General features: G+C 47.0%; 4 protein-coding genes across 21 annotated transcripts; all 4 read right to left on the minus strand.

Annotated features, from left to right (window-relative positions):
* Positions 1 to 473: 473 nt before the first annotated feature.
* On the minus strand, positions 474 to 29,576 carry USP19 (ubiquitin specific peptidase 19). Of its 11 annotated transcripts, none has more exons than XM_074283260.1 (27): positions 29,387 to 29,571; positions 24,908 to 25,167; positions 24,186 to 24,242; positions 23,817 to 23,948; positions 23,385 to 23,518; positions 22,962 to 23,267; positions 22,597 to 22,837; positions 22,237 to 22,393; positions 22,075 to 22,146; positions 21,643 to 21,758; positions 20,980 to 21,188; positions 20,695 to 20,890; positions 20,471 to 20,604; positions 19,913 to 20,071; positions 19,705 to 19,815; positions 18,169 to 18,279; positions 17,953 to 18,054; positions 10,960 to 11,100; positions 10,700 to 10,818; positions 10,306 to 10,443; positions 9,890 to 10,218; positions 9,169 to 9,279; positions 8,821 to 9,037; positions 4,947 to 5,099; positions 4,436 to 4,599; positions 3,558 to 3,736; positions 474 to 1,117 (listed from the first exon to the last, which is right to left on the minus strand). In XM_074283260.1, the coding sequence occupies exons 2-27, from the start codon at positions 25,029 to 25,031 to the stop codon at positions 986 to 988; spliced, it is 4,044 nt and encodes a 1,347-aa protein (XP_074139361.1). In that variant the 5' UTR covers positions 25,032 to 25,167; positions 29,387 to 29,571; the 3' UTR covers positions 474 to 985. The 11 variants fall into 11 exon arrangements, with proteins under 11 accessions (XP_074139361.1, XP_074139360.1, XP_074139362.1 ...); XM_074283259.1 differs by having other exon boundaries at positions 20,980 to 21,194; positions 29,387 to 29,570; XM_074283261.1 differs by having other exon boundaries at positions 22,603 to 22,837; positions 29,387 to 29,568.
* A 1,623-nt stretch (positions 29,577 to 31,199) lies between these two features.
* On the minus strand, positions 31,200 to 52,367 carry LAMB2 (laminin subunit beta 2). Of its 3 annotated transcripts, XM_074283251.1 has the most exons (34): positions 52,248 to 52,367; positions 51,954 to 52,045; positions 51,404 to 51,576; positions 51,015 to 51,147; positions 50,746 to 50,819; positions 50,263 to 50,451; positions 50,083 to 50,146; positions 48,916 to 49,118; positions 48,714 to 48,834; positions 47,830 to 48,018; positions 47,563 to 47,742; positions 46,946 to 47,058; positions 46,763 to 46,842; positions 46,204 to 46,336; positions 45,948 to 46,106; positions 45,406 to 45,533; positions 42,867 to 42,993; positions 42,414 to 42,606; positions 42,180 to 42,323; positions 41,529 to 41,760; positions 41,267 to 41,430; positions 40,719 to 40,943; positions 40,283 to 40,500; positions 39,918 to 40,014; positions 39,392 to 39,764; positions 39,030 to 39,214; positions 38,361 to 38,602; positions 36,555 to 36,758; positions 36,326 to 36,470; positions 36,034 to 36,241; positions 35,204 to 35,345; positions 34,130 to 34,306; positions 33,778 to 33,937; positions 33,146 to 33,464 (listed from the first exon to the last, which is right to left on the minus strand). In XM_074283251.1, the coding sequence occupies exons 2-34, from the start codon at positions 52,024 to 52,026 to the stop codon at positions 33,328 to 33,330; spliced, it is 5,385 nt and encodes a 1,794-aa protein (XP_074139352.1). In that variant the 5' UTR covers positions 52,027 to 52,045; positions 52,248 to 52,367; the 3' UTR covers positions 33,146 to 33,327. The 3 variants fall into 3 exon arrangements, with proteins under 3 accessions (XP_074139353.1, XP_074139352.1, XP_074139351.1); XM_074283252.1 differs by lacking the exons at positions 33,146 to 33,464; positions 52,248 to 52,367 and adding an exon at positions 31,200 to 31,914 and having other exon boundaries at positions 51,954 to 52,241; XM_074283250.1 differs by lacking the exon at positions 52,248 to 52,367 and having other exon boundaries at positions 51,954 to 52,241.
* An 87-nt stretch (positions 52,368 to 52,454) lies between these two features.
* On the minus strand, positions 52,455 to 85,596 carry LOC141551525 (laminin subunit beta-2-like). Of its 5 annotated transcripts, XM_074283244.1 has the most exons (35): positions 84,924 to 85,045; positions 84,413 to 84,528; positions 84,097 to 84,278; positions 83,768 to 83,882; positions 83,556 to 83,629; positions 82,884 to 83,072; positions 82,716 to 82,779; positions 80,887 to 81,092; positions 80,557 to 80,677; positions 80,278 to 80,466; positions 79,962 to 80,141; positions 79,261 to 79,373; positions 77,803 to 77,882; positions 77,542 to 77,698; positions 76,997 to 77,146; positions 76,686 to 76,844; positions 76,476 to 76,597; positions 76,241 to 76,361; positions 73,438 to 73,630; positions 72,677 to 72,820; positions 72,359 to 72,590; positions 72,059 to 72,222; positions 69,841 to 70,080; positions 69,464 to 69,684; positions 67,186 to 67,282; positions 66,478 to 66,850; positions 66,160 to 66,329; positions 65,837 to 66,078; positions 65,386 to 65,553; positions 65,102 to 65,240; positions 64,143 to 64,332; positions 63,324 to 63,465; positions 55,820 to 55,993; positions 55,303 to 55,459; positions 52,455 to 54,545 (listed from the first exon to the last, which is right to left on the minus strand). In XM_074283244.1, exons 1-35 carry the CDS (start codon positions 84,938 to 84,940, stop codon positions 54,412 to 54,414), a joined length of 5,535 nt encoding a protein of 1,844 aa, XP_074139345.1. In that variant the 5' UTR covers positions 84,941 to 85,045; the 3' UTR covers positions 52,455 to 54,411. The 5 variants fall into 5 exon arrangements, with proteins under 5 accessions (XP_074139345.1, XP_074139348.1, XP_074139346.1 ...); XM_074283247.1 differs by lacking the exon at positions 79,962 to 80,141; XM_074283245.1 differs by lacking the exon at positions 65,386 to 65,553.
* Positions 85,597 to 85,705: 109 nt separating this feature from the next.
* CCDC71 (coiled-coil domain containing 71) lies at positions 85,706 to 98,427 on the minus strand. Of its 2 annotated transcripts, none has more exons than XM_074283265.1 (2): positions 98,361 to 98,427; positions 85,706 to 89,150 (listed from the first exon to the last, which is right to left on the minus strand). In XM_074283265.1, exon 2 carries the CDS (start codon positions 89,097 to 89,099, stop codon positions 87,975 to 87,977), a length of 1,125 nt encoding a protein of 374 aa, XP_074139366.1. In that variant the 5' UTR covers positions 89,100 to 89,150; positions 98,361 to 98,427; the 3' UTR covers positions 85,706 to 87,974. The 2 variants fall into 2 exon arrangements, with proteins under 2 accessions (XP_074139366.1, XP_074139365.1); XM_074283264.1 differs by lacking the exon at positions 98,361 to 98,427 and adding an exon at positions 94,366 to 96,286.
* Positions 98,428 to 119,112: the final 20,685 nt, after the last annotated feature.

The raw sequence follows: 119,112 nt of genomic DNA on the forward strand, positions 1-119,112 counted from the left end.
CTCTGTCTGTTCTTCATCCATAAAGTTAGGGAGTGGAACGAGAGCACTGGTTCTCAAACTTTCTGAGTATGAAGACTTTTTCCAAACATAAAAAAATTTCATTGACCATCAAATGATAGTAGTTCAAATATCACCTGGTACATCATTGCCAAATTGCCTAACCTCTATGTAGTTCTCTTCTCATCCAAAAAATGGGACTCATACATGAGGCACTGTACAAAACATTATAGAAATATCAGCACAAATATGGAGTCATTGTCTTCCTCTAAGCAGTGCCCCCATCTGTTTCTCTGGCTCCCTTCTTATCCCCAAAGGGTGAAGTCCTCCATCTCTTCACTTCTATCCTGGCCCCAAAGATGCTGGATGAGTAGGGGGGAAAAGATGAAGTTACAGAAGAAGCTTAGAAGGAAGTAGGACCAGGTAGTCCCTGGTGGTCTGGGAATGGGCAATGCCAAATGCAGCCTCCACAGAGGTTACAATATTTGAGGTTTACTTATTTATTGTTTAAAATATATTTAAACAGCAGCAATCACTTCCCAAATGCAAAAAAAAAAAAAAAAAAATTACAATATTTCAAATAAAATTAAAATGCAAATCGGAAAGAACTGAAAGTACAACTGAGAGAAATTAAACACAGAGGGCACCAGGGGCTGGGCTCAGAGCCAGGGAATAATTCAGGGTCTTAATTCAGGGGATAGGGGAGGGTGTGTGTGTGTGTGGACATTCAAGACGTGCAGGCTGACTGCAGACAGCCACGGCACCACCTCAGAAGCCCCAAGCCCTTCAGCCCCCTCCCACCCGCACCCCCCAAATGGAGCCTGGGTCCCAGTTAGAGGAGGGAAAGACTTGAGGGAAGCTGTTAGGAGGCTAGGCAGGGGAAAGTTGAGGGTGAACAAGGTGCTTGGCATAGGAGAAGGCCAAAGCCAGAAAGCCCTGCTGGATACACCCTCCCCCCCACCCAGGGCCCCCCCCACCCAGGGACCTGCTAGTCGACTTCCTCCATGTTGCTGTAGGTAGGGGTGGGGCGCTCCGTGGGGCGGGGGAACAGCTCTGCGGGCGTCATCGGGGGGCCCCCCTCAGGGTCCAGATCAGGCGTGAAGGGCGCAGGGCCCATTCCCTGTAAATGGAACATAATGCTGGGAAGGGCAGTATGGAGGGGGCAATCCCTCCCCACCCAACATTACCCAGGATCCTCTTCCTTCCCTAAGGTGCGGGCTCTCCTTTCTCCCCCCAGAGAGCCATCAGGGCACATGAATTTGTTGGGGTGTTCTAGTACATTTTTGGGATGTTAGGCGCGCATAAAGAAGAGACGCAGGAAGAGGCACCAGAGGGAGGAGATAAGACACTGAGCCTGGGAACAATTTTACTTTATTGACACATTAAATACAGGAAAGTAGCTTGGGGAGATGGGGCATGAAGAGGGTAAGAAGAAACTAGGGCTGGGCCTCATAGATGGAAGGCAAGAAGGGAGAATAGGATCCCTCTAACCTCAGGTTTATGTTTATGGCCTGGGGCTAAAGGTGGGGCCCAGCAGGCAAGTGGCCCAGGGACATAGCTCAGGGTCTGAGGCATGAGGAACTGGCTGGGCAGAAGCCTATTCTCTCCTAGGGGGAGGCTGGCAGGCAGCCCTGAGCCAGGAGTGTACAGAACACAGCCAGGGCCCTGAGTCCACATTGGGGTCCAAATCCACTCCCTAGAGGGGCCAGCCACAGGCAGGCAACTCATCTCCATCGGCTCTGGGACACCAGTGGATAGAACACATTGAGGACGAGTGCCACCAGGGCAGCCATGGTGCCCAGGACGAAGTAGCGGAGGCAGCCCTCATCTGGTGCGTCTGGGGCCCGCCTCGGTGGGGCTGCCCAGCCTCGGGGCCCCCAGTGGCCCAGGCGTCCTGAGGCCTCTGGCCCCAGCTCTTCCTCTGCTTCCAGCTCCTGCCAGATCCGGGAAGCCTGCGGTGTGCGGAAACTTGAGTCAGCACCAGGGAGCGGGAAGACAGGACAGGATGGGATGTGGCCCCTGGTGCCCCCACCCCCCAAAGCCCTGAGCCCCACCCTGGCCACCCCAGGAATGGGTGCTGGGGCTGTCCACCTGCAGTCCCAGGGTCAAGCAGTCAGAAGGTAGGTGGTAGCCAAATGGAAGAATCATCTGAGGTGAATTTCAAGGGGGCACAGGGCAATCCTGGAATGACTTTCTCCAGCATAATGTGTCTCATTCAGACAGTCAATCAGAGTTCAAAAAGGATCCAGCACATCACTGCTCATTTCTCTTCTGGATGAAAGGAGTCTTGCTCACAGAAGACATCCTAACAGCACAGCTTGTCTTCCCTGACCCAGATAACTCGGTCAGCTAATCACGGTGCAACTCTGCCCCATGCACTTGCAGGGCTTAACCAATCACAGCGTGGTTTTCTTTTCCCCACAAACCAAAGCTCCAATGGCCTCGGCTGGTCACCGGTCTCTTCGGGTAGAGTTCTTGTACCCATATCTGGAGTTTCTCCTCTGTACCAGGCTTGGTCAGAGGGGCGGTCCCCTGGCATTCCCATGGAGCCCAGCCCAGTGAGGGAGGAGGTGAAGAGCAGAGTTGACTGATCAAATTGAAGGATAGCCCACTATACCCGCATGCTGTCACAAGTGGCAAGGTGTTGATAGCAGAGGTGGTGGGTTTAGGCAGAAGGCTGGTGCCTGCTGCCCCAAACAATGCTCGGACAGGTCCCCTCACTGGGAGAGAAAGAGCACCCAAGGCCTCCCATAGTCACAGCATCCCTATTCTTCAGGGTCTGCACACTGAGGGAACTTCTCCTGGAGGCTGAGCTCCGTGATGCTGAAGGATGTCAACCCCAGAAGGCTCAGCCTTGAGGAGCAATACTCAGAGTAAGGAAAGCAAGTACTCACCTCTGAGTGGGGGCAATCAGTGTGAGCGGCGTATTTGAGTAGTGTGTATGTGTGTGGAGGGGTGGGATGACAGGAGAACACATGATAAGCACATCATGCAGAGGTGCTCCAGCAGAGGTAGGACACATGAACGTGGAAGACAAAGTCTGAAAGGACTGGATTCATTTAGCCCTCAGAGCCCATTCTCCATCTGGGAGAAGTCTCCCGGGGTCAGCCTGGAAAAGGAGTTGCGTGTGTGTCTGCATGTCTGGTATGTCAGCGTGGGCGCATAAGTGGCCTGGCTGCTCCACTGGGGGCCAGGCGCTACCGGGTGCCCGTGCCCCTCAGCAGCCCTGCTCTCCTCAATGGCCAAGTCCTCAAACCTGCAGCACAGTCATGTACAATGGACACTAGGTCCCTCCACTGAGGATCTGGAGAGGCCTCTGGTCCCAAAGCCAACAGGGAGGGCACAGATGGGATGGAAAGGACAGGCCCGGAAGGATCAAGTGAGAGGAGCTCTGCCCGCGCGCCAGGGCAGAGGCCACCGCCTCAGACATCGATCACGCCACCCACCCCAGAAGCAGGCCAAGACAAAGAATGATGTTGTCCTCGTGTCCCCTCCCCTCTCCTGACTCAAGTGATTAAGTACCCCTCCAACCCCTCTCAGCGTGCAGGCTCCCCGCTCACCTGGCTGGTGGCTGCCTCTGTGGCCGGGCCCAGATCCGGGTGGTGGTCGGTAGCAGGAGCCCTGGGAGGCCTCTCCACAGGAGAGTTTCGCCGACGATAGAAGAGGACATAGGCATAGCGGGTCACTACTTGGCTTTCATCGACTGTGGTCACTGTGCTGTCATCAAATAGTCTCCAGCCTTGGGGGGTGGGGGAGAACAAGGAACAATGACTAGGGGCAGACTTGTCCTAGTACCAAGAAAGCAAAACCCTCCGCCCCTTCCCCAGGAGAGGAGAAAAGCAGGTTCTTATCCTGCTCTGCCTCACTTTCTCCTTCAAAGAAAGGGGGAGATGTCAGACTTCTGGGAAATGCCTTTCTTAATCAGCAAAAAACAGGCCAGGGCCTAGGAGGCTCTGAATGAGCCTAAGCAGCAACACTTAGGCAAGGAAGCTTAAGTGGCCATGTAATGGAAATGGGCTAGCTAAAAATTGAAGGAGCTAGGTGAAGCCATGGACCGAGTGCTGAGCCTGGAGTTGGAGAAAACCGAGTTCAAATCCAGCTTCAAACACCTCCTACTGTGTGACCCTGGACAAGCCACTTTACCCTGTTTGCCTCAGTTTCCTCATCTGCAAAATGATCTGGAGAGGGAAATGACAGACCACTTCAATGTCTTTGCAAGAAAACCCCAAATGGGATCATGAAAAATTGAATAAGACTGAACCACCACAAAAAAACTGAAAGCTGTGGCCAAGACCCCATGAAGCCCCCAAGTATTCAGGTTAGGGGGAGATGAAAGGAAGAAGACAGAAGTTCCAAGGTATAGCAGGGGACCTGTCCAAGCCGTTGCATGGGTCACTTTTGGGGGACCTCCTCCATAGGGGACAGGATACTCCCTCACCCACATCACTCCGCTGGCTGTTCTTGTCACTAGGAAGGCGGGCATATGCAGTGTAGTGGCCCCCAATCATGCCCCCGTAGTGGTTGATGACTGCGTATAGGTCATAGGTTGGAAGCTGCCGGTCATCCTTCTGGCCTATGCAAAACTTGCTCAAGTCCAAGTTCCTAGATTGGTGGAAAAGAGGGTACCATGATTCCATGAAATGGCAAGGACTAGTTGGGAGATTTCTCAGACCCCTGGCAGCAGAGCTGCCAAAGCAGACCTTTTTCTCTATTCTCTCATGATCCAGAGCCAACAGAGAGTCTCAGATCACAGCAAATATGCCACAGTTTGCTATTTCCGTCCACACATCATTCACCTGGTAAATGGCTAAATAAGCAAGGCACAATTTCTCCCCATGCTGTCTGCTCCCTCAATAAGGGACTTTCCCTCCTGGAGTATAAGAGCTCAGATTATGAGGATCTGGGGGGGAGGGGTTCTGTCTCCTCAATTATGTCCCGAGGTTCCTCACCTGAGAGGGAATTCCACCATGTCATTAATTTTATCCCTCCAGATGAAGCTTCGAAAGGAGAAGCGCTTCAGCTGGATAATGAGCACATTTGGAAGGCGCCACAGCATCAGCTGCTTGGAGGCTTCTCTGTGCTGCTTACACTTGGGACAGTACCTGCAAAGAGGCAAGTGGAAACACATCAGGCTCTGGGGCAGAAGCAAACCCTGTGTACTGACAGCCATTAAGGGGTGGGCAGTGTGGGTCCCAGAATCCCAGGGTCTTGGCATGCCAGAGGTCATCTAGGATTCAGCTCCCTTATTCTACATCAGAAGAGAGAGACCCACAGAAAGGACAGAGATTGCCTAGGTCATGGGAGCAACACCCAAACAGTTGAATGCTCTTTCCACAATAGTGAACTGCCTTCCAACATCTTACTCGGAGAACTTTCCTCCTGACTAAACAAATAAATGCCTGAAAAAGAAAACAGGGAAAATCTATTTCTTCCTTCCATAACTGAAAATTTTCCTTAATTTTTCTCTGGGCTGCCTCATCCTGCAGATGTAACAAGAGCTCTCATTTATAGTTTTCTACCTGTACCTTTATTCCATTCCAATCTATCTTCTCTAGCAGATCTAATCTATTATCCATTAGATCCTTCACTGGGGCTACAAACAAGTATGTTATTCTAAAAAAATAAAATAAAAAAATAAAAAACTCACTCAAATCTACTCCACCCTTTCATGAATCCCATAATTTCTCCTCAGTGACTAAACTCCTTGGCATTTGATGTCTCTACTTCTTCTTTTCTCTATGTGAAATTCTCTGCAATTTATATTCTGATTTCTTCCTCCAAAAGAAACTGTTTTCTCCAAAGGTACTATGTTCTCTTAACTGACAAACCCACTAGCATTTGCTCAGTCTTCATTCTTCTTTTCTTGCTACACCATATAGCTCTCCTGACCGACTCTTCCTAAGGCCTGGCCTTTTGTGACATTGCTTTGGCTTATCCTTGTCACATTAACGGAAGCGTTCTTCTAATCCCCAGCTCATGAACTATCTCTTAGACATTCCATACGCATTTCAAACTCATCCAGGACCAAAGCCCACCTCTCCAGAACTTCCCTAATACTGTCAAGAAGGTACTTCAAAAGCTTCCAGTTCCCCAAATTTGAAACCTTCATGTCACCTTTGACTCCTTTCTCCTTCACTTAGTACAGGCAATAAATTGTCAGATGTTGTCATTTCCATTATTTCTCTCATATCTATTTCTTCTTTACTCACACAGTCACCATCCTAGTTCACCCCAAATCTAACCATTTCCCCTGTCTCAGGTCTCTCTCCCATCCAATCCACCCTACACACAACTGCAAAAGTAATTTTAATAAAGCGTTAAATCTGACTATGTCACCCTTCCACTTAAACGCCAGTAGCTTCCTCTTCCCATTCCTCTATTTAGCATTTAAAGCCATTTACAACATGGCCCATTCTTATACTTCCAATTTTCTTACATATCACTTTCTCCACACATTCTACAATCCAGATGCTGTAGTCTTACACATGGAGGCTCCATTTTCCAAGTCCATATTTTTTTTAATGACTATCTCTCATATCTTAGAATCCCTGGGTTTTCCATGACAAACATGGAAATATGTTTAGAAGAACTGTACATGTTTAACCTATTGCTTGCTGTCCAGAGGAGGGAGAAAAATTTGGAACACTTGGAAAGTGAATGTTAAATACTATCTTTGCATGTATTTTTTGGGAAAAAACTATTAAAAAAAAAAAAAAAGAATCCTTGGCTTTCTTCAAGACAGAGTTCAGGAGACACATTTGGTGGTCTTTGCTGTTAGGGCCTTCCCAACTAGAATGAATTTTTCCCCAGCCTTAATCACTGATTAGGTAGTTGTCTTCGGCAAAATGATACTTGTTAAAAGACCTTAGCTTAAAAACATCAAGGTCTCCCTTTGTATCCAGGGCCATCTCCAATTGTCCTGATCTATATATCTGGTCACTGGACCAAGATGGCTCTGGAGAAGAGAGGCTAGTAACCTTGTGCTGCCCTCCCTCACTTAAATCCAATTCACTTATGTGTCATGGCATCCCCTCCCTGATGTCATGCTCCTCTTTAAGAATGAAGGAAAAACGGGGGCAGCTAGGTAGTGCAGTAGATAGAGCACCAGCCCTGACATTAGGAGGACCAGAGTTCAAATCTGGCCTCAGACACTTAACACTTCCTAGCTGTGTGACCAAATGCCTCAGGGGAAAAAAAACTGTGTTATCTACTTTGTACCATTGTGCACATCCCTACATGTGTAGCCTCTTAGAATAGGGTCCTTTGAGAGCAAAGTTTATTCATTCTTGTCTCTGGATACCCTGAGGTAGGACAGTGACCTTATACTTGATAGATATTTGTGATCTGTTCCACTGCTCTATTATCTTTAATCTCAATTCTTCCAGCTGCTGGGAGAGATGGATACTCCAAGTCTTCTCATCATATCACACCTGGAGATCATGGTGATCATACAACCAGGATCTCCAGGCCAACTCCCTTTTCTATCCTACCACACTATACCTATACGCATATGCATATGAAGCATCTTGTGTTTCCCAGCTCAAAATAACTTCAGTTCAGCTGAGGCAGGAGAGTACCTCAAGAATCAACTCTGCAGTTCACTAGCTCCATGGCCACAAATCAGTCAGGGAATCTCCCTGGACTGGTTCCCTTATTTCTAAAAAAGATGAACTCTTGTCCTCCAAAGGATGTCAAGAAGGAAATGCTTTGTCTTCTTAAGCACTAGGGTAATGGCAGCTGGTGCTATTGCACAGAGCAATACACTAGATGAACTCAAAACGAATGACTGCCCAGGCTTGCCAGAGCCACCCTTAAAGTAAGATGGTAGGATGAGGTGAAGGGTACTAACCTTCAAGTCAGAAGATGCTCCCACTTCTACTATACCCTTTCTGAACTTTCCTTCTGTGCACCAAAATTTTCTCATCAGAAAAAATTTTTATGGTCTCTTCTAGTTTTTAAATGTCACAATCCACTTTTTAAAACACATTTTGCAGCACCAGCCCTGAATTCAGGAGGACCCGAGTTCAAATTTGATCTCAGACACTTAACACTTCCTAGCTATGTGACCCTGGGCAAGTCACTTAAGCCCAGCCTCAGGGGGGGGGGGGGGAAACAAAAAAACCCAAAAACATTTTGTTCCCCTTTGCCAATTACTTCAATTATCTCTCTAGAAAAGCTATTTTTTCCCAAAGGCTTCAAATGATCAAAACTTCCCATTTCTCTTCTGACCACCTCTGCCTGTAGCAGGTCAGGTGACCCTCAGAGATCCCCTGGCAACCTGTTACTTTGGATGCATTCTTGAATAGAAGAGGGGGAGGCATGTGGACCCCTGGGCAACCCAGCCCACAGAGAGCTCCTTTACTCTGAGAGGGGGAATTCAGATACCCCTCAGTGCACAGAAGAACAGAAAAAAACATGATACAATTCCAGAGGACTGGGTTCTGGTCCTGGCTCAGTTACCAGCTAGTTGTGCAAGTCTGGGCAAGTTCTAATTCCTCAAAAGATTGTATCCCCAACTATAAAAATCAAGAGGTTGGTTTAGATGATTTCTAAGTTTCCTTCCATCTCATGTGTAAGATCTCTTTCAATACAAATGTCCTGTGTTCTACTGGCTCCTCCAGCTCTTTTCTTTTCTAAGTTCCTTCCCAGTTAATATTTCACGCTCTTCTAAGCTCTTTTATTTCTGTCATTTATTTTGTATGTTTTTTTTCCCCAGTTGTGACAGTCTGTGTTTTATATTCTAATACTATATTCTAAGATCCCTTCCAGTTCAAACACGCTGGGCCTGGAGTTCTCAAACCATCAAAACCTCCACACTCTTACCAGGCTTCTTCTGGGGCTAGCACCTCAGGCTTGGTGAAGAGATTGAGACATTGCTCCAGAGTAAAGTGACCAGCCCTAGCTGCCTCACTGGCCGAGCTGGGGTCTTCCACACACTCGAGCTCCTTGGAGCCAACAAGCACAAACTCCTTCAGCCGTTCATTGTTCTTCCACACCAAGGCCAGGCTACAGTCATCACTCAACTCCAGGGGGACTTCACCTACAGAAGGAGAGGTTTTGCATATATCTTCTTAGTTTCCCTAGACCCACAGTCTGTGCCCCAGAGATCCAGGCTTTCTTTGTTCCCCATCTTCTTGTTAACCCCCAGGCCTACTTTCAAGCCCTGAGCACCTTTGTCTTCCAGCTTTTGCTCCTTATTGGTGGCATCAATTTTGTTGATAAAAAATGGGGGTGGATGGGCACTTAGGACCTCAGCTGGATGCTGGTATCCTGGAACAGCAGCTGTCAAGAAATTACACATATCAGGAGCCAGAACCCCAAGCCCAATGCTTTACCTCTGAGACCCCAGAATGCAGGGTTCATTCTTACTCCTTTCATCTTCTGATTGAGTTGATGCTATTAATACTTTTCTCTTAGCTAGTTTTATCTCCACCCTTCAAACTCACCTGCAGAGACTATCTGAATTATTTTCCTAATACATGACTATCATCATGATTGCCACCTACTCACTCAAAAACCTTAAATCCCCACCGCTTCCTCAAGTACAAAAAGCTGATCTTAGCACTGAAGTCTTTCCTGAATTTAATTCCAAGCTACCTATAACTATTCTCTCTTATCCTATATTCCCATCAAACAAAGCCATACCTCTATCCTCATCCTACCCTTTCTTTTCTCAAGAGTATTTTTTCATATTAACCCTATGCCTAAAACAGATTTCCCCCCCCAATTCTTCCTACACATTAAAATTCATCTGCAATCCAGTGCCACTTCCCTCCATGATAAGGTGATATTTATCTTTAGTAAACAAGAAGATCCTTCTCTCAATTGAAAAAATCATTTCTCCTCTCCCATGTCCATGGTATTCAATCCTTCTTACTCTTGAGTCTCTTACCTTCAGGTCTGAGTAACCTCTCCCCAGCAGATTCCTTAGAAAATCCCCCCTCGCTGGCCATGCTGACTGTTGACTCTGAGAGGCCTGTGTCAAGACTGGGCACAGAACCCCGATCAGGGGCTGCCCGGCTCCTTGAGGCACCTGTGTCACCAAGCTCAGCCACTGTTGGGGATACTTGGGATTCTGGTGAGGGTCTTAAGTCCCGGTCCCCACCCCCAGCCTCCAAAGTGCTTAGCACAGGAGATGTAGAGCTGCTGAGCACCTGGGGGCTCTGTTCTGGGGATACACGGCCTAACTGGAAGGGTGGCTGGAACACGCTCACTGAGTACCTGAAGAAGAGAATTCATGAGTCCAAAAGACTATGCTCCATTTCCCCCTCCATTGCACCCAATCCCCACAAGGAGAGATGTACTCACCGAGCATAGCCTTCCAGCAGCTGAGCAAGGCGAGCATAGGTGAGGCGGGACTCAGGGACACTGATAAAGAAGGGAAAACCAATATTCTCTGGACGGCACAGGCCTTTGTGATCTGGCCAGTGAGTCTTCTGACAAACCCTATGAAAAGAATAGGACAGTTCTGAATGGCTCAGTCTAATTTATCCAAGGAGGGAACAGGGCAGCTCTAAGCGGGGGATGAATGCGAACAATCCCAGATATGTCTGGGGTGAAAAGCAGAAGCTGAAGCCTTAAGCTCAGAGGGAAGTATCACTTCTGGGAAGGCCCAGGGGGCAACCGTGTTCAGACAATCAAAGCCAGCAGTGGATGGAAGGGGGCTGGATGAGGGCCAGGTGGGGGTAGAGGGCTGCCTCACTGGTTGCAGTAGCCAACACGGTAACAGCGGGTACAACGCTTCAATTTCTCATCCTCAGACTGCTGCTTCTTCTGGCAGGCAGCACACTTGGCAATGGGGACACTGGGCACCTGAGGGCGCTGGAAAAGGATACACAAAGACCTTGTTCTCAGCCATCCCCATTTGTGGATACAAAGTCCCAATTTATCCTTTCTTTCTTTTTTAAAATTAAGTTTTTAATACCCTCCTTTTCCCTCTAACTAAGAGGTAGGCAGACCAACCTGTTGTACTTGAAGGACTATCACCCGCTCTTTGGCTAGCTCTGAGGATAGCACTTCAAAGCAAAGGAGCAGATCAGTGGGAGAGACGGTGTCCAGTGAGTGTGATGGCAGGAAAACACGGTGAAATCGGTTCTTAATCACCTGGTTCAGAGGAAGGGTAAGAGCAACAAAGTTTCATTCAGCAATCCTACATTCTCCTTTAACCAGGACAAGGTAAATTCCTTATTGCTTCTATGAATATAGCCAGGAAGGAGCTCAGATTCAAGGATTCCAAAGACTTTAGGACAAGGAAGGAGATAAGGGAGAGAAAAGAGGAAAGAAAGAAGAGAGGGATGGAGAAGAAAGAAAGGGAGGGAAAAAGAAGGGAAGGAGAAGAGAAAAGGAGAAAAGAAAAGGGGGAGAAGAGCACAGAAGAGGGGGAAAGGAAGAAGGAAAAGGGAATGGGGAATCTCAAAGAGAAGCAATTATCTATTAGAAAGTTGGCTGGCAACTTTTCATTCAATTTGGAACTGAGAGCTGAGATTCTTTTTACACCTCAAGTTATTATATATTCTATATTTCTATAATACCTCAAAATCTACCAAGCATTTTCCTCTCACAACCATCCCTTGAGGTTGGTAGTAAAAAGGTTATTTCCATTTTAGAGATGAAACAAGCTCAAGAAAGAGAAACTATTTGGCCCACATTAATACCTATAGTCAGCTATTTCCCATCCTGCATGGCTCCCAACACATCCAGAAAGTCAGAGGCCTAGGTTAAGTACCACACTCTTATAGCTGGCTAATTCTCAAAGCAAGATGGGGTGGGAAGGCAGCTGGGGGTGGGTGGGTGGAGATAAAGGGTAGGAAGAGGGCAGAAATGATCCCTGGATGTAATTACAGGACTTGGCTCTTCTATTTACAACCTAACTCAGACAAATCCCTTCTACTCTCTGCATCAACCATTTCTTCATCTAAAAAGGGAAAAAGTGTATCAGATGATCTCCAAGATCACATTCAGTTCTAAATCCTACAAATTCAATTGGGAGACAGAAAGTACTCCATGGTAAGTGTTGTCCATCTCATTTTATTTTATTTTATTTTTCCTGAGGCTGGAATTAAGTGACTTGCCCAGGGTCACACAGCTAGGAAGTGTTAAGTGTCTGAGACCAGATTTGAACTCGGGTCCTCCTGAATTCAAGGCTGGTGCTCTATCCACTGCCCCACCTAGCTGCCCCCTATCCATCTCATTTTAAAGAAAATGGCATTACATGGGATGTGATGTCACTAGGGCTCCTGGATTTCAACACTGGCTTTAAAGACCATTTCAGATCCCACCTTCATGAGACTGGTATTACCTAACCTCATGGGGAGGAGAGGGGAAAAGAAGAATCACCAATAATTGATACTTTTCTCTTCAAAATCTAGCATTTATTTTGCATCTCTCTAATACACTTCTTGTGTCAAGCTCCCATTATCTAGGGCTTGATAATGCTCCCCTCTCAGGGTGCTCCTGGTTGTCTGCTCCTTTTGTTGGGGTCCTCCCAAAGTTCTGGCCTGGGCCCACTCCTCTTCTGTTTCTGTAGAATTTCAACTGATTTCCTCAGCTTCCATGGCTTCAATTATCTATGCAGATGTTTTTCAGATGTACTGGTCCACCTCTCTCTGACCTGCAATCTCACACTTTCAACAGCCTCTCAGATATCTCAAACTAGATGTCCCATAGACATCTTTAATTCACCATGTTCAAAAATGAAGTCATCTTTTCCTTTCAAACTTTCCTCTCTTCCAAACTCCCCTATTACTGCCAAGAGTACCACATCATCCCAATCACTTAGGCTCACTCCTTACTTTCCTTCATCTCTTATAATCAACCAACTATCAAAATCCTGTTATCTTTTACCTTTACAACATCAGTTGTGTCTGTCCCTGCCACACTCTGGTGTAAAGTGATCATTACCTCATGCTTGTATTCTGATAACAGTCTGCTGGTGCTAAGCCTTTTTCTAGACTATCCCTTTTCTGTTAAAGAGTTGAGGAATAAACAGTCACTTCCTTGATTTCGTATTAGCTAAGATCTATGATAACCCTCCCTTTAAACTTGGTGAAGTGACATCATGGAGGTCATATACCTTTGGCAATGAGGCCTTCCTGATAGCTATCAGCTTCCTAGTGGAACCAGTCCCAAATACTTTTGTCCTTGGCTGCCAGGCTTTTCTCTATCAGTAACTAAAGGTTTATTTCATTCTTCTCTATCCTCCAACCTCAGGCTTAGTCCTTGGGGACAGACTTCTAGCTCCTAAATACTTCCCAACCTTTTTGTACCATTGCCTTTCTAACTTGAAATCTTCTTTTCTTTCCTTTGTATCCTATCACACCTACAGATGTACAATATGTCTTCCCTAGTTTATTGACATAGCAAAAGAACATATCCAAATTCAAAAATGAAACACCAGGAAAAGAGTAGTAGAAATACATGAAAGAAAATTACCCAGTTTCAAATTCAGGAGACAACCACATAACCTCAGGACTGAGGGAATTCAGAAACTATTTAAGTCAATATTATATTTGAAGATTAATTGCTTCTATAATATTCCTAACAAATGAACATTTAGCCTCTATTTGAAGATGTCTGGTGACAGGACACTGTTTTCTTCTTCCAGCAGCATTTCATTCTACCTGTGAAACAATTCTAGCAAGTTTTTCCTTCCATAGAGCTAAAATCTGACTCCCTGAAACTCCCACCCACTGCTACACTTTTGTTTTCTAGAGCTAAGCAGAATAAATCTAGTCTCTTTTCCACATATCAGCCTTTCAAAAACTTGAAGACAATGATCATATAATAATAGGGGAGTTTGAAAGAGAGGAAAATTTGAAAAAAAAAGATGACTTCATTTTTGAACATGGTGAGTTAAAGATGTCTATGGGACATCTAGTTTGATCATATATTTATAGCCCAAATCTTCAAATTAAACATTACCAATCCTAGGATGGTATGGTCTCCAATTCCTTTCCTATTCTTACTTGGATGCCATCTAGTTTCCAGATCTACCATAGTCCATGGGACCATGACAGAAAAGAAGTTTATGATTAATGCTTTATTACTATGTAAATAAGAAAAAAAAGTGTTCTTTTCTTCTAAATCACATTCACGAAAATATAATCCTTAGCAGACAAAAGCCAAGATTTTTGAATTTCTCAATCTACCCACTAGATTTTATGGCATAGAAAGGTTGAGAATAATACAACGTGACTTTAGACACTGTCAATCAAAAGTCAATATAATGGGTGAATAAACTTGCCTTTTACTAATCTGAAGCCACAAGATCACAGAATCCAAAAATATCAAGGGTCTGAAGGTCCCTTGGATATCATTTAGTTCAACTTCTTCACTGTATAATGGAGGAAACTAAGACTTAACAAAGGGAAATAACTTGCTTAAAATTACCCTAATAGTTTAGGAGTAGAACTAAGATTTGAAATAAGGTTCTTCTGACCCCCAAACCAGGACTGTTCCTTGTATATGGCCTGGGAATTATACTGATATTAAACCTGCTGGCACAGTGGAAAGCTTGGGAAGCCCAAACAGAAAAGAGCAATCATAGTAGGCACTGAAGATAATGATAAGAACAACACGTCTCTACTCTGTCACATGACACAAAACATGGAGAAATTGTAACACATTTTCATTAGAGCATGGAAATTCTTAAGGCAAATCCAAAAAATGAAAGTTCCCCAAATAATATATGACCCAAGAAGAAACCTGCCATTTTCTGGTGAAGCCTTTCACATAACAAACTAGTTAATCTTTGATAAGAAGTTAGCAGAGATCCCAAATTCTACTCCCATGGAAGTTTGTAGGAGTGTTGTTTGGGTTGCTGTTTTTAAAAGGCTTGATAATAGTATCCTCACGTCTTTCTCACCTCCTGCATTTTTTTCTGGAAGCCCAAGACATATTATTCATTAAAAGCAGAAACTACTGCTCTGTATCTGATGCGCTATGTTCTTGTGAGAAGAGGTTTGGGATTTATAGTTTCCCCAAATTCAGGTCTGAATCCTGGTTCAGAAACTATTCATATGGCTCTGGTCAGGTAAGAGCCAGTAAAAGAAAAAGCCCCTTCTTCTCTCTGTGCTTCAAAACCATCTATAATAAAATAAGGGAATTAGACTGAATGATTTCTAGATTTTTCTTGCAGCTCTAAATTCCAGCAGTGTCAGGGATATTGGTGATCCCTTGGAGCTCTCTGACAAAAATAGAGCAGCTAATAACTATTTTTTCCCCCCTCAGGCTGGGGTTAAGTGACTTGCCCAGGGTCACACAGCTAGGAAGTGTTAAGTGTCTGAAACCAGATTTTAACTCGGGTCCTCCTGAATTCAAGGCTAGTGCTCTATCCATTGTGCCACCTAACTGCCCCCAGCTAATAACTTTTTAGTTTTCATTGATAACTTTATCCTTCAAAAGTTGAAGAAACCAACATGAGGAAATGCTATTCCAGACCTACTTTCTTTCACTAACAATGAAGGACCATTTGCTGAGGTAGGATTTATGTGTATCATGGAATGAAATGACCACTCCATTTGAGGATTTGTGATAGAGAAGAAATTAAAGCATAATCTAACAGGCACTAGATTTTAGGAAAGTAGATTTCAAACAATTCAAGTAGGCTAGGACCTAGGAAGAACGGGAGATGCTCAAGAATTATGTTCTGAAGACACAAAGGAAACAATTCCCATAAGAAGGAAAACCAAGATTTTCTGAAGAGATCATGGATCCCTGTGGATACAGAGAGCATTTTCCAACCAACCTGAATTTTAAAAGAAATGTACCACAGGTGGAAGGGCCAAGTAGCAAGAAAGGAAAGAATATATAATAGTCTTATAGAAAGAAACTCAAAAGGAGTTGAGGAGAACTACACATTAAAAGATTTTCTAGCTACACTTCAAGAAAATGGAAAAATCAAAGAAAGAACAAGATCTTTACATGAGAAGAATGGGTCAATTATACCTCACAACAGAGAAAAGACAAGGACACTGAATTCCTAGTTTGTTTTCTGATTTTGTTTTCTTTGCAAAAGAGAATCTTTCTAGAGAGATGACAAACGCAAAATGAGCCATGGAAGGAGCCAACTAATACCCAAAACTGGCAGAGGAATAGATATAATAATAGATATAATAAGAGGGCACTGAGCTGCCCATGAATAATCTCAGCCTCCTTGCCCAAGTGGATTATACTCCCAGAGCCCAGAAGCAGAGGTTGATAAGACTATCAAACCTCTCAGAGAGTTCTAAGAAATCAGGGGAAATGGCTAAGGTGTCCCAAGATTGGAAAAGAGAAAATTTTCAAATTTTTCTTTAAAAGGGTAAATTATAGATCAGAAAACTTGTCTTCTATTTCTGGGAAAATTATAGAAAGGAGAGAAGCAAGCAGTGATTATAAAGAGCCAGCCTATATTCAACAAGAACAGATAATATCACACTAACTTTGTGTCTTATTTAAATAACAATATTGAGTTAGTAAATAAGGCCAGTGCTGCTCTAGACAGTTTACCTAGATTTTAATAAAGCTTTTGATAAAATATCTCGTATTATTGGTGTGGAGAAAAATGAGATATATAAAAATAAAACAATGGTCAATGGTCAAACCCAAAAAAGTAATTGGTGAAGTTCAATGTCAATGTGGCAGGAGGCCTTTATGCATCATTCAAGAATTATAAAGGAGAGATAATAGCATCAGCACCCAAAATCTCCAGAATAAAGCAGGAGTTATTAATTTTAGATCAAAAGAGTCCCTTGGGAATTAATTGCAGGGAATCTGTAAACTTAGGTAAGAAAAACTGCATCTTTATTTTCACTAACTTCTAACTGAAAGTTATCTCTTTCCATTACAAATACATTCAACTAACAATTTTTTTGAAGAGAGGTCCACAGGCTTCATTAGAGTGCCAAGGAATCCATGCCACCAAAAAAAGTTAAGAACCCCTAGACTAGAGCCCTAGGATGAATTTAATAAGATGAAATTCAATAATGATAAATGTAAAGTCTTACACCTGAGCATTAAAAAAAAAAAAAAAAAAAAAAAAAAAAATCAACTCAACAAGAGTAACATGGGAGATGCAGCAAAAGGCAAAAAATGGTACTGAAAAAAAAAAAAAAAATCTGACGTTTTAGAGGACTGCAAGCTCAGTGGGACAGCAGGGTCATATGGTCAATCCAAAAAGTAAATGCAATCTGGAGCCCATTAAGAAGGACAAAGCTTGCAGGAATAGAGAAATGAGCCCTCGGGCCTTCCTTGATGCTTTCAAGCAGAGTCTGGACAATAACCTATCAATTAAATTACCATGAGGATTTCTTTCTTATATGGGACAAAAAGTAGGGCAGTGAGATCCCTTCCAGTCAAAAGCATCTATGATTCTGTGAACTGGCTTCTATCCCAACATTTCCCTTCCCATGGCACTATTTCTTTAATCCAATACAACCAACATTTTTGAAACCTGAGTGGCTAGAAGATTAAAGTCCCAACAACTTTATGGTACTCTAGTAACTCAGTTTCATTAGGTTTTTATAATTCTTTTTTTATATAGGTCAGAAGTTACAGAATATTGTGTGCTATCTTCTTATTTGGGATCATTATTTATACCCACTAATCATGCTATTAAGACCTGAATTCAAATGCAGATGCTAAACATTAGTTAATAGTATGACTACAGATGGGCAAATCATAATCAATAGGTTTCAGTTCAATTATCTCTAAAATGAGGACAACAATGCAGAATTGCTGTAGAAATAATAGTTTACATAGTTATAGTTTGCATCCTATTTTAGGAAGATAAAGGATGCTCATGATGGAAATTCCAAATTTCTAACCTCAGAGCTCCTAGTCCCAAATCAAAATGGAAATATCTAAACATAACTCAAAGGTAGAAAAAGAATACCTTGGAAGAAGTGGAGGGGTGTTAACTTGGGGATGAAGATTTCTGGGGAAAAGTGTAAGGGGAAAGATTTTTTAAAGCCAAACCTCAGCCAGCCGAAGGCTCTCAGGCTTCACATGAACACTTTGTGCCAGGGAGTCAAGCACCTCCATCGCACTGGAGTTTTCTTTGCTGATGCTAACCAGGAACTACAAAGAAAGAATACCAAAGTCAGAGATGGAAGGAGGCAGAAGGCATGGCTGGGGTGAAGGAGGAAGGCTGAAGGCCATAGGTCCCAGTAGGGAAGTACAGGGGTTGCTCACCTTGACAGGCTTCTTGTGTGGCTCCTTGGCAAAGTAGTACACAGTGAGCACTTTCTGCTTCTGAGGCAGGGGGACAGGCAGGTACAGGAATGGGTCGAAAGTGATGGAAACCTGAAATCACCCAACAAGTATCACTGATCCCTCACCTACCAATCACAGAAGTTGCTGTGCGTGAGCATGGACACGTCTCTCCAGTCTCTCCTGCATACCCAATCTGCTCTTCCTAAATGGCATTCCTTGATTCAGTAACCCCAGATCTTAGTATCAATGGATTTAGAACAGATAAGGAAATCAGGAGATCATCTGGTCAATCTTCCTTAATATAAGAGGACAAAGTGAAGCCTAGGGATGATAATAATAGCTAACATTTATACAGTGCTTACTAATTGGCAAGAACCATCCTAAGTGATTTACAATTATTATCCCATTTGATTCTCACAACTGCCCTAGGAGGAAGATGCTATTATGATCCCAAATTTACAGATGAAGAAATTTGAGGCAAAGGTTAGTGCCTCACCTAGGGTCACCCAGCACTCAGTGGTCTGTGGCGTCCCCTAGTGCTCTTCAGAGGTCACACAGCCTGCTCACCAGCCCAAAGTTTGGACTCTCCAGGGGCCAGGCCCTAGAGGCTGTGGGTTGCGTGGGCCTCCCTCAGCCCTTGCTGTCCAGTGCTTTTTGCTCCAACAGTCCTGTTTTCCTCATTCCCCTCCCTGCTCACTTGCAGCTTGGTTTTTGCCTTCTGCTGTTCTTACCATTCAGCTGTAACATGACTGAATTTGGAGTCAGAGGAGCAGGGTTTACATTCAAACCTGGTACTTATTAGGCATACATTTAAGCTGTTTCTTCCCTATCAAATGAGGGGATGAGATAAGATGACCTTTAAGGATTCTTAATAATGCCTTTTTCTGTCTAATCAAAATGCTATACATTATTTATGAACTCTTTTCCATTCCACTTTCTTTGTGAAGGTTTCACATACTACTGAGCCATGATGATCTTTCCAATCTCTCAGGATCACCAGATCTTAGATGTCAGATGACATTTAAGGGAGTTAACAGCTTTCATGCTTCTTAATTTACTTTTAAAAAAATTGTCACAGAACTTTTAAAACTTGTTCAATTAATAAGCATTAAGTCTCTCCATCCTACTCCTTCAGGGAGTGAGGGAAAGAAGAAAAAACAAAACTCATATATCAAATATGCATAGTTCAGCAAAAATTCCTGTACTGGCTAGGCTGAAAATGTGTGTCTCATTCTGTACCCCGAGTCCATCATCTCTGTGTACAAGTGAACACTTCCCATTTTACAAAGGAGGAAGTTCAGGTCTGGAGGCTTGGCCAAATTCTGACAGATATCTTCCTAAGTGGAAGAATTCTCTGACTTCAAATCCAGGCTAGGTGACTCTTATTCTACTTACCCTTAGTACAGCTGAGCTGGAGACAGAGCCACCTTGACACCAAATGCTAAAGAGGCTGATTGATTCTGTTCAGACTGATCCCAATCCCCTCCTCTAGGCTTTTTGGGGAAGCCTGCTCACCTTGGAACAAACAGGGCACACCAACTTTGACTTGTACTGTCCATGGAACAAATCCACAATGAAAGAGTCATTCCTCATTTTGTGCCGTTGCCATGCCTCCTGAGCAACCACCTGCAAAAGGATAGATAGAAGGTTCAGCCGCAGAGCCTCTCAAGGTTACTTTTCCTCTGCCTCCATTCCTCACTTCCCTGCTCCCAAGCACACTCACCTCATCAGGACGCCCATCAGAATCTACAGTCTCTGTATAGGGCTTATTCTGGATTCGGTTCAGGTCCTCATGTAGCCCATCCAACAGGAAGGCCATGAACTCCTGAGCATCATGCTGAGCATAGCCAGTGAACTGGCTGGCCTTGCTTGCCACAATGGCCTATGAAAAGAAATACAAACTCTATTCCCATTTTACTTTTGGGATAATGACTTAACGAGAATCAAAAACCTAATAAGCTACAGACTTGAGATTCTAAGCCCAGCCTTCTCTGTCATGCATCATGTCGTGCCTCTGTGTGAGACGCTGAGCATAAGATGATGAGCTTCAGGAGAAAAGCCATACAGGAAAAACAGTCACAACCATAACTGTCCTTTGCCTCACATTACACAACTAATATCCAAGAGTAGGGCTTCTTCTGGAGCTCTTTTGTGATCACACACGTGGTAAAAGTGTGCCTTTCCGTAAGATCGACCAGAAAAGCAGGGGCAGACTACTGCGAGGTCAGAGGTCAGGACAGAATTTAAGGGACGAAGGCAAGTTGAAAACAGGGAAGCTCACCTTCAGCTTGGAGGGCTGAAAGGCGTGGTGGGTGCCCTTCCACAGCGCTCGCAGCAGCACTGCAAAGCCGATGGCCAGTCGTCCCCCTGTGCCCAGAGGATTGCTGTAGTTTATCTCAGCCTCAAAAGAGCGATCTACAAGTTGCAGAGAGGAAGAAGGGGAGGCTCATGAGGCAGGGCCCCAGGGCCCTAGAGCCTCCCACCCTCCGCTGAGCTCAGGCTCACCGTGGAAGTAGTCCCGAAGCTCTCGGGTGTTGGACAGGGACTGAATGACACTATTCATGAAGCAAGTGTTGCCCAGATTGACAAGGCCTGTGAAACCAGGCAAGCACACCTTCTTCTCCTCTTCCTCCTCTTCTTCCACACTCTCACTGCTCATAGGGCTGTGAGGCATGGGGGGGACCATGCAAGTGGGCTTGGGCTGCCAAGGATGGACAAGCTGTGGTTAGCACAGAGGACCTCGATATGGCTTGGCTGCCATCCCCCTACTACTGCTGGTCCCCTACTCACTGAGGTGAGGGGGGGGTCTGGCTTCAGAGCCACGTGCTCTGGTGGAGTGCGGGCGGCCACACTGTCCAGCCCTGATTCTTCAGTCCGGGCCTTCACTTTCTCCTTCTCCCCAACTCGAGCCTCCTCCTGGCTAGCCAGAGGGGAACCACCTGGTGGAGCTGCATCCAGAGGGGTTGGGCCTGTCGGCATGGCAACCTTTGCACCACCCACTGCACCTTAAAAAGGGGGAATGGGGGGCTGGTGGTTAGCAGCACATGGAGGGGAGGGGAACAAGGCCTTTCATGATAACCCCCTGGACCAGGAAGACCCTGCTCCCCAGCTGCCTGACACAAAGAGCAGGGTTTGTGACAGTTAAAGATGCTGATGAGAGAAGAGAAAGTGAGGAAAAGAAGGCAGCAATTTAATGAGGGAGAGATAGTGCAGAGGCAGACACAAGATTGGAGGAAGTGAAGTGGATGACAAGAGTACACAGAAATCAGGATATAGGAGACAGAAGAAATCATATGGAGATAAGGGACAAAAGAAAAACTGAGAGAAAAGCAACAGAGACTAAGTGCTTGAGGAAACATGCAAGAGCTGTAGGAAGGAAGCAAGGAGGGGAAGAAAATGATACAATGGGAACTCTGGGGAAGGGGCGACACGAGGGGAGCTCGGGATGCAGACCTCGTGTGGCTGGGGCCTCAAGGCCCCCCCAGCGCTGACTCTGCCGCTTCCTGAGGCATATATCGATGCGTGAAGAAGTGAAGTGATACACACACTGCTCTGGTTGAATCATGTTCCTATTCCACAAACAAAAAGTGGGGTCTGTAGACCTTCCTCCTCCTGCCCAGTCTCACCCAATGTCAGTCTTTTTTGTTTTTGTCTCAACCAAAGGAAATTAATTCTACTATATGATTACAGCAGACAAATGCCAGTCTTTATATCATTGTTCCTATGCTTCTTTCCTTATCCATCCCCCCTTTCACTCTCTAGGCCCTAGAAGAGAGAGGTGAAGCCATATTTTTTTGCAAGTTCCACCAAAATACCAATTTAGGGGTTTTGGCGGCATTAATCCTTAGTCCAGCCCACCCTGAAAATACAAAAGTGAGACTATACCTGAGCTTCACCTGCCATCGGAAGGTTGTATGTGGTCCACAATCTGGGTGCAGCCGCAGAAAGTTCATATCACTACAAAGGTAACAAGATAAGATGAGTCTGTCTATGCCCCGCTTTTTCTGAGTCACTATTTGCTTCCCCCAGCCATCCATACAGACCCACCTGGTCTGAAACACTAGGGTGAAGTCCTGTTCACGAAACAGTACACGAGAAGTTTTGCGGCAGATTTCCTTCACATACACATGTACAACCACTGAATCTGGACCTTTCTCATATGAGTCATTCTTCACAAATGTCAGGTTCACCATGGGCTCGGGCTCTGTGTAGATCCCCATAATTAGATTTGCCCAACCACTCTCATGATCACCACCGAATTCTATCCTCATCCTCCCCAGGTTATGTGTTAAAACTGAATCCCAATAAAAGTTAGAGTATCTATGAACATCACTCTTCCTCATATCATCCTGCCCTAGATCAAAGCACCTGTGTCCACACCCCTGAGCCAATCCCAGAACATCTCACCCATACCCTCAGCTGAATTTTCCAAAGTTGTTGCTGCCTCCTCCTTGTTCTGGTCCCCTTCTTTACCCTGGGGGAGAGCTGGGCAGGCCATTTCATTCTGGTGGGCTATCATCTTCTCCCCTTCTAGAGTACCTTCTAGACAAAGGCCCTGATTTTCCTCTTGAATGGACTGTTGAGTATGTTGGGTCATCAAGGATAGCTGCTGTGGCCCAACAATTGCCTCGGGTTCTGTTGAAACAGGCTGTTCATGGAGAAGATGTGGATCAGCACTTAAAAGCCATTATGGACTTAACACTGAAGTACTTCCCAGTACAGGGGAGAGCTCAAAGATAAAGACCCACCTTCATCCACCCTGAACCCCTCACCTGAACTGTGGATTCTGGTGAAGGAGAGCCATCGCCTCGGGGACCTGGGCTGCCCCTGGAAGCCTCCCCTTCAGTAACCCCCCGGAGGTGTACCGCCCGCTTAGCACTGGGTCCTGCTTGAGCTCCAGGGCCTGTTCCTATGCCTGCTTCGCCTCGGCCCTGAGCTCGCTTCTGATTTCGTGGTTCTTGCTTTCCTCTTTGGGGCTCTGGACTAGACCCGGGTTCCAGAAGACTGGGGGGCAGCTCTTGTCCATTTTCTTTGCAATGGGCTCCGGCTCCCAAATCCTGGCTTATGGGCTTCTTTTTCTGCAAAAGACCCTAAATATTAGATGCTTCTCCTTAGACTTTTCTGATATTTCATCCTACCCCTCAGTAAGTATCCCTACTTAGCAGGTCTCTTAAGCCCTAGGCTAAAAGGCTTACCAGGAGGGAGGGCCAGGTCCGAAGTGGAATCTTCTTATGCAATAATAACTGTAGGACACCACCCTTTCGAGCGTGGATCTTGCTGCAAGAACTTTCAATCTCCTCATAGAAGATGCAACTCCACTGCCTGCCATCTACAGGGAACAAGGAATAGGAACTATTGACACTTCCAGACTTCCTTCTTAACCCTATTCAATGACTCTCAATCTATAGTGGTCCTTAATTTCAGTTAAAATCTTTTGGAGTAAATGGCACAGGAGAAAGGAAGAGAAGAATGCAAGTAGACATAAGTGGCCTGTCTTAAGAATAAGACATTTCATTCTGTGTTCTTTGTAGGGATACACTTCCATGACCCCACCCCTCTTTCTCTCCTCCTCCCTTCCTCCCTTGCTCCTTCGTTCTCATATTCACACAAATCCCTAGAGGCCATACCTGGTAACTGTACCACACAGTCTGTATCCGTGAAGGCTGCATCTATATCTTCTATCCGCAAGGGCCCAGACCCCACATGCAGCTTTACTATCACTTCATCTGCATTTTGCTTCCAATCTAGTAGCAGTTCAGCTAGAGATAAGATAACAGAGGTCCCCTGAAGCACCAGGCAGGATTACCCAGGATATTATCTGGGCCAGAGATAGGAAAACATTTCCCATTCTCAAACCTTAACAGTCTGTAAAACTCACAAACAGAGTAGTTAATCATGGTAGTCCTTCACATTCACATCTTGGCATTTGGGTCCTGAACACAGTTAGAGAGTACAGGTCAAGTGAAAGGATAAATTCCTTCTCCTCAATTACTCACCTTCCTTGAATTCCTGCTCTTCTCTAAGGGTGTATGTTTCCAAACCCGGAGCAGGCACTGAAAACAAAAAAGAAGGGAGATGAAGATGAAGTCAGTAATGAGTTCTATCTCCTATCTTTTGGGGGTATGGAGGGCAAAGAAGGGGAAAAGAAACAGGTCTAGCTGAATACCTGCTCTGCTTTCACAAGGATCCCTCTGTCCCCCAGTGGCTACAGAGCCACTCAAACTTAAAATGTTTAATTCCTTAAAATCTGCAACTCAGGATCAACTGATAACTTCTCCCCTTCTTCTACTCCACTACAAGGTAAACAAATCATCAGTGAACTTGAAACTTTACACATATTTTCCCCTGGTACAGCCCTACAAGGAATGTAGCATAATGATGACTATCCCTATTTTACAGATGAAGAGACTGAGGCTCAGAGAAAAACAGTGAATGATCCATGGTCACACTGCTAAGATTTAAGCTCAATCTTCCGACTTTAAGTCTAGGGCCCTTTCTACTCCATCAGGCCAGTTCTCTGTCCCAGTGGAATGAAGCCAGGAGTTGGGTTGGTTTCCAGGAATGAGATACTCATCCTATCACCAACTACCTGTCTAAAGAATAACTTATAAATCAACAAAGAGAGAAGGGCAAGGGAAAGACTAAACCCACCAGCTGCCTAATTTCTGGGGACTCTTTCTTTGGCAGGACAAAAGCATTTTCCACATGTGGTCCCCACCTCTTTTGGGCTCCCCATCTTTGCTCTCCTGGTTCACACGATCCTTCTGTTTCTTCTTGTTGGTGGCATCCTCCAGCCCCTGAGGGCATCTTCGCTGGCCTGTTGCACTAGCCCCTCCGGACATCTTGAGCCGCTTGCTTGACACCCAGAATCCACCGGGGTCAGTGATGGAGTCTGGGTCAGGGGTTCGACGTTTTCTTCCTGGCCCAGCTATCTTGGCGACTCTCTGTGGCCAAACTCTCCAGTGAGGAACAAATGACCTAAGGAAAAGTGGGCCCTAGTTACTGCCAAGTTCTAAGAGGTGGTAAAGGTGTTTTGTGTTGTTGTTGTTGTTTATGGGGGGTTTTGTGTGTATATGTGTGTGGGAGTAATTGATATATGGTAACAAGAGTCCTTGGTATGAAAAAGGGGAACCGTGATTACCTCAGAGTTTTGGAATGAGGATAAATAAGGGATAAAATCCAGTGCTCAATCTGCACATATATATTGTACCTAGGATATACTATAAGATATTTAATATGTATGGGAAACTAGGAACAGAAGGGAGTACAAGGGATAATGTTGTAAAAAAATTACCTATGCATAGGTACTGTCAAAAAAAATGTTATAATTATAAAATTAATTAAAAAATTAAAAAAATTCAGCGCTCAAAGAAGAAATTTATAATCATTTTGTAGTTATTTGTTTTTTGTTTTATCTTCCTTATTACAGAAGTATCAAAGTCTAAACAAGCTTAAAGCATATTTAAATCAGTAAATAATAATAATACATAAAATTACAGTAAGACACAAATGGGCTAACAGAAATCAGTTTCTCTTTGAGTGTAGAACCATTAACTTTCTATTCCAAAAGCACATTTTAATCATTGAGCCCGAACAAAGGCTGTATTGGAACTATGGCCTTGTAAAAAGAATACTGGATTTGGAGTCTATCAGACTGGGTTTGAATCCTGGCTCTGCCACACCATAAGATTCAACCATTCAATCAACTTTCTAGGCCTCAGCTTCTACATTTGAAAAATGAGCAAGATTTGATAACCAATGCAGTTCTGAGCAAGGGGAAGCAGCATAAAGGGATAGAGGTATAAGATAGATAATCAGTATAAAAGGAACTAGATGAAGACTGGACTCCTGAAAAGTCAGCATGAGCAATAATCAGAGAAAGGCCCTGAATACAGAAATGAGAGCCAGACAAGAGAAAGGAAGCCTACTAACTGATGGGCCTTGGCTGCAGCTCTAAAAGAGATGTTTCTGGACTCCCCACAACCACCAAAGGGAGGAAGTATCCCAATTTTTATTGGAGAATTATTCAAATTTCTTTCCTTGGTATTCCCTTGAGTCCAGCCTAGAACATGCATTTTAAAAAAGGCCAGAGTGGCAAGTGAACAAGGGGACCCAGAACACACATTCCGATGGGGCTGCGCTGGATGTAGAGCCTTTGCACGGGGCTATTCTGAGGTGAATGATATAAGCAGCTGCAGGCCGCTTTGGCTGTAGCTCCCAGATTGACCAGTGTCTTGGCCGTTTGATCAAGGTAAGGGCTCCAGCTACATTGGCTGCTGCAGAAGCAGCAGACGACAGAGGCAAGGAAGCATTAGCTCTCAATTCCAGCAACCCTGGGCCCAACCTGACCACAAGAATTCTAGATCTTGTTTCCCAGCCCCTCTTTCTGTGCCTAGGCTTCGTTCCCAAGCAAAGGCAGACCACACTGGTGGTATTCCTCCTATCAGTTTGGAGAACTCACTCCCACCTTTCTTGTTCCACATACTCATGGAGGGAATAAGGAAGGGGTATGGGGAAGGCAGGAAGGCCTCAGGCCCATCCTGTTTCAATTTCACTCTCTTGCTTAGTCATCTAAAGTACATGCCAACTTATCAGCAGGAGTGGGAGGCCCGGTTTCCACAGCCAAGAAGTGATTAGGCCTAGGTGTTAACGTGAAATCCAATGGAACCAGAAGGTGGGCTGAGGTAGAGACATGGACATGGCACTCCCATGTGCCATCCTGCAGGAGCCAAGCTACGAATGCAAATACAGATCTTCCTGAACACTAAGCATAAAATTTACTTTAAAAAGCTGCAGAACACAGTTCCTATAACAAAGCAGCACACCAGCACCAGGCCCATCCACCCCACCTCCTTCTGAAGCCCATTCTGAGCCTTCTTCCGGTTTCTTCTCAGGCTTAAGAAGTGATGTGGGGGTGGGAGAAGGCAGAAGAAAGGAGGGACCACAGCAAGCTACATGAAGTTTAGGCCTTAAAGCATCAAACTGGAGAAGCTAGCACCTTTTCCTCCTCTGCCCAGCCCAACCTCTCCAGGACTGTCCCCCACACTCCCACTAGGTTGAACAAGATGCCTTTTGAGGTTCTTTCCAACCTCTTGAGATTTTTTTTACAGGAAGATCCTTTTTCTCTTTCCTTTCCAAGGGAATCTCTGGTGTCCAAAAATCACCTCTGGGCCTTCAAAGTTCCTTCTCCTGCTCCCACAAGTTTTGATGGCTGCATGTGGCCTCTGCAAATCACTCTGCTCTTCCCTACCAGAGGGCCCCTATCCCAGGCATCGTTTCAGCTGCCTACAGAGGAACAGAATAAGGCAACTTTCCAGGAGTTTGGGCAACCATAGGAAGCTTTCTAATCTCAATCTGTGCTTCCAATTATTAAAAGTAAACCCACTACTCCGCAGAGCTGGGGTCTTCTTCCCAAAGACCTCAAACCACAACACAAATGGCTGACAAAAGAGCAAGGTCCCCGTTTCTGGGCAAATCAGTCTTTCTCTAGACTGCTTCTTTTCAAGACAGATGCATTATGGGAGAAGCTGCTGATCCACAGATGCACATTAGGGAAAAGGGATGGAACCAAAGGGAGGCCATTTACAACTACAGGTTTAATAACATGAGAATCACTGGAACACGTGTTACCACCCTCAGCTTGACAGTCGTCATTCTCCCCACTCCTGCACTACTGGCCTCCTCTTCCTGGTTCATTCATCCGTTCAATGAGCATTTACTAAGCACCTACTATGTGCTGGGCAGTGTACAAGTACAGAAATGAAACAGTCTCTACTCAGCGCGCTTGTCTTTTCAGTTTTCTGGCCCTGGCCCCTGGGAATGACAGGTGCACCGGCTGTTCCCCCTAACTGGGGAGTCCTGCTGCCACCTCTTGGCCTCCTTCAGCATTCATCCCAAAGCTGCCTTGGGCCAGAGGCTCTGGCTGCTCTCCCCTTCACTCCGTCACTGTTTCCTCGGAGATCACCCACTAGCTAGCATACGCCTGGCTCCATATCTGTCTCCTCCAATAGACTGTGAGGTCTTTGAGGGGAAAAACGTTTTTGCCCCTTTCTGTGTCCCCTAATGCTTAGTGTCCAGCACACAGAAACCTCTCCACAAGCGCTTTCTGGCTGACTGGAGTTTCTGCGTTCAGACGAAAACCGACCCCTGACACAGTGACCTGGGCGAGGAGCAGCTCCCCACCGTGCCCCGTTAATATCCCCTCCATTAATGACCCTTTCTGCCCCAGACCCACTTTTTACAGGTCCACCCTGACTGTTCCCCAATGACAGTCCTCACTATCTTTCTTTCTTCCAAATTGCACCAGATGCTCACTCAGGGGGCAGCCTTTGACCCGGGCTAGCTTTGTGGCATTTTTATGACAGTTCCGAGCCCCCGCTGTCACCTCATAGATTTGTGGGTCCCTGAGAACTGTCCTCCTCTTGCACACCCCCTCAGCATGCCCAGGCTGGGGTTTTGCGTATACAAGAAAACTCTAAGTGGCCCAGGCTTCTCTGTGCCCCCCACCCCCATCATCCTACTCCCACACCCCACTGCTGCCCCCCATCCCTAAGCGGGGATGCACGCCCCGAGGGAACCGGAGCTCCCCCAGCCTATCGAAGCAGGGCTCTAAAGTCGCCCGGGGGGGGGGGGGGGGAGGAGATAGCCCGGTGCTGACCCTCACCTCGGTCCCGGCCCTGTCCCACGGCTCCCTTCTCCCTCCACCGCAGGGGGATCTCAGAGCTGAGATCCGGGGCTTAGGGGCCTCTTGGTGTGTTTTAGTGATTGTTACTAAGGCCGCGAAGGCCCAGGCAGGCCCACGCGACCGACGGACCTCGGCTCTCCGGCTGGAAGCCTTTCTGGGCCCTGACTTCGCCTACCAAGTGCGAAGAGTCTCTGCGGCTGGGAGTCTGCCTTCCCCCTCCTCCGCCGCTCCAGGACGCCCGGCTTTCCTTCCCACGGGCCGGTGGAGAGAGCCGCTTCCTCCCAGCCCGGCCCAAGGCGAAAGAGGGGGCGGGGACCTCGGAGGAGGGGCCGGCCCCGCCCCCCCAGCTGGGGACTAGACTCCCAGCCTCCCGGGTCCCGGGTCCCGGGCCGGCTCCCCTTGACCTTGGGCCGGGCCAGAGCAGGCGAGCGGGCGGGCTGCGCGACGACACGCCGCGGGCGGCCCCGGCTACCCCGCCCCGAGCGGCAGGGCCTCCCTCACTCCCTCACTCACCGAGGCCGCCGCCGCCGCCAGCCCTGCTCTCGGCTCTCCGGGCCCCTTGGCAACCCGCTCCCGGTTCCGGTTCCGGCGTCGGCGTCGGTTCCGGTTCCGGTCCTCCCGCTCCTTACACCTCCCTCGTCCCGTCCCTCCCCCCCGCCCGGCGCCGCCGCGGCCGCCGCTTGTTTTGTTTCGACTAGAAGTTGCGGCGGCGGCGGCGGCGGAGGGAGGAGAGAGCGAGCCGGTGACGCACTTCCGGGAAAGATGTGGAGGGGGCTTGGGACTAGCAAAACGGAGAGGGGAAATGGCGAGGTCACGTGACTTCTTCAGGGCACGGGGCGTTTCCCCAGCAGGCCTGCCGGTCACGTGCCGTGGGCCCGGGAGGCGGAGCTGTGCGCTGGGCCGGGGCGCTTCTCGGAGCTTCCCTGGCCGGCTGTGAGCGGGCCATTTTGTCCTTATCCTCAGCCTAGTGCGCCTGGGATGGGCACCGCCCTGAGAAGAGCCTGAATGAAGGCTGGCTCTCTGCGGCTGGAAATCAGTGTTTCTGGAGGGAGAAAGGCAGGGAAGCCCGTGCATTATGGGTGGAGCTGCAGCTTGTACCGACTGCCCTGAGAAGAGGATTATGGGACCAAATGACTTCAGTTAACCCCAGAGGTCGGAGGTTCAGGGAGGAGAGCTCTCTGATCAAACTGCTGGGCAACTGGCAGAAATCACGTCCAGCCCGACGCCCCACGTCATCCCCGAGACCAGGAGAAAAGGGGCGCGCGATCCACACCCAAAATGTGATGCCCCAGTCAGATTCTGAAAAATGGAAGTTTCACACACCCCGCTTAGGGAGGCCGCGAGAGCTCGGCCCGGGGCGGCATCTCGGGACTCGAGTGGGTTACTCTGATATTTAATTGAAAGGGGTTTGCACAGACAAAAGTAATGCAGCAAACGTTAGAAGGAAAGCAGAAAGCCCAGAGAACGTTTCTATAACATCTCCGATAAAGGCCTCCTTTCTCATAAAGAAAACCGGGTCGAACTTGTAAGAATATGAGTCATTCCCTAAGTGATAAATATTGATAAATGCCAGTTTGCAAAGGCAGGGAATGCCTGTAATTGGGGAATGGCTGGACCTCCTGTGGCAGATGATTGCAATGGAATAACGTTGTGCTGTGAGAAATGAGCTGGGTGGCAAGACTTGTGTGAACTGATAAAGAGTAAAGTGAGAACGTTGTACTAGTAACAGCTGGGCTGCATACGACAACTACTCTAAAATGATCCAAGACAGTTCCATGGAGCTCATCCGAGAAAGGCTATCGGGTATCTTCCACAAAGAGAAGAGCTAATCCAGTTCCAATGGATCAGTGATGGACAGAATCAATTCAGAGAAGGAACACTGGGAAATGAGTGTGAACTCTTTGCCTTTTTGTTTTTCTTCCCAGGTTATTTTTACCTTCTGAATCCAATTCTTCCTGTGCAACAAGAAATTCGGTTCTGCACACATATATTGTATCTAGGATATACTATAACACATTTACCATGTATGGGACTGCCTGTCATCTAGAGGGGGTGGAGGGAAAGAGGTGAAAAATTCGGAACAGAAGGGAGTGCAAGGGAGAATGTTGTAAAAAATTACCCATGTGTAAGGGCCCTTTAAATGGGCGGACACAGTGCATCGGGAGATTGAGGCCCAGAAGTAATTTCTGTGGATATTAGGACTGCCCTTGGGCGGGATCCTGGCCATATTGAGATAGTTTTGTAATGGGTGACTCTCTCGCTGATTGGCTGTGTGTGTGACCTCACAGGCCCTATGTAAGCCCACTGCAGGCAGCAACCACCCTCTTTAATCTGGCGTTCTTCACCCTGGCTCCCTAGCCTGGGTGGCCAAGCCAAGATGGGTAGCCAAAAGAGGTAAGGGTTTTGGTAGTGAACACATGGGTCTTCTGACCAGGTGTTCACCAGGGAACCAACAAGTCAGGGCATCAGTTAGGGCATTATGTGAGTAGGTATAATAAAGGCTTTTAAGATTACACGTGGCTGTTCTTGAGTGCGCTACCGGTTATTAAGCTATAGATTCAAGAGATTGTGGCCAGAGACCTTAGAAGGCCTCAGAGGAGGCGAGCCGGGTAGAGTTCACACTGCAAAGGACAGTGGTCAAAGGTATCTGGTGGGTCTAGGATAGACTAGTAATTGTAACTGCCAGGAGAGCACGTTACAAATGGCGCCCCACGTTGGGCGCCAAATGCTGGAACTCTATCTTTCCAGAAATCAGCAAGAGTCAGGATCACTAAACGTCTTTATTCTAGATCTTTACCTTCGCCTCCAACGCCCGGTCACGAGTGCAAGTGAGCGTGAGTTCCACCACCCAAGTTTCTCTTGCTCCTCCCACACAAGTCACTTCCCTCTCTTTGTCTCACCAATCAAGTCAGCACAGAACAGCTGGGGAGGGTCAACCTTAAACAAGTTAATAGGGAACCGTCCAATTGGCAATTAGTCTCACGTGCTTCATCATCCAAGTGCATTGCTCAGTTCTAGCCCTTTACATCCATGCATATGTACTGTCAAAAAAAATGTTAAAAAATAAATGAATAGAAAAAATTAAAAAAAGAAAAATGCTATCCATTTCCAGAAATGATGGTATCTGAATGTAGATCATAGCAGATGCTTTTACTTTTTTTGCAGAGTGTTTTGCTTTTTTGTCAGTTTTTGTCCCACAACAGACTCATGTGGAAATATATTTTGTATTGCACATGTATAATATGTATCAAATTGAGGAATGAGGGTGGAGGGAGGGAATTTAGAACTCATTAAAAAAAAATTAAAAATTATTTTTCTATGAAATTACAAAAATGTTACCAAAAAAATGTATTTGAGACATGTCTAAGCTCAGTTGTGCCTACCAAGCTCCCACCTAGCTTGGCCTATCCGGATACTTCATTCATGCTTGGGATCCTCTTGTTGGGTGTTAAATACAAAGAAAGGTCTCATATGTAAACAAAATATTCACAGCAACATTTTCGGGGTAGCAAAAAAGTAGAACTATGGTGCCCAATAATTGGGGAAGTCTAAACAAATTGTAATGAAGCAGCTGAGTTGTACAATGGTTAGAGCCCTGGTCAGGGAGTCAGGGAGACTCATCTTCCTGAGTTCAAACCCAGCTTCAGACACTAAGTCCCCTAACCCCGTTTGCCTCAGTTTCCTCATCTGTAAAATGAGCTGGAGAAAGAAATGGCAAATCCCTCCGTTGTCTTTGCCAATAAAGTCCCAAAAATGGAGAGATGAAGAGTGAGAACTGAAAAAAGTATTGAACAATAACAAAAATTGTAACTTAGAATGGGACTGTATCTTAGATGTGGTAAGAAGCCAGGAATGTGAGGAATAAGGGAAAACCTGTAGGGATTGAAGCAGATAAAGTAAGTGGAAGCAGGAAAACAGTATAAACCACAAAAAAGTAAGTGGAAAGAACTCCAAAGTGGAGCCAAATCCTGTGTGACTATAAGGAAGGAGGGAGGGACAAATAACTATCCCTCCCTCTTTGCCCTGGAGTGGGGAAAAGCATGGGCACTGAACATGGCTTATTTGGCTTGAGTGCTTTTAGTACTCAGTTGTGGTCCTTTAGATAGAAAGGTCCCTAGGGAGTAGGGGAATGAATCCCTCCAGAACTGTCTGTGACATGGAAACAAAAGGCATCAATGAAACTTGAGTTACAAACAAAATAATTTTAGTTGAATGGTCACTACCCCCTCTTCTTCCCCACATGCTGGAAATCAGAGACATACACAGGTCAGCTTCACAAATTCATATTTATCTGATGGGCCAGGAGGGTTTGAGAGACAAAGCCACAACACTCCCCACCCTAACTGTCCAGCCCCTTGAGCCCAACCCCAATCAGGAGATGTTGATGCAGGGGATGTGTGCCCATCCATCCATGGGCTCCTGCTGGGGTAGCCCAAGGGGAGGGCAGGAAGAAATCACTGACAGGTGTTGTAGATCTGAATCTGCTGGTTGATGGACTGAAGGACACCCTTCATTTTGGCCTCCAGGCCATCCAACTGAGCTGCTTTGCCCTCCAGGGCCCGCTCATTCACTTCATATGTGCCTTCCAGCTCTGAGGACAAACATTTAAACTCTTGGTTCCTGGTTCTGCCCTTTCCAATAATTCTCTGGCCCTTTATTGCTCACCCCACTGATCAGCTCCACTTTGCTCTGAAGTTCACCTATCCCAGAAAACACACCTTCCAGGACTAATTCTGTTTCTAGTCACCCAAAGCCTTTCCCCATTTTTGTCTCCCCTTGCAATCCAGCTTTGTCAGAGCAGATGTTTAGACTTCTCTACCTTCATGCTCCTCCAAGAGGACTCTCTGAAGCTGGGCCTGCATCTTCCCTACTCTACTCCACCCAGGCCTGCCATCTGGTCTTACCATGCAATCTCCGAAGTTTGTCTTGAGCATCCTGTAGCAGTCCCCGGGCCTCATCTCGTAGACGCTCAGCCCTCTCCTTAGCCTGAAGGACACCCTGGGCCTTTCGATCAGCAAGATCCCTCACAGTCTGGTATCGGTCACCCAGTTGGCCCTTCAGCAGCTGTCCAGGAAAGGTGAGTGAAAATGCCAGTGCTATCAGACACACATCCTACCACTTAACTTGAAGAACCCTCCCCAGCTGACCTCATCTGTCTCCAGCCATCCTTTCAGCTCCATCCTTAGATTTCCCCAGGGTAAGCCTTCGCCTCCAGGTAACCATGGCAACGCCTTGCAACCTGCCTTCCCCCTTTACCTGCTCAGCTTCTTGGGCCCGACCCTGGGCACTATTAGCTGTTTCTTCAGCCCTTGTGGCTTCCAGGCTATTCCCAGCCCTTTTCAACTTCAAAGCATCCAGCTGAGCATCCAACCTCTCGGTCCGTTCTGTTGCCATGCTCAGATCCCGCTCTGCTCCAGCTGTCTTCTCCCGAATCTGCACATAGACCATCAAGCCTCAGAATAGACTGCTTTTCTGGCATTCCCAGGCAGTAGAATGCTAAGTCCCATCAGGCAACAGGACCAGAGTGTTTCTGGGCTCCCTTTTACCAATCCCCTAGGTTCTGAACTCACAGCCCCGAGCAACCTTCATTTAGTTTTCCCTTTTCAAGTGTCTGTCCTCAATCTTCCATTCAGTTGCTAAAGTGATTTTCTTAAGGCACAAATCAGTTCATATCTCATCATCCCTAAGACAATAAGCTTCAATAGCTTCTTGTCACCTCTAGCATTAAATATAAATTTCTTTTGGGGAACATTTAAAACTACTCACAACCTGGGCCCAACCTACTTTTCCAGCCTTGCTATATATTACTTCCCACATAGCCAAACTGTCTTTCCTGCTATTCCTCACCCAGGACACCCTATCTCCCATCTTGCGTTTGGATCAGCAGCCTCCCATTTGTGAAACCTACTTATCTATCAGCCCAAGTCTCACTTTCTCCATAAAGCCCTCCAGGTGCCAATGCCCTCTTACCCCAAAGAATCTTGGGTTTGTTTCGTATAGTTTCTGTATGTACTTACATATATATGTTTTCTTGACAGAACACAAGTTCCTCATGAGCAAGGATTGTTTTCATTTTATCCTTACATCAGCCTTTCCCTGCAGTCAGGGGATCAGTGGTAGAGGCAGTATGATTTGGTAGTAAAAAGCTGGACCTGTGTTTATAGCCTGAGAGGCCTCTGTGACTTGGAGATACCATTTAACATCCCCAGTCTCAATTTCTTTAACTATAAAATGAGGGAATCAAACTAGATGACTCTAAGGATCCTTCCTGCCTTAAGACTGTGTTCTTATGGTCTGAGTACCCTGACAAAAGCCCTGGTGGGAGCTCACCCTGCCCAGTGTCTGCTCAGTGCCCTCCGTGTCAGCGGCTGCTCCACGGATAGCGCCTTTGGCTGCACCCTGTGCCCGTCTTGCTTCCTCAAGAGCATCCTGTACCATCTCTGCCTTCTGCTTCTCAGTTTGGGCCCGGGTCCTGCACAGAGGAGTTGGGAAATTAAGATGTTAGAGAGGAAAATTGGGAATCAAAGGGCAGACTTTTCCAGAGCCTCCTGAAGGAATAAGTGTGAATGTTGAGGGTTGGAGGTTGGAGCTGACCATGTCCTTATAGGGCACTATAGAATTTAGATCTGGAAAGGACATCGGAAAGCATAACCTTCTTATTTTGCAAATGAGGAAACTGAGGCCCCAAGAAGTGAGATTACTTGCCCAATGTTACATCACTAGTCAATAATACAGTTAGTTTTTAAACTTCTGACTTCCAAACAGTGTTTTGGTTGTTTTGTTTTGTTTTTTTTTCCTATTTTGGTGACTGATTATTTTAGAGTCAAAAATCTACAGGATCCTCAGGGTATTACAATGGTGTGTTAGAGATAGAGGTAACTACCTTCTGAGCATGATTCTACTTGATGATAGAACCCATGCCTGGGGCTGAAGTACCTGCTAGGGTATCACGGTTAGGAACTGTTCTAAATATGTCAAGGCTGAAGGATGGGGACTGATTGGGATCCTTGAATACTGCTATTTTGTGATGGGTCAAACCTCGAGGTTGGCCATGCTTTGGGTATCATTAAATGTCAGAAGTTTGCACTGGAATATTGAGGGGTTAGAGTCAGAAGTCAGGGATTGCAGCTGACCAGGCCCTCAGCAGGGTCTGAGCTCACCGGGCCCGCTGGGCATCCTGCAGAAGCTGCTCAGCCTGGCGCACATCCCCTGCTGTGCGCTGCAGAATGGTGTCCACATCCCCGAGGCTTCGGACCCGCTCAGCAATCTCATTTGCCAGGTGGTGGATCTGAGCAGGTGATGCTGGGATGGACAGCTCCAGCACATGAGTGGCTACTGCCTCGATGCTGCCAGGGTCAGCTCCCTCTTCTGCAGAAACAAGGACACAAGCTCAGATACACAGACACGTGCTCAGGTAGCCCCCTATCTTGGCTAACTGGTCCCCAGGCTTACGGCTCAAGAAGTCCTTGACATTTTGAATCAGTTCACGAAGTTCCTGGTTTGCCTTTTCCACTCGGTCCCGGGTTTCATTGGCCTTTTCCAGGGCTGCCTGTGCTCGCTGTCGGGCCACACCTGCTTGTAGCCTTGCCTCTGCCACCTAGAAGCAAGGGACAAGCTTGGTCTTGTCTATGACTGTTTCCAAAGTCCAACCCATCCTCTTCTTTTTGCATCTAGTGCTTACCTTGCCCACAAGCCCATCGGCATCTCCCAGGGTCCGCCGCAATTCCTCCTGTGTGTGCCGGGCCCGGCCCAGTGCATTGTCTGCTGTGGCTGCTGCTCCCTGGCAGTTCAGACCCCCACAGCGGCGCTGTCCATCCTCATCCCTGCAGCCAGCCCCGCCACATGGGCTTGTGGCACAGGGAGCATCCCCTGGGGCCCCACATACCTGGTAAAACACAGGCAGTTAGGGCACACATGGGTCTTAGCTTTATTCGGCAGGCGTGGCTGGCTAGAGTGACCAACACAAGGACCAAAGAGACAATCTTTCATTTGATACTTTAAGACCCCATGCCTTCCCCATTCTTTCCCATCTTCTCCCATTCCTCTCTCCTTTTCATAGACTCTCAAATCTTAGCAAAGTGTTATATGGTCAGCGAGGTAGCACAGTGGATATAGTATTCACTAGGATACTTGAAATTAGACTTATTTTTATGAGTTTAAATCTAACAGTCTATGAGATCCTGTTTGGCTCTGTTTTCTCATCTGTAACCACTTTAATCCTATAACCATATCTTAATCATTTTAACCCTGTTTGTCCTATTATTATTGTCATTATCTTCTTAGAAGCCTTAACAGCATCATAGACATATGAATAACTGCTCTAGTGAGGCAATAATTTTAAAATACAGAAAGAGACATGCATTTTTGAAATAGCCAATATTGGAAATGATCTGACTAGATGAGGCATATCTGTTATATGACTTTTTCTTTCTAATTCTCCCCTTTCCTGAATTGTTCGATTTGGGGAAACAGTAGGATAAATGCCTATTAAAAAATGTAAAAATGTTAATCATTATTATTGTATCTGTTTTTAAAACATTCAGAAAGAGAAAAAGTGTAATCTCTTGAAAAAGCTATCTGTCATTTCCTCTTACTCTTGTTACAGAAGTCGGAGAAGTCCAATGTGTGGAATGTTGCATATAATAGATTTTTTTTTTCAGTGTATTTGTTTTAGTGCCTTTTTTCCCTTAATTTTTAAATTTTTTCCTTTGAAAGATTATTTGTTACAGCAGTATCTCTCTGGGGATGGTTCTAAAGAGTAGAGGGAGAAATTGATTTTAAAAGACAGTGATACAAATTTACTTAAATAAAAAAGCAGTCCATGTTAAAAGTTGAGGCCAAGTCTTTGTAAGGTAGGACTAGGGAGCCTTAAAAAAAGCACAGGAAAGTTGCCAGGGAAACCTTTTCATGACTATAAAAGGACAGCCAGGAATCATGAACCTACTTAACCTTGCTTCTTGCCACCCATGCCCATGAAAGAAAGACAGCTCTCTTCTCTCCATATCAGATGTCTGGGAGTTGTTGGGACTCTCCAGACAGACATTTTTGGCGAGCCTGGTTTATCTCCTGGATTAGCCCTCGAAGCAGAATCAGAGGGGCTACCTAAAAGGACCTCTCCTCCTACCTGTACCTAAGGAGAGATGTTTTCTAAAGTGCCCTTCATAAATCTAACCTCTCCTCCTTGATTTCCTGTTTTGACTTATCAAATATCTACATCATGATGCTCATGAGGAGGGTTTTGTTCCTGTCATTGTATCTCCAGCATCTAGCACACAGTAGGTGCTTAATTAATACTTATGATTGAAGAAATAATTTGTTAAAAAGCCCCTCACTATTCAGTCTGAGCCACTGTCCCACTGACACAGACAGAGGATTTGTGAAGGCAGTGCCCAGGAGGGCTTGGCTCCCTCACAACAAACCTCCAACGTGCCTCTGGCTGGCTCCAAACCCAGCTCTCCAACCCAGATTTGCTCTGTGCCCAGCTCACCAGCTCATTGATGCCCGTTAGGCTGAGGCTGTTGGCCTTGGCTGCAAGTTCACCCAAAGCCCTCCGGTTGGCCACATTCCTCCGGTCAAAGCTGTCTCTCTGGCTGCCCATCAAGCCCTCTGCTCGGCGTCGTATACCTGCTGAGTCACTCACAGGGCCAGGTACAGCCAGGGCTGAGCGATTTGCACGATGCTCTGCCTCAGATGACTGGGCGTGGGACTGACGGATACTGTCATAGGCCCCTAAAAGCAAGGCAAAACTCCAGAGACAGCAATATACACAGAGATCCCCATTCTTTGGCCCCCGCGCCAAATCTAGGTCCTGCCTTTGCCTTCATCTCCTCATTCCATCCTCCCGCCTTCTGACCCTCAGGGTCACGGAATCATGAGATGTAGACCTGGGAGGCACGGATGAGGAAATGGGCCAAAGAGACACACATCCCCGGGTTACTCAGGTAGACATTTATGCAGGAGGGGCCTTTACAGTGTGGTTCGGGACAAAGACCAGCCTACCTCTGGTTTCTGCCACTAAAAGCTGTTTGGGCAAGGCCTTGAGCTCCCATGGACCTCAGTCCCCTCATCTATCCAATGAGGGACTTGGACCAGATGACCTGGAGGTGCCCGGGTATCTGATGGTCCATCCTCCCTCCCCTGCCCACCCTGTACTGACCCAGGAAGTTGGAGTGTTTCAGCACATCCAGATGCTGGCTCAGCTGCCTTAGGGTAAGGTTAAGAGCTCGGCCATCCCGCTCCAATCCACTAAGGGCATGGTTGGCATTGAAATTCTCATCCTGGGCGTCTGTCAGCTCTCCTTCCAGATTAGTCAACTGTCCTGTCGCTTCCTCAATATCGTGCCTGATGCGGAGAAGGAGGAAAAAAATGAGGTCCTGAAATAAGTCCCTGTAAATAAGTCTCTGTCCTTTCCCCTCCCCAAGGGCAGACACTGTGCCTCCCTTTCAGACTGAGGGTTCTGTGACTACAGAGCCAGAGACAGGAAAATGGACCAAGTCCACCCCAGTCAAGTGCCCGCACCTCAGATCTTCTGTAATGGCCATAAGCTGCAATGTGGCTACGGCTGTGGCATTGCGGGCATTCACAATGCCCTGCACAGTACCCAGCTTCTCTCTCAGCAGGCGGAAATTCTTCTCAAAGGCCCCCAGGGCCCCCAGCTGGTGTAACTCCCGAGCTCGTTGTTCAAGTGCACGAGTGCGCGAGGCCAGGCCTTGCACAATCCGGTCCCAGTCCCCAAAGCAGGCATGGCACGGCTGGCATGCAGGGAAAACCCCCGAGAAGCCTCGGGCACACTGGTCACAGCGCACCCCTGCCACACCTGGCCGGCAGACACAGTGCCCTGTGGCATGGTGGCACTGAGGGGTCTCGATGCCTCTGGAGTCACAGTCACATGCTGAGGGAGGAGGGAGAAGAGACATGGTTAGGAGGGATGGTCCTTGCCCTGAATCCCTAGTTCTAGGCACAGCCGGTGCTTCCGACCTCCCCGATTCATGGAACTTGGTCATCCCTCTCATGGCTTTGCCTCCCCCTGCTGGCATCTGCTCACCCCGACACTGCAGGCCGGGATCTCCCCAGTGGTTCTCCTGGCACTCGGTGCACATGCGGCCTCCAAAGCCTGCTCGGCAATGACACTGCCCTGTGAACTGTACCAATGCCAGAGTCCCTCAGGAAGCCTCTGAGGCACAACTCCTCCCCGCCAGGAAAAGCCCTCAGGAAACATCACGGCTCCCCTCCCCTGCTGCCCCCCCACCCCCCACCCCCGGTCTGTGGGGAAATCCAGGGTTCCCCAGAGGAGAAGGCCATGCAGAGGAGCTATGAACCTTTGAGACTGAGGGAGCAGATCCCCGGGAGTGCCCCCAAAGTTAAAGGAGGGGGAAAAAGCCCAGGTTGTTAGTGCAGGAGAGCACCAACCTCATTGCAGGAGGGACTGATAGCATGGCTGGGGTGGCAGGAACAGGGCTGGCAGCCTTGCCCACTTGCCAGGTTCCAAAAATTGGGGGCACAACGGTCACAGCTCTGTCCCTGAATGTTGGGTAGGCACGGGCACTGCCCGCTGCCTGGATCACAGCGGCATTTGTCTTGAGAAGGGCACTGACTGCGCTCTGTGCCCAGAAAATTACAGGTGCACCCTGCCAACCAAGAGCCCAGGTCACGGCCAGAACAGGCTCTAAGTTGGACAGGTCACTCTGAACGGTAGGGACTGATCCGCCCTCTCAGAACAGGGGTCCCTGAGGGCTGGGGCTGTTTCCCCCACTTCATGCCTTCCCCTTAGACTAAGGGCACAGTTATCCTTCCCAAAGCTCCCTTCTACCCACCCCATCCCTGTGCCTCCAGGGCCCACACTCACTGCGGCAGCTCTGGTGGGCAGCCTGCCCGTAGTATCCAAGGCGACAATGGGCACAGCGAGGGCCTTCTGAGTTGTGGAGACAGCGCAGACACTGTCCAGTTCGGCGGTCACAGGCCTCGGGGTCCATGGGGTCGATGTTGTTGCTGCATTCACATGACTGGCACCGGCCCCCCGGCCTCAGTGGGTCCCCAAAGTGCCCAGGGGCACACTCCTCACAACGTGGGCCTGCAGGTGACAGGGGTTACCCAACCTTCCAGAATTCACTCAGGCCCACCTGGCGCCCTGCTACTCTCTCGGGCTAGAAAGAATGATCAACTGCAAAAAGTTGATCAAACCACAGAACAGGGCTCAGAGCCCTGCAACCCGACACCTGGGTCTCTCTGAGCTGACTGTCCCCAGACCTGGCCCAGAGCCGCCCGAGGCTTGTTAGATACTTGTTGATTTGCTCACGCAGAGTCAATCTCCGGGGCTGGGCCTTCTGCCCACAGACCGAGCAAGTGATCTCTCTCCGCTCCCCAACACTCACCTGAGGCCCCTCCCCCTCTCACCTGTGTAGCCAGGCTGGCAGTGGCAGATCACTTGCTGGGAGTGCCTGTCCTGATGGCAGGAGGTAGCAAAGTGTCGCTGCCCCCCGGGGCCCTCGGGGCAGGGGCAAGGGCGGCAGTGGCCTCCGGACGCCAGCACCGGGTTCCCATAGAAGCCTGCCATGCACCTGGTGACAAAGGGTGAGGAAACAGTCCGATTTTAGGCCAGGCCGTCTCCCCCTCCTTTTCTGCCCCCTCGGCCTTAGTTTTGTGCCCCTGTTTGTACCTTTCACAGTGGTCCCCCGCTGTGTGGTCCCGGCAGCTCTGGCAGGCCCCAGTCCTTGGGTCACAGTCATCCGCGTGCCCGTTACAGTGACAAGGGCGGCAGCTGGGGAACCCCCACTGTCCAGGCTGGCAGCGATCACAGCGTGGCCCAAAGGCTCCAGGCCGGCAAGGGCACTGCCCACTGGCCTCGTGACACAGGCTGCTGAGGCTGCCTTCGGGGCTGCACTGGCAGGCTGAGGAGACAGAGGTGGAAGCTGGCATAGTGGGCACAGGAGGCTGCTGGAGTATACAGCCAGTGCCTGGGGGGGCTGGTGACTGCTGTTATATCCCCATTTTACAAATGAGGAAATGTAGTTGGAGGGGCCCTGCTAAAGGTGACACAGCTGGTTGGTGTCTGCGGCTGGATTTGAACTCAGGTCTTCCTAGAGCTAGGCCCAGTGCCTTACCCAGCTACCCAATGAGGCCGTGACAGGTTTACAATGTCTGTTCTCACTGCGAGAAGCCAGAGGGGACTAGTGTTGTCCCTCCTTTGCAGGTGAGGCAGCCAGACCGCTAGGTTTCAGTGGCCGGCAGGGCACCTTCCTTTAGGGAGGTGGGGGAGAAAAGGGGCAGAGGCCAGGAGTGGGCTGGGAAGTGGGGGGGGAGGCAGTACCCCTGCAGCCTGAAGGGCCAAAGCCAAAAGTTCCTGGAGCGCAGCGGTCACAGCGTCTCCCAGCCACGTGGGGCTTGCACGGACACTGCCCACCGTGGGCCTGGCACTCGGAGCTCAGAGAGCCCTGGGGGTCACACTGGCAGGCTGAGGAGAAAGCAGGCAGATGAAGTCACGGCCTGGCAGGACCCAGCCCACCTCCTCTTCCCTGCCCTCTGCCCATGGGCTGTGGCTGACCTAATGCTCCATCGTAGACCAGGGCTGCCAGGCTGCGGAGGAGGGGGGCACAGGCCTCTAGTGGGGGGCTCTTAGCAGGCGTCAGGCCCTCCTCGTGGCAGCGGTAACGCTCAAAGGTGGCCCGTCGCTCAAGGGCGCCGGCATCTCCTGCGCTAAACATCTCTAGGGATGACCATCGGGGCACCAGCACCAGCTGGGGGGAGAGGGAGCTCAGGAAGGCGTCCTGCCCTTGGGCCTGGCCTCCCTGGGCACAGACTCCCCGGGCACAGTCTCCCCGAGCACGGCCTCCCTTGGGCCCGGCCTCCCTGGGCACGGCCTCCCTTGGGCCCGGCCTCCCTGGGCACGGCCTCCCTGGTCACGGACTCCCTGGGCCCGGACTCCCCGGGCACAGACCACCCTGGCGATCATCCCTCTGGCCCTAGGCTGCCGCCTTCCCCTCCTCTGGGAACTCACTGAGTCAAAGAGCAGGCTGGGAGTGGGAGCTCCGGGGCGGGCCTCCCCGCCAGCCCGGCTCAACTCCAAGCGGATCGTGTAGGAGAGCCCCGGCTCCAGACAGACGGGATAGGGTAAGAGCACGTATCTGAGGGGACAGGGATAAGGTCAGCCCCCACCCCCACGGGACAGGGCAGCACAAGAGCTCCAGGCCGGGTGCCGTCCCAGCCCAAACTGTCCGTGATTCTCCCGCCCTCTGTGTCCCCTTGGTCTCTTCCCCACGGCCCCCAGGCCCTCCGAGCAACTTGGGGAATCCAAACACAAACCACCTCGGTTTGTGGGAGAGTGGGAGAGAGAAGTAGAGAGCACCCACCCACTAAAACTCCCTGACCCAATAGAAATCCTCCTTTTTCTTCGGTTCAAGGACAGATTGTATCTGGAACACCCTGTTCGGTTCTGGCCAAGTGCCCGTATGTTGCATTGTATTGTGTCCAGCTCCTAATCACCTCTGGCTAGACTGCACTGAGAGAGGTACAGATCACATCTGGTTCACTGTCCCCACTGACCCCATCTGCAATACCGCCTCCGGCTGCGGCCGGGCCCGACCGGCCAGCCAGAGACGTGTCCAGACGGGACGAGAAGAAAGGAGGCCACGGGAACATGTGAAGGATCATGGATTCGGGAGGGCGGGACTGGGCGCTATCCACCCCCAGGCCCTCCTTGCCCAGTTCCCTGACCCCCACATCCAGCACTCGGACACCCAAATGGTTCTCTCGTGAATCAGCAGAATGAGGAGGGGGGGGGGAATGGTAGGGGTCCGATGTCGGCTCTACTTAGGCCAAATCCACCACCACCATCACAGCTGGCCCAACCGGGCGGCCCCTCCGAACTTCCCCATCACTGAGATGTTTACAAAGGATTATTCTGGAGGGGATCCCAGCGAGGGGGTGGGAGCCTGGACCCCATGACCCGCTGGGTCCCTCCCAACTCTGAGCCTCAATGGCCCCCCTCCATGTGCCCCACCCTCCGGCCAAAATGAGTTAGTCACCGCTTCCTGGCACGCCCTGCGTTTTCCTGCTCCTGCTCACACTGTTCCCTTTGCCTGGAACCGGTCCTCACTCCCACCTGCTAAAATCCTACCCAGCCCAGCTGAAGACCCAGGCCCCGGAAACCCCTCCGGCCAGGGGCAGCCTGGAGCCGTGGCGCCCCCCTCTCGGGCCCTGCCCACAGCTGTCTGGTCCGGGATTATTTGTGTGGGGACATCATCGCCCTAATTAGATCAGGAGTCAAACAGCCACCCACAGCTCTCCCACGGATGGCCCCCGAGTGGCTAAAATGTAGCTCCTCTCGGACAGTAACAAGTTGGAATGTTAATAAAAAAGGATACATAAACATGGGGTTTTCAAAGTCAAAATGTAGCCTGCGGGCATTCTTATATTCCTCTTTAGTCTCCCTTTCTCTGCATGTCCTGAGCTAGTCTACAAATTCCTAAAAGACAGGAATGGAGCCTCTCGTTTTTGCCTCTCTCAGACCACAGTTGTGGGGCTTAGCGTACAGAAGGAGCTTGGAAAATGTATACGGACCCCCGCTGCCTCACCAAAAACAGAGTGAAAAAGTATGGAAGGACTTCATCCCATAATCCCACAGACACGCAGGGGGCTCTACAGGTCAGAGTACTTCGCCACACACCTCTCCTGGGAAGAAAGGGAACCCAGAGAGCTGGATAGTCCCATCCTAGCTCGGGCATTTACTAACTGGGCGATTACTCAGCCTTTCTGAGCCTCAGTTTCCTTATTTGTAAAATATAGATAACACTTGCCAAAGACATGAAGAAAGTGAATGGATGAATGGACAAAGCATTTGTTAAAGGCTAGCTATCTGCAAGGAGCTCCGACAAATACGTGCATTATTATCAGCCTTTATCATTTTTAATCTGCTGAGCAGCCCCAGGAGATGATGAAATCTAAGTCCTGAATTTTGGAGATGAAAGAATTGAAGGTGGCTCCAGAGGGAGGGCTAGATTGCAGGTCCACCATCCCCCCCCAAGCCAGGGCTCTTCCCGTCTCTAAATTCATCCGATCCCATGAGTTAGAGCTGAAAGGGCCCTAGGGGTCACAGAGTAACCGCCCCGCTAATAAACGCCAGAACTAGGGTGTGAGTGTTCAGGTCTCTTGATTCCAAATCTAGACTCTTTCTTCCATGAGGGGTGTGTGGGGAAGGACTTTGGGACCTCTAAAGCCCCCTGCATACTGGTGAGGCAGTTTATCTCGTTTATATAGATGATACATATAGATAAATGATAGGATAGAATTATATAAATATATAGATAGTGATACATATAAATGTAAGTGGTAGATGTAAATACGTGGACATTGACAGACACAGGCAGTGATAGAGTGAGCGATTGTTTCTCCCCCACTCTGAAATCCAGTTGAGGGAATTGGTGGCTCCTTGTCTGACCATTGCTGCACAGACACAGACAGCGGAGCCCTTGGGGGCGGGGTTCGGCTACTTACACTTTACAGGAGGAAATCAGGAGGGCTCTGCCCCACCCCCTCACCTGGTCCCAGGCTGCAGCATCCCCCGGAAGTGGTCATCCTCAGGCACGGTGTTGCCGCAGGGGCTGCTGGGAGAGATAGGCCCTGGACGCTGCACAGTCAGAGTCACCTCTGCCCACTGCTCCGGGACCTGGGGGGGGTTAGAGTTCGGTCTGTGGGGCCTTCACCCTGGGGGTGGGCCAGGAGCAGTAACTGCAGTCGGCTCTGAAAGGGCTCGAAGCTGCCCTGGGACAGTATTCATGCAAGCGTTATTACCTCCACTTTGCAGACAAGGAGACCAAGGTTCAGAGGGCACTGATCCCTAAGTGGGAGCTGGGATTCTGAGCCCGATGTCCGATGGGAAGCCCAGTCCCCCCAGCCTCCCTGAAGAGCGCCCTTGAGCATGGGGGCAATTGCGTGCTGGGTCTGGTACGCTGCGGGGGAGGCTGGCGGGTGAAAGGGGAGTGACCAACGGGGGCGATGCGGAGGTCTTTATGGGCCAGCGAGGAGGGGAGCCAAAGATCGGGGGGCCTTGGGATGGAAGCTGGAGAAGAGGGGAGCAGACCTGGGGCTCATATCGCAGGAGCAGCTCGTAGTCCATGGCCCGAGACACCGAGTCCACCAAGAACTCGAGGGCCTGGCCCTCCCGTAGCCGCACAAAGCCCACACCCGTCCAGGAGGCTGCCGTCCCAGGGTGTGCCATTCTCTCCATTACTTCCAGGGCCTGCCAGGAAAGCAGACTGTTCGGTGGGCCTAGAATGCTGCCTCCCCGCTCCCCAGCAGGCCCTCCGGCCTCCCCTCCCCACACCCGTGGCTCCCACCTGCCCACGGGCGGCCTCAGCTTCGAAGGTGAGATGGTCCAAGAATGGCAGGAAGTACCCAGGCTGCACCTGGTCACAGCGTCGCCCAAACATGTGTCGGCGACAGCGACACTGCCCCGAGTCCTCCGCGCACCTGCAGAGTCACCCCGCTTCCAGTCACTGGCTGACACACTCCCCTCAAATCCACCCTCTCCCCCCACCCTGCCTGCACCCTCCCTCAGGGCAGCCGGGTGGCCAAGCCTCGGAGTGCTGGGCCTGGGGTCAGGAGTTCAAATCCGGCCTTAAATGCTAACCGTGTGACTCTGGGCATGGCATGTACCACGTTTCTCTCAGTTTTCCCATCTGCAAAATGGGCTGATGAAGAAACTGACCCTCTCTTCTAATCATGAACTGATTCCTCTGAATCCCTTTTTTGGGGGGAGGGGACACATTTGGGATGGAGTAACCCAGGGTCACACAGAGAGTAAGTAACAAGGCTGCATTTGAACTCGGATCCTCCTCACAGACTAACATCAACTCCCACACAGTATGTTCTTAATCCCCCTAGAAAAACACTCACCGGGGTTCCAGAGCACCTCCCACATCACAGTCACACGGGCGGCAGCCGAGTAAGTCATGGCTCAAACCCCAGTGATCGGCCTGAGGGCGGAGGAAAGGGTCGCACGGTGGGGGGGCCTCTCCCCAGCCCCCCATCTTTCCCCCTCGCTGTCCCTTAGGGACCACCCCCATCTCAGGGCCTCACCAAGCATCGCTCACAATGCCTTCCAGTCACCAGGCGCTTGCAGAAGCAGGCCCCGCTGCCGGCGTCACAGGGAGGGCCCCCTGGCACTGTGCCCCGGGGGTCACACTGGCATCCTACGGGGCAGGAGTGCGCCCATCAGCAACAGCCCCATTAGTATCTCTGGGCTTGAGATGGGCGACACAGGGTTCGGAGAGGCGGGTGAGAGGGCCGGAGGGGGGAGGAGGCAGGGGCGGGGGAGGGGGGCAGCCGGGAGGTCAGGGTCACGTCAGGGGAGCAGGAGATCCAGGGCCCACCGTCCTGCGGCCCCAGAAGCAGAAGTTGGGGCAGATTAGGGACAATGAAAGCTCCCAAATGCAGGACTTGGAGATTAGAGTGACCGTGATACGTATGGAAATAAGAACTGGCACATGCTTCCCCTACATCGGATACTGCTGATGGGGAGGGGGGAGAAAATATGGGGTGCAAGGTTTGCAAGGCTGAAAAGTTCCTTTGCACGTCTTTTGAAAAACAAAAAGCTTGCATAAAAATGTTTAAATACAGAGAAGAAGGCCGTGCCTGGGTGGGGAGCAGGCACTGGGCCATGTGGGGGCGGGGACGTCAGGATGGGGAGCACGTACTCTGGCAGCCCTGCGGGTCAGCGGCGCTCAGACCAAAGTAGCCCTCTCTGCAGCGCTGACATCGGGGGCCGGCCACGTGTTCCTTGCACCGACACTGGCCGGACACCAGCCCCAGGGCAGGGTCATCGTGAGGGTCACAGAGGCCGCCGTCGCGGGCGCCCGCAGGGTCACAATCACAGGCTGCAGGGCAACAAGACGGTCACTGCCAGGCCCCGGCTCCCCCGTGACCCCCCCCTTCTCCCCCCCCCCCGCCCGTCCCAGGCTCACGGCGGCACGCAGCCGGATCCCGCAGATCCCGCGCGGGGTCTCGGAAGTAGAAGGGGCGGCAGACCTCGCAGCGCCTGCCCGCCGTGTTGTGCTGGCAGTCCTCACACACCCCTCCGCTCGTGTTTCCGGAGGCCAGAAACACCGCCATGTCGAAGTGGCAGCTCCGGGAGTGCTGGTGACATTCGCACCCTGTGGGAGGAGGGGGCGCACTGGGGGGATCCTCCCGGGCACTCGGTGCCAAGGCTGCCAGCGGGCACTGCCTCAGCCGAGCTCTTCCCTGTCTCTCCCTTAATAGGCAATCATATTTTAGGAGTAGACGAGTTTAGCTCACATGCTTCTGTCGCTAAGAGAACACGCACCGAACAGAAATAGAGCCTGTCACCCTGCTTCTTGTTCATGGAGACCTCTTGGTTTGGTGCCCTGTCCCTTGGACCCCTCCCACCCGTGACTTTCAGTCACAAGCTCCCACCATCTTTCCCCATATTCAGTTTTATTTATTTCCGGTTTCTCCTCCCTATCCATCAAGAAGAAGGAACCGGGGCAGCTAGGTGGCGCAGTGGTTAGAGCACCAGCCCTGAACTCAGGAGGACCCGAGTTCAAATCTGGTCTCAGACACTTAACCCTTCCTAGCTGTGTGACCCTGGACAAGTCACTTAACCCCAGCCTCAGGAGAAAAAAAAAAAAAAAAAGAAGGAACACAAACCCGCCATACCCCACCTCCAAGGCTGGCCCCTGGACACCCCGTGGAGAATTTTAGAGCCCCCATTTTCTGTGGCCCAGCAGTGGGCAGACACGTCCTCCCTGCCTCCAGCCAGAGCTGTCGCTGTGTATGTGTGCTGGGGGCTGGGGCGCCCGGCCAGGGAGCTGGCAAGCCGGGCACTCACTTTTACAAGCATGGGGACGGCCGTCCTCGGCCGGGCGCCAGGGCAGGTCGTGGTAGAAGTCCTGGCAGCTCTCACAGTTCAGCCCCCGGGTGTTGTGTTTGCACACACAGGCCCCATGTACCTGCAGGCGGGGGAAGGCCCAAGTTGAAGGCCTGAAGCCCCTGGTGCCCCCTGCCCCAGCCCCACCCCCGCCCGTTCTCACCATGCCCTCAGCGTGGGCCGGAGCACCAGGAGCCCGGGCACACTGGGACGCGTGGCCGTAGCAGAAGCAGTTTCCTCGGACCACCAGCTCGTAGAGAGCATAATAATATTTTTCTCGGATTTCCCTGCGGGGGTCCAGCAGATTGTCCCCCAAAGTATGAAGCCGCGTCAGGTTCACCCGGAGGTTTGTGATCTTCAGGAGGTCTAGAGGGCGGGAGCAGCAAGGACAGATGGACACGGAGTCCAAGCTCCCCAAGCCCAGCCCAGAGCGCCCTGTCCCCAGGTCCAGAGAAAACTGTGCTCCCAGGTCCTGGGGGGTCCTCGGCCCAGCCCAGAGCGAGCCCTGTCCCCAGGTCCAGAGAAAACTGTGCTCCCGGGTCCTGGGGAGTCCTCGGCCCAGCCCAGAGCGAGCCCTGTCCTCGCATCCGGAGAGAATGGGGCTCCCGTGTTCTGGGGGTCCTCGGCCCAGCCCAGAGCGAGCCCTGTCCCCAGGTCCAGAGAAAACTGTGCTCCCGGGTCCTGGGGGGTCCTCGGCCCAGCCCAGAGCGCCCTGTCCCCAGGTCCAGAGAAAACTGCTCCCGGGTCCTGGGGGGTCCTCGGCCCAGCCCAGAGCGCCCTGTCCCCAGGTCCAGAGAAAACTGCTCCCGGGTCCTGGGGGGTCCTCGGCCCAGCCCAGAGCGCCCTGTCCCCAGGTCCAGAGAAAACTGTGCTCCCGGGTCCTGGGGGGTCCTCGGCCCAGCCCAGAGCGAGCCCTGTCCTCGCATCCAGAGAGAATGGGGCTCCCGCGTTCTGGGGGTCCTCGGCCCAGCCCAGAGCGAGCCCTGTCCTCGCATCCGGAGAGAATGAGGCTCCCGCGTTCTGGGGGTCCTCGGCCCAGCCCAGAGTGGACGCGCTCTGTCTGAGGTCTGGGCTTGGGAATGGGGGGGGAAGGCCGCTGGTGTCCCAGGCAAGGGCAGACTTCCTGGAGACAGAGACCTTGGGGGTGGGACTTCCAGCTGCCGCTGTCAGGCTCAGAAATGCTGCTCCCACCCAGCTTAGAGCTAAAGGAGACCAGAGCAGCTGCTCCGGGGGGAGCAGGAAGGAGCCAAAATAGCCCCCACAGCCCCGAATAGCACTGGGCCCGAGGGGGGGAAAGGGGCCCGTGACATGGGGCTGTCGCCACACTTACCCTGGATCCGGGAACTATAGGGATCTGTGATGGGGATGGCTGGGTCCAGCACGCGGTAGATGACCTACGGAGATCCCGAATCTGGGGGGGTGGCCAGGGAGACCAGGCCCGCCCCGGCAGCCCAAGGCCCCTTCCCCTCCGCAGCCCCCTCCTCAGAGCCCGAAGGCTGGGCCCTCTCACCTCCCCCTCGGTGGATGGCTCGATTTCTGAGTAGCGAGACTCGCAGACCACATCGTCCACCCGATGGGGCGGGGCCAGAGGGACCCCGGGGAAGTCAGAGCCACAGTCGTAGGAAAAGTAGCGATAGACCCGCCAGGTCCTCCCGAAGTCTGAGGAGCGTTCGACCAGCATGGCGGCCGGCCGGAATGTCTGGGGGTGTTAAGGGGAAGGGGAGTCGGGGGGGGTCCAAGGGCCTTCAGAGATCATGCGTGATCACAGGGAGGTCACCGAGCTGGAGGGTCACCAGGGGATCCCCGGGGTCACAGGGCTGTAAATTGGGAGGGATCTCCTGATGAGGAAACTGAGGCACAAAGATTGTTAGTTTGCCCAAGGTAAGTCCCTGGGATCACAGGCTTTTGATGGCCATGGGAGGAAGAAGGGTCACAGGTGACTGGTTGTCACAGGACCCCAGGGAGTCCAATCCCTTATTTCCATTCCTTTTACCTTGAAGGTCATAATAAGGTGGGTAAAGTGGAATTCAGCCTCCAAGTCCAGCTGGATGGTGACGGCGGACACTCCTGGTGGGAAACATTGGAGCAGTTGGCACGAAGGTCCCGCTTTCCTCCCCAAGGCTGACAGCCCCCTCTCAGGCTGGTTCGCCCCCAGTGCCCTCCCCCGGCTCTTCTGTCAGCCTTTGGGCAGGAGGTGTTCCAACGCTCTCGGGCCAGGGCTCCCTTTCCGAGCGGCCCGCGACGCCTGCTGGGGGGTCTCACCATTTTCCGACTGCCACCAGGCTGAGCGCCGCTGGGGGGCAAAGCTGGTGACCACGTTCTGGATGCGGTGGCTTTGCGGGTGGCGGGCAGAGAAGGCGTGCCGAGAGTCACACAGGAAACACTTTTTTTCATCCTGGAGGGACCCTCCCCCACACACCACAAAGATCAATCAGAGAATCTGATACCGGGTGGGTTCCACGCAGAGAGGAGAGCTGAGGGGAGGGGAGAGGACCTGACCAGTCCAGAGTCGCCCCCACTGCAAGAAGGGAGGAGAGGACTCCCAAACCCGGGCTCTCCCCAGCCCTCTCTGCCCGAGTCCGGATGGCCGCGGGCCAGCACCCGGTCCAGCTCCCCTGATCTGCTCTTCCACCTCCCCCCCAGTGACCCACCTGCAGGTGGCTGACTATACAGTAGGGCTCAGGGCCTCTGAGCCCACAGGTGGACGAGGCTGTCAGTCTGTCTGCTCTGCCCACCAGGAGATCTCCGGTGGCCGGGTAGCAGCTTCCCCTGGAACAGCCGGCCGAAGGCAGGTCGGGGCCCTGGGCCGAGGCCTTGGCCAGCACTAAGGAGAGGTCGGTCAGAGAGGGGGCACGGAGAACTACCCACTCCCAAGGCCCGGACTCACTCAGAGATGGCGCTGACACCCTGTCTTCTGTGCCCCTCCCCCCCACAAGGGCCCAGCAGTGGAATCGATATCCCCTCCCCCAAAGCAGTCACCTGCCAAGATACCCCTGATAGCACCAAGCCAGGGATGGCCAAGGAGGGGGCACTAGGGGATGGGCAGACCAGCTAGTCCCCAGCGACAAGGGATCCCGGCTAAGGTCCCTAGGTTTCCTCCCTACAGAAGAGTTCGAGTCCTGAACACATTTTCGGGTCCTGAGCAGCCTTACAAAGCCCAGCAGCGGGGATCGGGACCCCCTTCCCCCATCCCTTCCTTACCGATTAGGACCAGCAGCAGCCACAGCTCCAGGCTCCCTGGGCCCCACCCTTGGTGCCCCAAGATCAGCCTCATCCTGGTGGAGGGGCAGAAGCTAGGGAGGGAGGTGGGTGAGTTACAGGAGTGACTGGCAGCTCCCAAGATGCCCCCTTTCAAACCAAGCTCCAGCCCTGGCCCCCCAGGAGGTAGCTTTGTCCTAAGGCAGCCCTCAAACCCCTGGCTCCTCGGGTAGGGTCTGGCTCCAGTTCCTGCCCCACCCCCGGGGCTCCCAATTCTCCCAACGCTGGGATCCTAACCCGTCCTAGTTTGGGATCTCTGACTTTGGAGAAAGTTGGGAAGGGCAGCAGCTAGAGGAAAAGCCTGGCCTGGAGTAAGGCAGAGCCCAACCAGGATGGGGTGACTAGACTTCCTTCCCCAGGCTCTCCAGGGAGTTCAGCCTAGCTAGGACTGGATGGTTAATAGGACACAGTTGGGGGGGGGGGTGGAGATCTATCTAATGGCTCTCCCAGTCTCTCCCTTTTCTGCAGTTCTGGAATATGGGAAAGTGAAAAGTGCACTGGATCTGGAGCCTGAGAACCTGCAGGATTACTGCTACTTATTATTTTTGACTGGGCTAACCATGTAACCTGTGGATTGGGTTCTATTTTATTTTTTTGGATCTTTAAAATTAGGTCTGCTATTTATTACCTTTGACTACTGCAAACCATTTAACCTGTTTTGTTTTTTTAAACTTTAAAATAAATGAGGCTTATGTTGATGGAAAGAAAAGGGATACAGCAGAGACCAATCAGAAGCACCAGCTTTATTTATATTTATTTCTACAGGCCTGGATCATTGATACCTACCCTCCCCCTGAGCCTGCAAGGATTGGGGGGTGGATGGTCCGGGGCAGATTTGGATCTCATTGGCAGATCTGACTGGGCAATCTGACAGGAGGTGAAACAGAGGAAGTTCAGAGGCTTCCTGGGAGTGTGACCTAAAATAACCCAGGAAGGATGGGAAAGGGTTGGGAAGAGAGTTTAGATGTTAGCAATCTAGTTAAATAAACAAAGGGTAGGATGAGAAAGAGAAATCGGATCGGCTTCCTGGGGTAGGTGAAATAAAACAAGCTTTGAAGGGCCTAGTCTTGGCTCTGTCATTGACAGCTGTGGCCTTAGTAAACCCTTCAGCTTCCTGAGTTTCACTTCTATCTTCTGCAACTGTGGGGAGCTGGGCTCCATCTCTTCTGGTTCATATTCTCGGATTTGACTAGAATGAGATTTTTATTCCCGAGTCACTGAAAGTTTCAGAGCAGATGTCAGAAATGCTCTGGGGTGTCTCTTGGGCATTTACGGAGGGATTGGAGAGAAGGAACGAGATGAATGACTTGCATGGCCTGGGGGAGGTTCCTGCCACGGTCCGAAGCACTTATCTTGAACGGTGGCTAGTCCAGGTGCGCTGATAGAGGTCAGACTCGGAGTGTAACCCTGACTTTGCTACTTATCATTCTTGTGGTCTTGGACAGATTCTGTGGGGCCGCCTGAGTCTCAGCTTTCTCCTCTAGAAAGAAGGGGCCGGATCGGAGCCTCCTGGCAGGCGGGTTCAGCGGCCTTCTCCAACTTCTACATTAAGCCCAGCAGAGCTGCCCATGACAGACGCCTCATTATGTTGGGGAAACTGAATTGCAAAGTCCCACCTCTGGGCCTGGCCGGGGGAAGGACGGGGAAAGGTAGGAGGACACAAAGGAAAAGATGCTGGTCTTCAGAGACGGTGCCCCCCCCCGGACGGAGTGGGCGGCTGGGATGTTGGGGGGGCCCGCAGCAAGGTGGCTCCCATCACCCCTTCTCCGTCTCAGGCCGTGGCTGCCAGGGACGGGAGTCCAGCGCCGGGCATGAGAATCAGTGCTATTTCGCCCTGGCACGAAGCTGCCTCCGCTTCCCAGATAAGGGAATGGGGGGCAGCAAACAAGATGGACGGAGACGTCGTAGAGAAAAACGCACTCAAAGACTAGGGCCGGCGGGAGCCTTGACTGCGGCACCGGGCGCAGGGATCCAGTCGGGTGCTCTGCTAAGCCCGGCCCGGGGTCCGCCTGATCCGCTCCGGACTTTGTGGCGGGCCGAGCGCGCGCGCGGCCTCAGCGCCGGCAGCGAGGGTCCCGGAATGCGCGAGCCCGCGCGAAGGCGGGAGCGCGCATTAGGGCGCGCCCCGCCCTGTCTCCCGGGGGGCTCTGCGGAGGAACGGGGAGGGGTTCTAGTGCGGGACCAGAAGTTGGGCGGCTTTTCTGCAAGTTTAAGTGAAGAGCGGGCCCGGCGCAGTGGGATCCGGGCTGGGAGCGGGGGATGGAGGAAGCTGCGGATGCTCGGTGGCCCTGGGGGATGGGGGCGGGGGTAAGACTGCAGGGGAGCTGCTGGCATTGCCGTAGTGCTTCTTGGGGGCGCTCCGTGTCCCAGGACGCGGGGCTCCTCTCTGTGGGGCGCAGGATCAGCAGGTGGCGTGGGCGCTGGCTTCCTGCCTCAGCTGCTCCAGCAGCCCCAGCGCTCTGCTCTCCAGGGCCCGGAGCTCCGCTGCCTTCTCTCCCAGCGCCCGCTCATTCCGGGCAAAGCGTTTCTCCAGCCCTGTGAACCCAACCCAAGGTCAGCCAGAGCAGGGCCCCAAACATCCCCCTGAGCCCTCCCCAAAACCTCAGGCGCTCTTGAAATCCCCAGACACGAGAGGCCTGGAACTCCCACCTCCAGGACCCCTAATTTTCAAGGTCCCCTGAATCTCAAACATTCAGGGCCCCCCAAAACCTAAGGCCATTGAGACCCTCCCCACCCCTGGGCACTTAGAGCCCTTTGAAATTTGCAAGTGTCCATGGCTCCAGAAGGTCTTCCTGAAATCCCATACAACCACACATCCTGAGACTCCCCAAGAGAAAGGCCTCAACGCTCTGGTCTCCCTGAGACCTTCAAATACCCGGGCTTCTCATCTGAGGACTACTAAGACTCCCAACCATTCGAGGCCTCTTGAAAATCCCAAATACCCGTGGTCCAAAGTTGCGCAATATTCAGACAACCCTAAAAAAAACCCTAATACTCCCTTGCTGAGAAGCTCCTTTACATGGGATCCTCCTAAGACCTTCTCTAACCACTCTGGCGTTCCCGAGACCTCTAACATTCATGGCTGCTGGGCTCCCCTGAGAATGAAGTCCCCCAAATCCTAGTACCTCAGAAACCCTCCAATACTCAGGATTCTGAATCTTTTCTAAATACATCAGGTTTCCCTGAGAAATCTGAGAAACTCAGCTTTCTGGGACTCCTTGAGTCCCCCAAACACCCAAGACTCTCCTGAAATCGTTGGGAACCTATCAGGTACACATCCCCACAGCCTCACCCTCTAGGCGGTTCCGGCTCCTGCTTGCTTTCTTCAGCAGCTCTCGGGCTTCTGCCTGAATCCACTGCAAGCGATTTTTGGCCCCATTCACTTCATCCCCAAGGCCATCAATCCCAGACTGCAACTCTGAGAACTGTAGTTTGGCTGTCTGCAGCTCCTGGGGGCAAAGAGAACCAGGGGTAAAAGGAGGTAGGGATAAGAGAGGTCCAATCACCTTTAAACTCTTCCTCCCTTTCCCGGAACCTCAGGCTCTTCTCAAACTCAAGATTCCCCCTTCAGAAACCAACCCTGGCAGTCAGGACCCCCCACCTACCAGGAATCCATTCCACCACAGTTCTTTTCCTGAGGTCTTTCTTCCCTAGTCTTCTAGCCCTACTCGGGAATTTTCACCAGAGTCTCTCTTTCCTAGGACTCAAAAGACTTCCACCCTAAGGACAACTTCCCCTCCATTCCTGGAATATCCTGCTACCCTGGAACCTTGCTCAGTAGTGCCCAGCAGTAAGGGGCCATGTCTCACCTTGCCCAAATGTGCAGCTGTGTCTGATGCCTGTGCTGCTTGCTCCTGGGCTCCCCTCAGCTTCAGTTTATTTTCTGACATCTGGGCCTGCAGAGCATCTGCTGCCCCCAGGAGCTGATCCAAGGTGGAGCCCACATCCAGATCATGTGTGGTCTGAACTAGTCCTAATGCCATCTGTGGTCAGAGGGATGGAAAGAATAGGAGAGTGGGCTTAGGGAGGAGGGGAAAGAGGTTGGGTGGGGTTTTCCTCTTTTTTTGGAAGGGGAAGTAGGCTTAGGAGTCCCAAAGGACATGAGGAGAGAGTTTCAGGATTTGGGAGCTCAAAGGGGAAGTTTTCTGAGTGGGCATGGATGAAGCATGCAGAAGAGCATGGAATGGAATGGATTTCTGGGATTTTGATAAACCCAAAGACAAAGGCTGGGGAACAAAATGACCAGGGGTTTCTGGGTGTGTTATGAGTCCTGGGATGAGTTCAAGTAAGTCTAGGAGGGGCTGAGGGACTCAGGAGACATTGGGTGCAGTCTCCTAGGGTGACTGGATTGACTATTGAGGGAAGTTTAAAGAGGCAAAACCCATGGGAAGGTAGGGGAAGCTTTCAAGGAGCACATGAGGGCAACACTTGGATTGTTGGGGGAAAGACTGAGGAGGTTTGAGGAATGCTAACAGGGAGAATGAAGGGACAGAGTGATTTCTGAGCAGTGTTAGAAGTCACAGGAATGCCAGATTTTGGGAGTTAGGAGGAACCTCAGCAGCCTAAGCCACACCTGAGAAAGAATGCCTACAATACACTATTCCAAAAGGGGCCGTTCAGCCTCGGAAGGAAGAAGATAAGGAGATAAGGAACAAATCTCTTCCCTAGGCCACCAAGGATGGTTCCAGAAACTGTCATTGTCTGGAAATTTTTCCCAACACCTATTATAAACAACTTTGCATTTACCACTTGTTGCTCCTGTTTCTGCCCTCAGGGGCCAAACGGCACACTAGTAGAGAGATTGCTATCAGCCAATCAATCCAATGAGGACTTTTACATAGTCCTCATCCAAATGATCTCAAGTTTATCAATGTCCTTCCTAAAATGTATCAGTGAGAACTGTATACAAGTCCCTAGACACCATCTGACCGTGTTCAGATGACAGGAGATCAGAGAGTCCTTAACTTCTGGCATATGTGCATCTTAATACAGCCCATGATTCTATCATTAACATATTTACTGGCCATATCACTAGATAAATCCCTGTTGAGCTTCCAGGCCATTAAAACTCACAAACTTTTTTTAGGCAAACTACTTCCTAAATATTCTTGCATTTTGTGGAAATGTGGAATTTCACATTTATCCCTATTAAATGTCACTTTATTGGATTCCAAAAGATGTTCCAGCCAGTCAAGCTCTTTTGCCTCTTGAGTTTCTTGTGCAGTATCTAACAGTCAACATTCCCAGCTGTGTCATTTGCAAACTCAATAAATATGCCATTTATGCCTTGATCCAAGTCCCTCAAAGAACAACATATCCCAAACACAGCTTGGTGGGCTCTCCCTCCCTTGGAGACCTCCTTCCAAGCTGACAATGAATCCTTAAAAACTACTCTCTGTCTCAGCATTTAATGAGTTCCAAATTTAGCTCATGACACTGTCACACACATAACTACATTTTTTCTGAAAGAATAGCAGGTACCATTTTATTTCTCAAACACTACTAAATCTTGATAAACTTTATCCATAACATTGTCCTAATCTATCAGTTTAGTAATCTTTAAAAAAAAAAAAAAAAGGGGGGGGAAGAGTTTAGCATGGCCTGTAGAATTATGATGAAGCGATATTGATTCTTAAATAGCCACTTCTTATTGTAGATTTTCATTAACTATATCTGTAATAATATATTCTAGTTTTTTTCTGGAAAACAATGTCAAGTTTGCTAGTCTATACTTTGTATACTCCATTTGCAAAAATCTGGATAATTGCTTTTCCTCAATCCTATGTTTCCTCTCTCTCTCTACATTATGAGCTAAAGACTCAGCCACTGAGAAAACTGAGGCCATTTGATTTAATCTGGTTTAAATTTCCTCTTTCTCACTTGATTCATCCCTAAATCCCTTGATATCACTCCCCCTCCCAATTAACTTTCTCCTTCTTTCTCCCAGTCTGTGACAATGAAGTGGCTTTTCTTGTCAAGTATAATCCCTTTAATATGCCCTTGATCCCATCTTCAATCTCACTGACCCCTCAATCATCTCCCTTATCTCTAATCTTTAATCTCTCCAGAGCTAATAGTTCCTTCTTCGCTACTGCCTTCAAACATGCCCAAATCTCCCCAAATTAAAAAAACAAAAACTTCAATAAACCAACTAGCTACATCCTAAATCAAGCAACTATCCTATCTCTTCTCCGTTTTCCAGATAAACTAGGGGGAAAAAAACAAACAAAAAAACTATCTGCATCCATTGTTTCTCTTCTCACTTCTTTGCAATATGGTTTTGGACCCCATTCATCACTCAGTTGAAATTACTCTCTCCAAAGTTACACATGATTTCAGTGATTTTTTTCTCAGCCCTTATTCTTCTTGATCTCTCTATTGCATTGTTGAACACTCCCTATTCCTAGAGATTTTCTCCTTGTTCTCCCATTTGTCTGACCACAGATTCCTTCTAAGCCACTTTTTATGTTTCAACATTCATATCATTCCAACTGTAGGTGTTCTCCAAGACTCTTTGTTCTAGGCCCTCTTCTCTCCCCTCTCTCTCTCTCTCTCTCTCTCTCTCTCTCTCTCTCTCTCTCTCTCTCTCTCTCTCTCTCTCTCTCTCTCTCTCTCTCCAATTCATCAGCTCCAATAAATTTAATTATCAACTTTAAACAGAGATTCAATCCCAGGCTCTCCCCTTCAACAACGCTGATTGGACATTTCAAACTGAACACCTAAAATCCAACACATTTTCTTTCCCTATTTCTACTGAAGGTATCACCAACTCTGCCAATCTCTCAGGTTTGTAACCTCAGCATTATTCCTGACTCTTTATCCGTCTTCACCTTACTAATGAAATCAGTTGCCAAATTTTATTTCTACTTTCCCAACTCTTGCACCAAACCTCTCCTCCATCCCAACACAAAACCATCTTAGTTCAGGACCTCATCACTTCAATCAGACTATGGTAAATAGCCTCCCAGTTGGTCTCAAATCTTTTAACATTTCAATCTAGTCTCCACACTTAAGCACAATTTTACCAGTTTATTCTTCTGCTCAATAAACTCCAGTGATTCTCTATTGCTTCTAGGATCAAAAAGAAATTCTTTTTTTGGCTTTTAAAAACCCTTCTTCACAACCTAGCCCTAAGCCATTTGTGCAGTCTCATTATCTTCCCCTTCCCACACTATTGTCCAGAAAGCCAATCAGTCACAGAAGGTACTCAATTTTCTGTCTCCATGCCTTTGCTCCTTCCATGCCTAAAATATAATCCTTCCTCCCTTCCACCTCACACAATTTATCTTTTTTCAAATCATAGCTGGAACATCACCTTCTATATGAAATCTTTTCTAAACCATACCCTTCCTCCTTACCTCCCTCATATTGCTTCTATACACGTTTAAACATGTCTTCATGCTGTTTTTGCCATGAGCTCCTTATGAGAGTATTTATTCTTTGAATTTGTAACTCCAATACCTTGAAGCACCGAGATGCTCCATCAATATCTATAGCAGCTATCTCCTTACTTAGACTGATTATCCACTATCCATCAGACATCTTTCCAGTCCAAAGGAGATTTTGGTTGACAGAGAAAATAGTCCAGGTAAGAGCCGAGCAGCTTGGCATTTTCTCAATGGTCAGTTATCACCATTCCCTTCACATACCCCAAAGTTCTTTTCCCTATTTGATCTAACTTTCCCCAATGCAGCCCTTAAAGGCCCATTTTTCTTTGTTTTATTTACAGTCTTATTTTTCCTCAGAGCCCTTAGTTCACTCTGAGCTTGCTTTACTGACACCCTTTTTACAGAACTGTTATGATTGGGTTGATGCTGTTACCATGTTCTGCCTATTACTCTTGCTTCTGTCTTCTGTTGGGTAGTGTATTATTCTCTGTATATTTAATTTTGTTTTCTTCAAATGATTACCCTTTTACCTCCTCATCAGAACTGTCTCCCTTTGTGCCTTCAGAATTTCATTCTTGAGAGTTTTCCCTCCTGGGATGGCTTGCAGGGTAGAATTTTATCTTAATTCAGGGAATGCTACCTTTCCTTCCACTAAACCCTTTAAAATCTTTCAGAAAATCTAGGAAGCATGTCAGATGACACCCAACTTTCTTCTCCTCAATCAGAAATTCTAAAAGGTAATGATTCTCCCATTCCCCTCCCAGATGCATATTATTTCTACTTTAGAAACTTATTCTCATCATTAAGAAGTAGATGCAGAATATTTTTTCTTTCTTGTACTTCTTGAAGAATAGAAATATCATTAGGTCAATCAAGAAGTTACAGATTATTCTGCTTTAGACAGAGTTCCTGCCGAAAGCTAGAAAGATGACTCTCCCCTCCATCATTACCATTGCCCTTAGCTATTTCCTGTTTCAGTTCCAGGATGGTGATATGTTTCCTGAAAATGCCCATGTCATTTATAGCATCCTCTCATCCCAAAATCCTCTCGTTCCTGGATTGCCACAGAGGACAATGTCTTGTTAATATATAATGCTACTACATCACAATTTTACCTAGCTTGTTTATTTGTTTGTTTGTTTTTGTATAAGGAATGCTAATCCAGAATAATTTTTCTGCCACAGATCAAATCTCAGAAACAATTAGATGAGATAGGCCTTCTGATGTCAGAACATGTAGTTTAATTTTTACTTTTTGCTTACATCTGTGTTACTGAGGTTGTGGCATTTACTATTGGCTCTTGGATTTTGTGGACTTTATGGTATTTCAAACTGTTATTTCTTTTCCAACAATGTAGGTACTCTCATTGGTCTCTAGCTTAAATACATGCCATCAATTTTCCCCCTACTTCATTACTTTTAGTTTAAAGCCCCTCTGGTTAGATTTGTATGACATAAGGCAAATACATTCTTACCCCACTTTGCTGGGTGTGCTCCATCCCTATCCTGAGGTCTGTTGTTCCTCTACTATAAGTTATGGCTGAGAAATCAAAATCCCATTCTCAAGTATCATTTTCTTATTCAGCTGTTCTCTCCTGCATTCCTTGCCTTCAAAGAGTAGTTATGATAAAAATACCATCTGGGTCCTTTTGATCTCTAGTTTTTTGCCCAAGACTTTTATAATCTTTGGCATTACTTTATAGGTTCCTTCTAGCAATATTATTTATGCCCATATGAATCATCAGATATTAGTCATATACCTTGACAAGCCATGGGAGGTTTTCAATTATGTACTGAATCCATGTGCTGCCAAGAAAATAATAGACCTCTCTCTAACTACTATTAAAGTACAGCTAGCTGTCTCGGGACTCTGAACAAAGAGTCACCCACCCACTGACCCTTAGTGGATGCTCTCTCTTACTGACAGCACCACAAGTGGATAAGCAGCTTCTTCCTTTACAAATCAAACTCTTCCAATTCCTCTGCAAGAGCCCCAGATTTGTATTTGTTTTAAATTTCAAGCATACCGGGAAGTAACAAATTGGGAAAACATTTTTACAGTTAAAGGTTCTGATAAAGGCCTCATCTCCAAAATATACAGAGAATTGACTTTAATTTATAAGAAATCAAGCCATTCTCCAATTGATAAATGGTCAAAGGATATGAACAGACAATTTTCAGATGATGAAATTAAAACTATTTCCGCTCATATGAAAGAGTGTTCCAAATCACTGTTGATCAGAGAAATGCAAATTAAGACAACTCTGAGGTATCATTACACACCTGTCAGATTGGCTAAGATGACAGGAACAAATAATGATGAATGTTGGAGGGGCTGTGGGAAAACTGGGATACTGATGCATTGTTGGTGGAGTTGTGAAAGAATCCAACCATTCTGGAGAGCAATCTGGAATTATGCCCAAAAAGTTATCAAACTGTGCATACCCTTTGACCCAGCCATACTACTACTGGGCTTATACCCCAAGGAAATACTAAAGAAGGGAAAGGGACCTGTATGTGCCAAAATGTTTGTGGCAGCCCTTTTCATAGTGGCTAGAAGCTGGAAGATGAATGGATGTCCATCAATTGGAGAATGGTTGGGTAAACTATGGTATATGAATGTTATGGAATATTATTGTTCTATAAGAAATGACCAACAGGAGAAATACAGAGAGGCTTGGTGAGACTTACATTAACTGATGCTGAGTGAAACGAGCAGAACCAGAAGATCATTATACACTTCAACAATGATACTGTACGAGGATGAATGCTATTGGAAGTGGATTTCTTCAACATAGAGAAGAGCTAATCCAATTCCAATTGATTAATGATGGACAGAATCAGCTACATCCAGAAAAGGAACACTGGGAAATGACTGTAAACTGTTATTTTTACCTTCTGAATCCAATTCTTCCTGTGCAACAAAAAATTCGGTTCTACACACATATATTGTATCTAGAATATACTGTAATATATTTAACATATATAAGACTGCTTGCCATCTGGGGGAGGGGGTTGGGGGAGGAAGGGAAAAAATCTGAATAGAAGCAAGTGCAAGGGATAATGTTGTAAAAAATTACCCATGCATATGTACTGTCAAAAAAAAAAAGTTATAATTATAAAATAAAATAAAGAAAACCCTAAAATTTATGACTAATAGTCATATTGTCAAAAATAAACAATGTAGTATTTAAAAGCAAAAAAAAAAAAAAATTTCAAGCATACCAAGACTCTATATTCTCTTCCTTCTTGTGTGATATCTTTCTACTTTCCAACCCTGACACAGGGCAAGTTTCTCCTCTACCCCCTCAAATCCTCTTTTTTTTTACCTTTTCTCCTACATTGAAGGCCAGCTTGTATTCTTCTGAAGGGGGACATTGGGGACTTTGAGGAAGTGGTGGGGAATCCAGAGGTCATTGGGGGAGATCTCAGGACTGTTCAAAGACACGAGGGATACTGAAATATATTTAGGGACATTAAGATAACTTTAAAGATTTGGGAGGACATTGAGAAAGTTTGCGTGACTGAGACCATAAAATACTGTGATTTTTAAAATTTGGAATTATTTTGAGGGATATTGTAGGTGGTTTCTTGCCTTGCTGGGGAATACAGAAAAAGTTTTGAGTGCTGGGGCATTGTGAATCCTGAAGAATTTTATGGGTATTGGGAGATACAGAAGACCTTGGGAAAATTAAGGAATGTTGGGTAACAAGGTTCAGTGAAAGAGGCTGGAGAAGTGTTAGGGAGCACATGGGATTTAAAAGAAAGGAAGAGTTTTTGGAGTATTAGGGGCACATGGGATTTTGAGAGAAAAGTTTCTTAGACTACCAGGAGGGACTGAATGCTTGGACTATCTGGGGGGAGTCTCGGAGTTCTGGGAAACGTGGGACCCATGGGAGAGGAACGGGAGCACTCTGGCATCTCACCTCCTGTGTCTGAATCTCTAGGCTCTTCAGTGCCTGCTTTGTCTTCCGCAGCCCTCTCTCAGCTCTGCCTATGTTGTTCTGAGCCTCAGTTAGAGCTCCCTGGGTCTTTACAACATTGTCCTGGATTCTCTCTGTACCTTCTCTGTGGGCACAGGAAAGGTCAGCTGGCCCTGGCCCCAACCCAACTCGGTGGTCTCAGGGAGGGCCTCAACAGCCATGCATAATGGGTGACACATCATGAATGGTATGCTAGATTTCAAATCCCATGATAAATAGAAGCATCTCTGCCGTGTCTTGGGTGACCTCTGTCAAGCCTCTTTTTTCCTTTCAATCTCAATGGAGGGGCTTGGATCAGGTAAATATGCCTTCAAGTGCTCTGCACCTGGAGATCCTGTCTAGTCTCTAAGGCTCTACATAAGCAAGTCAAACCCTTGGGTGAAGGCTGGGCCTAGACTCCTAAAACACCAGTTCAACTCCTGGCTCAAATCTAAACTCCTGTAAAGACTATCTTGGAGCCTTTAGCTGGCTCTCCCCCATGCCTGGGAGGCTTCCTCCCAGGCTCAGGTACTGGTCTCCCCAGACGCCTTTCCCCTTTCTCCTCTCAGATCACTTCCATGGGCTCTGTCTCTTGTCCGGACACAGTTTGCTTGTCTCCCCAACTAGAATGGAAGTTTCCTGAGGGCAGGAACCCCGGCCTCTCTTGATTCTCTGTATCAGCAGCACTTACTTCTTTAGGCCAGTGCTGGGCTCTCGACACTGGCCCTGCCACTGTGTGACCATGAGAAGGCGTGACTTCTTAGTTCTCATCCAGTACCTCACCTGGCCCACCGTGCTTGCTGAAGGAGGCCCTGTGCTGAAGGCAGAGCCCAATCCATGCTCTCTGGAATCTGCAGGGTATCTTGGATCTCCTCCAGCAGCTGTTCAACAGCTCTCTGGCCTCCCAGGGGCAGAGGAATTTTCAGGACCCTCTGGGCCACCAGCTCCACACTCTCAGGGTCTGCCCCTTCATCTGGAGTGGAGGGAAGACAAGGAACTGAAATCAGATTTTGATTCTTCAACTTCATTGGGAGGAAAGGAAAGGAAAGGAGGAAAAAGAGGAGAAGGGAATTAAGCACCCTATAACAGGCATGGGGCTAAGCGCTTTACAAATATTATTTAATTTGATCCTCACGAACTAGGTACTATTACCTCCATTTTACAGATGAGAAAACTGAGGCAAACAGAGGTGAAAGTTAGTGCCTAGGGTCTCACAGTTATTGCCTGAGGCCTTTCTGACTCCAGACTTAGTACAATGGCATGCTTTAGGTTGGCTAGGTAAATAAAATTAGCAAAAGTTCCCATTTCTATAATGTTCTAAGATTTAAAAAACATAAAGATCTCTGTGGCTCTTCTAGATCTAAATCCAGTGACCTAACCATAAGAGTAGGTAGCATGTTATGATACCCATTTAATAGACAGAAAAACTGAGACACTGGAGAAGAAAATCAACTTATTTGAGATCACATGTTTACTAATTGTTGAGGACAGCATTGAAATCTGGGTTTTCTGAACCCCAAACTCTGCTTCCCCTGGGTGGTGGACGTTGGTGCTTTTGTGGGCCCCCGACTAGTGACCCTCCCTGACTTGTCCGCCCTCCTCCTGATTTAGACTCTGCCTGCACCCTCAACATGAGGATGAGGGTTCAAGTCTTGAACTCAGAACTCTGCCCGCCCTGGCTTGGAGGCTCTGGCTGTAGGGGAAGAAGGTGGTTATCTTACTCCCTTTGACCTTAGCCTTACTTGTAAGGAAGGCCCGAATCCTCTGGATGGTGGCCAAGATGGGAGCGGTGCCAGCCCCACGCCAGGCAGCTCGGGCTCGGCTCAGCGTCTCCTCGGCCTGAGAGTGGGCAGCCCCTGCCGTGGCCCCAACCCGTTGTAGCTAGGGGAGTGGGAAGAATCAGCAGGGCTGGTCTTCTTGGACTGCCTGGCCACCCCTTCATCCCCCTGCAAGATCTCACCTCATGTGCCCATCGTCCCCATGCTTCCAATTCCATAGCCTTGCCATCCCCCCCACTCCTCCTTACCCGCCGGTGTAGCCGCCCCAGCCTGGTACCCGTAGCACTCAGAACACGGGATGTGTTGCGAGCAGTTCCCAGTGCCCACAGGGAAGTGGGCAGTGCCCCAGAACAAGAGGCTGACCCACAGGGAGAGAGAGCACAGGCCTTCCCCAGGCCCCACGGCCCCCCACAGACCTGCAGACACATACAATGGGCCCAGAGTGGAGCAAGAGATGGCAGGCCCCTGACCCCAAAGGCCCAGAATGTCCAGATAATATAAGGCTGGAGGGACACCTCGCTTCGTTAATTTTACAGAGAAAGAAAGTGACCCTATGTGAGGTAGAAGGGAAACTTGCCGGAACAAGGTGGGAAGGTCTGGTTGCCATGGCTGAATGCCTCCCCCCAGTGAGCTTTCCCAGGGCCACCCCCAGCCCAGACTTCAGAGGCTGACCTCACCCCAGGTCCTAAGGGCTCTGACCTTGAGCTGGGCTTCGTGGGGGCTCAGAGCCCCGGAGGCATTCACAAGTCCTTGGAGCTGCTGGGCCCAGCCAGGTGCCCCAAAGGGAGGCTTCCTCTCTGGCAGCAGCACCTCCGCCCGACGTCTGACCTGCCGGGACTGGCTCAGGGCACTTTCAGTGTTTGTCAGGGCTGTGGTGGCCAGAACAGCCAGCTCAGCCTCCTGGGATTGCAGAGCAGCCCTGGAGGCCAGGGAAGCAGCGTCTAGAGAGGCAGGTAGCAGGTGAGGAGCAGCCTCCTTCACGACTGCCCCCCAGAAGTGCCCCCAGCCCCTCTGGGCCATACCCTGGGCTCCTCGTGGGGCCTCCTTGAGCTGGGAGGCCAAGTGGCTGAGCTGATCCACTTCTTGCATCAGCTGGCTGAAGCGAGAGTGCTGAGCCCCGGCCCAGGGCATGCTCATCCCCACCTTCTTCTCCACCACTCGAAGGGCCCGACCCAGTCCGGACACCTCCATCCTATAAAGGGGAGTGAAGAGTAGCCCTCAACTTCAACAGACTATTCCTTGATCTCTAGCTTCAGGAAATGACTGAAGATTCCCCAGGACCTGTGAGACCCTAAGATCCTGCCCACCCCTCTCCAAGCCCCTGGGGTGCTTGGTCTTGCCTGAGTCCATCCCGCTGTTGCGAGAGCTGCTGCGAGGACCCCACCAGGGGGTGGGAGAACACCAGGATTCTCTGGACCTGCCCTATGGCTGTCTCCAGGGCCAGCAGCCGCCCACCACCGCCCCGGTCAGCAGCCACCTCACGCAGGGCATCCCTCCCCTGAGCCAATGTGACTAGCTGCTGCTGGAGGGCATCCAGTCGTCCATCCCAGTGAGAGAAGCAAGTTGGGCAGGGATGGCAGTGGGGGAAACTGCCCTGGGAACCCCGGGCACAGGCTTTGCACCGAGGGCCTGAAATGCCATCAAGGCACGAGCAGGCCCCTGTCCTAGGGTGGCAATTGAGAGAGACTGAACCCTGAGGGTCACAGGCACAGGCTGGGGAAAAAACAAAGGAGTTGGGGTCAGCATAGGGAACTAAATTCTCTATCCCTCAATCCACCCAACTTTCCCCTACATACCTTATTTTTTCTAGGACTAAAGGCCCCTAGAGACCCATCTAGTCCAACCCCCTTATTTTAGAGATGAGGTAAAAATCTCAGAAGGAAAGTGAATTATCTAAGGCCATGCAACTGGGAAATAGAAGGATTGTAACTCAAACCGAAGACCTTTAAAGGCTAAATCCAGACTCCACATAATGATCTGACTCTACCACATACCCCTCACCCTCAGCTTACCCTTAAGCCCACCTCTCCAGGTACTTTCCTCCTCACCTCTGCATTCCTTCTCTGGCTCCCCCCAGTACCCTTCTTGGCACTGGGAACATGTACGTCCCCCAAATCCTTCCCGGCATGGGCACTGACCAGTTACCTACAGAGGCATAAGACCAATGGGAGGCTCAGTCCTTTCACTAGGGACTCTTAGAAAGACAGGGACACAATCCACATACAGAGGTTCTCAATCAGTCTTTCTATTACTCTCTGTAACTCCCTTCTCTTGGACAAGGCTGATCCTTTCCCAGTCCCCTCTCCCCCCTCCAACTTAACTCATCTCCATCCATTCATCTCACAGATCATTCTGTCACTCTCCTGCACCTTCAATCTTCCCCTTGTTACTGGCTCCTTCATCTTGGCCTATCAACATGTTCAGCTCTCCTCAATCAGTTCAAATTGTGGCTCTAATACAAACCATGTAAATCACTTTCCCTCTCTGGGCCTCATGGCCTTCTCCGTAAAATTACAAGATTCAGTTATTACTAAAGCCTTTTCCTGATCTGAACTCATAGAGAACCTAGTCCAACCCATCTATGGCCCTCAAAGAATCCCCACTATATCACATATATATATATATATATATATATATATATATATATATATATATATATATATATATATATATATATATATATATATATATATACATATATATGTATGAAAAATACATACAAACTGATATATGACTTGTTGTTCTGATATATTACATATTTTATATTTTAAATATTTATAGAAAACATATAATCCATGTGTGCATTTATGTAGAAATCACTGTGTCAAGTACTAAGAGCACTGTACAATGACTATCTCATGCTCCTTTTAACAACCCCAAAAGGTAGGTGCAGTTATTATCCCCATTTTACATATGAGAGAGTGAGAGAAGCCGGGGTTGAGCCATCTGCCCAGCTACACAGCTGACAAAAGTGCCGGAAACTGGATTTGCCTTTGGGTCCTCCCCACTCCAGGCTTCTGCTCTGTACCCTATGGTACCACCTAGTGGCCTCAATGTATACCGCAATCTGATAAGGGAGCATCTAATCTCTGCTTGAAGACTGCCCTGAAGTATCCTATTTTACTTTGGGATGGTTTTAATAGCAAAGAAATGTTTCCTGACATCAAGTCTGAATTCATCCCTCTGAAACTTCCCCCAATGTTGCTGGACCAGCTGCCCTATGGAGCCAAATCCTGTGTGAGAGCCCTCCAGAGCCTTGTAGACCAGCCACTGTGAATCGGACCTAGGCCCCAACAGGACCCACGTGAATGACCTTCCACGGCTAACTGGGTGACTCGGAACCCTGTTGGGACATTGCTCTGAGTCTCAATATTCCTCAGTGATAAGAAGAAGGAAGATGACACTAGATTGTCTCAGAAGCCTGAGTTTTTAGAAAAAGAGGGTACTGCTTTTTTGGTACAATTCACCCTGGAGGGTAGTTGTGAGTGAAGTAGGTCCTAGAAGGACCTGAGACTATCAATTACCACCTCTTTACTGGACAGCAGAGAAACTGAGGCACAGAATAGGGGAGTAGCTTGGTTATATATAGACTAAGTGGCCCCAGAGCAAGCTGGGCCCAGATCTCTGACCAGGGCTCACCTCCGCGGCACCACACTGCCTGACTTGCCTCTGTCCCCCAGCTGCTGGTCCCACAGCCAAGACCGGAGCCTGGCGTTCTCATTCCACTAAAGTACTCACAGCCTCACCAATCTCTGATGCACAGAGAGCTCAAGCATCAGCTTCTTTTTACCTTGAAGAAACTAAGGCTTTTTTGAAGGGCCTGCAGTGTGGGGCCGGGCAAGGCACCGGGTCACATGGCTAATTCCAGAAGTCATTCTAGGACACTAGACCAAACTCTGTATGGAGCCTCAGAGGCCCTTGATGATGCGGCCCCGCCTCTCCCTCCTCCATCCAGGGGCTCAGTACACCTGCCACCTGTCCCCAGGCACTCTTCTGCCCCACATGCACCATCATACACATGGCTGTGTGCAGACACAGGGTCACACATATGCATGCAGGTGGGTATTCCCGTCCCCCCAGGCAGTCATGCACACACATTCACTCCAGCATTTGGGCATGTATGTTAACAAGCTGGAACCCAGGGGGCAGCTAGGTGGCGCAGTGGATAGAGCACTAGCCTTGAATTCAGGAGGACCTGAGTTCAAATTTGATCTCAGACACTTAAGACTTCCTAGCTATGTGACCCTGGGCAAGTCACTTAACCCCAGCCTCAGGAAAAACAACAACAACAACAAAAAAAAAACAAGTTGGAACACCCTTGCATACCTGGTGACAAGCCAGATGCACCGAGTGCTGGGGATGACAAGCACAGGGCTCACAGCCCCGAGGCCCGCCCAGGTTCCAGAATTGAGGGGCACAGCGGTCACAAAGCCGTCCCAGCACATGTGGATGGCAGGGGCAGTGACCGCTGAGCCTGTCACAGAAGCAGATGCCACTTCCAGGCGAGCACCGTCCAGGTACTGTGCCTCGTTGGTCACAGCTGCAACCTAGTGGGTGAGGAGAGATGAGAAATGTCAGATTCAAAGGAGGAACTCGGCCTCGGACGATGAAGTCAGAACTGGGGCAGGGACCGCAGGGACAAGAATGAGAGCAGAGGTCTCTCTGAGTGTCCCTCCCCTTGGCCCCATTTCAACCCTACTCACGCCGGCAGCCTCGTGGGCGGAGAGCATTGCCATAGTAGCCAGGCTGGCAGTGTGAACAGTGCGGCCCATGGGTGTGGTGTAGACAGCGCTGGCAGTGCCCACTGTGGGGGTCACAGGCCATGGGGTCGCTAGGATCAATATTGTTGTTGCACTGGCAGGGTCGGCATGGTGCTCCGCCCACTACTCCTTCTGGCCAGGGACGCCCAAAGTAGCCAGCAGAGCAGCGGTCACAACGAGGACCTATATAGGGTGAGAAAAGCTATTTCCTTAACACCTATGCAGTGGCCCAGCTCCCTATTAGCTGTGTGAGTGTGGGCAAGTTACTTAATCTGATGCTGAGACTGTCCTTGCATTCCTTCCTTCCCTTACAGCAATCACAAAGGAGGGTGTGTGGTGGTGGGTGGGGGAAGCAATGTGCAAATCTTAAAAAGCTACAAGAGAGGAGAGACCCAAGGATATGAGCAAACAAGTCTCAAGAGAATTACAATCTACTAATTCCATTGTCTAAGAATAGGGAAAAAAATAAATAAATAAAAAGAAAAAGTAATAATAATAATAAAAAGAAAAATAAACCCCCCAAAATAATAATAATAAAAAAGAAAAATAAAAAAAAACAAAACAAAAAAATTTTTTTAAATTTAAAATTAAAAAAAAAAAAAAATAAGAATAGGGAAGTTGGCTCCTAACGACCAATAAAAAGAAAAATGGAAATGGAAACTCCAAAGTTTTTGCCTTACGCCCAGCAAAGTGGTAAAGATGGAGACAATCCATGCTGGGGGGAGGCAAGGAGGCTGTGGGAAGATAGGGATACTAATACATTGTTGATAAAAATGCAAGCCAGTCTAATCATTCTGGAAATAAGTTATATAAATGGGTAGAAAAAGTGACTGAACCATTCATATCCTCTAACTTGGTGATAAAAGCATACATGTCAAGTGAGAAAGAAGAGAAGAAAGTATCTCTAAGTATAAAAATATTAGCAGCAGCACTTCTGTGCTAAAGAAGAACTAGAAACGAAGGGGGCTTCCACTAAGAAAGGGACAGGCAGAAAAATTGTTGTGTATGAATATTCTCTCATTATTAAAAACACATACAAGAATTCAAGAAACAAAGAGTTTTATGAAGCCAGTGCTTAGAAAGGTACACAGAACTGAGAAAACAATAAGAATCATGACTATTACAACTAAATGAAAAGAAAAATGAGACACAACTGAATATTTAAAGTTCCAGATAGAACTTCACCTCTCTCCTTTTGTGGGAGAAGCTTGCAGTGTTGCATTTGCTATCAGAAGTGAGTGATGCAATGGGTGATTTTATTTAACTGGTTTTTTTCCCTTTGTCAAAAAGGATAGCTTACTGTGGAAGTGGAAGAGAAGAGAACGGTACATCTGGAAATGACTAGGATGTAAAAATGAAAATTCATCAATAAAACTTAAAAACAAACAACCAAAATATTTTAAAAACCTAAAAGTGCGATATCAATGTAAACTCTTACTGCCGCTCCACATGATTTATGTGATTGAACCATTTCACTTTTTCTGGGCCTTAGTTCACTTATCTATAAGATTAGGGCCTTGGACTCTAGACCTTCAATAATCTTCAATCGTTTCCTATTTTGCAAGCTTTGGTTTCCTCATTTATAAATTGGGAATAACAATAGAATGCTAGTGCTACCTAACTCATGTAGGATTATGGTAAGAAGAAGTTACTGAAAATATTAAAGCAATAGGAAATTGAAATTATTATTACTATTATTATTATTACCAGTATCATCATAACCAACATTACCACCAAAACAATGTTGACAAATTACCAAAGAGAGGACAGTTTATTTCTGGTGCTTGCTCCCAGTTTTGTCTTAGTGATGACATTCAGGCCTCAGACAAGGGGCACATGGTCCGTGAACCATGGGAGTCAGCAGAGCTCAGTGGGAACAGCCCAGCCCTGCAGTCAGGAGACCTACCACTCAGTAGCTCTGTGGCTGGGATAAGTCATTTTACTTCTCTAATCTTCAATTTCCCCATCAAAAAATGCAGAGAATTGCACCTGCATTCCTTTTCTTTGGAGTTGCTGTGGAGAAAGTGCTTTTTAAACCTTAATGTTGCCAAAGAATTACTAAAGTAATGTTAGTATTACAGTGGGGGAGGCTGGGGTGGTGGTGGCAGTGCTTAGATTGGACATTGGTTCTCCAGTCTTAATGCCACCAATCAGCACGTACCTGCATAACCAGGTGCACAGAAACACAGGATTCGTTCACTACCCCCATCCGCCTGACATGAGGTTGCATGATAATTTCCAGAGCCTGGGAAGCCAGGGCAGGGACAAGGCCGGCATTGCTGTCCTGAGCCCAGGACGGGATCTCCATAATAACCATCCTGGCACCTGCATGGGTAGCAGGGTGCCATTAAGCAGGATGAGTGCCCCCAAGTCCATCCCAAAGTTGCCCTAAAGGTTTCCTAGGGTCAGGAGCCACAACCCCCCTGCTTAGGTGGGACTTTTAAGGAGGAGCTTCACTCACCTTTCACAGTGGCGCCCAGTGGTGGCGTCTCTACAGGCCTGGCACGCCCCTGTGTGTGGGTGACACTGCTCTGCATGCCCATTGCATTCGCAGGGCTGGCAATGAGGGAAGCCCCACTGGCCGGGCAGGCACCGGTCACATCTTCGTCCTGTGATGCCCGGCTGGCACGAGCACTGGCCACTTAAAGAATCGCAGGCCAAACTAGTGGAGCCCTCAGGGGAGCAGCGACATTCTAGGGGGAAATGGTGACGGGTCAGGCAGGGTGCAGAGAGGTCCACCCAATCTCCTCTCCATGACCACCCAGGGCCTAGTCCTCACCACTGCAGCCTGCTGGGCCAAAGCCATACGTCTGGGGTTTACACTGGTCACAGTGCTGGCCGATGACGTGGGGTCGACATGGGCACTGGCCACCCACACGGGCACACTCAGAGCTCAGAGACCCCTGTGGGTCACACTCACAGGCTAGAGGTAGAAGAACATCATCTGGGTGAGCCAGCCTGAACTGAACTCAGGCTCAGGTGTCTGAGCCCCAAACACCCTCAGAACTCAGCCCTTGTGAAAGACCCTGTTCCTTCCACTAGCCATCTTTTCACTCCTGGGTCCACAGTCACTCTTTGGTCACTCTCCCAACCCTCTAATCTTTCTCTCCCTATCCCCTTGATACTCATTCACTTCCAAAGTTATGTCCTCCTTCTACCCTAGAAACTCCCTGACTCCTGTGTCTCTTCCCAGTTCCTCCAGGGAATTCTCAGGCGTCCCTGGATAACTCCAAGGAGATGACTTAGTGGACAGAGGGCTGGACTTCAAATCCCGTGTCAGACACTTCCTAGCCGGTAACCTGAGAGAGTCACTTAATCTTCCTCTCTGCCTCAGTTTTCTCATCTAAAAATGAGGGTGAAACAAGGGCTGAATTAAAGATCACACATAAACTGCCTGTAAAAGAGAATTCACAATATAAAGGCCAGCTCTCATCATCATCCTCACCCCTTCCCTCAGGCATTCCTTAGTCATTTCCTGTCCACTTCTAGCTCTCCAGTCCATCAGTCACCCTAGTCCTCAATAGTCACAGAATCGCTTACCTAGGCCACCACCATAAAGCAGAGAAGAGATGCTACAGACCAAGCGGGCACAGGATTCTGATGGGGGCCCAAGATAGGGTGTTCTTGCAGCTTCAAGGCATTGAGCTCGACTGAGTTCTCTCAGGCGCCCCAATGCCCCAGGGTCCCCCCTTCTTAGACCTGGAAGCTCCTCTACGCGAGGCAGAAGTACCAGCTGTGGAGAAAAGATCATTAGGGGTACTGGCTAGTCTGTAGGTTGTCCATAGGAACTCAGATTCTAGTAGTCTGGATTCAGGACAGGGAGCCTCTCTAAGAGTTGAGACAGAGACTGGGAGACCTCCTGTGTGTCACAAGAAACCTGAGAGAAGGTCATTGTCAAGGTTTCTCTTAAGAACTTTAGAATGATTGTATGAATGGGAGACACTGGCACAGGACCATCCAGCATAGCGTGCCCTCATCAGAGAAGGTGCTGTGCTCTATGAGCAAAGCAGAACGGAATTAGCCCAGAAGAAACTTGAGATGCACAAAATTAGAGAATCCATCCAGATGTTCATAGGGACTATATGCATTCAACCTGTGGCACAGCATTCCGAGCTCGAATTGGTCTGATCAGGCATAGTCAGATTGGTTGTAACTCGACTCTAACATAATGGTGTCATTCTGGTTCTCTTCCAGAAAGGACAACCACCAACCCTGATTCACCTACCCCCATATCTCTATTCTCCCTTCTATGTAGACGCCTTCCAAATCTCCATCTCCAGACCTGCATTCTCCATTGCAGCCAAACTGCACCAATCACTCTTCCTCAATTTAATCCTCCCTTCTTGTTTCCAGGAATTGGCACATTCCTAGAATTTCTCATTCTGGCTCTTTGTACTTTGAATCTCCAGTCTAGATACTTCAGCTTCAACTGGGGCATTCTTTAATGCCCTCAATTTAAAGGGATCTCTCTCTTATCCAGTTTTCTTAGAGCATTTTGTCTAGATCTTGCTTTTATCTGTTTTACATTCTCCCTTGCATTATATTTATTTGAGCATATGCTAAATCTCCCCTGTATGCAGTATTTTTCTTGAAGCAAAAACATTCTCTCTTCTTAATTCTTATACAAGGATTGCCACATGCCAAGCAGAAAGCCTTGCAAATAGTAGGCTTTTGGTCAGCTAAGAATTACACTGAATCTTCATCTGGATGCATCTTTGACCTTATTTATTCAAAAGTGAACAATCATTTTTCACCCCAAACTTGATCCTCCTCCTAGCCTGCCTATTTCAGTTGAGGACACTACCTTTCTCTACATGATCTAGGTTCAAAACGTTAGAATCACTATTGATTCTTCATTCTCCATTATTCTCACAGCCAATTAGTTTTTACTAAATCTTGTCCTTTCGGCACTTTTTTTTTTTTCCCCCGGCACTTTTTTACTGGCAATCTATCTTCTTCTTCACTCAAGGGAGCTTGGGAACATGTCATTCTGATATAGAAACTGACAAGCTATCTCATCCTAGCTCCCCAGTACTTCCATTGCTCCATGGGGATGAAAGGAACAAAGGATGGGGATGTAGGATTCACCCTAGTCCAAGTTCTCACTGCTTCTCTGGACAATTGCAATAAGCCTCCGAAGTGAACTTTCTGCCATTCTCAGATTCATCCTTTACACAGCTGTCAAAGTATCCTGTGGCACATGTCTGACCACATCACTGGTCAAGAATTGTTCATGGCTCAGGCTCCTTGAAAAGCCCAACTCTCCAGCCTGGGACATAATGCTCTCATATTGCCCGTTTCTCCCATATAACAGCGCCCCCCCCCACCTTGTTCTACATATATTTTCTGCTTCTGTTCTTAATCTTTGCCCAAAATACTTCCCTCTTTCCAAATCTTACATGTCCTTTAAAGTCCAAATGAGAAGCGGCACAGGATAATGCAAAGCATAAGGAGAGCTGGATGGCTCAGTTGACAGAGATCAGGAAGATCAGACACATACCAGCTGTGTGATCCTGGACAAGTCACTTAGCCTCTGCCTTAATCCTCTGGAGAATTTACATGCTATGGTCCCAAGGATTACAAAGAGCTAGCACAACTGAATAACAACCAGCAATGATGGAGGCTAACAGGTGGAGCAGTGGGTAGAGCACTGGCCTACAGTCAGGAGTTCCTGGGTTCAAATTCAGCCTCAGACACTTGGCACTAGTTGTGTGACCCCGACAACTCTTTCCCCCGCCCTGAGGCTGGGGTTAAGTGACTTGCCCAGGGTCACACAGCTAGGAAGTGTTGTGTCTGAGACCAGATTTGAATTCAGATCCTCCTGAATTCAAAGCTGGTGCTCTATCCACTGCACCACCTACCTGCCCCCCAGACAACTCATTTAACACTGACTGCCTCACCCTCCAAAAAAACCCCACCAAAATCTCACTACCATGGCAAGAGTCAGAGTTCCTGGATGAAATCCCAGCTCTAAAACCTGAGTCACTTTGGGTAAGTCAGTCCACCTCACTGGTCTCAGTTTCTTCATAAACAAAATGAGAAAGTTCAACTAAAAGATGATGGGGGTCCTTTCTAGCCCTAGAGCCATGAGCTGATACCGAAGATAGGTCCTTGCCTCCGGTGAACAAGGCTGCAGCAGAAGCTCCTTCCTTCAATCTCTAGTCTGTTACTCTCAGTGGGAGGCCCCCCCAAAAAATGAGCTCTGTGAAGGTAGGATCCTGGCCTCCAAGCTCATTGTGCTGAGCCTAATACTGGGCACAGTAAAGCTCAGGAAAACCTTGGGAAGAGAAGAGATATGCTGGGAGCCCTCAGTTTTAGGAGGCAGGGGTCCCCAAAGTCTTACTGAGTCTAGCAGGATGGTTCCCTCAGGGAGGTTTCGTGTACTTGTCACTCGCTGTAGTCTCAAGGTCACCATGTATCTGGTTCCAGGTTCAAAGCAGAAGGGTTTAGACAGGACCACAGCTCTGCAAGGAAAGAGGTATTAATGCAAGGCACTGGTGCCTGGGTTCACCCACCCCCTAGTATCTTCCACACCTGCATCCCCTAATGTTCCAGACTCCCCTTGACTGAACTCATACCTATGCCTGGGGGGTAAGGCCACCTGATAGAGCTGCTCTGAGGGCAACACATTGGCACAACGGCTGCTGCTGGGCAGGGAGTAGGCTCGGACACTGACAAGGGCCTCCCAGTCCTCGGGGGCCTGGGAGTGTCAAAAGATCAAAAGTGAAAGCATTTTACTCCCTCCCCACCCCCCAGTCTCCCCATAAACCCATAGTCATAGGCCTGACCTGAGCTTCATAACGCAGCACAATGTCATATTCCATGGCTCGTGGCACTGGAGGGGCCTGGAGCATGAGGCCAGCCCTGTTCTCCACCCTGGCAAATCCAGGTCCAGTCCAGGAGGAGCCAGGAGGGCCTTTGCCCCAAAGCCGGGGCTCCACAACAGCCTAGGAATCAGAGAAAAATAATGTCTTCCTCTAAACTTTGAGGTCTTCAAGGGAAACCTGGCTCTGCTTCTTCCCTATCTCCCTGGCCTGGGAGATCCCTGAGGGTAGGGCCCAAGGCTGTTGTTTGCTCTTGCCCTGGGAAGCTCCTTCACCTTGAATGGTTGGTGGCTGGGGCGGCCATGTCGAGTAATGCGGGGAGGGCAGAGGCTGCTGCGATGGCGCCGGAGCCGGGCTCTAAGCCTCTTCTGCACAGGTCCTGTTGTTGGCAGGCAGTCAGAAGGGGCATCGGGTAGAGGGGCTCCCTGAAGGACAGCAGGCCACAAGGTCCATGTCTCCCCCTTTGGACGTGGGCTCCCAAAGTCACCTCCTTCTCCTTTGGTTAACTATTAAAATGCCAAAATACCAACCCCCCCCCATTCTTCTCCTTTTCAAATTCTCCCTTGCTGTCGGCTCAGATTCTCAAAATCTTCATGCCAGTGGGGACCCCCCCATATGCCATGAGCAGCCAGTGCTGCCACAGTTTCCTGACCAGTGGAGATCTAGCTCCCATTTGGAGACTGTCTGTGGTGAGCAGCTCACCATCTTCTTGGTAACTATTCTATTCAAGTTCCTCCCCTAGAAAATCCTCCCTGACTGCTCCAGTCTTTTGCCACCTCGCTCTTCTCCGAGTTCCAACATCTGGGGCCCACATACTCACAGGCAGCCGGGGGTCGGAGGGTCTGAGCCTCTGCCCAAGCTCCGCCTCAGCTACAGCCTGGTCCAGGGCTGCACAGAAGTAACCAGACTGGAGCTCAAGGCAGTCTCGGCCTTGCAAGTGGGGGCGACAAGGACAAAGGCCCTCCCCTGATGAGCACCTGGTGGCACAGCAAGTGGAGGGGGATAAGGTGAACCTCTCTCTTCTGGCCCTGGCCCCGCCTGGGAGCCCCCCTTCCCCTAGCTTCCAGCATCTTGACCAAACCTGTTGCTATAGGCGCCACCAAAATCACAATCACAAGGCCGGCAACCAGTGAAGTCGCTGCTCAGTCCCCAGAATTCTGGCTGCAGGGAGAGAGGAAGGAGAAAAATCACCGATTACATGGCTCCTATTCCTGAAGGAGCTAAAACTTACAAAGAGCTTTCTTCTCCAGGTAGATGATATCTGGCTATGATCATGCCCATTTTACAAACTGGGCCACTGTGGCTAAGAGGAGTGAAATGATTGGCTAAGGACACACCTAGATCTCCTGTCTCTAAAGCCTAGCATGTGCCACCAGGTATGCCACGCTGTCTCCTCTCTGGGAGCCACAGAGCAAGGTCTGCAATCTCAAGTAGATGACCAGGGTCAGCAGTTACAGTGCCAAGGAGGGACAGAGGTTGATATTTTTTAAAATGTTGAAAAGTTTTCTAGATTTGTCCATAAAAAAGTTAATCTCTATTTAGAGCTGTAACTAGGGTAAGATAACCAGAGCTTTTCCCATGGTGCTGACATGGCAGGGGGCATATTTTTACTTTGTGACAGTGAAGAGATTACTATCCTTGTCATCACCACCTGCATTCCAGTCTCCTCATCTCTTAAATGAGGGGGTGGGACTCAAAGTGATTTCTAAAGCCTTCCTGGTTCAGTTTTAGGATCTCCTAATCAGGCCTGAGTTAATCCAGAGGTAGATTTGATGGTATCCAATGGTACCTTAGAGTTCATTTCCTTGAAATACTTGCTCTCCACATATCATTTTTCAACTTAATATATAGTGATATTTAAATTCAATTTTCCAAAAATAAGAGCTACATTGAAAATATTTTTAAAATGATGATTGGGGAAATAAATTCATCTAGAAGCAGTGTGGTTTAACAGAAAAAACGCTGGACTTGGAAGCAAAAGATATGGTTTGCAATCTGGTTGCTCTCACAAACTAGCCATGTGACCCTGGGCAAATCCCTTTTCTGAGAGTGTTTCCTATTTTCTACAATAATTCACACTATCATATCCTGTGGCCACTTCAGCAGACAAAATATCTCGGGGGAAAATAAAAGCTTATTTAGAACCTTAGAAATCACTGACTTAAAAAGACCCTCAAAGCACAGAACTAAGATCTGGAACAGAGAAACAGAAAATGCCAGAGGGCCCAGGGGAATCGGTGGGTACAACCTTCTCCTTTTTATAGTTGGGAAAGCTGAGAACTGGAGGTAGATCAACTATACAGTAGAATAGCTTCATCTTTGTTGAATTTGCCAGAATAAACTAAAGGTATTACAAAAATAAATGTACCAAGGGTCAAAGATGTGGAGTAAGGGCACAGACTCTGGGCTTAAGTGTATTGGGGACAAGGATTAGAGCCTAGAGTTCAGTTCAAGTCAGGGTTCTAGGTTGGAGATTAGATTTCAGTAGTCAAGAGCAGACTGGAAGAAGAGAGTCTGAGAATCTGAGTTAAGAGCTCACCAAACACTGGTCACAGTTCTGTCCAGTGACAAAACGTTTGCAATAGCAGTTACCACTGATGGAGTCACAAGGAGTATCACCTGGGACTGTGCCCCGAGGATCACACCTGCAGGCTAAAGAAGCAAAGATGGTGTCAAATGATGGAAAGGATGGTCTGGAGGGAAGAGGGAGAGATGGTCACAGAAGCTGATTTTGGGAACAGTCCTCAAGCTCAGAGAACTGGGCTTAAATTATAGTGTCCTGGGCTAGGATTCACAGAGTCCTAAGTTGGGGATCAGAGAGTTCCCAAAGCCAAAGGGTCATTTACACAGACAGCCTTTATGTGGCATCCAGCTAGTCATAGTGACTAGGTTTATAAGTTTGAAGGTACTAGGGATCAGGGGATTAAGAGGTCCTGGGGTCACGAGTCACAAAACCCTGGATTTAGAGACTACTCATATAGGATCCCTTGGGTCCAAATGGACTCAAGCCATAGAGACTGAGTATCTTGGATTGATAGATCTTGAAGTCTTGAGTTGTGTCAAGGGATTTAAGAGATATGGAAGTTGGGGCTTCCTAAAGCCAGGGTCACATTCTGGACCTCTCAGGTCAAGAGGTCACAAGATAGGCTTTGGGCTCCATGAAGTTCAGGCTCTAGCCATCAGATATCCAAAGTTAAGAGGCTTGGGATCCAAAGTCATGAAGTTTCTGGGATCACTCACACAAACAACCTTCAGGTAATGCTGGGCTCAGGCCATAATAACCAGGACGACAAGTGTCACAGCGAGGTCCCCACACGTGGGCTTTGCAGCGACACTGCCCAGAGAGGAGCCCTCGGACCTCATCTGTGTGTGTGTCACACAGACCCCCATCCAGGGTGCCTGAAGGATCACAGTCACACGCTGGGAACACAGAAGCAGAGTTGGAACAAGGGGTCAGAAATGACAGGTGAAGTCAAGAGGTGAGGATTGGAATGGGGTGGCAAATACCAGGATTAGGTTCATGGCTGAGGGCAGGGCTCATCATCTAAGGACTTACGTTTACAGGTGTATGGGGAGCGGGGGTCTTCTCGGGGGTCCCGATGGTAGAAGGGCCGGCAGATCTCACAATGCCTCCCAGCTGTGTGGTGCTGACATGCGTCACACACACCTCCACTCACGTTGCCCGAGGCCATAAAAACAGCCATGTCAAAGTGGCAACTCCTGGCATGCTGGTGGCATTCACACTCTGGGGGAAAGAGAAGGGATGTGGTGGGTCAGAGATACCCAGAGCACAGCAAGGGCACGTGGGTTAGGGAAGGCAGTGAGCAGCACATACCCCGGCAGGCATGAGCATTCCCAGGCTCGGCTGGGCGCCAGGGCTGGTCATGGAATAGGTCCTGGCAGCGCTCACAGTGGGGTCCAGCTGTCTGGTGCTGACAAACACAAAGCCCATGGACCTACAAATGGCAGAGCTGGTAAGACTTTAGGAACACTGCCTCAGAGAGGCACCCCCCCCAAGACCTGAAGGGGAGGGGAGGACCTCTGACCACCACAAGGACTCCAGACTCCGTCTTCCAGAAGCAATAGCCTTCTCCACAGCCACCCACTAAAGGTGATTCCCCTCCTTTACTCCTGACACTCTCTGCCCTCAGAGACTTCCACTCACCATGCCCTCCACACTTGGTGGGGCACCAGGGGCAGGCGCACACTCAGAGGCATGTCCATGGCAGAGGCAACTTCCTCGGACCACAAGCTCATACAAGGCGTAGTAGTAGTGAGGTCCGTGACGGTGGCCCCAGCCCCCTAGGGGCCCATCTCCCAGCGTGTGTAGTTTAGAGAAATTCACCCTCAGATTGGTAACTCGAAGCAGCTCTGGGGAGAATGGGGTAGTAAAGGCAGGGAGGATGGAGACTTAAGGTTGGACAACCCCCTCTCAAGTATCCCTGTTTCCCCAATCCATCTTTCTCTCCAAGCCATCCTTCACACGTTTGCTAAAGTAATGCAGAAATATGACTAGGTTATTGCCTTACTCAGAAACTTTCAAGTAACTACAGAATATCTGAGACCATTATCGTGTAAATGCAGCCTCCTGAACTCTAAATGCCTTAAGGTTCATAAATCACTTTAACACTCTACGAATATTAGCATTGCTATTTTATAGCTGAAGAGGCAACAATGTGGCTGATAGAGAACTGGCCAAGACAGCAGGGTTCCAGTCCTGTTTCGGACATCCTGGCTCATTCATTATAGTTGGAAAAGCCTGGGCAGATCCCTCAGTCCATCAGGGTTCTGGGACTCCCTGAAGCCCTTAGGCTGCATCTGGAGAGTGTCTTCAGCTGGGAGTACAGGACGAGAAAAAGAGGTTCAGAGAAGGCGAATCACTTGTCTTTGGCCACAGGCCTAATGAGAGGCAGTGCTAGCTAGTTCTTAGCCCGTTCAACGGACCTGGAGGCTTTCTTAGAATATGCTCTGATAAAGCCCAGCTCCTCACTAGAACAAACCAGGCTCAGTCTGGGCTCAAGTCCTTTGTTCTCCCTCTGGAATGCTTAGTTCCCCTGCTCCCTCCCCCAACCAAATCCCACACTTATTGATCATTCCAGAGGAAGCTTAACCCCTTAGCTAAAGAGACCAAGACAGACTCCCCTTCCTGAGTTCAAATCTGACCTCAGACACTTAATTGCTGTGTGATCCTGGGCAAATCACTTCATCCTGTTTGCCTCAGTTTCCTCATCTGTAAAATGAGCTGGAGAAGGAAATGGCAAACAACTACAGTATCTCTGCTGAGAAAATTCTAAATCTGGTTGAGAAGAGTATGATGAGACTGAAAAAACAAGTTAACAATTCTTACTATGTCCACAGCTGTGTGCTATCCCTCCCTAAGAAAATATTGGCAAAGATACTTGACCTGAATTGGGCTCCCACCTCTACCACTGATTAGCTCTGGGCTAATTGCTTTCTCTCCATTTTTCAGTTTCTTCCCTTATGAGATTTGAACTATATGGTCTCTAAGATCCTTTCTGAATCTACACACCTAATCTTCCCATGAAGATGCTATGTAACTTTATTTAGAAAGTGTGACTAGTTTTCCTAGAAACAATTACTTAACATGTTCATGGAAGAAAAAAAAAATGAGGCCCCTTTAAGAAACACGCTATTTGCTATACCATTTCATTAAATGCCTTTGCTTTAGGGAAGAAAAAAAGGGGGAGAAAAAACCTGCTGTCAAAAACATTGTAAAATGCTAATGCCTGGAAGGAAGCATTGATAGAGGTAGAGCAGCCGAGAATGATTTGGTTGTCAAGGAAACCTTTTTCTGACTAGAAGCCCCTGTCTTGCTTTGTGCTCCTCTCAGGGGGGTCACAGAGAGCATGGTGGTGCCTACACAGGATCTCAGCTTCCAGGGAGGAAATATCCCAGTGGATGTGTGGGTTGGGAGGAGTCTCAGGGTGAGGGGTTTCCGAGGTCCTCGGCCTGGCCATCTGAAAAGTCACTTACCTTGGATCTCTGGACTATAGGGATCCTCCACAGGGATGGCTGGGTCCAGAACTTTAAAAATTACCTGAGATTGGGGAAGGAAATAAGACCTGAAGTGCTAACCACTGAAGTCCAGCCCTTGACAACCCCCATCCCCAGTCCTAAGCCTTCTCTACTTAAGGGACTGACCTCACCCTGGCTTGATGGCTCAATGTTTGAGTAACGCTGATCACAAACGAGATCACTGACTTTTCGGCCAGGTGTAAGTGGAATTCCAGGGAAGAGGCCGGAACAGTTGTGAGCAAAGTATCGGTAAACTCTCCAGGAACGACCCCCATCTGCTGAACGCTCAATGAGAAGACCAGCAGGTCGAAAAGTCTAGGGAAAGGTGTGTCAGGGTGTACAGGATCAAAGTATTCATATGGCTAGATGTCACTAGGGAGTCAGAGGTTAGGAAGTAACTGGATTTAGAAGCAGAATCCCCCTGGTTAGGTCATCTGGAATGGGATCATTTGTGTTAATGTGTGTTAATAGCTATCAACATTTTTACCGAATTTACTCTGTCAGGTATTGTGCAAAGTACTTGCTTTACATCTCATTTGATCTTCACAACAACCCAGGGAGGTAGGTACTATTATTATCCCCATTTTATAAATGAGGAAACTTGAGGCAAACACAGGTTGGGTGACTTGCCCGAGGTCTCATAGCTAGTAAGAGTATGAAGCAGGATTCAAACTAAGGTTTTTCTAGCTGCAAACCATCCATCATGCTATCCATTGCCCAACCCAGGGGTCAAGAATCATATGAGGAAAAAAATACAGTGGTATCAAAAAAAACGAAGGAGAGGTATGTGTTCAGTACCTTGAAGGTCATGATAAGGTGGGTGAAGTAGAATTCGCCCTCCAAGTTCAGCTGGATACTGACATTCTCCACGCCTTGAACCAATAAAGACCTGGTCAGAGCAACCCTGTTGTCCTCTAATATCCCAAACCTACCCCCTGGCTCACAAGTTTTCCATTCCTGACTTTCCCTCCCTTTTCCTTCCATTGCCATCCAAAGCCTTTCCCCCTCACCACTCTCAGCTTGCCACCATGTTCTTTCCCCATCAGGTCCACTGAGAGAGATCACATTCTTGATTTGGTGGCCTCCTTGACCTCTTGAGTCACAGAAGAAGCATTTCTCAGAGTCCTGAGGGAGGAGGGGTGTCAGGGTCTAAACAGCCTCCCCTCAGAAAAGTCCCTAAGTTCATTTTCCCTCCCAAGAGAAACCCCTTGGGATCCCCTGTAGAAGCTTTGGACCCCCATTATCCTCAACGGTCCCTTAGGAAACTTTGGCCTTCTTCCCTCTGCCAGACCTTATTCTCAAAGGCTCCAGAAGCAGAAAGGCCTGGCCCAATACACACCTGCAAGTGGCTGACAATGCAGTAGGGTTCAGGTCCCCTCAAACCACAGGTGGATGAGGCATGGAGACTCTGGCTCCTGCCCACAACTAGATTGCCAGTGGGAGGATAACAGCTCCCTCCAGAGCAGCCAGGTGGGGGCAGAAGATCAGGTATTTCATGGGCACAGGCAGAAGGTATCTGTACTGAGAACCAGAGAAAAGGCAAGACCCTGAAAAACTTCCCACCCTTTTCAAGGACTACCCCCACCAAGGAATACACCCCCACCTAAGGTACAAAAAGCCCCCCCCATTCCTGCCTCATTGGCCACCCCCTTTACTTAGCAGCAGTAGCAGCAGCACAATGAAGCCGTGGCCCACTTGGCTTGTGGCTGAGGGATGGGGAGCAGTGGTTATCCAGTACCGAAGGCTCAGGCTATCTGCTCCCTGGCTGGGCCTGGGAGGTGGGGGATGGGGAAGAGGTTGTGAGAGGCTTGCCTAGGCTAGGAGGTAAGGGGGACGACTCTACCTCCATCAGTTCCCCTTCCAGTCCTTCCTTCCCCAGATATCGCCTCCCCTCCCCATCTTATAATCTATCATGGAGGAGTAGAGAAAGCAGAGAACATGAGAGGTGGGGTGAGACAAGACTTATCCCTGGACCAGACTCTTCACCCCCCCCACCCAGGACCGGCAATTCAGACTCCGCACTTCTGGAGTCCAGCACAGATGGAGATGAGTCCTGGGGTGGGAATGGGGAGAAAAATCCTTTCACCCTCCTCTAATCTGGAACTGAGATGGGGGATTCCCCAGTGCTAGCCTCCTCACCCCCATAAAACCCTTCATCATACTCACATTTTGGGGCCCAGCATTGTCAGATCCTGGAGGGGTATGTTTGTATGTTCGGAGGTTAAGGCTGCAGAGACTTACGACTAGCTGTTTGGGGCAGGTGCTGGAGGCTTCTCCCAGACTGCCACTCCCCATCACCCCGCCCTAGCTCTTTGGGTTGAAAGGAGCAAATTCTCATTCAAATGAACCCCCTCCCCATCCAGCTCAGAAAAGCAGCGTCTCTAGGCACCTCAGGGGAATGTCATTCAGAGCTCGGGGCCCAGGGGAGGGGAGAGAAGCTGAGCTGTGAGAGGTCTGGGGCCAGGGAAGGGGATGGGAGCCAGGGAAAATTCTTAAACTGCCTCGGAAAAGCCTGGTGTCCTGGTGAAGATTGGGGGGAGCAGGGTCAGAAAAATGGAGGAGGTAGGGCCAGAGTATTCCTGCCTTAGACTGGCTCGGACTTCTCCCTACTTCACATTCCCAAGAGTTCCTGGGCACACTGGCCCCTGTGGCTCAATCTATGAGGCCCACTTCCTCCCTTCTCTGGCGTTCCTATCTCCATTAGGCTAGCCCTTGGGCATTACCTGCCATTCCTCTAGGGAGAAAGAGAAAAGGGGGCTCCCATCTTTCTTCTAAAACCTTCTAGCCTTACGCTGCTGTCTCTGAGGATGAACTAGAGGGAAGGGGATATTCCTAAACTTTCCACTTCTGCCTTCTCACTTCCCATTCCCAGTCCGTTCCCCACTCCCTGCCCCCCAAACCCTTCCAATTCCAGTTCCTCTCTGGGAAAAAATACTCAGACACAGAAGCAGAGGATGAAGCACCATTTACTGAGGACAGCAGAACAAGTGGCCTGCAAGTGGTCAATAATTCCCATTTAACTTAAATGCTGGCAAGACCTCAGACCCCAGAGGCCTGAGGGCCTTTCCTTGAAGTCAGTTGCACTCTTCACAGGCCACACCTGCATACCGAACATCACAGATCCGCATCCGTGGAGACGTCACAAACAAACCAATGAACACGCAGCAGGGATGAGGGTCTGGTCCTCGAGTTTCCCAAAGTCACAAAGGACACCAACCAGGGAAGGAATGGTGACCCACCTTCTAGGCTCCACCTCCACCATTGCCACTATGGACTCCGAGGGACCCACAGACAGCAGAGGGCAAGGGTATGGTGGATGACTTGAGGGCAGGATGAAAGGGGAAGGAGACACTGTTTGGATTCAAATTTGGGGGGGGGAGTTCCAGCTCAGCCCCCCATCTGCGAGTCCGGGGTCCAATTGGGAAAGTATTTCCACTGCCATGGAAGTGACCAAGCTTTTCCGTCATTACCCCATCCTCCCCAACTTCTACAAAAGTAATGATAGTAGACAACTTCTCCCACAGGCCCCAAGCCTACATCAACCCATCAGCAGAGGTCATTTTTGCAACCACCATTGCCTGACTGGACTAGGAAGGGGCATGGCTTGACCTGGCTCAATAGCTTCCAGCTCTGTTCCACAGGCCCACAATAGGGTCTGAGGTGGATTAAGGCCTCAAAGTCTTGGTCCTGAGACACAATGACCACTGATACTCTAGGCCACTCCTATCTCCAACCATCCTTTTGTTCCAAGTGGGAAGAGGCTGAACATCTCTCTTCCCCCATTTCCCCTCCCTCAACATATACTCCCAGAGCTGAGACCCTAGAGTATAACTGGTAGAAAGAAAGGGAGGGGAGACCAGATTCTGGGGATGGATGAAAGGAAAGAGGGGAAGAAAGGCTGGGGCTAGACAGCCACAATTCCTCAAGGTCTAGCTGCAGGGATTTAGAGATAAGGCCCTGGGGAGGAGAAATAGCAGCCAGGAGGGAAACAGCAGCCCTGAGGAAAGGCCTTGAAGCTCTGGATGGTTGCCCACAGACTCATGGTGTGCAAGGATGGGAGACAAGGAGTCACTGTCTGGTTCTGTCCCCCTGGGAAGAAGTAGACAAAAAAAAAAAAAAAAAAAAAAAAAATATCCTCTTTTCCTCTCTTGGCCTAGATATCAGCTCTAGGGTCACAACTCTATGCTCATTCACTTGGCAGGCTTCCCCAGGATCTTGCAGAAAGAAGGGCCTAGACACCTGATTTTCTATTTGCTCACAAGGCCCAAGTCCAGGCTGTCTCAGGACAGGGGAGTGATCTAGCCTCTAGCCAAATTAACCCCCAGAAGCAAACTCCAAGAAAGCAGAGATTCCCATAACCACTCAGAGGAAGTGAGAATCAATCCCAAAAACTAAATTACCTGTCAGTTTACACTCTGGCTCCCTCTGCTACACCCTTAATAGAACTTAGGAGGTGCCTCACTGAGTCGATGTTCAGGTAGGCAGATAGCAGACCTTTCCCCTGGTATTAAGATTAAAAAGAATAAGCCAGGGGTTCTTGATTAACCTGTTCCTGAAACCAAACCACACTCTACTCCTTCAGTGGCAAGAACTTTCCTGGAAGCATGGAGATGACCCAAAAACAAGAGGAGTTGTAGATGCATTTTGAAAAGAGGGAGGAAACCCCAAGCTCTGACTACTGATGGAAGAGGCAGACACTGGGGGCCAGGGTGTGGGGTGGGAAAAAGGGGGCATATAAAGATATAAAACTTGATCAAAATGAAATCAGTAAACATAGAGCTTGGAAAATAACAAATCACAGTGCATCACGTCATGACAAAACTGCCTCCCCCAAGGGTTTGGGGAAGGTCTATTGGGGTAAAGCCGTAAGTGGCTCTTTGAGAGCAGGTAATAAGACCTGCTCTCTCCCTTGGGACGGGGGAGGCATCTCCCTGCATTTCTGAATGTGGCTCAGAGCCAGGCAGGCAGTCCCAAGAGCCTGGTGGCCAGAAAGCCTGAAACAGGAATGGAGCAAGCTGCCCAGAGTCTGCAGGTATCAGTTAACACACTGTCACCCAACACCCATACTGCTCCAGCCATCAGCAGGAGAATCAAAGTTTCTCACTCCCCCTTCCCACAGGGGAGGATGGACGAGTTGGGGGAGGGAGGGAAGGGGGCAGTGGTGTGTGGACTGGCTGGGTCAGAGGGAAATGGGCCCTGGACTGGACCTTGAGTCAATCAGGAGACAGAGTAGGGCAGTGGCTGGATCCGGATCACTGGAGACAAATTGACTCTCAGGATTTTCTGTGCTCTCTGCCGCACCTCCTCATCGGAGAATCGCTTGTTTACTTTGATGACCCGGAACTTCAGGAGGTTTGGTGAGCTTGGCACTAGCCTCGCTTTGCTTAGTCCAGGCCCCAACTTGCTCTTCTTCTTGGCTGGAGTCTCTTTAGCCTCCTCTGCCCTTTTCCTCTTTGGCCCTGTGGCTTCTGGATGGCTGCCTCTGCCACCTCTACAGGCAGTCCTGGCCCCGCTCTTGGAAGTCTTCACCTGGGTCCCCTTCTTTCGGCGCCTACCATTTAGGATGCCTGAGGCCTTGCAGGCATTGCTCTCCCGGAGTACACCACCATTGGGGCCCCGTCGTCCGCCCTTTGGGAGGGCAGCCCGGTCTGGTGCTTTCCGGCTCAAACACCGGTGCCCTTTGTTAGTGGTTTTGTTAGGAGCTGATTGCCGGGATCTCCCTGAGCCCTTCAGCAGCTTAAGGTCTGAATTTGAGATCCCCAGAGGCTTGTACTTGGAGTTTAAACAGGATGCTGTAGCCTTTAAAGGGACCAAGGCTTCTAGAACAACAGAGAGCCGCATAGCCGGGTACACCCCAGGGTACATGTGGGTAGGGAAGCCCACAGATGAGTTCTTACCACTGCCTGAGCCTGACTGTTTCAGGGAGTTCAACAAAAGGTTGGTGGAGCTGGTTTTGATTATTGGGGAACTAGAGACCTTAGACGACCTCCCCAAGATGGTCCCTGGGACAGCTAGCAGGCTCCTAGAAGTGGCTTTGGGAACGTCCGAGGGCAGTGGCTTGGCCTGAGCAGCGGGGCCAACATGCTGTTTGGTTTGGCTGGGGGGGTCGGCTGTGCAGGAGCTATAGCCATACACATCCTTGCTCCGAAGGATAGTGGGCTGGTAGCCCTCCTCCCGGAGACCTTGCAGAAAGGCCACAAGTTGGGCCTCGGTGTCACTGAGGTCCTTGGACATGGGGTTGAAGACCAGGAGTGCTTCCTCCAAGGCTTTCTGTCCTGCAGAAGAGATTCTGGACCATGAATGGACAGCTTTCTCCTCCACATTATCCACCTCCACATTCATGGCATTAGGCTGTGAAGAGCTGTCCTGGGCCCACAAACCAGTGCTTGACACCTCAAAGAAAAAGAGGAAGCCCAAGTAAGGACAACACAATCACAGCCTCAGTGCAGCCTCCAGAAAGGATGTCTTCAGGAGATAACTCACTTACACTTATTAAGGGTCTAGTCCAGCCCTAGGGAGAGATTTAAACTGACAAGGGCCCTGCCCTTGAGGAGCTTACTTTCTAAGGGAAGGGAGGAAGGGAAAAGGAATCCCATGCCTGCAGGTCTCAAAGGCTCTCCCTCCTCACCTGTTCCTATGGGAACCCTCAGCTCTGTTCAAGTGTCATTTCTTTCAAGAGCCTTTTCCTCAGCCCCTCTCCCATCCCTTAATAACTACATATTTAGTTAAAATCTACCTTCCATGTATTTATCCATGGACATATTGGATTCCTAGCAGAATGCCTACTTTTTGAGGGCACAGACTATTTTTTTTTACCATCTCTAGTGGAAGGCACTTAAATGTTAATTATTTAAGATGTACATATTCTCCAAAGGCTCCAACATCCTCAGCTCAAATATCGTCTCAGCACCTTACTAGCTGTGGGATTAACTTCTCTGTGCCTCAGTTTCTTTACCAGTAAAATAATGGGGCTCAGTAGCCATGAAGACTTTTCTCCAAATCTAAATAGATGACCTATGGTATCTCCAAAACCCAATTTCCCAGTCTTTATTCTACTTACCATCCTGGCCAGTTTGGACCTGTTGACCTCCTCTGAAAAACTCTCCTCCCTAATGGTGCTCACTTAGTTTTTGTCCTTCTGGGCTGACAGCTACCCTCAGTCTCCTTGGCTGGATCACCTTGCCCAGTTCACTGGGAGCATTACTCATGCTTCTGTCCTGGGCCCCCTTCTCTTCTTTCTCAACACTCTCCCTTAGTGATCTCATCAGCACCATGGCTTCAACTTTCATCCGTATGCAAATGACTCCCAAATTGGTATATCTAGCCCTGATCTTTCTCCTTAACTCTAGCCCTCATAATACAAACTAGACTTACATTTTTGTTTATTCTGACATTAAAAATCTAATAAAAATGAGCATTCCCACATAATAGCAGGACACCAAAAGAGTACTGTATGAAACCTGAAGAGGTTTCTTTTTTAGCATACATTCCAAGATGTTCTTGTCTGCTTTTTTTTCTGGCCTTCCTTCTGTTCTCTTTGCATTAAAAAAAAAAAAAAAATCCTCAGCGACCCTCTTTTGTTTCTTCCTGCAGGGACCTCTAATGTACCATTTCTACTACAGAACTCCTATTTCCCCCTGCATCCTGCATCAAAATTTCCCTACTTCTCTCCCACTTTATAGTCTCTTGACTTCTTTTCCCTCTCACACCTAATATCCAATCAGTTGCCCAAGGTTCTTTGAAATCGGTCATATCAGACTCCTATTTACTCAGCTCCCACCCTAATTCAGGCACTCCTCACTTCTAACCCACTCTCTCACTAATCTCCTAATGGTTCTCCTTCATTCTAAACTCTTTCTCCAAATTATCCTTCACAAAGTGGCCGGATTGAGATTCCTAAAATGTGTATCTGATCATACAACCCCCTACTCAGACCACCTTTATGAAATGGTTCCCTGTTGCCTCTAGGACAAAATATAAATTTCTCAGCCCAGCACTTAAAAGGTCTCAAAAATCTAGATCCTTCCTATCCTTTCCAGTCTTATTTCATGGTCCTTCCATTATGGACTTTCTACCCCAAGTCAGCCTAGTAGCCTTCTTTGGTATATGACATTCCATCCCTCCTCCTCATACCTGTGAATATGTGATCCCCAGTATCAGGAATGGACTCTCTCCTTGTATCCACCTCCCAGAACCCCTTTATTCCTTTCAAGAACAGCTCTGGAGACAGATTCTGCCTGAAGTCTTTCCAAGTCACCCCATTGTTAGTGCTGTGTTCCTCTGGGCAAGACTTTATATATAACTTTTTGCTTGTTTATCTCTGTGCATGGCATATCCTTCATCAGATTATAAGATCCTTGAGAGGTTTTTTTTGTTGTTGTTGTTTTTTTTTCCCTCCCCAGCAATCCTTAGAACCCAATATAGTGCCTTACATATAGTTAAGTCACATCTTTTGGCTTTAACTAAATAATACAAGGTAAAGAGAAACTAGGATATAGGAGAGACCCAAACTATACACTCTAGAGGAAAAAGTTAAGAACACGTTTAACTGGAGAGATTCAGAGAAGACTGACACCTAAACTAGGTCTTGAGGAAAGTGAAGAACTTACAAGTGAAGAGGAATAGGTACTACAGCTCAAGGCTGAAGCATGATAGGCTAAGATTATGAAACAGTAAATCCTCCCATATGGCTAGATTTTGGCTGGAGTGTGTAAAGAGAAACAGGATGAGACAGTATGAGAAAGGATGATGGTAACAAAATTATGGAAGGCCTTTCATGTTAAGACAGATTTCTCTTTTTTTCCTATACGCACTAGAAAGACCCTGAAGGTTTTTGAGAAGAGGAGTGATAAGGTTAGACTGCCTCATAGCAAAGTTTTTTTGGCATCTTTAAGAAAGATGAACTGGAGAAAAAAGCTCTGAAAAGCAGGAAGACTACTAAGAGGGTGGTTGGTTATCAACAGGACATGTGAGGGATAAGTAATGGAATGAGGGTCATGGCAATGCAGTGTTCAGGAAACAAGTTGAATACAGATCTTTGCTCCTCTTCAGGTGCTGCTAAACCATGCTGCAAGGATCCTTTACAAATCCATGCTATTTAATATCCACTTTAGCCCTCAAAGCAGCAAGGCAATCCTTTGGCTCTCACTTAATTTTTTATTGCACATCCCCAATGGTCCAAACTTAAATCTCTCAAACCATACTTCCTTTCTTTCCTTTGTCATACAAGACCTTAGCTTAAAAAAGACCAGGGTGTCCCATTTCATCCAGGGCCATCTCCAGTTGTCTTAATCTATACCTTGTTACTGGACCCAGATGACTCTGGAGGGGAAGGTGAAGTAGATGACCTTGATACATTCCTCCCTCACTTAAATTCAATTAACTAGCATGTCATGATGTCACCTCCCTGATGTCATGGTCATCTTCAAGAATGAAGGACAAACAACAGTCTATTGATAAAATAGAGCTAATCTGGGTTTTCTTTTCTACCTCAAACTCACCAGATATTATGTTCCATTTTCTCTTTGCTCTAGTCTTGGATGAAGGCGTGTCTCTTTTCCTTGCTATGACCAATACTACTTTTAATCCCTTATCTCATACTTTCCTATCTCCTTCCTTACAACCCCTCTTCATTTTCTTTCTTTCTTTTTTGAGGCTGGGGTTAAGTGACTTGCCCAGGGTCACACAGCTAGGAAGTCTTAAGTGTCTAAGACCAGATTTGAACTCTGGTCCTCCTGAATTCAAGGCTGGTGCTCTATCCACTGCGTCACCTAGCTGCGCCCCCCCCCCTTCATTTTCAATCACTCCTTATATACTGGATACTTCTCTAACATCTACAAAAATGCTCACATTTTTATCCTTTAAAAAAAAAAAAACAACCTGTCAGATCCCATATTTCTACTATATATCTCCATCTTTTCACAACTAAACTAGAAAAACTCAAGTCTATACTAACTCCCCTCTCACTCGCATCTCAATCCTATGAAATCTGATTCTAACTTTATTACTCAAATGAAATTGGCTCTTTCCAAAATTACCAATGACTTCTCTTTTTAAAAAGTATGTCCTGATAATTCAAGTCCCCTATTACTTCTACTTGTACAAGCCTGGCTTGTAATCTGTTTTCTGAACCCTGCACCTATTTATTCCTCTTTCTGTTCAAGTTAATTACAATATTTATCTATTGTCAAATCTATTGGATTCTTCTCAGTGCTCAAACTCCTTGGTCCCTATGTAGAACTTAATTTTTTATTGTTTTTTGTGCGAGGAAATTGCACTTACTTGCCCAGGGTCACACATCTAGCCTTAAGTATGTGAGGCCACATCTGAACTCAGGTCCTCCTGATTTCAGGACTGCTGCTCTATCCAATATGCTATCTAGCTGCCCCATCATGTACGTAATATTTTTGATCACCCTTTTGTGATGGATTTTCATGCCATCTCTTTCCTGATTCTCCTGCTACCAACTAGTAACTCTTCTTTACTTTCCTTAGTAGGCTCCTGGACTGCCTATGTGTAAATGTACCCTAAGGAGTTTCTCTCTAGGGCCCTTATTTCTTTGCTTACTCCCAGGAAATTCATTAGCTCCTCCATGTTCAATTGTCATCTATTTATATATGATTCTGAGATCTACAGTAGCCTCTCTCATGAGCCCCAGTCTTGCATCATGAGCTTACCCATTGGACATTTGCAAAGAGGTACCTTAGTAGTCATCTTAAAATCAGTATGTCCAATATGAAATTCATTTTTTTTCCCTAACTTCCCTGTTAGGATGGACACCACCATCCATTCTATTTACTCAAGTTCATAACCTCCATATAATCCCTCCTAAGTAGTTGCCAGATTTTATTTCTACTTCCACAGCATCTCTCATATCTATCCCCTTGTCTCTCTCCACACGGCCATCAACCTGATTCAGGCCCTCATTACCTATTACCTAGACTATTGCAGGTACATCCTAATTGTCCTCCATACCCGAGTTATCTCTCCTCTTCAACATATCCTTCATAGAGCTGTCAAATTCAAAGGACTGACTGCTTAAGAAAATCTAGTGGCTACCTATTAACTCCAGAATCAAATACAAATTGTCAATTTGACATTTAAAGCCCTTCACAGTCTAGCTTAGCTTACCTTTATCTTATGTTCTCTCTTTTACCTACTCTTCATTTCAGCCAAAACGGCCTACTGATAAGCCCATCTCTGCACCTTTGTACAGCCGGGATGCAGGTGAGAGTGCCAACTTGTGAGGTCTTTCCTGACCCTAGTCCCAGAGCCAAGATCCTTGTCCCCTGAAAAAGCCAATGTACTTACTTTATATACACTTTATAGCACTCATATGTGCTCAGGTTATTTATTCCCATTTTAATATAAACCTGTGGAAGGCCAGGGCTGTTTATTCTCATCTTTGTATCCCTAGCACAGCACCTAGCACAGTACTGGACACATAGTGGACATTAAATACTTGCTGAATGGACCTGGGAAATAAAGAAGAAGGCAAAGTCAAAATTGATTCTCATTCATGAGAGTAAAGGAAGGTGCCATGGAAGGGTCAATGGCAATGTGGGCTGGGATTAGAAAGAGTTTACAGCTTGAGGAGGAAGTTGCTTACCATCTGTCAAACCAAGAAAGTCCATGCCTGGAAGTATCTAGAAGGAAGAATGTAAGAGGAGTCAAGAGTTGACGGAATGGGAATGAGTCTGCATTTCTTTTGTAAGACAAGGGCTCAAGAGACTTCCATTACCACAAACCCGGGAGGTAGGTAGTATATGTATTATCCCCGTTTTAATGATGAAGGAATTGATGGACTGAGAAAAATGACTTGCCTGTGGTCACATAGTCAAGTTTTAAATGCTTGTTTCCTTACTTCTGTTTCAATGTTCTTTCCATTAATGTACAGTTATTTCTATAGCTCAAATTTATCCTCTCTATATCCCTGTGAGATATGTAGCATAAGAACCAATATCCCCATGTGACAAAAAAAGAGGAGAGGCCCAAAGGTATGCCATCTCTCTAGCAGACTTTTTTGTCTCCCTTCCCCTAACTCAGGGGAAAGAGTTATCTCATTGGGTCAGATTTAGAGTTGAAAGGGGCCTCAGGAACCTTTCATCTTTTCTTTTTTTTTCCAAAAAGGAAACTAAGACCTACAGTGAGGCTACTTAGAGAATCAGGACTTAAACCTGTAAGAAATATTAGAAAATTCAGTTCTGTTACTTAAAACCAGAGTGATTTCAGAAAAGTCACTTGACTCTCAGATTTTTTTCCCTTAGTAAAATGAGAGGATTGTGCTGGATGATTTCTGAGAAAGAATATTAGTTACAAGGGCTCAAAGAATAATAAATTTAGATGTGAAAGGAGCATCAGAGATCATCTAGTTCACCTCCTTATTCTACAAATGAGGAAACTGAGGTCCAATGAAGTCAAGTAATTTGTACAAGATCTTGTATCGAACAAAGACCTGAGACCCAAATTCAGGGCTTCTGTCTCTTAGCTGTTTAGCATATCTCTTAAGTCCTAGGGCTTAGGTTTTCCAGAGTCTGGCCAAAGGAAGCGAATGTGAAATCAAGGCTTTCTTATTCTTAAGGACCCCAAATTTATTTAGAAAGTGAATGGAAAGATAAGACTCTTTCAACCCTGGAAGAAACTGAGAAGTAAGCTATTTTGGCACTCCAGCCTGGCAATGGGAGGGGCCCTTGGTCTAAGGCTACATTTTGCCTTTTCATCCCTCTTCGAGGATGGCATCCACGGAAACCACCACCCCATTCCTCCCAAAAGAAACAAAAGCCAAGAGAGCTACAATTCACCCCATCATTCATAGGTTCCCATTCAAAGAGAGGCATGTAAGCAGGAAACTGTCTTCTCAACCCAAACCTCTCATCCTCTTCCAGGGCAAATTCAGAGCCAGGGAGACAATCAAAGGGCAGGCCTTCCAAAACCTGGCAGGAAGCTCTGGGCCTGGGCTTGGTCCAAAATCCTTTGCAGAAGAACCTCCTTAGGCCCAGTGGTTGGGACAGTGGAATGGGACTGAGACTTTCTTTTTCATTAGCAAATAGGAAATGTTTCCAACTTCTGCAACATCTCAGCCCTCAGGTGGCTTTATTACCATCCCGAAAAGTACCAGCATTCCTGGGGGCAAAGGGGATTCCAACTGAAGACTCCTGCCTGGGCCATGGGTGGAGTGGCTGACTTCTTCAGCACTGACCACAGACAGACACAGCTTCCAGAAGGGAAGGAAAGGGAATTTGTGTAATACCAATGCTCCCAGGGGCCTGAAGACCCAGGGACAGGAGCAACCTCCCCAGGTGCAACTAACTCATTAAAAGATCAGTAGCAGCTTAGTGCTGAGGGATCTCAGGCAGAGCCCTAACTAAGTAGTATTCCCTATGCACATCAACACCAGGAGCAGTCTTTCCAGCATACACATACACTTCCCATAGTCCTAATAGGCTCAGGTAGCAATTTGAAAACTCCTGGTAGATTATCTTATTCCCAGAAGCAGCAATTGTCACCTCTTTGTTTAGAAACATTCCTTTAGGCTCAAGAAGCATGAAGAAGAACCGTGGTAGTGACACCCCACCCCACCCCCACCCCCATTAAACCACAAACAATCTTTTTTTCCTTCACAGGACCTTAGCCCTTTATTGGATCTGAATTTGGAGGTGGAAAAAGGGAAGGTTTGGGGTCTTGGGACTTGGCTTGTGAAGGGTGAAAAGGAAGGAGTCTTGGGTTTGCACGGGGTGTTTTGTCTGCCTGACCTCTGAGCTGAGGGTCATCCCATACAGGCTCTCCTACACCAGCATTTTCTCACTGTAGCTGATTTGGAGAGGATCCTGCCTTTCCAGAAGCCTGGACTATCACAACAGACTTCATTCCAAAGGAACTAGACACTTCAAGGTGCCTAAGGCCTTTCAATTAGACCTGTATTTTCCCACAGCCTCGAGAAGAGAAGGGAATGGGCTTGAGGTGTGAACATGTGGGAGGGCACAGAGATAGGGGCCAAAAATAGATCAGAACCAGTGAAAGGATCAAAAGAATCCTAGAAGGTATAAACTGGGAGATTAAAAAAGCCCAGATTTTGAGCTGGATAGGACCTTCAAACCCCTATACTGCACACATGGGAAAACTGAGGCTCAGAAAAAGGAAGTTACTTACTTGCCCAAGGTCACAGAGGCACAACTGGGAGGTTTGGTAGACTGGGGAGAACTCCCTGGGATAAGGAAAACTCAAGAGAGACAGTGGATGCTCTGTAGGGCTTGGTGAGAAATTGGGGGAGGGGCTGGTTCAGAAAACCTACACGAGAAGTAAATGAGGAAAAGCCTGGCCCGCGTTGTTTTGTTATGCTTTGGTTTTGAGGGGGTGTGACCTTGATGAATATATGGAGTACTGAGAGAAGAAACCTAAGAAATAGAGGGCCCCAAGACTGAGGCACAGGGAATAAGGCAGGAAGCTGGGAGAGCTGGACTGTACTAATAGAGCAGGTTAGAGAATGGCAAGGATGGGGATGAAGATAGAGATGGGGTGGGGATGGAGATGGGAGTGGGGGTGGGGATGGAGATGAGAAGATGGGGGTGGGGGTGAGGATAGAGATGGGGTGGGGATGGAGATGGGGGTGGGGATGGAGATGAGAAGATGGGGGTGGGGATGAGGATAGAGATGGGGTGGGGATGGAGATGGGGGTGGGGATGGAGATGAGAAGATGGGGGTGGGGATGAGGATAGAGATGGGGTGGGGATGGAGATGAGAAGATGGGGGTGGGGGTGAGGATAGAGATGGGGTGGGGATGGAGATGGGGGTGGGGATGAGGATAGAATAGAGGTAGGGAAGAGGGCTGGAGATGGGGGGTGGGGATGAAGATAAGAGTAGAGGTGGGGAAGACGATTGGAGAGGGGGGTGGGGATGGGGTAAGAATGGGGTGGGAATGAGGAAGATAGAGACGAGGATGGGGATGGAGTAGGGGAAGAGGATGGGAGTGTGGTGGGGATGAAAATGAGAGAATAGGGATAAAGATGAGGGTGGGGGTGGGGATGAAGACGGGGATAGGAATGGGGATGAAGAAGATAAAAAGAACGAAGCCAGGGGAGTCTGGGGCAGTGGAACAGTAAAATATGTTTAAGTGTGTATGATCGGAGAGTCCCAGAGCTTCTAAGTATGGGGTCAGCAAGATCTCGGTCCTGGGGCACCTGGTACGTATGAGAACGGTGGGATACGGTGGATAAAGAAGGGGGTGGGAGGGGCAGGGAACCTGGGGGTCGTGGGGGTTTCGGGCGGCTGGGGCGGAAGGCCCGAAAAGATGTAAGAATGGGAAAATTCTGGGTGGGGAGCTATGACTGTGGAGAGACTTATGAAAGGGAGGGTGGTGGGTGCAAGGGGTAGCTTGGGTCGGGAAAGGGAGGGGAGGGCAGGGCAGGAGAGGGCGGGAGGGGGAGGATTGGAGTGGGGGAGGGGCTCCGAGGAGCCCCCCAGCCCCGCCCCCTCGGCGCTGCCTCCGGCCCGGCCCGGCAGACTGAGCCGCCGACGCCGCCGCCGACGCCGCCATGGCCAGGCCCCGGGCCCAGCGCCCCCTCTGGACGACCCGGGCCGGCTCGGCCCCGCGGGCCCAACACCTACCGGCCGCCGCCGCGGGGACCCGGGACCAGCCTCTGCGCCGCCTCCGCCGCTCCAACATGGCCGCCCCGCTGAGGGCCGGAAGTGCAGCTCCACTTCCGCTTCCGGCCCCCCCCCTCCTCAGAGCCCCCCTCCCAGACTGGGGACCCCCGGCCCCTCCCCTACCCCCAGGGTCTCCGCCCCCTAGGGTCTCCCGCGCCCCCACGTGGCGGTTGCTGGTCCTATTTTAGCTCTAGTCCAGTTCAACTAGACTTTGGGGAGACCACAGCCCTGCCCTCAGGGAGCCTCCAGTTTGGGGGAAAAACCCAGGCCTACCTTTCGGGAGCCTCCAGATTGGGAGAGAAACTCCGCTCTAAGGGCTGGAAGGTCTCGATCTGAGGAGGGGATTGAAGCCCGCCCTCAGGGAGCCTTTATGTGGGGGGGAATTACAGCTCCCCGCTGGGAGCTCTGGGGGCAGGAGAGGAAGCTCCTACCCTAATCCTTTTAAGACCGTCTGTCGGAGGGACACTCCCCTGGCCTAACTCCCGAGGACGACGTTGGGCGCAGTAGCGCCCTCATGACCCCGACAGCGCGGACCTCGAGCCCTCACGTGGCGCGAGGACACAGCAATCGAAGCACGTGTGGCTCGGATGGCCTCCCCCTATTATCTTTTTCCCCCTGAGTTTTCTTAACCCCTCCCTCTGACCGCTCAAGTCTCCTTGCCAGAAAATCGCCCACAACAGCTCTGGTTGTCCCCCAGGCGCTGTACTGAACCCTTTTCTCCGAGACCCTTTTCCTGGCCATTGCATCAGCCGCCTTCCACGAGTTCTCGTTCTCGCGCATTCTTTGTGCACGTGACTTCTTCTACAAGCTAATACTCTGAGTTCCAATCTCACTGCAACTGCCTTTTCCAGTAGCGTCTCAAATGCAACATGTCCCCAGGGGACTTATCTCCCCCACACACTTACCTAACACAGTCCTCCTGAAACTTGGCCCATCGCTCTGGGGGGTCCCTTGAAAATGACTCAGGAAAAAACCTTAAGATTTCCCCAAAAATGTGTAACGCGATCCCCAACTCCCGTAGAAACACTCCAGGCGCCAGGTGCATGCTGGGTACAGGACCCCTTTATTTCCCCTGTGTGACACGGGCCGGCCCATTTCTTCTGAGAGCTGTCTCAGGGCCTTAGTTTGCTTATGTGTAAAAATAAGATCACAGATTAGAGCTGGAAGAAACCGCAGATTTAGTCTAGTCCAACCCCCGCTTAGGATACACGAGGCAATTGAAACCCAGACAGCTGAGAGAGCCAGTGTACCTAAAAAAAAAAAAAAATGTCCATGTGTTTCCACTCTCTCTCTCCCGCCCCCTCTAGTTTAGATCCCACTGAAGTTGAGAAAGATGGAAAAGGTCCAAAAATGTGGACAATAAGACAAAACTCAGCCCTGCCCCTCAGTTACCACTTTCCTTTTTTTCCTTTTCCTTGCGCTCCCTGGTTCTATCTCCTTGTCTCTGCTTCCTAAGTTGGTGATTTCCTCATCTTCTCCATCCAAAACGGCTGTCAAGTCTGGACAGATTCTCTCTCCATAGCTGTCATACTTGTGTCTCCCCACTCAAATGGGCAATTGACCTCATTCAAATCATTTCCTACCAGGACTATTGCCTTAGGCTCCTAATTGTTCTTCTCTCAGATTCCTAACTCATGAGTTCCATCACTCTTGTCACTTTCCTGCTCAAAAGATCTTCTCTCCACCACACTACTGAGCCAGACTATTGCATTTCTTCTCTTCCTGACTTTGATATTGAGAGGAATGTCTATTACTTCCCTTTACAAATGATCTCTGTCCTGTTCTCTTGGCTGAGAGCTCAGATTTTTATGGTAGACCACAACCACTGGTGAGAGGAGACTGACGATCTTCATCAGTTTTAATATATCTTATTTTTCCAATTTCACTGAGTGACATCTTATTGTCATTATTTAATTAATCATAATTATTAATTTAATTATTTAATCATTAATTAATTAATAATTAAACACATCGTGTTTCCCTTTTCATGACCCCATTTGGATGCTTTGGAGTAGTTTGCCATGTCCCTTTGCAACCCATTTCATAGATGAGGAAACTGAAGCAGAGAGAAAAGACTTGTCCAGACTTACACAGTAAGTATTTGAGGCCAGATTGAAATTGAGGTCATTGAAAGTGGGGAATAAGAGTAGAATCTTAAAAGGAAGAAGAGAAAAGTCATGTTGATCAAGTTATGACAGGCATCTTTTAAACCCTGCGTCAAATAAGAAGTCCTAAATTAAATGAATCATTCAGAGCCTAGGCTAATGTACTAGGAAGTTGGAAATCATGGGAAAAACAGACCAAGTTGTGAGAGGGAGGGGATCAGGGATCTGAAGCAACTCATACTCAGCTCAGAAGGTAATGCAGAGATCAAATTCTGAAAAAGTTTTCTAGTCTCCTTTCCTGGTAGGAACAGAGGCATCTTCTTGCCTTTCCATCATAGAAGTCCATATGAAGTTGGTGATACTATAAAAAAGAAAATAACTTGTAACCTTATACTTTGTATATGATGATAATAATAATAATAGCTAAAGAATGTAGGAATAAAACATCTTTAAAATGATAAGAAGTTTCTATCTAAAATCATCAGGAACCATTATCTGTAATGAGGATGAGCTAGAAGCCTTTTCAGTAAGATGGGGTGAAGTAAGGATGCCCGTTATCACCACTGTCATTCAATATAATAATTCCTAAAAGTTCACTTTAGGGATAAGAGAAGATAAAGAGATTAAAGGAATTTGAATAAGCAATGAGGAAATAATACTGTCACTCTTTGCAGATGGTATGATAGCATACTTAGAGAATTAACTGAAAAACTAGTTGGAATAATTAACAACTTTAGTAAAGTAATGGAATATAAAAGAAACCCCATGAATCATCACCTTTTCTATACATTTCCAACAGAATCCATCAGCAAGAGATAGAGAAATTCCATTTAAAATAACTACAGACAATATAAAATACTTGGGAATTTACCGTGAAGACAAGCCCAGGAACTAGAAAAATACAATTATAAAAAAGTTATATAAACAAAGTCAGATCTAAACCATTAGAAAAATATTAATAATTCATAGGTAGGCCAACTCAAGATAATAAAAAGTGACAATTCTACCTAAAATAATTTACTTATTCAGTGCTATGCCAAAATTACCAAAAAATATTGTATAGAGCTATAAAAAATAACAAAATTAATTTAGAAGAACAAAAAGCCAAGAATATAAAAGGAATTAATGAAAAAAATTTCAATCTAATACTGGCTAAGAAATTGAATGGTGGATTAGAATAGGTACATAGTATCCAGTAGTAACTATAGTAATCTAGTGTTCAAAGACCCAACTTTTTGACAACTACTGACAAAACTGGAAAACAGTGTGGAAGAAACTAAATATAGAGCAATATTTTACAATGTATACCAAGATAAAATCAAAATGACTTAGACACAGTGTGATACTAAAAATAAATTAGGAAATAATGAAATAGTTTACCTATCATATCTATGGAAAAAGGAAAAATTTATGATGAAACAAAAGATAGCATTACAAGATCTTATTGATAAGATGACAAAACCAGTACAGCCAAAGCAGAAAGCTGGGGAAAATGTTTACAGAAGATGTCTCTGCTTATATGAACTGACACTAAATGAAATGACCAGAATCAATTCTGATGAACATGACTCTTTACAACAATGAGATGACTGATGCCAGTTCCAATGATCTTGTGATGATGAGAGCCATCTACACCCAGAAAGAGGATTATGGGGACTGAGTGTGGAACACATAATATTCTCCCTCTTTTTCTTGTTGTTTGCTTGCATTTTACTCATTTACTTTCTTTTTTGATCTGATTTTTCTTGTGCAGCAAGAGAATTGGTTTAAGTATGTTTATACATTGAATTTAACATATATTTTAACATGTTTAACATGTATTGAATTGCTTTCCATCTAGGGGAGGGAGTGGGGGGAAGAGGAGAAAATCTAAAACACTAGGCTATGCAAGAGAGTCAATGTTGTCAAATTATCTGTGCATATGTTTTGAAAATAAAAAGGTTTAAAACAATTTTTTAAAAAAAGAAAGAAAATGTCTCTGATAAAGATCTCGTTTCTCAAAAATGTAGAGAAATGAGTCAAATTTATAAGAATATGTCGTTCTCCAATTGATAAATGGTCAAAAGATAAGAACAATCCATTTTCAGAAGAAATCAAAGCTATTTATGGTCATATGAAAAAATGTTCTAAGTCACTATTGATTACAGACAAGTGAATTAAAACAAGGTTGAGGTATGAGCTCCCACCTATCAGATTGGTTAATATGACAGAGAAGGAAAATAATAAAAATTGGAGATATTGGAAAATTGGAGCACTAATGCATCGTTGATAGAATTGTAAACTGATCCAAACCATTCTGGAGAGCAATTTGGAAATATACCCAAAGGACTATAAAACTGTACATACCTTTTCATCCAGTAATACTATTACCAGGTCTGTATTCCAAAAGAGATCATTAAAAAGGAAAAAGGATCCACATATTTAAAAAATATATTTATAGCAGATCTTTTAGTAATGGCAAAGAATTAGAAATTGAGGGGATGCCCATCAATTGAAGAATAACTGAACAAATTGTGATATATGTATGTAATATAAATAAGGAGCAGACAGATTTCAAAAAAAACTGGAAAGACAAAATTGATACTGAAGAAGTGAGCTAAACTAAGAGAACATTATACATAGTAGTAGCAATTTTGTGCAATAATCAATGATCCAAGACAATTCCAAGGCTTACAATAGAAAATGCTGTTCATATCCAGAGAAAGAACTATAGGAGCTGGATGCAAATCAAAGCATACTATTTTCATCTTTTTGGAATTTTTTTTCTCCTTTCTTATTTTTTTTTTCCCTTTTGTTCTAATTCTTCTTTCACAACATGACTAATGTGGAAATATGTTTAACATTATTGTACATACAATCTATATCAGATGGCTTGTTATCTTGGGAAGGAGGAATGGGAGAAAGGGAGGGAAAAGAAATTTGGAATTCAAAATTTTATAAAAAATGAATATTGAAAACTATATTTACATGTAATTGGAAAAAATAATTTAAAAATTCAAAAGAAAAGTATCAGAAAAAATTGTTTACCATCTCAGGGACAAAGGAGAGAAAAAAGGGAGAGAATTTGGAATTAAAAATTTTTTTTAATGTTAAAAATTGTCTTTACATACAATTGGAAAAATATTATTTAAAAAATAACTACTATTTATATAGCACTTTAAGGTTTGCAAAGAGCTTTACATATTTGTCATTATGTCCTCACAACAACCCTCCTGAGATAGGCATTATGATTAACCCCATTTTATAGATAGAAAACTGAAGTTAAGAGGTTAGTTGAGTTGCCAAAAGTCATAGAATTAGTAAAAAGCTTGCCTGAGGCAAGGTCTGGTTCTTTATCTACTAAGCCACCAAGTTACCACATATATTTTGTATATATACAAAGGCAAGTATGAATAGAGGATTGGCTTCAAATTTCTGGAAGACCTGAGTTCTATATTGGCTGAGAACTGGGCAAATTACTCACCTTTTCAGTGAATCAGGTAACCCTAATATTATAAATTAAAGAATAATTGCCAATTTCATTAGTAAAGAGGATTTCCATACACCAGTAAAAACACAGGTCTGAACAACAACAAAATTATACTTACTTTTTTTTGCATACCTGCCATTTCCTCCTAGCAGAATATAAGCCTCTTGAGGAAAGGAATTTTTTTCCTTCAGTTTTTATCTTGGAATACCCATCATCTAATATAAGTCCTTAGTAAATGTTTGTCAAATTGAGTTAAATTTGTAACAATTACTCTGAGGATACTGACTAATGTCAGAGAATGAAAACAATAGGATTGTTCATGTTTTAGTTTTTTACTAAAACAAGGTCAGCTAGCAGTGCACCTGACTTGAAGTCTAGAAGACTCATTTATCTGAACTCAGATCTGGCTTCACATACTTATTAACTGTGTAATCCTGGGTAAATCATTTAACCCTGTTGCTTCAGTTTCCTCATCTGTAAAATGAGCTAGAGAAGGAAATGGCAAATCACTCCAATATTTTTGTCAAGAAAACCCCAAATAGGACTACAAAGAATTGGAAACAACTGAAATACCAACAATAACAAAAATATTTTCTATATGCTTAATCTGCTTGTCCTTATTTTCAGGGGTTTCCATGTTTGTAATTTTAGGTGATTTTCTCCCATTGGTGAGCTTCATGTGACAGGTGATATGGCCTATGTATTTACCTTGTTAAAAGAAATTTAAAAGGATTTTGTTTAGACAGGAAGTCTTCAAGGCAATTGGAATAAGGCTGGCCTGGATTCAAACCTCAATCCTGTGCTGCTTTTATAGATAGGAGGAAACTACTTCCACATAAAGGTAAAAGCATTTCGATTGGTACATATAATTATGAGAAGAGGGATTAGTTGCTACCTCAACTCCTCCCTCATTACAGTATCACAGGGATATGGGATTAGTATTTATCAGCACATTTCTCCTGCAGTCTATTTGCTCATGAGGCAGCTACCTCAAGAGCTTTTGCAAAACCGATCTTCTTCATTTAAATTCAATTAACTTTCTTTTTTTTTTTTTTCCCTGAGGCTGGGATTAAGTGACTTGCCCAAGGTCACACAGCTAGAAAGTGTTAAGTGTCTGAGACCAAATTTGAACTCAGATCCTCCTTAATTCAGGGCTGGTGTTCTATCCACTGCGCCACCTAGCTGCCCCAATCCAATTTACTTTTAAGTCATGGCATCATCTTTTTGATATTATGATCCTCTTTAGAACTAAAGACAAATAACTCATACTCTCCTTCTTTCCCTTCTTTTCTTTCTCTCTTTTTCGCTTTCTTTCCTCTCCCTTTTCCCCTTCCCTTTTCCCCTTCCCTCTTTCTCTTTCCCTTTTCCTTTCCTTCCTTTTCCTTTTTTCTCTTCCCTTCCCCTTTCCCTTTCCTCCTTCCCTTCCTCTTTCTCTCCTACCTCTTCCCTTTCTTTTCCTTTTTTCCTTTTTTTCCATTTTCCCTTCCTTTACTTTCCCTGGAAAATTGTTTTGTCCCATCATTTTGAGGATTTTGCATCTCCAGAATTCATTTTGAGGTGTTACTTAGAGGTTTTGGAGGAGAATTGGAGAGAGCTCAGGCAAGTCTGCTTTTTCTCTGCCAAAGTGGCTCAACCCTTCATGATCATCTCAAATTCTGAAGTAACTAAACTAAGTTTTTTTTTTTTTTAGTTATAAGAATAATTTTGATACTCTACTCAATTTAATCAGTTAAATACTGATTACTAATACTGATTCAGTTTTTTGTGATTTAATGAGTGTTGATGATTATATCTGTGAGTTAAGTAGAATAAAGTTTTTTTAATTATAAAAATGAGTAATAATTAACTTATCATGAACTGATAATAAAATTACTATTTGATTTATAGGATAAATTTATACTTTCTTAATTAGGCCTGGTCAAGGACTTATATTCTTACATAATATTATAATATATATTTCTATTAGCAATATCCACCTCCCAAATCCCTCATCTCCACCTCAACTCTTATAAGAGAATTATGCTTGAAAAACCATGATTTCCTTTAATTGTTCCTATGCCACAAAATTTTTATGCCACTGACAATGTGGAAGTTCCCAGATTGCTGCTGCCAAGTACTATAGGTTGATGGACATCTCTCTGAGCAAATAATAGGAGTTCCCTGGTTTCTGAAGATGATCATGAAGGGTTGAGCCCCTTTGGCAGAAAAAAAGCAGACTTGCATGAGCTCTCCTCCAAATAGCTCTAAGTAACACCTCAAAATGAATTCTGGAGATGCAAAATCCACTAAATGATAGGATAAAACAATTTTCCATTCCAATACAACATAGAAGGTAGACAGGAAAGGTCTGTTGCATCAAGATGAGAATGATGTGCACTTCAGTGCAGGCTATGCCAGAAAAAGATGGTGCACCCCAGCAAACCAGCAGCAGGCCTTGGGGGTGATTAGATTAGTGGCTCAGCTATCTCTCCTGGGTCTATAAGCCAATGAGATATTTCACATTGTTTTCTATTTTTTTCATTCTTCTCCTTATTAACTTTTTGTATTTGCTTTTGCATCATTTTCATTTCTCTTCCCAATTTTCCCCCTCACTCTCAATTTTTAAAATCCCTTTGAGCTCTTCTACACCTCCAGAGCAGTCCTTAATTTTTTTCTTGGAAGCTTCTGATGTAGAAGCTTTGACTTTGTTATCTTCTGAGTGTGTGTTTTGATCTTTCTTGTCACTATAGTTACTCTCTATGGTCAGAATCTTTTTCTGTTGTTTGCTCATTGTCCTAGTCTATTACTTGACTTTTAATTTTGTGTTAAAGTGGGACTCTCTTTCCAGAGTAAATAGTACAATGCCCCATTATTCAGGGGTTTTGTGTAGCTCTTTTCAGAGATCGTTCTAAGGACCTGTAAGTTTTTAGTTCTTCCAAGATAGTATGATCCAAGGCAAGAAGTATGTTTTTCTTTCCTGATCTATGCTTTGGTCTTTGAGTGACCACAAGCACTCTCTTCTGCCCTAGAACTGTGAGGAGGGTCCTTGTTCCATTATGGCTGCAAGTTCTAGTGTGTTAGTGCTCCTCTTTATCCTGGGACTATGATGCAGGACTACATCCTGGAGCTGAGTATGGACAAAACAACAAAATCCTGTCTCAGGAGTAGTAAAGTGCTAGTAGAGACATCACTCTGACCAATTTTCCGCCCCCTTAATGTTGTGGGTTGTGTTCCCTGTAAGAAACTAATCCTTTCAGATTGATTTATTCCTTTCTGATTCTTAGCCCCTCCCTGTGATGCATTATCAATTTAAGAAGCTAGGACCCTAAATTCACAAGCACCTTTTTGAATTCCAATAGGAGATCCTGGCTCTCACAACCCCCACCCAGATCTGAGCCAATTTGGGACATCAACCACAGGCCCCTTTAGCTAAATCTCTCATTATAAAAGAGCCAAACTGGAGCTCTCTCTTTGCAGAGGTTCCTAACATGGCAGTCTTATACTTGGCATGCCAAAGTTCTCTGGTCACTGGAATCCTATTTCTGGTGCCCTTTTATCTCTATCTTCACCTTTTACTAACTAGACTTTAACTTTACTTCCAAACCCCATAATAAACCTCCTTTATCAATCTAGGTTTTTGGGTCTGTAAATTCCTTTACAGGGGACTCTGCACCGCCACTAGATCTCATTTAATTTTGTATCCTTGCGCCGAATCCAAAGAGGTTGCAGGGAAGCTCTATTTGACTTCCTGAACCCTGAACCTGCCACTAGACCTCATTTAAAGCTAATTTCATTCTAGACCTCATCATTACCATCTGTGGGCTAAGACCTCCACAAGCTACTGCTGCTGCTGCTGATTCAGTGATTCCCGCTGCCCATTCCTAGTTTGCTGGTTTTCAAAGGTCATCTCACCTTAGTGAGACAAATCTTTCGTGCCAACATTCCAAATTGTCTTTGATGTGTGTGGGCTGAGAGATCTGGAAACTCACACTACTGCCATTGATTCAGAGGCCCAATGCCTGCTCCTGGTTTGCTAGAGCTAAGACTTTGCTGTTCTAACAAGACCTTTCCTGCTAATTTAAGTTGTTTTTGAAAGAAAAACCCATCATTCTGTGAGTTCTGATACTCTGAAATTTGTTTAGAGTCATTATTTAAAGGTATTTGGAGGGGCTTAGGGGACAGTTCAGTCCTGTACCTGACTTTATTCAGCCATTATGAGTCTTCTTCAGTCCAACCATTCTTGAGAGCAATTTGGACCTATGCCCAAAGGCCTATAAAACTGAATAGCTTTAATCCAGCAATATCACTACTAAGTCTGTATCCAAAAGAGATTAAAAAAAACAGCAAGGAAAAAGTTGTGTGTGTGTGTGTGCGCGCGCATGTGTTGTATACACACCTATTTTTTATGCTTCAATCTTCATTCTGAGTTCAATTTTTTTTTCTTTTAATCAAAGCTTTTTATTTTCAAAATCTTATGTATGGATAATTTTCAACAGTCAGCCTTGCAAAACTTTTGTTCCAAAATTTTTCCCTACCTTTCCCTCACCTCTTCTCCTAGATGGCAAGTAATCTAGCATATGCTAAATGTGTGCAATTCTCTCATACATATTTCTACAATTATCAAATCAAAAGGGAAAAATAATGAGAAAGAAAACAATTCAAACAAACAACAAAAGGAATGAAAATACTATGTTGTGAACTACACTCCGTTCCCACAATCTTCTCTCTGGTCTAATCACAAGATCATTGGAACTAGTCTGAATTGTCTCATCTTTGAAAGAGCCACATCCATCAGAATTGAAAGTCAAATAATCTTGCTGTTGCCGTGTATAATATTGTCCTGGTTCTACTCATTTCACTTAGCATCAGTTCATGTAAGTCTCTCCCGGCCTCTCTGAAATTATCCTGCTGGTCATTTCTTACAGAACAATAATATTTCATTACATTCATACACCATAACTTATTCAACCATTCTCTAATTGATGGGCTTCCACTCAGTTTCCAGTTTCTTGCCACTACAAAAAGGACTGCCACAAACATTTTTGTACATGTGGGTTCCTTTCCTTCCTTTATGATCTTTTTGGGATACAAACTCAGTAGAAAAGAAACAATGCTGGATCAGTGAATTAGTTCACAATTCTACCAACAATCTATCAGTGTCCCAGTTTCCCCTTGTGCCACAGTTATCTTTTAATGTCCTGACTCAGTTTCCCTAATTGTCCTATTTACTCTGCCTCAGGTTATAACCATTCCCTCTTAATGTTTGATAGGACAAAGGTCATATCTTAGACCTTAGGCTATACTAATTCCCTCTTTATGTTTAATGGGATAAAAGTCTTTATTAATTTTAGATGTTATTAGACTATCAGGTGTCTCTCCAGTACCTCCCCCATTAGGTCATCCCCATCCAGGTACCTCCTCCATTATGTCATTGTTCTTGTTATTCTATAAAAGAGTCTTTGCAGTTTGACATTCAGGGCTGGATACTTTGAGACAAGATACTGATCCAACCAATTGATTTACTCTCCAATAAATTAATAATCAAATTGTTCTTTAATCTCTATCCTGCCTCAGTTTTACATTACACCCACATCCCCTCCAATATTCATCATTATCTTTTTCTGTCATTTTAGCCAATTTGAGAGATGACACATACATATATTTATAGGAGCTCTTTTAGTAGTTACAAAGAATTAGAATTTGAGGAATGGCTGAAGAAATTATGAGATATGATTGATAGAGTACTATAGTACTATAAGAAATGATGAGCAGGATAATTCAGAAAAACATGGAAATATTTACATGAACTAATGTTGAATGAAATGAGCAGAACCAGGTAAACATTATTTTCATTAACAACAATATTGTGCAATGATCAATGTGAATGACTTAAGCTATTCTCAGCAATACAGTGATCCAAGACAATTCCAAAGGACTTTTAAATTAAAATAAAATTTAAAAAAAAATATTATTCCTCTCCCTTGAAAGAACTAATGAGTCTGGATATAGATTAAAGTATATTTTATTTTTCTTGGGATTTGTGTGTGTCTTTTTCTTTCATATCATAACTAATATCGAAATATATTTTATATTACTGCATATACAAAATTTTCATCAAATCTCTTGAGGGAAGAGAATTTCGAATTCAAAATTAAAAATAAAATAACTATTAAAAATAATTTTTACATTTGAGGAAAAATATGTTAAATTAAAAAAACAGATGAGGAATCATGAATTATAGTTATCACTTTGACTTTCCAGGGTCAATAAAAGAGGTTATTGAGCAGGGCAATCCTTGACTTTGAGGAAGGTCTTGGATCCAGTTGTTTAACAACACCAGTCTCCCTGTGTTTAGATTGTATTTAGAGCTCTGCCTCAGTCCTCTTTAATGGCAGATTGAATTTTTGAGGTCCACAAAATCCAAGTTTAGCGCTCTTATCCTTTGGGCCACACAGCTACCTGTTTTCCCTTTGAGATTATCCCCAATTTATCCCATGTGTATATTGACTGTAGATTGCAATTTTCATGGTGTTTTGTTTTTTTTTTTTTTTTTGCCTTGAGAGCAATTTGATTTGAGACTACTCTCCTTCCCTAATCTGTCCCATAGACACTTTTATAAGTGCCATAGGATTTTTATATAACCAGGAGTTGGACCTGAATATGTTAAAAATTTCCCATTTCTACCTTGAACTTCCATTCTGCTTCTTGGAAACCTCTCAATACTAATAGACTTTATTCATAAGATTTAATGTAATTTTAAGGGCCACTTGACTTATTAAAATCTAATTAGATAATTTTTAAAAAAGCTTCCAGGGCATCCAGGTGGTACCTGACTTTGGAGTCAGGAGGACATGAACTCAAATGTGGCCTCAGACACTCACATGCCTTCAAAAACCATAAGGAGGAGGAGAAGAAAAGAACAGCAGTTTCCTCCAAATTGCAAAACTCTAATAAAAGTACTTCCTTTGATGGTCTTCTTACTCTCTGATCTTCTGAATGATTATTGTCACTTCTCAATGGAGAAGAGAATCAGGACCAAAAGTGGAGGATTTGGGAACTTGCTAGGATCTGTTTAGGAAAAACTTAAGAGAAAATGAGAAAAGTATTAGGATCTAGTAGGAGGGGGAGTGGTTCACTGCAGCTGCCAGACTTGTTGATCTGGTCCAGTGCTCCTGGAAACACCTGGTGCCATTGTGTTCCCCATCCCTCCAAAGCCATGCCAGTTTTCTAGCATCTGTCCCTGTGTCTAACTCATGTTACAGCAGCAAACTGAGCATTATCCATCAGCAAGCAGTTGGCCACCAGCAGGGAGGGAATGGAATAGAAAGGTAGAGCAGGAATCTTCTTCCAGACAAAGGGGAGGAGGGTAAATTAGGGCTACATAGATAAAATTGTCATGTGCCTTTCTCCCTCTCCTAGAGTTCCTTTCTTATCTCAGACTCATTCCTAAATCCTTTGGGCTTTCTTCAGTAACTTCTGGGGCTTTCCCCCTCCATAGGGCAAAGGATCCCAGGGAACTTTCTTCCTCAGTAACATCTGGCACTTCCTTTCTCCCTCTAGGTCCCTTTGCAGCCACCTTTGAGGCAGGCACTTTCTCTAGGGCTTCCTCCTTAATTCCTAGCCCAATTATAGAATTAAATATTGTATTACCTCGAGGGCAGGGCTGTTCTACTTGGCAATTAATGACCAAGCAGCTATGAGTAATCATAGCCTAGTACTTGATCTGGTTTCTGTATTCTGGTCCTCCACCTCCCTTTCCTTTCCCACCCTGGAGAGAGACCATGAAGGAAGAGGAAAAAACAAGAGGGAGGTTGAGAATAGCTTAAAGGGACAGCTTCTGTTATGTTTTTGTTTGTTTTTTAAATAGCTTTTTATTTTTTCAAATACATGCAAAGTCGGTTAACATTCATCTTTGCAAAACCTTGTGTTTCAAAATTTTTCTCCCTTTCCTCCCCCCTCCCCAAGACAGGAAACAATCCAATATAGGTTAAATGTGTGCAATTCTTCCCAACACATTTCCATATTTGTCACTGCTCAAGAAAAATCTGATCAAAAGGGAAAAAACATGAGAAAGAACAAAAAACAATGACACAAAAAGTTGAAAATACTATGCTTCAATCCCCTTTCAGTCTCCATATTTCTCTTTCTGGCACTTTCTACTACAGGTCTATTGGAATTGTCCTAGTTCTCATTATTGAAAAGAGCAAGATAATATTTGTCTTAATCTTTGTTTTCTTAGGCTAAACCTGAAGGAATTCATTAGAGACCTTTCCAGGTGCCAAAACAAAATTGGAAGGAAAGTTGTAGTGTTGATGAGGTCTAGAATTGGGTTGCCCAAATGAAATTAGGGTTTGAGATCTAGCAGCAGGTTCAGGGTACAGGGAGTCAAATGGAGCTCCCCTGCAACCCCTTTGGATTCAGTGCAAAGACAGGGAGTTAAATGAGGTCTAGTAGCAGCGCAAGAGTCCCCTGTAAAGGAATTTACAGACCTGGAAACCTAGATTGATAAAAGAGATTTATTATGGGGTTTGGAAGTAAGGTTAAAGTCTAGTTAGTAAAAGGTGTTAGGTAAAGAGAAGAGGGCACTGGAAATAGTATTCCAGTGGGCAGAAAGTCCTTGGTGCCAGGCGTAAGTCTGGCATGTCTTGACCCTCTGCAAAGAGAAGACTCCAGTTTGGCTCTTTTATAATGAGAGATTTAGCTAACAGGACCCGTGGGGTGGAGTCCCAAGTTGGCTCAGATCTGATGGGGGGCTGGGACAAGCCCGGATCTTCTATTGGAATTCAAAGGGGTGCTTTTGACCGGGATTTGTGAATCAAAGTGTAATGCCAGAGAAACTGAGCAAGATAGAGATTAGAGAGTACTCAATACAGAATTTATTAAATGGAGAGATTTACTGGGACCAATGGATTCATGGTTGGTCCCAGGGCTGAACTACACTATCATCTCAAAGAATCCAGCACCAAGGTCAGATACACAAGATTCTTTATAGAGTAACAAGAACAATGACATCATGGGGGAGGTACCTGGATGGGGCTGACCAATGGGGGGTCACCTAGGATGACATAATGGGAAGTACTGGAGAGCCTCCTGATATTCTAATGATGTCTAAAATAGATAAAGACCTTTATCCTATCAAACATTAAGGGGGAATGCTTATAACCTGAGGCAAAATAACTGAATGGGACAATTAGGGAAACTGGGTCAGGATATTAAAAGAAAACTGTGAGGGGCAGCTGGGTGGCGCAGTGGATAGAACACCAGCCCTGAATTCAAGAGGACCTGAGTTCAAATCAGGTCTCAGACACTTAACACCTTCTAGCTGTGTGACCCTGGGCAAGTCTCTTAACCCCAGCTTAAAAAAAAGAAAAAGGAAAAAAAAATGATAACTGTGACACTACAAGGGAAAACTGGGACACAACAAATGGTCCTAACTTCTTGAATTAATGATGCATCAGCTAGGAGGGGCTGGGAATGAGAAAGGAATAAATCAATCTGAAAGGACTAGTTTCTTAAAGGGACCACAACCCACATCAGTGTGACTTTTTGCATTCAGTGCAGGTTCTGAGACTGAGATGCAATAATATATGGATTGGTTCTCTGCTGCTTGTGTTAACTTTGGCCTAACAATTAACAGGGGTTTGTGAGAGTTTCAAAGACCTCCAGTTCCAGATCAGCAGAAATATTGGACATGATCTTCCAGGATGTTTCATACATCTCAGAAAAAGTCCCTAGGAAAGATGAAAGAGGGATATCCCTACTGAAGGTTCATCTCCTTACCTTATTCTAGGATATAGAAGTGAAAGATCCTAAAGAAGCGCTGGGTATACATAATGGGAGAAACTGGTCTGCTCAAAATAGGACCAGTTTTGTCTGTGGTCAGTAAATGTGATTCCTCTAATGTCTATCCCTCTGATCCTTTCTTTTGGGAAGTGGAAAATTCTATCTATAACTGACAAAGGAACCCTGAAACTCTCCAAAACTCCTTGAAGGAGAGATTCTCCTTGAACCCTGTGTCTGTGGGACCCTGCCCAAGGAAAATGAGATAAATAGCTTCATTCTGTTGTCTAAATGGGATTAGTTGAGTACAGAGCTGGAGAATTCCAACCCTATTGAATTAAAGAGACTCATTCAATTCTATTCAATTCCAGCTCAAACTCCACCCACAGCCCCCATTGAGAGGGGAGCAGGCCTCAGCTTGTAGCTAAGGCTTCTACTATAAAAGAGCCAATCTTAAACTCACCCCCTTGCAAAGGACCTAACATGCCATGCTATGCCAAGGAAACCTCTGCCTGCTACATTGATATTACCCTCTCTTTCTCTTTCTCACCTATTTTCCTATCTTGACTTTATATCTCTCTGTTGGGATTTCCCTACTAGAAACTTTACTTCTCTGTCAGGTCCTTGCCATTAAGGAATTCAGCCTTTCTATTCATGCATAGCAAAGGCTGACTTCCCAATGCTTATAATAAATTTCTTTTTATCAGTCTAGCTTTTCGGGTTTGTAAATTTCTTTACGAAGGACCTCTGCACGGCCAGAAGGGGGTTCCCAAAAACTCCCTACCTTGCACCAATCCTAAAGGGATTTAGAGGAGCCAAACCTCTTCATTTGGTTCCCTGAGCCTTGAACCTGCCACTAACCTCATCATCTAACTCCCTGACCACCAGGAACCCTAATCTCATCATTTGGTTCCCTGAATCTAATCTCATCATAACCAGTCAATGAATTTATACAGTCCTTCCTGGTCCCCAACTCTAGCTCAGAGACTGCAGGGTTTTGTCCTGGCAAGAACAATGAGTTCAAATTTTGGCTCTGTGACTTACCAGCTCCATGCCCATGGGAAAAACATCTAACCTCTCTGTGCCTTATTTGATTTGTCTATAAGATTAGGGAGGTTAATTCCTTCCAGTTCTAAATTCTTTGATTTTTAAAGTCAAACTGCACAACTATTTAAGGGGAGGTCTGGTTAGACAGTAGTAGTTCCTATGAAGAGATTGCAGGATTTAATAGGCTACAAACAGATAAGAGATTTAGGGTTAAAAATCTTTGAAGTCATTTAGTCCATCTCTTTCCTCTTATTAGTTAGTGTTCATTAATGTGACATGGAAGTTAAAAAATATAACATCATTTTAAATTTCATCCTAAATTCACCCTAAATGTCCAGAACAGAAGGGAATGGGAGATCGTCTTCATAATCAGATCATATTGGATATATTGTGTTCAATTGTACCGACTACATTTTTAGGGAAGTTACTTGACCAACTGGAACACATCAGGATGGAAATGAGATTGGAGATCATCCATCTGAAAATAACCTGAAGGAACTGGGGATGCATAGCCAAGAAATAAGAAGACTCCAGAATCTCAAAAATATAGTTCAGCTTCTTAAAGTGTGGTTTGCAACTCCATAGAGTCTTGTAACTGAATGTGGGAGTTGTGAAATTATGATTTATTATCAGTAACTGTTTGATTTATATATCTCTTTTATATACTTATATACTTGGAGTCATGTAAAAATGTCTCAAGTACGAAAGAGTTGCTAATAGAAAAAATTTAAGAAGTCCTTATCTAGAAGATCCTAGTTTTGCTTGGTTCTACAGGGCAATGTTAGAGCAATAGATGGACAATACATGAAAACAGAGGCCTAACAGTAACAACTGCACAAAAATGGATATGGGCTGTTTCAGTGAGTAGTGAATTCCCCATCATTGGTAATCTTCAGACAAAGTCTGGATATGCATTTCTTGGGAATGCTAGGTAAGAGACTACTGTTCATAATATCATGGCTTAGATTAGATGCTCTTTGAGATTATCTTCTAGTTCGGAGATTCTGGAATTCTGTGGTTTTTTAAAAATCCTGAACTAAGGAAGACCCACATTCCCTTTAGTGACTTGTTCTCAGTCTGGGAACCCTAGCAACCTGGCTGGGGGTTCCTGCAAGCTTGACATGACCTGGAAGAAGCCCAGGCTTTGGGGCATGTTGAGGAAGCATTGCTCCTGTGGTTTCTTTGGTCTCTCCCTGATTCAGTCCCCGGAAATGGTTACGTAGCTCTCGAACACTGATGCCAGACCGAACGATGGTATCAAATTTACGGAATTTGCTTGGAGTGGTCAAGGGTTGAGGCATTGTGCTCAGGGGTTTGTGCTCCATAGGACCACCTAAGGAAGCAGGAGATGGACAGGTTAGATTTATTAGTACTTACTCACTGCCACTTCTACCCCACCAACCCAAAATTTATATGAGAAAGAAATATTAGTTCAAGGTACCATGGAAAACCCTGAGCTAGGAGTCATATCTCTGCAACTTGGGAAATTATTGTTTGGGTCCCAGTGTCCCCTCCCAACCATATTGGATTCCATGCCCTCTAAAATTTCTGACAATTGATGTTCTAGGAAATGATGCACTGCTGGATTTCAATCTAAAATTCCTGGTCCATCTTAATGTGTTCCTGGATCCAGGATCTCACCTGGTGCTGATGCCTGACTACTGTTTAGAGCCTCCATGTCTCTGTCTCCATCTCTATCTAGGGCAGCAATGGTATCCAAAAGGAACTTCAGGCTCTCCTGCTCCCTTGGACTTAGACCCTCCAGGTCTGGTTCCTGCAAGGAGAAGAAGGAATCCAACATGGATACAATGCAACAAAGAGCTGTTAACGATCCTACTGTCCAAAAGCACTCTACTAGGACCTTGAAGGGTCAAAACAACATCAATATCAAGCCACTTCACAAATAGTAAATTATTTAACTTGAAAAGTCTACAAGCCAAGATTGATGTAAAAGAAGAATTGTAGTATAACTTTTTGTTAGTTAGATGATCGTGCCTCCAGTGCAGGCTGAGACTGAGATGTCACAAAGTATGGACCAATTCTTTGTGCTTGTGCTAATTTGGGCCTGACAATTAACATTAAGACAGGAGAGGTTCTCCCCCAGTCAGCACTACATCATATGGTTACACTAAATGGAGAAATTTTAAATTTACCTTGACAGTATACTTTCCAGGTTGTACCCATAAATACATGCACTGCCAGAGCTAGCTCCCTATTTGGAAGGCTGAAGACATGTTACATAATTATATTATACTTTGGAACTATTTTCAAAGGGCTATAAAACTGTGCGTACCTTTTGATCCAGTAATGTCACTACTAGGTGTGTATCCCAAAGAGATCATAAAAGAGGGAAAAAGACTCACATGTTTGTAGCGGCCCTTTTGTAGTGTCAAGGAATTAAAAATGAATTGATGCCCATCAGTTGGGGAATGGCTGAATAAGTTATGGTATAAGAATACAATGGAATATTATTGTTCTATGAAAAATAATCAGCAAGATGATTTCAGGAAGGTCTGGAGAGACATGAACTGATGCTGAGTGAAGTGAGCAGAACTAAGGGAACATTGTATACAGTAACAGCAACATGGTGTAATGATTCACTATGATTACTTAACTCTTCTCAGCAATACAATGATCCAAGACAAGTCCAATAGACGTCGGTGAAAAATGACATCTGCATTCAGAAAGAGAACTATGGAGACTGAATGTGGATGGAAGCATACTTTTTTCATCTTTTTGTTTGTTTTTTCTTTCTTGTGGTTTTTCCCTTTTGTTCTGATTTTTCTTTCACATGACCAATGTGTAAATATATTTTAAATTATTATACATGTATAATCCATGTCAGAATGCTTGCTGTTTTGAGGTGTAGAGGTAAGAAAGGAAGGGGAAAAAAATTGAAACTCAAAATCTTACCAAAAAAAAAATGAATTTTGAAAACAATTTTTACATGTAATTGGAAAAAATAAAGTTATGTTACAGAGAAGGCACATTACACACATATGTCATGCAGCAAAATCTAAGTCCTGATTGAAGTCTTGAAGGAAGACTGGAGGAATCTGCAGAGTATTCATGGAACACGTAAAATTTTAGTTGGCTTTTAATAAGGTAACTTAGGAAGGGAGGTCTTTTAGATCTTAGGAAGAAGGGAAAATAGAAACAGAGGCTCAAAGATGGGATAAAATGGCAAATTCAGGGATCAGTAAAAAGTCAAAGGTCATAAGGAACAATAGATCCCAAAGGCATCTCAGGGAAAGTCAGATAGAAGTAACAGTGTTGGCCACAGCATTTCCCACCTGGGGATTCTGGCATTCGAACTGCCCTCCCTCTTCATCTGTATCCATCCTCTTGTCTCAGCCGGAATGGTTGGACTTCAGGATCCTGGGAATCATAAGCTGGGTTGGTGGACAGCCTGGAAAGTTCAGATCTCCTTATCTCCTCCCCTCCCCCCTTCTGTTCCCTATTTTTTACCTGGACAAAGCTTATAGTACTTTGACTCCTGTTGCAGCAAGGGATGTTCTAAGGAGCTTTCCAACTATAGCAATGCCAACCTGTCCTAGAGGATACAGAAGGTGCCCATTACCTGTTCAGCTTTCTGGCTATTCAGGAGACACTGGCCAGGCTCTGGCCGGATGCAGGATGCTGACCTGGGTCTTGCCCTCCAGTTGATGGATGCTTCTGTTCCTGCCCAGGATGCACCCCCTTGCACTAGACACCTGTCCTGGCCAAAGGTTAGCATGGGCAAGGGAGGGGCAGGCAGGTGATGTCCTGTGTAAACAAGAGCTACTTCCCGGTGGTGACTAGTCGGGCAGCTGTGTCAACACTAACGCTTCTATGGAGAGAGGCTCCCCAACAGGAAAAAACCGAGCCCTTAGTCACCTTGTCTCCACCCACCCCTCCCCCAGGTCCTGATTAGATACACTTTCCCTTCTTCCCGTGCAGGGGTATCCCAGGTAGCTCGAGCCATCCCTGCTGGAGACATTGAGATGACCCATTCTGGGACAAATGTGAGAGGCAAAAACTAAGCCAGTCACTCCTCATCCCCCTTCAAACCCCTTTGGCTTATCCAACAAAGGTCTTCATCCGCTCCGCCCTCCAGCCAAATTGGCCACTATCTACATCGACCACTAGACCTGCCATCTCTGATCTCCACGTTTTTGACTGGGCCATGGCCTTTATCTGGAGAATCCTCAGTTTCCTTCAAGGTTCGGTTTAAGGGTCATCCCACGCATGAAGTCTTTCCAGATTTTTCCAGGTGATTAGCCCAGATTTCTCTCCTCCTTAATTATCTTGCCTTTACTTGTAGTAAATGTGGTGTTATAGCCTCCAGCTCAGT

The sequence above is a fragment of the Sminthopsis crassicaudata genome, chromosome 1, assembly GCF_048593235.1.
Source record: "Sminthopsis crassicaudata isolate SCR6 chromosome 1, ASM4859323v1, whole genome shotgun sequence".
NCBI lineage: Eukaryota > Metazoa > Chordata > Mammalia > Dasyuromorphia > Dasyuridae > Sminthopsis > Sminthopsis crassicaudata.

Coding starts and splice junctions, on each gene's coding strand:
- USP19 (XM_074283263.1), bottom strand. CDS start 25,031: ATGTCCGGAGGGGCTAGTGCAACAGGCCAGCGAAGATGCCCTCAGGGG. Junction 23,268..23,384: donor GGACCTGGCCCTCCCTCCTG/GTAAGCCTTTTA, acceptor GGTCTTTTGCAG/AAAAAGAAGCCCATAAGCCA. Junction 11,101..17,952: donor AGAGCCTTCGGCTGGCTGAG/GTTTGGCTTTAA, acceptor CCTCTGAACCAG/GTGATTAAGAACCGATTTCA.
- LAMB2 (XM_074283251.1), bottom strand. CDS start 52,026: ATGAGGCTGATCTTGGGGCACCAAGGGTGGGGCCCAGGGAGCCTGGAG. Junction 50,452..50,745: donor ACCTTATTATGACCTTCAAG/GTAAAAGGAATG, acceptor TAACACCCCCAG/ACATTCCGGCCGGCCGCCAT. Junction 33,938..34,129: donor GGGCCCAAGAAGCTGAGCAG/GTAAAGGGGGAA, acceptor TTTCCTGGACAG/CTGCTGAAGGGCCAACTGGG.
- LOC141551525 (XM_074283244.1), bottom strand. Junction 80,467..80,556: donor GAATGCTCATGCCTGCCGGG/GTATGTGCTGCT, acceptor TCTTTCCCCCAG/AGTGTGAATGCCACCAGCAT. Junction 76,362..76,475: donor GCCTTACCCCCCAGGCATAG/GTATGAGTTCAG, acceptor CTTTCCTTGCAG/AGCTGTGGTCCTGTCTAAAC.